This window comes from Ammodytes marinus (genome assembly GCF_949987685.1).
Source record: "Ammodytes marinus genome assembly, chromosome: 22".
Classification (NCBI taxonomy): Eukaryota; Metazoa; Chordata; class Actinopteri; order Uranoscopiformes; family Ammodytidae; genus Ammodytes; species Ammodytes marinus.
In genome coordinates, this window is record NC_137226.1 from 18,678,183 (window position 1) to 18,789,064 (window position 110,882).

Consider the following 110,882-nt stretch of genomic DNA (forward strand, 5'->3'; position numbering starts at 1 on the left):
TTGGTCTGTGTACAGACCAATCAGGAGTGAGTAAAGTTTGCGCAAGGGTTTGGGGTCTGTGCGTGCGTGTGCATGTTTCCAAAAGTTTGTGCAGCAAAACTGTCTCTACACAGGAATATAATGGGCTTTGGATATGAGGAAATGACTGTGGTATATGACATATTAATAGCACAGTTGTTGTGTTACGATTACATTCAAATGATGAGATATAACGTATAAATAGAACATTATAGAATACTCTAAGGGATAAAGAGGAATCAATACAGGATGCCGCTGCAGATTGAAAAAAACAATTGACCGTGTTTTACATATGTTGTTTTAGTGGGTTGACCTCTTTTGGAAAAGATATAGCTCAATCAATTCTTGGTTTGAACTGATAACAATGAATTGAATGATCTATTTTCAAATCATGTAATCCTAAACAGGAAATCCTGGCTGAATACATCACTAAATGTACAGTCCAACATCCACAAAGTTTGTAAACCACTAAGTGTGAGGCTGCAGTCACACACTGCCCTCTAGAGGATTCACTTAGCCAGTGCAAGCAAGTGCGTTTGAGAATCTCTGATAGTAATATTTGAACCGAAATGTCAGTTTATTCTTCAAACAATAAAAATGTCATTTGTTTGCTGATAATGCCCTTACATTGTTACCAGAGCAAAGGTGAACCCACTGAATGTAGTTCAATCAAACGTGTTCAGACCTGAACCTGGTTTGTGAGAGACAAATCTGTTCTGGTCTAACATACTAAGGCCCAGGCATTAACATCATGTTTAATTTCATTTTAAACAACACTACTAAAAACATATATCTTATTCTATTGTATTACGTGTTACTTATCTAGCAGGTTTACTAGACAATGAGCCTGGTGCAGTAGAGGGCACAGTAGTTGCATTTTAATATCAGAATACTGTTCACTGCTGTGAGGTGAGAAGTTAAACCACTGGAGGTCGCCAAAGACAAGCTTTTCCATCATAGTCCTATAACAAAAAGGCAGAGGTTCGAAAGAGGCCGGTCACTTACAGACAGTGTCCATGTTTCAGGTAACAGCTGCCATGAAGCAAATGCATGAGGCACTTGGCAATTAGGGAATAAACCAAGACATTGGCAATAAATGACGTATACAACACACAACGTCAACGTGTTTTTTTAATTTTTTATTCTGTTCACTTCATACAGTATATGTTGCTGTTTTTCTTACAATCCACATTGTAGGTCACAGTAAAGCTTTTACTTTTAAACGTCTCACCAATAGGTAAAGGAAAAGGTCGGACATGCTTCTTGGAAACACTGCATAGAGAATCTTCAGTTTATTTTCTGTTTCCTAAAATACCCACAAAGCGACATTCTCCTCGCCTCGGTCAGAAGTTATAAAACACCTTACACACATGGGGTGTTACATGAAAGCGGCGCATTTGAAACCATGTGCAGGCCCCACAATATGAAAAACAAGCTCACATAAGCTGTATTTACTGTTAACTCCCCAAACAACCCAACCGCTTTCTCTTCATTGTGTAATGAGGATTAATTCTTGGCTTCTCGTGTGGACAAACAAAAGGCACAGGCTGACTGGTAAAAAGCAAGGCAACGTTTCAAGGGATCATCACACGGCATACTGTGTAGGCTACGTATGTGTGAAAATAGAGGTGAGATTTGTTACAATTATAGTAATTAGGTGTGTGTGTGTGTGTGTGTGTATGTGTGTGTGTGTGTTTGTGTGTGTGTGTGTGTGTGTGTGTGTGTGTGTGTGTGTGTGTGTGTGTGTGTGTGTGTGTGCATGTTGCGTGTGTGCGTCTACTCTTCACTGGACCTGTGAGCTTACAAAATCCAATCACTGTTTGCTAATTCTCACTAAACCTCTTTATTCTTAAACTAGGTAAAACTTTGTCAATGGCTTCACACTAGGCGAGTTCCCAGGGTGTGTGTGTGTGTGTGTGTGTGTGTGTGTGTGTGTGTGTGTGTATGTGTCTGTGTGTGTTTGTGTCTGTGTGTCTGTGTCTGTTTCCTAGTCTGTGCGTGTGTATGCATAACGGCCAGTGCTAATTGATTTGTCAGTGTCATTCTCACAGTACTTGTAACAGATCTACGGAGGATATAAACGTTCAATAATTGCTCCTCTATTCGCTGAGTGTTGGCAGTAAGAGTATGTGTGTAGGTGCGTGTTTGCCAGGCTATCGTGTCTATACTGACAGCTACCCCGCGGAGCCTCACAGCAGGTGCAGTCAGCCAGTAGATTCCATCATGTGGCGAGGCTATGTTTCCCCTTTTGCTCCTACCTGTGGTTTCCATTGGATTAAGTGTGACTGTGGCGTGATTGCCCGGGTTCCAGTATGCACGGGTTACAGTTTCTGCCCATGAGATGGTTTGCCAGGATTTTTTTTTTAAATGTTAAGGTCATGAGTACACATGACCCCTAAAATCCAACTATACAAAGAATTTAAAAAATATATTTCTTAAGTTTTATATTTCTACATTATGTTCATGAAGCAGCATGTAGGAAAAAAAACGTCAATTGCAATGGATCAAATGCAAGTTCTAACAACTCAACTTCATTCTCAATAAATGCAATAAACCCCCGACCATATGCCCCCTATTCTGCACCTTAATGACATGACTGTCAAAGTGAGTGGCTAGCTGGTGAACGTAGCATAGCATCTCGAAGCTGAAGTGCAGTTGGGTTTGAGAACAAAAAAACAGCTAAAAAATAACATGAATAAAACTCAAATGCTAATGCTGCTCTGTCTGTCTGTGATGAACGTGCTTTTTCAATCCGCCCCTGACTTCTTTTCTTTGTTTTTCCTGTGAAATACCTTGTTTTAATCCCATCACAGCACTTTCTGCATCCTTTGGCAATCCTCTCCCCTTGTGCCCCTTCCATTCTGACATAATGCTGTTCTCTGAAGGCCTCGTGAGGTTATGAGCTGCTTTGGTCTCATCCAATTGTCCTAGAATCTTAAAATCAGCATAAATCCAGCCCTGTGTGGTCCCCCTGCACTACACATGTATACAATACACTTCAGGTTACTACCTTTTGGGATTGGCTTCAGGGAGCTGTCCATTCTGCTGTGGTGCTGAATCCTGTTCCTTACATTTTCCCCATTACAGTAAAGGTGGAGCTCCTCACAAATCCATACTGTGTGTCCGCTGAAAAGAAAATCTGGTGTTAATACACAGCCTAGGCTCTATAAACTGGTATGTAAACAAACGGGGGCCCACGTGACTCCATGTTTTCCGAGCAATTTGTGTCAAAACATATATATTCCAAGAAGGGGTTCATTTCTGACCTTAAATGGCTTGCTTGAGACGTTCTAATCCCTAACATTCATGCCCTGACTTGTTTGGTGCCTAAATTTAAAATAAGGCTCTGTAAGTTTGGCCTCTGTTTGACCGCACAGTACCACCTTGTAGCAACTGGAATTGAAGTGATGTTGAATCTGAAAACATGCTTTGCTGCAGTTCGTGATTAGAAAGGGATGTTTTGTAAAGGCTCAGGTAATACTGTTTGTGTATCGCAATACCAAACACTAACCACAAGACGGTGTTGTACACTCAGCCAGGGCTTGAGTTAGAGTTCATGAGGGCAACCAGTCTTCTCAATGGGAACCAATCAATGCATTTCTATTATGCTGCAGTTGAATAACATACATGTATTATGATGGAGAGCACTCAATTAAACCTTATATAAGAGGTTATTTTTGAAGAACCACAGGTTTTCTACGGTGATTATGTGGTGACTCCAGTTGTTCTTTTTGTTTTTTTTTGAATTAATGTTTTAATTGTTTTTGTTAGCGCCTGGTTTGTCACCTTGGTGATGTGATGGATGAGAGTGAGCCGTTTCTCTCTGGATTACAGTTCAGTGAAAGGCTTGAAATGTAAATAGAAAATCTTGGTGCCAGTGACCTGTGATCTCAGATGAGATTAGGAGTCACATCCAGAATGCACGCAAACACACACACACACACACACACACACACACACACACACACACACACACACACACACACACACACACACACACACACACACTTTAGAGTGAGAACCGTCTTCTGTTCACTCAGCTCCTCTTGACTTTTAATCTTTTGACCTTCAGTCCTCACGGAAACCAGATGATGTGGGATTTCATCATTATCTCTATTATATCCAAACATAGTATTTTCCTTTTTTAACTTTCAGTTCAGGTTAACGTTGAGTTGTTTTTTTAATCACCTACATGGATATTTGAAATGTTATTGAAATTAACATGTTTCTTTTGATGAACATAAAACGTGACCATCGAATGAAAAGAATGCTATTTGTACATACGTAGTTAATCTTCATGCATTTGCTTGGGTCTGAATCCACGCCAACTCAGACCAAACAATTCACGGCAGGCAGACCGGAATGTCCTGTAATTATGAACGGTACTAAATCAAATTGCTTCACCATCGTCATATGACCATTATTAACATTACTGACATTCACATATAAATACATTACCTCATGGTCTCTTTCTCTTTCTCTCTCCCCTATGTTCAGCATGTACAAATGGTTAATATGCAATGAGGAAGGCTTAATATGAAAGTGTAGCATGTTTCAGACGGCATCATGCTGCTGTCCTCTCGTTGAACCTCTTGGGAAAGGCTAGAGACTAATCACTTTCACACTCTGTTAATGACTCAAGTGGGAGATCAGACGAGCAGCTCCAGGGGTCCTGAAGTCTCCTAGCTTCATGGTGTGTCTATGTGTGTTTATCTGTCCCACTGCTTATTACTAATCTGTTGCTATAGCCATCACCTCTGCCACTGGTTGTTTCCCAAATTAACACCAGAGCTGCAGGGAGTCACCCAGAGCTCAGACATTCACTTAAACCCCCCATTGAGCTGCAGGTTTCTACAAGTGGTTCTACGTTGTTCTGTAGTCTGTCAACTCCATGTGTGGGAACCAGAGAGCAGCAAAAAAAAAAAATTGGAAGCAGACACCTTTTAACTACAGTTTACAGAAAGTTTAAATGTAAATGTGTAGGCTGTGTGTCCAGCAATTGTGATGGTTTTCCTCACAGAGATCAATAACTTCATCTGATCTTCACAACTCATCTTTCACACTTATCCACAGTGATGGAAGAGCAGTGTTATGAGTCTACACTCAAATTCTAGACTTTCTCCAAGTCAATCAAACAGTGTGTGGGGTACTTTGTCTTCGAATTTTGTAATTTCTTTATACAAAAAAGCACATCATTTTTGGTTTTCTTGCCACAGTAACCACACCAAGTGAAGTGATGACTAAAAATACCTCAGTAAAGTGCTAAAGGACACTTCAAGGACTAGGTTTTTCCTGTTAGGGATTTGGCCCAGGGGATTTGAACCAGTTGCCATCCAGTCCTGGCTGATCCTCTGGTATGAAGTGTTCTCTGGGGTCAGATGTGGTTTGTCTCAGCAGGAATCGGAGTAAGAAGCCAACAAAAACGAAAAAAAACACCTCAACAAAAGTAGAACGACTTTCATTAGGAGTTAACACAAATCCAATAAGTGAAGATCCTTCAGTCTACAGTACACCCCCCCCCCCCACTGTGCTGCAGTAAGACCCTGAGAGTTGTTTACTGGTCGATTTGGTGCAGAAAAGTAATGAGTCGACTTAGTCCGGGAGCAGACAGTTCCAGGGTAAAGAGAGGACAGAGCACGGCTGGAAGTGAGCAAAAAAAGATTCCCACTAAGAATAAAATATTAAAGATTATGGAGTATGGAATCGAAGAAAAGTGTTTGAGGAATTAAGTTTTGTAACCTTGTTTGGACGTGAAAACTTTTAAAGCTACAGATACACTGAACTAAGTTATCTTTAATATTAGTCAATTTACAAGAGGCACATAGAAATTCCTCTTTTTGCATATCCCTTCTCAAGTTACCCACTTCGGAGGGGGTCAGTCCTGCTGCTGCTATAGTAACAAACTGATGAGAGCCGGGAGAGTCAACCAAAACAGTAAAAAAAAAATAGCAAAACATAGACGAAACAACGTGCTTAGGGATGCTTAAACACAGAGTTTGGGGGAGAATTCTAGATGGGTTTGGATCTATGAGAGACCTTCTTTCCTATCACATGAGAGATTGTTCTTTCCTTTTTTTTTTATTAACTAAATTTTAAGCTTGCAGTTTGGGAAATGGAGGCACACCCTTGCAGATCAGAGTAAGCGGGAGGGAACGAAATGTTCAGACTTAATAGTTTAAGCCTGCAAGAACAGACCTGAACGTAGAAGCTTTCAAAACAGAATTTACAGACACAACCTCAAGTGTAAAATGTAAAGGAGTGTTTTCAGGCATTCTTTTATAGAAGATCTGATATCTGTTGCGTTTGCAGAGCAATGTTTACAACATTAAGATATGGAAAAGACGTGGATAACTTTTGACAAGTAAAGCAAAAAGAATACTTTTCAAAAGGCTTGCTCACATAGAAATGTGGGTTGGACCGACAGCTGGATTCCTTATAGTAAAATAACAATCAAAGTGCCAGTGGAGTAAACAGAATCAGTGCTTTACAGGCTGAGAGTCTGGTGCCCCAATCGGAGCTGCGTTTTTCCTCATTATCCTCCCGTTTGGTTTCCTCACAGGAATTCTCTCCACATCTCCATCCCCATTTTGGGCCTCTGCCACAGATTACTTGAGCCCCGGTGAGAAGTGCTGTCTGTCTGGTGCTTGGTTAACCTCTTGTTACAGGAAAAGCCCACTCTGCCTTTGTGACCCTGCACTGACTGACTTACTTAGCGCTGATTATTGGCTTTATGTGCTGCTGGCCTTCATGCACACAAGACACAAACACACATGTAGAGGCCAAGCCCAAGCTTTAAGCCCCGAGATGCTGTACCGCGGAGTACCTTCTTGACGCATATTTCCTTGGTTGTTGTGAATGACAGTCAGAGTCGTATTTGCAATTAAAACCATCCGTTCGGTTTATTCTTCTTTCAAGTGATTACAAACATATTCCCTTGCTGCAGCCAAGTTGTATGGCGTGCTACGTGACTGAGTGTATGGTAAAAAAACGTTTGTCTTCCGGGTAGCAAACTGCGGAACCACAGATTGGTTCCTACTTATATAGACCCCTGATTGGCTCTTACAACACATGTGAATATAAACAAACGTACCCGCATGCTGAATATGTACGACATAGGGACACAGCATAGTATGAACCTATATAGGATGTATGCATGTGTTTACACTTCTGTCTTTCCCTCTTAGCTGTATGTACACTCATACACATGCAAACACAAACAGAGTGGACTGAGCTAAGACGGTTAAAGCTTTAGTGCGTAACTAATGTCTAATGAGGAATGCTGAGTAATTACAACAACACTGTCTGTGCGTCATTCCTTTATATGTAACAGTTACGCACCATACCTTTAAAGCATATATGTTTGTGCGTGTATGTGTGCATGCGTGTGTGTGTGTGTGTATATACTTGCACGTGAGCGTGTGGCTGTGCTGTGTTTTTGTATTATATAACACTATTCAATGTGCTCTTTAAGATGTGGCATCAGGGATTAGGTTGATAGGGAGAGAGTTTGCAGATTGCTGCTGCCTCTGAGAGTTTGTGTATGCGCTCAGAGACTTCCAGTGATGAATCATTTTCCAATAACTACACTGTAGCTCACGCAGCTTCAATATTCATCAACACAGAATGAGCACGTGTCTCGCTTGATCTGTCTTTGATGCAGTGACGTCGCATTTTCCCCCAAAGACATCAGAAAAATAAAAATTTGAAATTGTTCTGGAACCCTATATACAAAACTGTTCATGGTTCCCCTGGGCAAGGAGACCTCTGTTTCTGTTTGCCACTATTTTAGAAAACAAATCTCTTATCTCTTAAACAGCAATAGACATTGACATTTTAGACGGTGAGCAGTCTCACTTTTCAATCACTGTTTCGACATCTTCTTCTGCTGCCACCAAGTTTTTTTTATTTATTTTGTTGCAACGTTACTACAGTAAGTTGTTATAGATCAGATCCAACATCTTTCCACGTGTGCTATTCTGACTATTGTCTTGTGGAGACATCCCTGTCCTTGTTGGATCAAAGCAATTAAAGAAGTAAGCCTCAGATTCACACTGCAGTTTGACTCAGAATGCGGAGTGACTTGTATGAATGTGAATTTCCTCCTTCCCATCTCTATCTGCCCGGCTGCTTCCTTAATCCTCATAATCCTTCTCACAAGTGGAGTGGCGGTGGTACATGCTAACACACAAAGCCATGCCAGAAAACACTGTTGTCTTTCAAAGTGTGATCAAGTGATGGACATATGTCAGCACCAGATTTTTCCCTCTTTCTGCATTTTCCTTGTCTGACTTTCACTCTTTTAAACCTTCACTGCTTCAGTTCTCTTCCTTTTGTATGCCGTAACTCAACTCAACTATGATTTAAGACAATTTAAAAACATAGCAGTAGAATAGTAATCTCATTTGATAGCACTACCTACTGTATGTATACATGTACTCTGTTTCATAATTGATGCGGTTATGATTTATTGATGGAAGAGAATGCTGCATGTAGCTACGTAATTAAGAATTTATATTATTGATTGTTTATACGCCGGCCTTGTCATAAAGACTGGTAATTGCCTTGTGTTCTGCATTCTACTGGGATTCTCTGAGTTTTACAGTGTAACATATTCTCGGAACAACAGTTTAATCACCTTTATGGAAATAGTCCGCTGCTGATCAGTGCTCGGCTAAGGGCTTGGTTTTAGAAACACTTTCAGTATGTGTGTAAACATTACAAAGTAAGCTTGTTGTACTGAGATGTGCGTCATTGAGACGCATCTCGGTCCTCATGAGCATTACTGCTTTTACATAATGAATACGTGTGTACTGTCGAAGCTGTTCATGTCAAATGAATATATGCATGAAACTAATAAAAAGAGAAAAAGAGAGCATGAAATATCACTTAAACAGAGTAGTAACGGATTGAAGTCAGGTCTCATCTCAACAACAGTGTTTGATTTGAAACAGTAAAACATATCAATTCGTTTTTACCATATGTTCAAGTTGCTAAGGCTAATGGGTTAGCAAATAATTGTCTGCTTACAGACGCATCAGATACTGAGCAACTTAAGCATTTACTTGGTGTCTCGTTTTTGTGGCATCTTGACAAAAGTAGGCTACTAACTCTAAGCTAGTTAGCTATTTGCTACCATAGATAGTATATAATATGGATGTATCATCCGTGCTGACCTCAGTTAGTCACACGGCATCCAATAATCCTGGTTTAATTATGCGCGTCGCAATCTTGTGAGATTTTTACTCCGCCTCACGTCGGGGGGAGGGAGATACGCCCATCTAGCTGACGTATACCTCCGAGGAAAAGTGAGGGACAACGGGCGGAGAGCTGTCACTCAAGAGATCGCGCCAATACATTTTAAAGGTGAAGTAAGCGGTTTATTTATATTAATATAAGTGTTAAATCGCTCTTTATTCATAGAGTAATCACGTACACAATGTGCGCGTTTCATAAAGTCAATCTCTTAGTCAGCTGCTCTGCATGTATAAGCATTTAAACTTTATGTAGTATCCCGAAATGTTATCCAATCACAAGAGAGAACGCTACAAACCGACACCCGTTCGCACCCATCTCACTCATGGTCTTACTGCCGGTGCACGCCAGAGCAACAGATGGGTGAATGTTTATGCGCCTACAATGGCGGAGCAGGTAAAAATCCTTCCCAATGTCTGTTTTGATGGTTTTTATCATGTTTTATCACACTTATGGATCTGAGATGATGCTAGATAACTTGCTGCTCGAAGACCGCAGTGCATTAATGTGGTGACGTGGGGACGAGCGAGGGGACTGCTAACTGCAGTAACTGACAGGAAGTTAGCTAAAAGAACCATTCCGCTTACAGCTCCTCTTAACCTCCAAAATAATAAAAACTAGCCTGCTTCACCCCCCTCAGTTTTGTCATGGATATATGAGCTAAACATACAGACTATAAATGGTTTTGTGGACCAGGCTGTAAATAGGTTTAATAAGACTGTGAAAACGGCCTGTTTAACAAGTGAGTCAAAGAAAATTTGCTCATTCTTGGTACCACCCCCAGTGGCCACCGGAAAGTACTGCAGTGTTTGTCACTTCTTTATTGGATGCTGGTAGACCTCGCTGTGGTTGGGGCTTGTTTGCTACCTGTGTCCTTCTGCTGTCTGGAGCTGCTAATGTAGCATAGGCTACAGTGACTGTATCCACTGGCAATGTCAGCATTTATTTAAACTGAAATGTTGGGGTTAAAATCCAAGTCGATTATGGAGTCTTATGGGCTCGAACATCACAAGAATGAGCTGAAAGAAATTCCATGGTTGTCTCTGTGGCTTCATCCTATTAGGGACAACTTTAAAATGGTTCTACGTATAACAACAGTTCTTCTTTGTAGTGCAAGGTGTTGCTAACTCATCACTGTGTTACATTGTGTTCCAACGTTTCTCTCAAGAGCGTTTCCCAGCATCAATTAACACCTGAAAGCACCTTGTCCATTCAAGCCCCATCCTCTGATTTATACTGATAGGATGGCCGCATCTTTACCATAAAAACCTTTGCTAGTGCAGCTTTAATTTGATGGCTTAAAAATAAAACCTTGGATCAGTCCTTTGAAGCCTTCCCTGTGTCCACTTTGGCAACGCCGCGGCTGTAAATAATGTAGTTTGCGGGCAGCAGGGCCCACTGCGTCCCCATTTCTTGGCCGTGCGTTCGATAGTGGGCAGTCTCTCGGGCTAAAGAAGCACCGGGTCTCCCTTCATCCGTCTTTCTTTTCCAATCTCTCGCTGTCTGTCCTTCCCCTGTCTGATTGTTTTCCTCCGGTGGCATCTCTCACTCTGCCCGCTCCTCTCCCACTCCTTAATCGCTCTCCACCTCCATCTCTTTCACCTATTTTTGGTCCCATATGCATCAATTATTCATGTCCATGCATGGAGCTTCTGACTTGAGAGCTATCAACAAGAGCTATCAGGGTCTTCATATGCACCTAAACATCCACCTGCCAAGTATAGTGCCACAGGAGGATGTACGCATATGCAGGCTCACACTCACACTGAGACAAACAAACACACACACACACACACACACACACACACACACACACACACACACAAACACACGTATGAAGCAAATGGAAGATGGAGCACACAGGGGAACGGAATGTACGTAAGTCACGTTGTTCACCACATGGTTGGTTGCAAGTGATAAACAAGAGATTCAAAAACAGTCACATGTAATTTCTTGAGCATTAGAAAGCATGTTTTTCCCCTCTTGTTGTGGATAGCAAAGCCTGAACTCCACTTCTGTTTTTTGCCACATGTATTTAAATCTGTACATGACCTTGATGTGATTTGAACACAAAACTTTCTGATCTGGAGTCAGACGCGCTACCATTGCGCCACAAGGCCAGATATTGTTGGTTTGGCTTGGCTTGCAGTTAGACACTTTAAGAGTGAGCACTCTAAAACATGGTAATAGTGCCATTGCTGAATCTCCTCTTATTAGCCTCTGTCTGAAATGCTAAGCTCCGACTTCCAAAAAGCCCTGTCTGCTCTGATTGGCCCTGAATCTAACTGCCAGTTTGAATCTATCTGCAAGTAAGAAACAGATATCTGGGTGTGGCTTATCATAGGCGGAGGTAGTGCTAAGCTTGATTGGTAACAGGGGGAGGGGGCGTGGCTTCCCTCCCTTATGATGTCATGAGGGGAGAGAAATCTGACTAGGGGTTTTTTGCAACACAGATTTCTGGAAAAAGTGGGAATGGAGAAAAAGAAAGAGGGTTGTTAATGGTTGACCTTTAATACCTAAACGATTTGGACATTTTTACACTGGCCCAACTCTAATTGTACCCACGTTTTGTCATCTTTCTTAAAGATGTACGCTAGCTACGACATAGCCTAGAGCTAATGGTGGCTATGCCCTTACACTGCAATGCTACGCTGTAATCACCTGACACGCTCAACTCCTAACTTCTTTGTTTTAAGTCCGCTTTCCCACCACCTGTTAAACTGTATACATTGCCTATAGGTGGGATGATGAAAGCACCAGAGGTAAGGAGGTCACCCATGTTTCAGCAGAAGGGGGTCTGATGCTAACACCCCAGTTTGTGATCTACCGGGCAATCCAAACTGCAAATATTGATTGGTCTGAATGGTTGTCCAGTTAGGGTCTAAGTGACACCTTCAACTGTTTCTATAAACAATCAATACACTGGAGCTACAGAGCGAGAGGGAAAGCCACCGACCAGGAATATCAGGACTTAAGGCTGCATGAGTTACAGCTCAGCTCAGCTCAGCCAATGAGTTACTGTTACGCAAGAGCCCAGCTGGAGATCAGAGAGTGAGAGAGAGGTAGAGAGAGAGAGAGAGAGGGATAGAGAGAGAGAGGGAGAGGGAGGGAGAGGGAGAGAGGGAGAGGGAGAGAGAAAGAGAGAGCGGACCGAGTGAGCAGTGAGAGCAGTGAGAGTGTACAAGCCGAGGGACAGAGAGGATGGCAGCGAGTGAGCAGAGCGTATAGGCAGATTACAGCTGGATCTACCATACACACACACACACACACACACACACACACACACACATCCACCAGCAGACACGTGCATACCTCCCTCACTGCATCTCTTTCTACCCTCTTGCAGCCTGGAAGCGTCATGAGTGGACACGCGGAGGGGTTTTTCCTGTCTCCGCCAAGGGAGTGAGCGGAGAAGAAGGAGAGGAGGAGGACAGAAAAGAAGACAAACACTAACCAAGAGGAAAGAGGAGAGGAGGGAAGGGCAAATAACAGGAAGAAGATAGAAAAGGAGAAAGCACCAAACTTTCTCCTCTCTTTCTGAACTTATCCTGGGACTTTGGTGGAGTCCAAAACACCGGGCCATGAGGCTGTGAAACCCCAGCCTTCTTCTCTCCTCTTTACAGAGCTCTTTCTCTTCGTATATACCGTACCTGACCCCATGTCTCTGAAAGTTGGACCCAGCATCGCTCAAAGCACCCACCTATGGATGCTGCTGTGCCCCCTGTTCTGTGCCCTGGTCCTGGCCAGAGGCTCCACGTTGAGCCCAGAGGACCTCCAGAGCACCACCCGCCCTGCTGCCACCTCGCTACCGGAGGAGGTCTGGACCGGCCCCACCATCCAGCTCCAGCCAGACCTGCAGACCCAAGCCCAGGAGGTTCCCACCGAGGCACAGACCCAAGAAGAAGCACGGACGGAGACTCCGACCGTCACGCCAACTCAGAGCACCACCAGAAACTATACAGGTAACATTTCTACCCCTTTTCTTTACCTTCTACAACTTTCATATCAGTGTGAGATCAATGATGGTGGGTGCTATAGGGTGGAAAGAACCGCAGTTGAACCCAATATGAAATAAATCTTTCATGCAATTACATTTAAAATGCACAAAAGAAGACAATTGGTCGATTAGTCAACCCACAGAAATGTAATCATCGCCAAGAACTTGATGAAAAATAAATTATAAAGTCATTTCAAAGCAAAATTCCAAACAAATGCATTGGTTGCTTTTTCTAATCTTCGTTGATAGGAAACGTAAGATCTATGGGTCTGGGGCTGGTGTCTGGACAACATAAAGTTATTAAAATACATCAACTTGATGGAAGTTATGATGGCCTTTTTTCAATGTTTAAGCTAGTTGTATGGACCAAGTGGATATTCCTTTGATCAAATATGTTGTGGACCAATTGGTTTCTCTGAACTGATCAGGAATTCCGGCTAAATAGCCTCCGAAAAAAGTTCTTGTCCCGGTCACAGACCACATTTTTACTATCAATACCAAAAAATGTTGACTCAATTAGATTTGGAAAATGTTGATGTAGAAGTTGTTGACCCGCTAACATAGCAGTCAAATGTCGGTCTAACACATGCAGCTGCTATATCATCACAAGTCTTCTTATTTGGCTCTCTGTTGTATTTTTTAAATCCCAGCAAAGATATAGGGATTGAGAGATATGATGCGAGTAACATAACAAGTCCTCAAAGGTTCTTGAAAGTGTACCTGCTGTGTCGGTTTCTGTTAGTGTTCTTACATTTTCCCTATCCTTGAATAACTTATGTGATACCAAACCTCCAAACTGAACCTTGATACAAACACCAACCACATAAAGCAGAGCTATGGGAAAAACACACACAAAGTTCCTTCCTTGACGTCTTTGACCAATATCTTATTTAACCTCCCCCCCACCCTCCTCCCTGGCCCCCCCCCAAAAAAAGTGTTTTTATGCAACACAACTGTTTATAAGCTGTTTTGCATTTTTTTTTCTAAAGCACCCATCCAGCTGCAAAAACCTTCTGCTCTTTTTCTTATTCTCGCAGCATGAAATAGTATTCACTACACTCGAAAAGACTGGTTGAGGTTCTCCCACAAATGTGCGTGCTGTAATGTGTGTGTGTGTTTGTGTGTGCGAGGGCATATGTACTGCTTTGCTTTTGATTTATAGTAAATCTGTGTATGTGTGTATTTGCTTGCCATGCGTGTGTGTTTTCTCTTGTACATCTGTGAGAGTAAGAGCATTTTTTAAAGGGAATTTTAGCATGGGCAATGTGTTATTATGTGTTATTAATATGTCAGACGTTTATACGGATGTTCTGAAAAGTACAAATTTGATTGTTTCCACATGTGAGAATTTATGTGTGACTCTGAGTCTTGTGTGGGTGCTTGTGTTAGTGCGTACAAGCAAATGAACACTTTCGTCTGTGTGTGTTTGTGTGTGTGTGTGTGTGTGTTTGTGTGTGTGTTTTGTGCGTGTGTGGCGGCAGGTAATGCAGTTAAAGACATTTTGTTATGCCCAGGATCAGCCTTAAGAGAAAGCTGCAGCGCCGCTCGCATGACTTCACTTTCACTGAAGCATGAGCAGCCTTTCTCTTCTCCTCCGCTACCTCTTTCCATTTCCCCTCTCTCTTTTTTCCCCTTTCTTCGCTCTGTCCATCTCTCCCTCCCCTGTTTATCATCCTCCAACCTCATCTGTGTCTCTTTCTCTACTAATTGCTTTTTTCTCCTTCTGTCACTTTATCCCTCTCCCCCACTCCTTACTTTTTCTTCTCTCTGAGTGTGTCACTTCTTCTTTCTTCTTTTATTTCCCTCCGCTGTCCCTCTCTCTCTTTCGTTATTTGCTATTTATTCTCATGTCCCTCGCCCGTCCCTTCTTTCTCGCAGGGCCCATGTCCTCACGTGTGTGCATAAATAGGGCTAGAGCAGATGTCAAAATGCAAACCTCACATGCCTAATTCACTTATAAGCACACACACACACACACACACACACACACACACACACACACACACACACACACACACACACACACACACACACACACACAAACAAACATTGGAAATGGACGTTGCTCGGCCTAAACGACACCAATCTTCTTAAAGGTTTAGAGAATAAACAACACAGTTGCTCGTTTCATAAGGGTCAGGAATAAGCACTTTATGCTTTAATTACACACACACACACACACACACACACACACACACACACACACACACAGGTGATCAGCTGGCTTGCCACATCACGCCACATGCATGAATTACGCCACACCAGAGCCTCTATGTGAAAGAGCTTCCAAAAAATTCTAAATCCTGGATGTGTGATTAATATCAACATGCGTGTGTGTGTGTGTGTGTGTGTGTGTGTGTGTGTGACAGTATATACTCCTCCTTTTAAGCTCAAATGAACAGATAAAAGCTCCTCGTTTTGTTTACTTCTATCCACCACAATTTAATCCTATTTGACTCTTCCCCTTCACGTCTGAATTGAGGCAGCATTACTGTGTTTATGTTTGAACCTTTTAGCCATTTCCTTTTTAGCTTCTCGGGCATAAACCCGGCCTCAGTTGTCATTTATGTGACAAAAGATGTATCCAGTTAAATATAGAAGGCTTTTGTTAGAGCGGAGCTTTAGGACACTGAACATTCACGAAGTAGCCAAATTAAATCGTGTGGATGAACACAAACCCCAAAGTGACTTTCCAGAAGAGTTCATGTTGGGTTCTTCAGATGTGCCACCACAGGCAAACTCATGTGTGCCTCCATCAACACCACCTGGGATGCTTCAAGAGGGCTCATTCAAACTGACTGAATTAGACTTTATGTAATTTAACACAGGAGTAAATATTGTTACAGTATTAAGTGACTTTGTTGTTGGTGCCATATGGGCTGGTTCAAAAATGACAAGCACTGTTGATCAGCCGGGATCTTCACATACCTCTATAGTATCTCTATATGGATTACAGTGTTCAGAGAAAGAGAAAACATACCATGACTGGCAGTTTACAGGCAGAGGTCAGACGACAATGGCCAGACTGGTTAGAGCTGATAAGACAACTGTAACTCAAATAACCACTTGCTGCAACTAACCACACACTGGAGGACTCTTAAAAGACTTTGAAAAGACTAAAGACGGACACTTAAAGACAATCAACTCACACCTGAAGACAATTAGTTATTAGTTATCTGAGTTTTTAGTCACATACTAGATGTTGCAAAGACAGGGGATCTCATATTGCAAGACTACAACTTCATTTTGATTGATGAGAGAGATCCCTTTTGAGATAATCATTCATTTCAATCCTGCTACCGGGGATAAAAAGTGATTTCAGTCAAATAAAAAAGTATTTTTTAGCAGGAAAAATGGACTGGGTGAACTCTAATCTTAACCAAGTACATACTAGTATATGCCCTATATGCCCTGAAGTAGGTTGCGATAAAGTGATTCTTTCCCATCAGCCCCAGAGCCCCATACATAGGGCTCTGGCCCGCCCTATCAGATAGAACGATTTGATTGGTAAGTCCGAATTTTCCGACATAGTTAATGAGCTTCAATGGATCATGTCCAGACCAACAGGCTAAGCAACTTTAAATTTGCCAGTGGCAGGTCTGCATTTCCAGGCTACTGTGAGTTGGCATTAAGAGTGAGAAGCTGCAGTGGTGCAGAATGGTGTCCGAGTCGACCTCCCGCTAGGATCTGGCAGGTTGTTGACGAGCAGCGGTTATTTCAGCGATAGAAGAGCCGTAAGCCTTTAACATTAACAGGGTGATACAACCTATTAACCACGAACTAATCTAGGCCTATATCTGTTACTTAGCAGGAAGCTAACCTCTTAATCTGGTCAGGCAGGTATTTACAGGGAATCCCTGCTGTGTGTGGTAGTACTTTTTCATTTATACATTTTTTTCCTTAGCTTTTTTTACCCAAAATAAGGTCACTGTACCAACATTAAGAATAGTTTTCACAGCCATAGTGTCTCAGTAAATAATCCCATCCCTGTACTGTTTTATTTCATTCCTTCTCATAGAAAGCACTGGAGAATAAATCAAGTACGATGGTGTCCAATGAAGTAGTCAGCAAGCACAACCAACCGCTAGTAGTTCCAAGAGGCTACATGTTCCATATCACAAAATCCAACTTCCTGAACAAAAACTAAATACCAACGTTCAATTTCGAACACAGAATCTAAACCTCATGATGCGAATAAGCAGCTTATTCTTCACTCTGAGTCTCTATAGATGAGATCGACAAACAAAAGCCTTTAACCTATAAAGCCAATTACCTTTGTCTATTACGGGCTATTCAATTAACCCCGTAAACGACACGCTCATACCTCACTGGGAGCAGGTAGAGTCCAATGTGTTTTTGAAGCCAATTACAGTCAGTCTATTTCAGTTTTTTTTTCTTTATTTTGGTAGTACAATGCTAGAAACCTGCATCTGCACATGTACCTATAACTAGTACTGCAGACTAAGTTTGACCCAAACAAGTGTCTGTGGGGAGAAGCACTGAACTTGCATGTAGGCCCGGGATATTTGTGTCATGGACATTCACTATGGTCACTCCCTGAGCCCTGCAGGTGTCCTCCAGCCTCAAACAAAGAGCTTAAAGAGATCCTTCAGTCTTCTGCCTGTCAATCCAATATGGTTGCTGGCAGCGACTCAACTTCATTATTACCTTCCCACGGCTTTAAGCTAGCACCACTTTACTTTGCTGAACAAATTCGCAGAGGGGAGAGTCTGAAATGAGACTTCTCTCTGGGCTGATGGTTGGAGCTGGATGGGGACAACAAAAGAGCTCCAGCGAAGACAAACACCCTTCAAAAACCTGATCGAAACACTTTTTTTTTTGGCAGAGACTATAGTATGTCATCTCAAACCACAAGCAAAAGCAATATTCCATTTCAAGATCTTTATTTTCCTGCCGTCTTTACAGTTAAAACGTTGCTCGCTTGTCCAATGCCAATGATAATAATTCTCTGTTTTCATGACACCTATTGATCTCTAGGCTCAAGCCTGTGAAGCCATGTTAAGGTTGGAGGTCAACTCAGGTGGAAGAATATTTCAGGAGACTTGGATGAATTATGAAGCAATATTTATTACAGACTTGGCCAAGGAGAACCGGACTGCAACTCTCGTGACTTGAACTTCAATTCTGCCAGACACATGCTGAGAGCTGTGCATTAACCTCGCGCTATCTCTAACACCTCCCCGGCTCGGGCACCAAGCGTACCAATGTTTTGGTTCAGAACTGAACACAGTGAACCATAACATTCTGGAGTAGAAGGAGATGAGACTTTATCTATAAAACTGACCTAAGTGTCTCCTAACAGGCTCCAAGGCTGACCTAGAGTCTGTGAGACAGACACACAAGATAGGCATATATGACCTATTAACCTTTACCATTAATATTACAACTAAAGACCCAAAATTCCCTCACAAAGCCAAAGTCTTTTCTCCACATCTTTGAAGGTTCCAAGTGTTACTCCCTTTTGGCATGTCAGCGATGTTAACCACTCAATCTGTGATGTCCGTGGCTCAGAATCAGCCCTACCGTCCCTTCTCTGTTTAACTGAAGAGAGATTATCCTCAGTCAGATCCAGCCAAAGGTGCCAGGTCAAGGAGAACTCCATTAGCCTGCCTTCAGCTTCTGCCTCTAGTATTCTGCACGTTGTCACCTTGAAGTCTCAGTCGGAGAAAAAAAAACTCAGAAATATGACTTGATCACTTGATTTCCCTCTATCATTTGAGACTCACTTGACACAAGTACTAATGCATATAGCTGAGGCAAACACGTAGTATGTCTTTTCTTGATTTGTGTGTGCACAGGAGCGTGCACACACACACAAACACACACACTTCGCAAGCAGAGCAAGAGCCAGGGGGATTAGGTAATCGGTTGTGATACAGCGCATCAGTGAGGTGCCACAGAAATAGATACAGTGATGGAGAGGACAGAGACACTCTGTGTTTGTTTGAGGGCAGATCACATAAAGCTGGAGCAAAGGGACCAAACAGAAAACTCTCAAGAAGAAGAATTAGACAGGAGCACGAGGACAAACGAGATGCTGCTAGTCAGCCGCCAGCCATGACTGCCATCTTTCATTCACTTCAACACAGACTGTAAGTGTCTGGTGAAGGCTGACTCAAGTCAAATGTATTTTTAACCATTGTTTATCCAGGGGAAAATGACCCAGCATGGGGGAGGGGCGGCCTTTCCTTTGGTCTGTTTGGCTTATTGTGTGTGTGTGTGTGTGTGTGTGTGTGTGTGTGTGTGTGTGTGTGTGTGTGTGTGTGTGTGTGTGTGTGTGTGTGTGTGTGTGTGTGTGTGTTTACTTTTCCCAGATTTTAATTTTAACTGATCACATTTTTGGGTGTAATTTAAAAGGGAGTTGTTGTAGTGGGCAGATCTTCAGTTCATCCTTATGGTTTGACGATGAGCAACGGTTGAGTCCCACCGCTCTCATCATCAGGCAGATGTTTTCAGTCGAGCAGAGTTATAGACAAACTAAACAAAGTGCAGCGTTTAGCGGCTAAAAGAGCCACATGTTCATCTTTGGAGATCATATAACAGAGCTTAAAGAGTGATTTAGGATTAATATTAGTTGGATGGAAGAAACCATATAACATTAGCACTTACTTAGCCAAACTCTAACTTAATGCTCATGTTGCTCTGTTTCTACAGGATGTGAACAAAACGGCCTATCAACTTCATTAGGTGCACTTAACTTGCAAGGACGTGGTCGTTTTAACAGGCAGGGAGTCTGACAAAAAGATGCAATTATGCTGCATTATGGGAAGTGTAGGATCCAGTGTGATCCAGTGGAGCTTGAACCACACTAGGACTAGAAGTCAGGACATCTCAGGTTCTGTTATAATGACAGATTTTGACCTTTCTTCAGAACATCTACAGTATGTGTCGTCATATGTGCACACCATGGGTGCATCAAGTGTGTGTTTGTTCTGTTCATTCATTCTGTGTGTGTGTGTGTGTGTGTGTGTGTGTGTGTGTGTGTGTGTGTGTGTGTGTGTGTGTGTGTGTGTGTGTGTGAGTGTTTGAATCTTTAATGCATAGAGCCTAATCTTTATTTAATCACAAACTATTCCGAGTGCTTCCCTGACAGGGGGCGAGCGGGTTGGGTTGTGGAGAAGAATACAGAAGAGTGGATGTTTGGTTGGCGGTGTCGGGTTGCCAGGTTTGGAAGGGTCCAGAAGTGTATTAGCACCCCGCCGGCAGCTGGACACTTTGATTGGCAATCCACAGTTTCCACGATAACAGCGAAGCTTTCTGAATGGGGCCGAACCAACATGAAAAAGTAAATAGAGTGTAGAATCAAAACACATACAGTACACAGACACACACACAGACACACACACACACACACACACACACACACACACACACACACACACACACACACACATACTCAACTGACAGTGTGCTCTCTTTGTATTCACACACTACCTGGACATCAGTAAAGATTTCAAACAATGTCAATCTCCTGCTATTGCCGTATGAATGTGCAAACACACACACACACACAAACAACTTTACTTGAAGCCAAACTGAAGTAAAGAAAATCGTACAACGTCAAAAGCAACACACCATTTCAATCTTTTAGGAATTAGTTAGTTTTTTTTTATTGATGCTTGGCTCCACTGGGGGGTGTTCTGTTTGTTCTCTCCACACTGCCATCATTGTTCCTCTTGTCTGTTTGCAAAAGTGCATCAGCTCTCAGGGAGCTGGGAGGTACTTCAGTGTCTGGGTGCTTGTAGGGATGGTGACGTGCTTTCTGCTGCGGCGTGGCAACAGCCAGCAAAAAAAAAAAAAGAGAAAAAACCCCACCTCATCCAGAATCTTTAAACACACAGACTGTCACGTAACACCTTCAATATTTCATCTGCCTTTATGGAGGTGAAGGCATTTTCCTTTTATTCTTGTCTGTGTGTGTGTGTGTGTGTGTGTGTGTGTGTGTGTGTGTGTGTGTGTGTGTGTGTGTGTGTGTGTGTGTGTGTGTGTGTGTGTGTGTGAGGAAGATCAGGAGGCGCGTTCAAGACTTGAGCCTTAATATGACTTGGGTGTAAGTTTCCAGAACACACATACATGCAGTACTTTAGCTAATGTGTTTATGTAAACAAGAGTGTGTTAGACAGCTAACAAGACAAAAGACTGTCATTTAAACATAATTGATTAGCCTTGATTAGCTTCACATTCGTTCCTCTCAGATCAGTCTGGACTTTTTCCAAACTCTGTGGGGAGGAGTACGGTAAAAAAAAAAAAAAAATGAAATAAATATGAACCAATCAGGGACTGCCTACCACTGAGGAATGAACTTTCCCGATCATCCGCTAGCTGGTGAAAGTAGCTAGCTATTATTATCAGGAGTTGTTGGACACAAAAACAGAGCAAAAATTAAAGTGAATATTAGGATAAATGATGACGTTACTCCATGTCTGGTGGATATGTTAACGCTAGCATGTTTGACACAACTTGAGCAAGTTGGCAAGTTAGCTGCATTAAATAGCTTGTAAACGTAGCTACAGTTGGGTCGGTGGCTGGTGTGGTCCTTGGTCTTAAATACCACCAACAACACACCGTCAGCTTATGAGATGTAGCTATATCACAACGTTGTTTCCTTTGGCTCTCATTCCGGCTGCTGTCAATCAAACACTGAGACAAAAAGGAGCTTTTCTGATATTTTCTGAAGGACCATTTATCTTCATTATAATAATAACAAATTATTAAAATACATTGACATTGTTTTTTTGACTTCCAAAAGTGATGACTTAATGTGAATTCAGTTGGATTTCTAACAGGCTCTTAGCGATGAAATTAAAAACACAATTGGCATCTGGAACAAGGGCACACTGGACTTACTGTAGTACACACCATATGGCAGTGGTCAGCAAATCATAGCCTGCGTTGCCCTTGGCTCACCAATTAAATCTAAAAATGTCACATATTGGGCTTCTTACCACTTCTTCTTCGGATATAACAAGCTAAGATATAAAGTCCCAATCCAAATGACATTATAAGTTCATTTACAGTACCATCTCATAACCATAATCCTCATGTGGACAGCATACTGAAGTGATGGCTTAGTAGCACCAGCACATGACAGCCACTGCTACTGAAATGAGGTCTGATAAAATCTAAGATGGTAATTCAAACCAACTATTCTTAATTAAACAATATCATATCTTCTATTCAAATGCAAATGTAACTCCTTGATATTCTTTCGCCAAGAGATTTGCCTCTCTCGGAACTGAAATGTCAGGATGACATTGTATTCAGCAATGGTTTTTGTTGCACTGAAAACATGGAGCATTGCCAAATAAGGTAAATTGACATTTCTGTTTCTAATCTTTATGAAAATTCACTTTTAATTCCTCCTCCTTTCTCTTACACAATGTTGAGGAAAAACATGATGTATTTATAGGCGTAGATGTGCTGGATTTAACTGTACATACATATTAATTTAGAAATAGATCATGTCATTCCCTGTTAGTGCTTTATGTCTTATTGTAGAATATGACTGTATGTGTATGATGGGTCAATGCACATTATAGCAGGACTTGAACAATTCAAGTACACATCAAGCTATTTTACGTCCCTTTAAATCTTCAGGATTTGTGGGATTTTTTGCCCTGCCGTAGAAAAGTAGTAGACAAACGTGTAGAAAAGTGTGTGTGAATGCAGCTACTATATCTTCCACTTATTTTAGTGTTTGGTTAAGGTGGTGGCCACCAGATACACACACACACACACACACACACACACACACACACACACACACACACACACACACACATAGACAGAAACAGAGTGAGAGTGTGATAGCATTGGTAAGAGGTCTCTTAAGGGAAACAGACGGGCTTTTAGTTTCCCCTTTATAAACAAGAGTCAGCTTGTCCTTGTTTCCCTGTACTACCCATCACGCACATTTCTTTTGCTTGTGACTCAATGTGTGTTTGTGTGTGTGTGTGTGTGTGTGTGTGTGTGTGTGTGTGTGTGTGTGTGTGTGTGTGTGTGTGTGCGTGTGTGTGCGTGCGCGTGTGTGTGAGGGAGGGGATACTGTCATTTCGGTACAGGATCACGGGATCCTCTCCCTCTCTGACTCTAGCACTGCAGAAATCCTCCCATCTGTCGCTCCTAATCAGCAGAGAGCAGCTTGCATGTTCACAAGGTCTTATAATGACATCTCTCTCTCTCTCTCTTTTGCTCTCTCGCTCAAACACACACACACACACACACACACACACACACACACACACACACACACAAACACACACACACACACACAGATTACACTAATACTGACAATTCTGACACAGCAAAGTAAACTGCACCAACATATCAGCCAACCCATCACAAAGCTTTTCATTTTCTCTCTCTAATAGTTTCTAAATTTGAAATCTTTTATAAACATGCACTAATCCTACACTTTTATATTAACAATAGGGGATAAATTGTCATGTATTTCTTATGGCTCTCAATCTCATCAACCAAAGCACACAGTAAATTTTGAAGTGTTAAAATAACACTAAAAGAGTTAAATTTAACACTATTTCCGAGTGGTCCCACTCAGAATTGGAGTTAAATTAACTCTTTTCAAAGTGTTAAAATTTTAGAGTTAAATTAACTCAAAATAGAGTTAAAAATACACTGTATAGTGTTATTTAAAGCCTTATAGAGTACTTTCTACACCCCGTTTTTAACTACCGAAATTGACACCAACACTAGGAGGCATTCTACTCCAGCTGTTGTTATATTAACTCAGATAGAGTTAATGGAGTTTGACACTGCATATTTAACACTGGGGAATTTACTGTGCAGGCTGTGGTATCTTTATGGTGAACACAGTGTAACATGTAGCACCTAAGAAGCCAAACAAGCCTGTAACATTGGTGACAATATGTCCGCCTTGCTTTTACTTTGCTGCAGCCGAGAGGTCAAAAACACATCTCTCAATCTACAAGCTCTAAAGCGGTTCAAAATACTGACACATTATTAGCAACTGAGAAATGTCTACATGGTTTTAATTTATTTTCGGTGAATGTTTGCTTCTATCAGCGCTTCATTTGAACTGCCCATTTACCAAATCATTACTTTAGTTGAATTAGAAAAAACATACATTGTATTTCCTCCTGTGATGAAGCCAGATTTGTTTGTGTTTCTATGAGGCAGCTATCCGCTAATAATGTAGTCAGCATAAACATGACTCTGTCTTGCAATTCCACCAAGCTTATAGTCTGTAGTTTCGGATAACAGTCTAATTATACAAGTATTTTGGACAGAACTTGATGTCTTACTGAGTCTGTGAAGTGAGCTTTAAAAGAAATCCAAGCGGTAAATGCTTTGTCATCAGCGACTGATCAATAAACCTGGCAACCCACCACAGACAGATATCATATGGTCATTGTTTTGCTATGGTCCAGAAATAAACCATAGTTATTTTCCATTTGAATAAGATGATTAAGATGTTTAAGTGCAACTAGCGATGCTTTGGGTTTACGTGAGATTTCCTGAGAGCCTCAACAATCCCTGCAGCACAGTCTCACAATAGCTGCCGCATCACAAGATCCCTCTGAGGTATTTGCGTATTGTAGCATGAGGAAGATAAAAATAGGACTTTTTTGTCCCTCCCTCCCTATCTCTCTCTCTCTGTCTCTCAGTGACTGTCCATTTATCCAGTACAAATGCTGATCTCAGGCCCAGAGCACAGATAGAACGCTGAGTGTGTGTTTGACCAGAGAGAGGACAGGAGAAAGTAAAAGATATTCCTGCTTCAGAATCAAATAGGTTGTTTCTAGGTGACACAATCCACCAATGGTTAAAACAGTCATGCTAAGTCCAGAAAGTGACCAGATGAACACAAAGGACAGTCAGCTTTTACACTCAGGGAAGAGGTGTTTGCTATTTCTAATGTGATAAAACTAAAGTTGTGTAAAAAAAAAAAAAAAAAAAAAATCATATCTGATTAAAAATAAACAGTGGTTTGCTCTATTGTAGTCTGGTAAATGTTGAAAATAGACCCCTGAATCTGCATAAAGTTTACATTGAAGTTTTTGAGATACATAAAATGAACAACTTGAAATGAATTAGACGGCTTAAGAGGATCTCCAGCTTTGATACCTTTGACAGCGCAACCTAACCGTTTCCTACTCTTTGGCTTTGTGCTAAGCTAAGCTAACCGTCCTTTGGCGTCCAGCTTCATATTCACCGTAGGCCTAAATCCTGTCGGACCTTACTAGGCAATAAAGCAGTATTTTCCAAATTGTGGAACTATAGTCTATCTTTGAGATTTTACTTTAATCAAACCCACTGTTCTTCCTTATCTTTTGTCCTCTAAATCCCAAGGTGTTTTTATCGGTGAAGTGACCCTGTGTGCCCTCTCCTGTCCCCCCTCAGGTCTGGCCTGTAGCCCCGTCCTGCCACCACGTCGGGGCTCCTTCTACGTGGAGAGCGGTACGGGCGTGTCAGTGGGCAGCGTGTTGGCCTTCTGGTGCAGAGAGGGATACCAGCTGGTCGGCAGCGACAAAATCTACTGCAATGTCAGGAACGGCAAAGCACAGTGGACCAACTACCTGCCCGTCTGTGAAGGTATATAGCCGGCTCTATTTCGGATTTATCAGGCAGTATTTCAAGCTTCACTTTACATTCACTCATAGGCCTATTCCGAATGAACAGTTTTCCTAAGTGCGCCTTTCAGTCCACTGCAACTGTTATCTTCTGTTGCACTCATTATGAACCACTCCATGACAATGTTTGGACTAGTTCTCAGTTCTCACCTCTGGTTTGTGCGTGCTATCCGGTTGCAGCTCACATGTTAAGCATCGTTGGTGAAGCCGCAAACACACATTTTTATGCACAGCGAACATCTCCAACTTTTCCTCTCAGAGTTCAAACATGTCGCATGAAATCAACATCTTGCTTAGGAGTAGAGCAGAAATAGGAGAGAACTCTTACCGCATTGGAGAAGCACATTAGATTTTCATTATCACTGCAGGAGAGTGCAAATAGGTGCTAAATATGCACATTTTGCATTTAATCGGTACGAATGCTAAGAAATGCAATTTCTACTCATTATTTATAATATGAGCTATGCCATTCTATCGGGGTAACAAATAATTTTTCTCGTTATCACAAAGGTCTTTTCATTTTGATGTTCATCAGAAATCACGAGTTCAAGCTTGCATATTCGTCTGACAACTGTGGCAATCTATGTAAACGTGAAATGTCAATTCAGTACATTTCATCTAGGCTATGCCAGTTATCATGCTTTGTAAAAAAATCACAGCATGGCTGGACATTTATGTAGGGATCTGTTGATAAAACTAATATTTTTAAATGTAATCCTCCCCCCCCTGAACAGCAATCCCCCGACCAGAGGACCGTGGTCTGAGAGTGGCTGTGTTGGCCTCTGTGGTGAGCGGCATTGTCATCCTGGCCATGTCCCTGTCCTTCCTCATCTGCTGCCTGCAAGAACGATCCAGCACCAAGCGGGCCAAGAAGGAGGGACGGAGCAGGTAGGTACTGGAGATATGAGCCCCTTTGTCAGACTTCTCCCTGCTATATCACACATCAAAACTCCGCAGCCTTGGCGACAGAGCTTTCTCCAGGGCAACTCCCAGGCTCTGGAACAGCCTCCCCCAAACATATCCGTGACTCTGAGTCCCTCACCATCTTCCAGTCCAAACTCAAGACCCATCTCTTCTCCTCTGCCTACCCCTAGTTCACCCACCAACCCAACTCTACATGTTCTTTTTGTTTGTTTATTGTTGTGTTTTGTAAAGCGCTGAGTGAGAGAAAAGCGCTATATAAATAAAATATATTATTATTATTATTTGTATTATTTTTATTATTATTATTATTATTATTATTATTATTATTATTATTATTATTATTATTATTATTATTATTATTATTATTATTACTATTATATAAGGGCTTCTGAGAGGACAACGTTCTCTCCTCCCCCAGGCGCAGGGATAAGCGCTCGGCCCGTCGCAGTGAGTGCTGGCTGGAGAGAGAAGAGGGAGAGTGGGAGTCTTTCCCTCCTCCAAAGATCTTCCATCTCTCCCAGAGGATGAACCCCCGTCTGGCTCCCGACAGCCCCCTCTACCTGACCGGAGGGCTGGGGGGATATGAGAACAGAGGCTACCAGAGGTAAACCCGGCAGCTCTCACATTGTTAACTCATTATCAAATGCAGTGTCAATACAGTTACAGTTGGGTCAGAAACCGCCGATCCATCACCTTATAACAGGACCAAATAGAGCTACCTTGTGCTATGTTGTGCAAGGAACCATGGGAAATGTAGTTCGACACATTTCTAGCACCTAAAGGAAACCCTAGAAGTATAGAATATTACAATACATGCAAACACAAAAACAGGCAATCAGGATAAAATAAATTATTGAAGAACAATAGATGGGACACTGACAATCTAGCAATGGCAAGAGAGGTAGGGGGTTGTTAAAAGCAATGATGAAAAGTCAGACTGACAACTGTGGAACCCCCGAGTTGAGCTGACTTAGGAAAATCAGTGAATTGATTGCCTGTGTAGCCAAAGCCTGATGGAGTATCTTATTCCTCTGTGCCAAAAACAATTAAAAAACAAACGGTTGCACTGGTTGACAGCTTCATTTATCACTGTGAAGACACACTGTAGTTTAAAATGACTATGAAGAACTTTTAAATGGTCATTTAAAGGTACAGTCTCATTTTTCCTCATACTGTGTATGATCATAAATGACCTGTAACAGCAAACGAGACCATCAGTGAAAAGAATGCTATTTGTATATAGTTATTATTAATGCCTTTGCTCTGGTCTGAATCCCTGCCAACTCAGACCAAACGATTTACTGCAGGCAGACCAGAACAGCCTGTGTTTATGAACGCTACTAAATCAAAATTGACTTTGCCTCACCATCCTCATTAATCTGACATATTCACATACGTATAATTAATTATATTACCTCATCTCAATGCATCCTCGGGTTTCTCTTTCACTCGCTTCCTGAACAAATGCACGTACCGCCGACACACGCTAGCAAAGATCTTTAGGCCGTCAAATGTGCAATAATCCACCGCTGAAATAGTCCCAAACTAATGCACTTGATATTTTTATATTTACATCTCCAGTTGAAACCATAGATAGTAGGTTGAAACCAATGGGCTCAGGGCCACAGTGCTAGGGAAGTCTGACAGTATTGAGAGATGGATTGGCCCATCGAATGACGCAGACCTTATATCCTTTAACATGGTGTATGAAGAGGATTCTTTCAGCCCCCCCCCTCAACCAATTGAAAACCATGTTTAAAAAAAAAAACAGCTATGATGATAAAAAAAAAGATGGTTAGGAGGACACATTGCTGGCAGATCCGAACAGATGTTTTTACGTGGCAAAATGAGCCTAACTTTGAGGAAGTCTAATTGCCTGGTGCTCTTCCTTACAGGAGTCAGGAGAGTCTGCTGAAGGCGTCCATGCCGGGCCTGTACCGCTCTGAGTCCCAGCTCTACCCTCACGTGGTCCTCCAGAGGGTCCCCACTCCTACTGCTCCTTCTGCCCCCTCCGCCCCCCTCTACCTCCACCTGCCCTCCTCCTCCGCCGGCCCCTCACCGGCCCACGCAATGCACAGCTCCCACGGCCATCCACACATGATGCCTCAGTACCCCACTCCAACGTACCCGCCCAACCCCAACACAGCTGTGCCCAGCGCCTACCCTCACCCGGCGCCTATCTACCCCAACCCAAACCCCACTCCACAGCGGCCGTGGCAGTAGCTAACATTTTCAACCTTTCATACGTACTGGGAACTGTGGCATTTCTGATACAGACGTCGGAGCATTAGGATAAGGGACAGCACATGAAGTCTGCTCTACTCTTCATTGACCCAGTTTGTATCCCGCATAAAGGTGACTATGTTCCAAAGCAGACGTGAAGAGAAAGAGTTAAAGCTATAGAGCGTAACTTCTGTCGCCCCCCTCATGAGGAATTCTGAGTTATTACCAAAACACTGTCAGCGCATCTACGTGAGGTAAATCTTCGGTGATCGCGCATGGATTTAATACCTTCTGCTGGTATGTAGGTTTTCTCTTAGCAGAAGAATCAGCATCTGAAACGTTTCGTGGGCTTGCTTCTTAAGTTCCTGCGCCACTGTCGGGGGGGGGGGCGACAGTACCAGTTTGTTAACGGTGTCAAATACAGAGAGAGCTTTGTGGAGCTGATAGGCTAAATCAACTTTGTCCGAACTCGTTTGGCGATGGTTTGAATTTAACCGACATCCATTGATTTGAAAAAGTTACGCACCATAGCTTTAAATTGAGGACGCGGCCGGTGTAGAAGCTCACCCTTTTACTGCATGCTTGCTGAACTTTTCCTGTGTTTTTGGACTCAACCTGGAAGTGAACACTGTAGATTTTGTGAAATGAAATGACAAAGAAAAGCGTCAAGTAGCCGGTCGACAAGGGAACACCGACAGTTTGGACTTTAAAGTGTGACGTTTGTGGAAGAATAACAGGCAATGAAGGATCATCAGAAGGACTTTGACTACAGCCACCACTGATTATGGCAGCTCAAACCTCTCAGCTGTGTTGATTTTTTAATAGACTTTGGTTAGGAAAAGGATCCCTATCGGCCTTCCCAAGGTCCACATGATGTAATCCAGACAAATATATACATTTATATATTTTTTTTGCTTTGAAGCTAAAGACTTGATTCTTCTGCTAAAGCTAAAGACTTTTTAAATCTCACGTGTTAACAGCTCTTTCCGGCGCGGCGCGTATGAAACACACTGACGCTAACGAACACAACCTACTGAATGCAGACAATTTTGTGCTGTGATAGTTGTGATCGTGTTCAATTGATCTTTCTCACCCAAATGTCATTTTCTTTCCCCCCCCCCCTGCCTGCATCTGTTGATTTTTTTCTCTCTGCCTGCTTTGTTGCGACTCAATCGGTGATTATTTCTGACAAAAGCCTTTTTTTTAATGGTCAGCAGGTAAAGACCTAAAGAATATACATGACTAAACTACTTGGAAATCAGGCCTGGATCGAAAAATAATTGCAAAAATGTTCATCACATATTGAAGTAATTCAAGTCTGGCTAGAGCCCCAGATAGGGATTTGGGAACAGAAAATGATGCACAATTGATTTTTCAATTTTCAGGAAAGTTTGCGTGTGATGTTAACCAAAGTTCTTTATGGAAGTTGTATAGCAAACATGAGAAAGTCAGACCCACTTTTCGAGGCAGCCGTTTGGTCCTCGATACACTGGAAACAGCACTGATGTGTTCAGTCTGAAATGGTTTAAAAATTCTGAGTTGAATTCTCTCAACTTCAGCTGTACAGAAAAATGTGGATATTGCTCCTAATTTCATTGTTTTGAAATGAATGGTTAACCTTCGCGTTTTTGATCCTTAACTCTCTCCAAATGCCCTGTGACTGTTGCTTTAGTCAGCCTGTACTCTAGCTGTGGGGCTCTTCCTTATTTCTAATAGAAAGACTCACTAACAAATCTGCACTTTACATTTTCTGAACAGCTCGGACTGTCCTCAATATTTCTCTTACTGTTCTACTTGTTGTATGATAATAAGACTGCCATAAAAGCTGAATAAAGAGACTTGTGTTTAGTTGAACGGTTCGGCGTGCCTTTTTCAATGTGTGCTATCCCGACGGAAGAGAGGAAGAGAGGGGAAATAGAAGAACGAGGGAGGAGAGCCCATTCATCATAGTGGCGTGGCAGTGGAAAATGAGGAGATGACCTCATTTTCCTGCAGAGCGACAGCGACACATGAGGCAGACTGAGTGATTAGTCCGTTCACACTGGACTTGATTGACAGCTAAAGGCGATCTCAGATGGTCATGGCTAAATAAAAGATGGCCTTCATGGGACGAGTGATACTACTATGTAGATAATAACAATGTGTTTAAACCTCCTATTATTACTTACTTTTTAATTTATTTATTTTTAAGATATTTTTTGGGCATTTTTCATGCTTTATTTGTTTGTTTGTTTGTTTGTAACCTTTATTTAACCTCGAAAGATCAATTGAGGGGTGACCCTCTTTTACAATGACGTCGAGTACAGATACACAATATACAATGAGAATACATAACAAGTTTACACACACACACACACACACACACACACACACACAGACAACAACAATTTAAAACATTCAGATCAATTGAATGAAATAAATAATAGCCTAATTAAAACAGTTACAAGTGTGGAGGGGTTGATTCAAAATAATACTTTTAAATTGGTTAACAGATATGAGTGTATTTATTTTAGTTGTATGTTGTAGGCTGTTCCAGGAGTCAGGGGCACTATAGCTAAAAGCGGTTTTACCAAGCTCAGACCGGGCATAGGGGACATATAACATGATCATGTCAGTTGAGCGGGTTTGATAAAGCCCATCTGAAATAAGCAGCATTTCTGTCAGATAGAGTGGTAGCTTTCCAGTCAGAGCTTTATATATAAAAATATGCCAATGTGCATCACGTCTCTCCTTAAGGGAGGACCACCCAACCTTTTCATATAAAACACAATGGTGTGTATCATAAGCATCTCCTGTAATGAATCTCAAAGCAGAGTGAAATACAGAGTCAAGGAGTTTAAGGCATGAACGAGATGCATGCCGATAAACCACATCACCGTAATCAAGGACAGACATAAAAACTGCCTCAATAATCCTTTTCCTACTAAACAACGGGAAGGTAGCTTTATTCCTATAAAAATATCCAATCTTTTGTCGCAGACGACAGACAAGATTTTTTATGTGAAATGTAAAAGAGAGTTTTTCATCTAGCCAGATACCAAGGTACTTATATTCAGAGACTTTTTTGACAGTACATCCTCTACGGCAGCGAATGCTGGTCCCTGAAGCCAACCTTGCAGAAGTCTCTAGACGGGTGCTACACCAGGATGCTGCGTGCAGTACTTAACATCAGCAAGAGTACTCATGTTACCAACAGTATCCTGTATGAAGGAACACCAAGGGTTAGCGAGAAAGTAGCTTCTAGAAGAATGAGACTGGCAGGACACTGCCAAAGACACCAAGAGCTGCCAGCCAGCAAACTGGTACTATGGGAACCAAACCATGGTCATCGGTCTCGAGGACGTCCTACACTAACATACGTGGATATACTCAAGAAGGATGCAGGAGCGCAAGGTAGCAATGAACTGGCCAGATGTATGGAGAATCAGGATGACTGGAAGCAACGATGGAGGGCTCGTCTGAGAGACGAAGAGACAGAGGTGAAATGGAGCAGAGAGGGGAGTGACATGCAGAGAACGGACGCGGGCGGGAATCGAACGCCCTACCTACTGAGCTAAGGGCGCCCCCCATTATTAGGAACTTTTAAATGTTTATGGAACAGTAAAAAAAAAAAATCCTCTGAGGATCATAAATGACCTGTAACAGCAAATGAACCATCAATGAAAAGAATTATATTTTTATATAGTTATTATCAATGTTTTACCCTGGGTCCGATTTACCGGGAACTTTACCGGAACCTCTACCATTTAAGGCAGGCAGACCGGAACATCTTATGTTTATGAACAGTACTAAATCAAAGTTTACTTTGCTTTACCATGGTCATATTACCATTATTAATCCGACATAGTCACATATAAATACATTACTCATACCTTATTGCGATTCATTCTGCGATCTTGTTTCCGGCACGCGTTAACAAATATATTTAGGACGGCAGGAGCCGGTGTCGTAAACACTACCTTTTGTCAAAACGGAAAGTTCCTTATTGCTACTTTAAATGGATAATAAGGATGCTGGCTTTATTTTAATACATAGACGTTATGTTGATGACATGACACTGAGTACAAGTTGAAAGCAGACATATGAAAAGGCCTGGGTCTCTGTACAGTAAGTTATTGCACTTATTACAGTAGCTGACCACAAGCACGGTATGTGTGTAAAGGAGGACTGGCAGTAAAATCAACAAGCAATGGAAATCTATAGTGCTGCAAAGATAATATGCACAACGTACATCTTTGCATCTAAGTAAAAATCCGCCCTAAACACCAGCTCATTTGTTTTTCCTGCCATAAGGACAGTGAGTGCGTGTGAGTTTGCGTGTTTGGTGTGAGGTTGAAGGGGTTGAAGGGGTCCTCAGTTGTTAGTAAGCGAAAACAGACTGCAAGACACACAAGAGGAGAGAGAAGACATACGGAGAGGTAGGTTCTGTGTTTGGATTTAGCTTTTCACATCTCAATAATACAAAAACAACTAACTATCATTAAAGTAAGGAAAGGGGGAAGTGATTACTTCAAGTGGCTACGAGTAACTTTGACGGTTGGCGGCCCCTTTGGACAAAAGCGGTAGTATTTTTATGACGCCAGCTGTCGTAAAGCAGTTTACTAGCGCGTGCCGGCCGTGCGAGTGTCAAATGTGTGTTGAAAGTGTGAGGGCACGGACTCTTGCTCCGTGAGAGTGGTTAGTGACACTGCATCAACTAATGCCAGTCAGTGCCACACACACGTGATTGCAATGAGTTGATGCAGTATCACTAACTACTCTCACGGAGCTTTCAGGTTCTGGGTGTGAACCTTGTTGTGATGGATCTCATCTACCTGTCTTCACTGCCTGTCAGCATGGTTTTTGAAACTGTGAGCGATCAAGAGGATGACAATGACAACCGGACTCTTTCAGGTAAACTCTGCAGAGTATCAGCTAAGTGCTTTCACCACCCGTAGCTTGGTGGGCTATCATCGTTCTCAGATACAGTAGCTTAGAGCTGAGATCGGGCCCTAAAAATCCAGCCCGACCCAACCCCAGCCCACAATTGTTCTGCCCAAGCCCGGCCCGTTCCATTAACCCTATTAAAACACAGGCCCAATTAAAACACTACATTTTTTCATTGGTTGGCTTTTATATTTAAAGTTTTAAAATACAATTTTGAGTTGTTGGAATGACAGACATCGGTTCAGATGAGAATGCGCGGCGCAACACAGAAGCGTGACAGCATGTATTACAGCCTTGAGTATACAGTAGGCCTCAAAGGCTGTGCACATCATTATTGAGGAGTCCAGTGAATATTTCATTTTGCACCTACAGTATGTGCCAGAATGTCAATGCAATGGGAAAAGCCAGGTGCTAACGCCACAATTTTCTCTTCACCAGACCATTCAGACCCTGGAAGTCCTGAACCAAGAGATATCTTCGACGTGTTCAACAATGTTGGTTGTCCCCTGCTGCTGGCCTGTATGTGTTTTGAGCGCTACCTGGCTGTGATTAAGCCTGTGCTGTACCTGAGACTGAGGAAGTGGGAGTACCGAATGGCAGTTTCTGCTGTGGTGTGGGTGCTCACCTTGTCCTGTTGTCTGGCTGCAGGTCAGTGTTGTTTGAAGAGATCATCATAGAAACTCAGCAATAACCTCCCAGCAACAGCATCCAACATGGGATCGCCCTGCAGGGCCGTTGCGGAATTTCCTGTGTGCAGATAATGAATAACAATTTACCAGACTAGCAACAACAATACAGATAACGTAACTCTAAGAGCACAGTAGATTAGCCACAAAATGGCTGAGGCCAAATGCTACATCTTAAACACAAATTTCAAACCTAAAGCACACAACAGAGTCCTACAGCATGTTTTGAACTTGTCATTTTCCTCTTGTTTTCTCAGGTTTAGTGCGAGATCCAATTCTCATGTTGTTGCCTGTTGCCACCATCATCTCCCTCGTCCTCGTCCTAATGCTCAGTTGCCTGGGTGTTGTGGTCTGGTCACTGCAGCAACAAAGCCCTGCCCACCAAACCAATGGTAACCAAGCCCGCTCTGAGTCGCCCCTCAAGAGACAAGCAGTGGTCAATGTGTTGGTTGTGGTTGTGTCCGCAGTGGTGTCTTACCTCCAAATCCTGGGGATGATTCCACTGATTGTATCCATATACTATGGGACAATCACTAGTGGTCCGTCCACGTGCAATTTTTTGGCAATAGTTAATTTATTAATTTATTGAGGAGTCAGAACATGAATGAATGAATAGAGACGTATATCTGTAACTCTGTATTGTGATTTTCCCCCAAATATCATAATTTCTTTCCTTTTTTTGTCCTCCAATGAGTGGGCAAGATGTTAGCCTTTTTTGGAAAATACTAAATTATTTATGTTAATGAAAATGTAATGATATAAAAGGTACCACATAAGGTGAAGATTGTCATATACTTGATGGTGGAAGGCTATAACGATGTGTGAGCAGGTGGAAGCACCATGCTTTGTGGTGTGAACTTTATAACTACACATGTAAACCTTTTCTAAAACCTTTTATATAGGTGAAAGATTGTGAGAAGTTATGGGTTCAATCTTTCAGGAATTAGGAAAATAGCACAATATCATCTGCATAATGTCACATTTAAGTCCCAAAAACATGTATCTTGAAATTTGAATATTTGATTATTCCCAATTGCTATAGCCAACTTTGTTATTGTCAGAACAACTATTAACCCCTGGGGAAACTTTATTTATACGCTTTATCATTTGCAATGGATCTACAATTTCTGATTTCAGAGGCAGACGGCAACATTGTGGAACAACCTGTGAAATCAGTTTCTATTATTCTATTATTATGATGTATATTAATTTAGTCTGACTGATATTTATATTGTAACACATGTGATATGATTATGGGATAGTGAGCGTGATAACTATGTCCCACATGTCATTTTTGTAAATGCCAACAACGCTGATAAATATAAAAACACTTAAACTATGTCTAATTGAATGCTCACTTTGAACACAGGTAACCTCGGTTTTGGGGCCTATGATATCACCTCACCCGTAAACAAATGAAAAGCAATGTCTATTACAAACAAATGCTTCTTACTCTGTGGTTTTGCTGTGATACGGAAGTAATCAGTGCTTTTGGTTAATGTGTATGCTGTAGTATCACTTTTTTAGATGAACTGTTGAACTTTTTTATTGCACTGAATTGGGAGAGGCAGCCATTACTGTTCACTTTGCATGTATCTAAATCTGCTCTTCCTTTACCTCCTTTATCTCAGCATTTGTCTCAGTTACTTGCAATGACAACAATTTTAATGCGTTTGTGCCGGCGATAGCAAAAGGAAGAAGGCACATTCAGTTTTCGGATTGTCCGTGTGTCAATCAGATTCTTGTGATCGCAATATCAGAACGCTTTGAGGGATTTTCGTCAAACTTTACACTAAAGTTTAGTCCACACTAATTCAAGGATTATCTGATGAGATTTTGGAGGTCAAAGATCAAGGTCACATGTGACCTCATGCCTCACAAACATAATATCTCAAGAACTCTTTGAGGGATATTTGTAAACATTTTGATTAGAGGATAAACCGCAAGGCCATATTTCTAAAATATGATGTAGAATATGGTTGCTTTGTAAATAAGGAGCTATCATTTCACAAATGGCAGCTACTCACAATGATATGTCAGGAATTAACATAGAATTACAGAATACAAAACAGAATTCAGACCATTTAAGAAAAGATTGTTTTACGTAAACCTCCATTCCTTATTACAGCAGATACATCAACGAAGACTTGCACATACAAATAACAGACACATTGTCTTTTGATAAAAGGGCATGTTCAATATACTTAAGTGCCCATTTCAAATGGCAACAGAAAATATCCCCCAGTACCCAGTTATGCTTTTAAAGCCAAAGAGAGCGCATAACAGTTGATTTACAATTGAACTTTGACGGAAACAATGCGTGTTCAAGGCAACGCAATCATATGCTTTCAAGATTAGAGGAACCAGTGATACAACCTGAGTTTCCATGTGCTGCATGAAGGCCAGTAATTGATTTTCAAAGTAAAAGCCTGCCTCACATGTACTGTCACTGTTAATATAAGTCTACAGTATATCTCAAAGGTCATTATGTGATAAAATGCATTTTACATTTTAGATGACCACACTTTCCTTTAGCCTGCCAGTCCCAGATGACTGACATTAATCAGGTGATTTTACATGTTATGTCATAAGAAAATAAATATCTTAATAATGTGGTCATTCATAATTGATTAGACATCCCTTGCTCAAATCTTAACCAGGCTTGTGGCTGTACTGCATTCCAGCCTTTTGGTCTGACAGAAACCAGATAATTACTGTCAAATGCTTAGAATCACCTAATCATGTTTTGCTGTTAAAACTGAATTGTGGTTGGTATAAACATTTTCCCATTCATTTTCAAACAATGTGGAGATACTTGAAGGTTTTTTTCTTTTACAAGAATGGCAATGGGACATTCATAAATAAATAAACTGCATCGTCACTGTCTCTCTAGCAATACAAATACGATGGCAAATGTTTGTGCAGTTGTCGCTGTTGAAATACTATTTGGGGTGCGACAGTAAGGGTAAGGAGGAGTTGAATGTAAGACATGACACATCAGTATTGAAATCTGTCCGTAACACATGGTTGCCTGTCCCTTATTGACACTGGAAACATTACCCCATTCCATATTTTCCCAGGACTTTAATGAGTGTCTGGAGTACAGTAAATATGTGATATGCAAACACTAAATATTAGGCATACCAGGGCTCAGTCTTTTAGTGCACATTCAATATGAAAACAGACAATTTGCAAACTTTATGGAGAAACGCTCCATGTAAAGACCCTCTCCACTCAGAAGTGTGTTTTAATACAGATACCTCTTGAACCTTTTCTTAACGGCTGTGGTTTTCCCCTAGTGGGCTGTCCCCACATTCCTCTACATATGATCTGTGACATCACAACTGGTAGCCAATTATGGTCCAAAGTGAAACCTTGGATATATATACAAACAAAGAGGATCTTTCAGTGAAGGTCGGCGAGTGGATCACCCTTTGAGACTGAAGGAGTTTTAGTTTTACCTGTGGGAACTTGGAACAGTTTTGCTACAAAGTTGTTTTTGACCAAAATGTAAACTGTCAATTTTCAAGTATTTATTTTACAAGGGCATTAATGTGTAAAACCTTCTCCGTGTAACCCATTCCCTCTGTCGTTTCTGACAGCATTATCAGCTGTCTCCAACTTGCTGAAAGTTGACCTCTTGCAAGAACCATTTTTGAATGGTTCAAAGCGCAGGATAAGTCCAGACACTTAATGTACCAAAGGCCTACACACCCAGCACCTATTGTTCAGACTCTGAGAACTGAGCTTACATGTTCTGACTATATGACGATCCTGCGCCAGTAGAGTGTAGTTATTTAGACAGTTTGGTTTAAAGTCCTACATGGAGGGTGCAGTGTTGGCCAAATCAGATATACTTTTTATAATTATCTCTGACCAAAGAAACAGGTTTCCAGTAAATGATACAGCACATGTGGTGTGGCTGTGGAAGCTAAAATCTTCCAAACGGAGTGTACATGAACCTGTTTTAGTGGTGATGGTGGCATGTCCCATATTGACTGAATCTGCAGTTCTAAATAAAAGGGGGGGGGGGAAAGGAACAAAGTTATTTTTAAGCCTTCCTAGGCAGACACAAGTTCGTACAAACATCACTCAACGGAATATTCTTTTTAAATGTATCTGAAAGGGGATATTTAAAGAAAAAAAAACAAGTATAAAAAAAATTGTACAATCAGATCATGTTATGGAAAAAAATGGGTACCAAATGTTTTTCAAATAGCAAAAGGTTTGAGAAGTTTCTCTAGCAGCACCGCACATGGCAGGAGTCTGATTCTCCTTGGACCCTTGTTCATTCATTCAGGGTGAAGCAGAGCATATAGATGGATGGTTCTAGAGGATGCCAAAGTGTCACCTAAGAAGACACCATATCACCCATCACTTTCCGTTGGGGGGAGGGGGGGACCAACACAGTAATCACATTCATCATAATTCCTTTCAAACTTAAAGTCTTCTTTCTGCTCCTCGAGTTCCACATCCTTTGCGACTCAAGCCTTGTTTCCACAGAGTAGAGCGGGTCGGGTTCGGTCCGGGTATTTTGGCTTTCCATTTGCCAAAAGCTGGGTAGGGTACGGATATAAGTGAGCCTAACCGCTCTAAGTTGCTCCCTTTTTTGGTACTCCTCCGTTGGGGTACCAGCCGCCTGAAAGGGTGCCGAAAAGGTGGAGCTACACACTGCCGTCCGTTGATTGGTAAAAAGAATCATTTCCGTCGTGTGTAGTCACCTTGGCAAGAGTGAAGAGAGTCTTGTGTTTTGGAGAAAATTGAGAGCGCAGCAATGTTTATTGTGTGGTGTTTTCCTCATCATTAAATTAAGTGGGCTACACTGTGTCCCACTGCTACGATGTCACTTAGCTGCCGCAGCCAGCGCTGTTCGCTCGCTGTCTCTCTCGGCTTGCAATGAGCCGTCTCTGTGCATTTACCAGCGTCACAACACGTGGGGAATAAATGAAGAAGCGGCTGGTTTGACCAAGCAAAAACGAGAGACCGCTGGCCTGACTGCAGTTGTTCCACAGCCCGATAATTTGAACCACATTCTGGCGGCGGCTATCGCAGTCCAGCCTAAACCCCGCCCTACCAGTAAGGGTAGGGTCGGCGATGGAAACACCAAGAGATCCTTAAAAGCGAGCTGTCCCGCTCTGAGCCGCTCCGACCCGACCCGCTCTACTCGGTGGAAACGAGGCATTAGTCAATTGGTTCTATTGTGCGAGGCCAGATCAGTCGTGGCTGCAGAATGGACATCTGAACTCCGCAAGTTCTTGGCAAAACTAAAGTGAAACGGCACTAGCCCATGTGTGAGGGGCCTGAAGAGTCTGTGCACCCTCTTAGAAAGGCCAGTTTAAGTCTTCAAAATCCTCAGAGGAACCCATGTTTACGTCGGTCTCCAGCAAGCTCATGATGACCGCGATAGCTGCCTCGTCGCTGCTGAAGCTGCTCAGGCCTGGCAAACTGCTCATGTGCAGCTGGGACGATTCACCTGTAAAGAGACCAAAAGAAATCAGAAAATAAAATACCATTAGAAACGTTGATGTTGTGAAATATACAGTATACTATCTGAAATGATCAAGGCCCTTCTATTATTTGGTGATTTTAGATGAACCGATTTCTCCCTCGTAGGCTTTCATAATAAAAAATATCCTGCTTAACTGTACCTGTATCTTCAGAAGCTGCACCGGCAGCGCCCGCTTCGGTCAGCGAGTCACACTGTGATGAGCTGCCTGCTGCCTCCTCTCTGCTGGACCCCTGGAACATGTCAGAACACGTTAAAACCCTGCAAAGACTTAAGGTCCCATATTATGCAAAATGCACTTTTTCGATAAACATGGGTCCAGGCAGGGTGTGCCTAGAGACTGCCAAAGTATCAAAAAAAAGAAAACTCTCTCCTTTTCTCACTCTCCCCCTTTCTGAAACCCTCCACCCCTCCCCCCAATATACTCCAGTCAGAAATCTCGCCGTCTGTGAAGTCACAGACGGCACAGCCACCTCCCCCCCACATTAGTAACCAGAAACTTCCACCGTGCAGTAGTCTATGATAACCCCACCCCCCTATTTCTTATTGGTCCACGGCCCCGAGATCCTCTGGAAAACCATTCCTTCACCACCATGTTGTTTTCCCCGCTAAGCGACAAGATGCCTGTAGTACAGCAAAGCATGCTGAATGTTGCATAAACCAACACAGAAGGCTTTTGCTCATAATCCACTAATTTATCTTAACCACAGCAGTATATTAATGCCTCGTTTTTAATAACACAACGGATAGGAAGCTACTTGTGCTTTCTTTCAAACGGTGAAACTGAAAGAAATGTTTTTATTGGTATTTTTGCCTGACTGGTGTATTAGCTTTGGGACAAGCATTCAGCTTTTGCTCATAATAACATATTTATATTCCCCACACCAGTCTAGCAATGCTTTTTTAACAGGACAAAGGATTGAAAGTTAATAGTGTGGAAGTCAAACTTTGAAGCTAATGTTTTCACTGATTTTAGTGATACTTTTAGCCGCTAGCTCCCGAGTAGCTTTGCAGTAGCCTCCATCTTTTGCTGCATTTTTAGTGTGCATTTTAACTGCGTTACTAGCACTAGACATGGTTCTTCTCACGGGTAAACCTAACCGTGGTAACAGGCACGGCAAAGACGGGGCGAGGCCAATGGCTTCGCTTCCGGACAGGGGCGGGGGGAGCTCATATATTATATATAAAACGAGGGGAGCTGCAGCTCAGTTTCAAAAATAGGCCATCGTGAGATTAGCTGAAAATCAGGGTATAGAGGCATACTACAATAAATGATCTGAACATTTTTTTCAGCAAACAACTAAAGAAAAACATATTAGGGACCTCTAACACCATATAATATTGACAGAAAAGTGTATAATATGAGACCTTTAACACGTACAGGCCTATTGAGACACCATTAAGACATGTGAGCACAGCTCAAACGGAAACAAAGTATGTCAAGTAAGGTTAGGTATGAGAATGATGGAATACTTCTATTGCAAGGGCTTAAACCTATTGATACATGAGGCCCTAACCTGTGCAAGCTAAGTCCTACTGATGTCCCTACTGTATCATCAGAACTCCACATGAGCCCATTCATTTGCTTGAAAATATAAAATGTATGAGCGACTGACTGGTTTTAAATGTGCAAATAAATACTACACAGCAAACAAATTTGCATGGAAACCTATGTGGAAATATACTGTAAATTTACAATAAAAAAGCAACCAGAATGTCATCATATATTTCCATATAAACTCCCCCAGCCATGTATTTGAATTAACCTCTAGATGCCACTCAAGAAAAAGTTTAAAAAAAAAAAACATGTAAAGACGAAGAGGTCACTCACACTCTTACTGGTTTGTGGGGAAACCATTGGACCTTTGTCCTGGGCCGGGCCAAAGGGACTGGAAGCTCCGCTTGATGGAGCAGAGTTCACCCTGCTCACACACAGGTAGAAACATAACAGGTAATGAAGTTATTCTAGGCTTCATATAGATGTCTCTATACATACCATGTTAACCTTATTTATATTATATCCTTACTTCGTAAACCCCACTCATACATTCAACTGCAAATGTAACCATGTTCTCCATCCATAATGGGGGAACAGCTAATGTCATTAAGTTTGTACACATTTTGTAAATATATACATGCAATGCACCTGCAGGAGTCCATGAGCTCATTGGCGATTTGCGTCCCTATGCTGCCTGCGTAGATCATTTGACCCAAGCCACTGGATAGGCCGGGAATTATGGGTAATTGCTTTGAGTCCTCTGTAGAAGAAGAAGAATACCTTTAAGACCACGTTTTTTTTTAAATATAAAACACACATACATACAAACACACACATACACAAGATAATTCAGTGTGAATTTCGTACCCTGAAGTGATTTGCCTGCCTCTTCCTTTTTTATGTGACCAGGCCCCCTGCTGGCAGAAAATGAGTATTTTACTACTGCTGTAGCCATGAATGAACTCTATATGCAACATGATCGGAAGCACAATGTGCATAGGAAACTGACACAAAAGCAAAGGTTAGATTGTGTCAGGATTTCTCTAAAGAATGGACATGTCTGTAGCAAAACCTGAATGAATGAAACAAAGCCATACTTACGGGATAGTCCTGTTTGAAGACACGATAAACTCCACCTCTTTGGTCCACGGGTTTGTGAAGCTAGACCACTGACTTTGAAGAGAAACATAAGAGCCATATTTGGTTTTGAACTTGTAGCACGACGTCTCAATCTTCTCTTTGCTTCGTAGAACTGCATTGAAGAGATTGGAAACGAGTGTCAGCACAAAGTTGTAGGGAAAATCTTGCGACACGGTCAATTCCTTGAACACAACATCAACAAAAAATGTTTCTTAGCCTGGGTGCTGCTTTTTCGCGAACAGGGATGTCTAGTTTTTGGGGTACAATACTGAATGTAGTCAGATATGGGACTCAAGTTGCCATAGTAGCTGCATTGCTCCATCACCTTGCCTGTGTTTCTCTGCCAGGTGCTGCAGGTCGTCCTGGTGGAAGTACTCGTAGCACGATGTGCCCAGAACTTCTTGCGGCAAATAACCGATAACCGTGGTGGCTCTGGGAAAGACAGAGAGAGAGGGACTTTAGCTATTCTTTCTTCTTCTGTTTCATCGGCTCTTTCTCTGGATCGTGCTGGTTACAATCAAATGAAAAGGGAAAATGGATTGAAATGGTGAATGCTTTAAAAAAACAAAATGTGCCTCTCTACCTACACGTGTCAAATGTTTGATAAGACGATTCACTATACTTGTGGTATGATTTTACTTCCCAACAAATGAGAAGGAGTGTTCATGTGATGCCATCATGATGCACAGCCCCTTCGAAGAAACAACGGTAAACACACAAAAGGATTATCTCCACTGACAGAAAAAAATACTCGGGCCATGGGGTCAGAGGCCTGGGCCCAACACTGTGCACCCCCGCCATTTCTATCCTGTATGTTCACATCAAAGCCATTGATTGACAACAGGGGGCTCAGGAAGTAACCAGTGCAGATGGACTCAGTTAAGACTCACCGTTGGTCTACAAAGGTGAACTTGCCGTCGATGGCACAGCGGGTGATGAACTCTGAGGGCTTGACGTTGACTTCTTTGGTAGGCTGGTGTTGGGAGGCGTGAGGCAGGAGACGGCACACTGTCACCAGGCAGGTCAGGCTGGAGCTCTCCTTGTCTGAGTCGCCCTCCGGGTCCAGCTGGCTGCTCGGCCAACTCCGCATGTATCCAGTGCAGTGCAGGGTAGAGTATCTGTGCGACTCTGTGGACACCAAAATACATTGAAGGTCCCCTTATATGCAGTTTTTGTTTTGGTTCAAAATGGTAATTTGGTTTTCTGCCAGAAACTGTTTTCATGGATTAGTGTCTAGAGAAACCCTTTATCACAGAACCATTGCTATATCTCCTCCATTCAGCCTCCGTCTGAAAGGCTCTGTTTTAAAGACTGTCCGCCTTCCCAAAAGCCCAGTCTGCCCTTAATCTATTTGCCGGTTTGAATCTAACTGCCATTTAGATTACACTTAATTAGCAATGTGGGATTTGCTGCTGAACAACTAAAAGTCATTCCTTGCCTTCCCTTCACACTGCTGTGTAGTTGCTGAGATTGACCACTGAGTGGCGCCTAACTTCCTGTTCCTGTCGCCACAATTGGTTTTTTGGACCATCATTTTATTTTGTTGTTATACAATACTGTAACACTGACCTACTTCCTGTGAAAGAACACGTGTTTTAAATTGTGGCTTCTATTTGAGAGAAAAAATTCATTCAGACACTGAATTCTTTCCACTAGAAAAGTCCCATTAAGAAAAGCCACGTTTGTGTGTGTGTGTGTGTGTGTGTGTGTGTGTGTGTGTGTGTGTGTGTGTGTGTGTGTGTGTGTGTGTGTGTGTGTGTGTGTGTTTTAACAATACACAGTAACCTGTTTTTGTATGTCATTCCATCCCATCCCAACATGTGGGTAAGTATCAATGCAACCCTTTCATCCATTTAGTTTAGAGATGCTCACAATTGAGCAAAAGAGAAAATACAAATTGAGGTCACTCATTGCCATGGAAATAAAGGTTTAGGCTCACCTACTTCCACTCAAGCTTATTAAATGTATGCCAACAGGTGGGAGTAGGGGGGTCACATCACACCCCCCACCCCCCTTCACCTCTCCACCAGATCAGATAATTTCTTGTTTTTCCTCCAAGGCAGGACATTCATTTCCCCCTGTTTTGTTTATTTTCCACTGGCTGTAAGAACACTGACCTCATTGCCTAAAAGCACAGAGTAATATTCTTTTAATCTTTTGGTACAAATCCTAGTTCCTCTTCTTCCTCCTCCTCATCACATGTGTGTGTGCCAAAAAACCCTAAAGGTCCAGCAGTGAATATGACTGTATACACAAAGCGGAATGGTTCCAATAACCCCGATAGGCTCCAGATAGCACTGATCCAGGGGATTTGAGAGGGTCAGTGTGTTTCTCTTGTGTTTCCTTGTACTAGATCCTCTACTGATCTGCTGTAAAGTGAAACCTTGTTATCCCACTGAGCCTAGAGTAGCAGGTGAGTGGGCTTTACTGCATTGAGCATTTTCTGATGCTATGTTGTTGAACTGGTGTTTTCTGCCCTGTGTTCTTTAGTGAATAGAAAAAGCATTCGCAAAAAACGACATTGAAGTATGTTTCACAATCACACTCATCAGAGAGATAAAAAAAAATAACAGAATTCAGTCTAATTCAATAATACTAGTCTGGCACTAGTCTTGTTGCATTGCCTTCAGCAGCACGCCCCGTCTAACTGAGAATGGCTTTGAAGTATGTACTTGAAAATAGGACACTGACACGGAGAAACCCAACCAGATCATTGCAGCTAGTGGCTATTTCAAGAGAAGGGAAGTCAAGGTGTTTTTCTCTGTCTTAGAATAGTTATGTCAAGCAGAGCTGTATTTTATAATAACAATTGAAGATTATTAGGAGTGCGACAACCTCCTTCAAAGAGTAGTTTAGAATACGCACTATCATTCACGCTTCACAATCACTGGGTCATTCTCTAGATGTGTAGAGTTGTCATGGCGACTAAATGATTGAAACAAGTTAGATGGTAAAAATCCAACATTTGTGACATTGTCGTGTTGACATTATAAAAGACATAGGTTCTGCTACCAAGAAGGGCGGGGCATCCCTTGGTAGCCCGGTCTCCAGTCTGAAGCCCTCACCTTTCTTTTTGTAAGTACCGGGCAGCGAGCCTTTGTCCTTCCCCGACAGCCGACTGTGCTTCATCCGGCAGAAGAAGGACCTGCGTGCTCCGGTGGACACGTTGGACGGCCTGACGGGGGCGTCCGCCTGGACCTGAGCCCCAGCTGCACAACAGAAAGACAGCGATTTACAGCCATGGCCTATAGAATTAAAGGAACAGTTCAATTTGTATTTCTTTTTTTAGCTTTTTGCTTCATTCTCGGGTTTCAAGACAAGGAAACATTTCCTTGGACTGTTTGTGCATCTTTGAAGGAGATAAAAGGTCTCTCATCGCTAATTAGCTTAGCGCAAATACTGATAGTCAATGGGAAGTATTAGCCTGCCTCCGCTGACATTCAGAAGAGAAACATTACCCCATCACTAAACGGCCCTGTGTCGTTGTTGGGACTTGTTTATTTACCACGTAATGTTGCTCACTTTATGTTATTTTAGAATCAAATACATAACGGAAGGAAACTGCAAAGGGCGTTTTGTTTTGTTGACCTATACTGACAAGCACATCCGCAGTGGTTTACACATAGAAATGGTAAATAAACAAGTAGCAACAAGCACACAGGACCGTTTGGTGATATTGTCAAGTTTATCTTCTGGATGTCGGCGGGGCAGGCTAATACTTCCCATTGACTATCAGTATCTGTGATAAGCTAACTAGCCAATGAGCGACCTAAAGGAATGGTTTCTGTTGCCTTGACTTGATTAGATATCCAGGGTTCTTCCACATCGAGTCACAATGTAGATTTGAGTTGCTTCTCAGACATGACAAAGAAACAAACATACGGGGGCGCCCTTAGCTCAGTTGGTAGGGCGTCCCCCCCCCCCCCCCCCCCCAGCAGCAGACCCGGGTTCGATTCCCGCCCGCGGTCGTTTTTTGCATGTCACTCCCTTCTCTGCCCCATTTCACCTCTGTCTCTACACTATCAATAAAGCATAAAAATGCCAAAAAATATATATATAAAAAAAAAAAAAAAAACATACTTGCAGCATCAATAAGGCGTTGGCGAGGATGTAACTCCGAAGAGGACAGCTGCTCCTTCACCTTGTTGATATCTTTGGGGTGGATGAAATCAAACAGGCTCTGCCCGGTCAGCTCCAACTGTGAACCCATATATGGCATATGTCTATTTATTCAACTGTTCACTATATGTTTGACTTAACGTTCATGGTGTACTAACTTCAATTAAAAGATATCATCAACTCACTGTGTATCAGCTCTACACACAGTAAATGTACCTTGATTGTAAAGCCAGACCTTGAAATAAAACCAGAAAAGAGAGTTGCTCCAACATGTCCAGTCATGGTTTATCTATACTAGTCTAAATGGGCCTACTGCCCTGCAGACATGGAGTCAAATGTCTGTCAAAGCTTTTTTCTTTCACTCCTCCTAAATCTTGATTCCTCTCTGTATGCCTACCAACCGTCTCAAAGCTGGAAAATGTGTTCGAGGAAGTAAAATAGGTGTGGTTATCATTCAGGCTGCCAAACACTACAAACAGACGTTCACAAAAATGTATGAAAGCAAAGGTCGCTATAAATAAAAAAGAAGATTTGACCTTGATTATAAGGTGTTACCTAAGCCTACCAGTGTTATGGCTTTCAACAGAGCTTCAATAACATGTTTGTCTGATCCCTTTACAACACATTAGCTTATGTGGCAACAACAGCACAAACTGATGCACATGCTGGGAGCAGATGACGTGCGCTGACTTTAAGGTGGCGTTCAAAACTAAACAAAATGCAAGTCAGAAATATCACAGAATACCTCAATTAGTTAGTAAAAAAATATATATATATACAATTTAAACATAAACCCGCAATAACTGCCCACTTTGGAGATGTTGCTAATTTACACATTCAGCAGAGCAACATTAGCTTCATTATTATAGTTTTGTTACAGTTCACTCTCCTTTTTATTGTGTTTTGCTTTCCAACTCATTAGGGAAATATCTGGCTCATTGAATGCTCCACTTTCAGCTCACCACCTGGTAGCCTAGCTAGAGCCTAGATACTTGGTCCATCGTATGAAGCTGGGCAGGCCTAGACTAACTAGCCTAATGCTATCTTAACTGTAAAGAGAGAAAGACTGGTAACTAAAAACATACTAAAAAAAAGGCTTTTCAGCTAGCTACAGTCAGAACTGCAGGGAATTGTATTTATCAAACCGCAGAAGCCAGTAAAGGTAATACAATCAGTCATACACCTAGCGTTACTGTAAATCTCCAATAACAGTTTTTAGCATTTCCATACAAATTTGTCATTTGTGTGACTCCATACCTTTGGCATATTTGCTTAATTTTGATAATGTTAAAGAAAGCAAAAAAATAAATTAAAATAAAATGGTCCAATTGCACTTTTTTTCAAATTTGGTGCCAAATCTAACTCAACCTAACCTGCAGCTCTGCCTTTTTCTATTTGCAGCTGATGACAAGAGCAGAATGAGTGTGTAATGTGATTGAAGAGTTGAATGTAGAAGTGCATCTCACCCGGTTCAGGTTGAGGATCTTGGAGACGGATTCGGAGATGAACAGGATTTTCGCTCGGTCACAACTAACAACTAACAGGAACCCGTCCACAGCCTGGTAGGTAGAGAGGTCAACAGACACATTAATACACAGCACGATGGATGTAGAATCAAACTGGAGTAGTGGGGGTCTTACATGAACACTTACCCTTAACAGAAGGTGCCTGAGGTCTTCATGAGGCAGGATGGAAGGCTTGAAGGTGGTGTCTGTAAAGGTGCTGCTCGAGCCAACTGAAAAAACACAGGAGGCCAAAAGCTTTTTTAGATGGAAGATAATTGACGTTGCTGACATTTCAGATTAGCCGGAGGGTTTAGAGCTACTACAGACCTTTGAGGGCTTTCAGGTGATGCACAGCCTTCCGCAGCACAGTCAGTTTGTCAAGTTTCCGTGCCATGGGCTGACAGGCAGGGATCATGGCAGACAGCTCGTCAATCAGGTTGTTCATTTTATCCCTCCGTCGCTTCTCAATCTGGCTGTGAGGCTCCCTGTAGGCGCAGTCAGAAAGCAGACAGTCAACACTTGCAGAATTATTACCTGGAGTTCACAATAAAATTATTTGTCCTGAGTAAAAGTCATTATGGTTTTGGAATACCTGGTGGCATGAAGACCACAAAAGGCTTTTCAAGACAAATACGCCACAGCAGCTTGTACAATTGGAATTACCTGAAGCATTTCATTTTGACCTGCTGATCCTCCCCTTCAGATCTGCAAAGAGAGAGAGATCAAAATATAATCCATTGCCAGCATTCTCTCACAAGATGGTGAGTGGTGTGTTTGTGAAGAAAGCCTGGAAGTCAGTGTACCTGCTCATGTCATCGTCCATATCGTAGTCAAGGCTCTGCCTGTAATTAAACGGAAATACTGTATTGTATTGTGGATCATTCACTATATATACAGTCCAGTCAACATATTTCTACAATGTAAAATGACACTTTGTTTTGACTGGAGAAACAACATAGCACTCCTCTTACTGGGTGTCTGACCTGCCGTCGTCATCTCCCTTGCGTTTCCTTGGCAGGTCCACGGCGGACAGGGAGGAGGAGCACGCCTGGCCCGGGCCCCCCTCCTCCGCAGTGGGATCTGAAACGTGAGAACAACCATCACAGAGATGTGAGAGACCAAGAATACACGAATCGGTCTTCCCTTCAGATGTCTGCAGTGTCAGATGGTCGGCTGCAATATTATTAATAATTCACCATGGATGGATGAATGAGATTTGCCCTGCCACTAGGGTTTGTTGCATTATGTATCGAGCAGTGAATTGAAATACTTCATCACCACGTATTAAGCAAAGGCTTTGAAAGTGACTATGGAAAAAAGGGGAACTTATTATTATTTCATTTTGATTGGTTGAACTTAAATATTTGAATTTTTAAAAGAAGTAAATGAGGAAAAGAAAAAATTAATAGTTAGTCATACAAATCCGCAATGCCACACCTAGATAGAATAACATAATGCTCTTGTGAAACTTTGACCAACATAAAATCAATGCACCTTTGAGCTACGATATATGATATATTGGGCTATTGTCTGGCAACACCAGGGGCTGCACGTGCAAGAACTGGAAAACATTCGTTTGAACAACTGTAAATTACAGAATCAAATACAATGGCACCAACTCAAAATAGATCTACTTATGTTCTCAGCTATTATTACAATTCATAATAGGCACGCTGCAGCCTTCTTTTGTATGTATTTATAAATATGTATAAGTCATTATGGCTTTATTGTCAAGGCTACTTTAATAAATAGGACTATGAAAAAAAATTGCGATTAGTTTAAAAAAAACCAATGGGCTCTTCAATTTTTGTGAGCCCTTAAAATAAAAATAATTATTCAAAAGGCCTTTCTTTGCTTCCATATACTTGTATTGTAGATGTAGATGTATTTCATTGTTGGCACACGCCAAAACCATCCAACAGAACTAGTTTTGCATTTTATTTTATAGCTGTATAGATATATTTACAAGTAAATTACTTTCAGTAGCATTTATACTACTACTAAATATTAATATAGCATTTCTTAGCTTCTATACAAGTCCTATAAAACAGAGGTGCATACATCTCCAATCATGAAAAGGCCAGTTTACACATGTTTGTGTACTTTTGAGGATTCTTTTTAGGTCATGCTTATGCAACTAGGTTTTTGTTTTTTTGCACCATGAAACTAAGGTCATTCCTAGACAGCATGTTTGCAGACTGAAAAGAATCAATCATTTCAAAACATGTTTGTCCTCGAAATATTTGTTTGACTTTTTTCTTTGAAAGTAAACAATGAGGATGACTCATGAATGTGTTTGCAGCAGTGGGTGGCCGTTCTGTTTAAAAAGCTGATATCTCACTCAGGAATGTTCCTATAACCAAGGAAAAAACCATATGCACCTTTAAAAGCTGTCACGTGCCTGCCAAGAACATTTCAGAGTGCAGTACTGCCAGAAGTCCTCTCTTTCAACACACACACACACACACACACACAGACTAAAATTCCCTGGCTCAGCCCTGCTCTGAAGTCATCTGTTTCTAGGCGAACTCTCACTGCATTGGCTGCGCGTTGCCATTGAATGGCGCCATACCTCCAGCTATGCTCGCAGTGTGCCGGTTTAACAGGAAAGTGAGAGTAAATGGGGTTTGTGCTATGGTCTTACCTAACGTTTGTAACTGACCTACTTCTCAGGAATCCCATACTTTCAATTCTGACATCCAATGTTTTTGAGGGAAAAGGTGCTGTTTAAATTAACAAGGCTTTTCAATGTGAACGCTGACCTCATCTGACCCATATTCTACTACTTGTCTTACTAAAGAAGAAAAAAACAATTGATAATAATAATGGCCAACTTTTTATATAATCAACCCATTTTCTTCTGCTAGTTCTGTAATAAAAGCTGTCTTTTTTTCAAGCTTAAAAAGGTCATTTTAATGTGTATCTTCAATGTTTGCACGACACTCAATGTGACAAAATAAACTTGTGAGGGAAGTGTATGTGAGAGGTCACAGTGACCTTTTCCACAGATACAGCAGTCAACCCTCATTAACAAACTGAAGCAAGCTTTTTCAACCAGGCATAACTCTCACAGTTTAATCTGCATTTGGCTGAACTTGATACTGAATTATTATTTTTTTTTAATTCTTTAATCCCTGCAGAGGAATTTAGTGGGTCATCACTGACTTAGAAGTGGAATGTGGGGGGGGGGGCGACTTCCACCCACCACAGCTCTCTACAACACAACACCTCCAGCGTCATGCGGCTTTTTTCCTGTTTCTTTCTTACTCAAGAAACTAGTCCCTGTTTGTACCTGTGTGTGTGACAGCCCTGGTAGCTGATTGGCTAAAAACAAGCCAGCTGGACATGCTTTGCGTGATGCTGTGAGCGGTCACATTCTGAGTCAAGCTCGAGCCAAGGCCAAGTCAGCAGGGCAGCATTAGACAAAGCTTATCACAGAAACAATAAGACAGACCAACACCTAGGATAAGCAAAGTGTGTAACAAACTCAATCAACAAACTCTAATTACGAGTGTAAATTTAATACGAGGGTGACTTGAAGTTCAAGGTATTTGATAGTGGAAAGTAGAGCAGATGACCATATTTGAAATACAGACAATAACAAAGCAATAACACAGGCAAGCAAAATGGCCAATCAATACCATACATGCAGAGACACAACTGCCCTACAAGCATGTGTTAGAAAAATAACTCTAATTTGTATGATATTATGTCCCCTCCCCCATTAATATGCATTTACTCTTGTATAATCAATTTAAACAAGTTGTATATTCTTCACATTTGACTTTAATAAATGTTCTCACTCAACCTTCTTGGTGCTGTGGAAACGAGGAGGTGAAACAGCTATAAAACCTATAACCTGATTCTCCCATAGATAGCAACATTCCTGAGGCCTGATAACGCAAAGGCCTTTTCGGGCCAAGCAAGACTGGGGAGCTTAACCCAGTCACTAAAGGTCAGCAGAGGACGTCGGGAGAGAGAAGGGGATGTTTCCAAACACACATGGCAACAATAAATTGCCACTTTGTTTAGAGATAATATAGCCCCTTGCTGTCGAGAAGGGGTTTCACGTTTTGACTTTTTCCTGTCCCTGAAGGCTGCATAACCTGTCCTGTGATATCACTTCATTAAACATCCTCTAAGAACTTGGAAACTTCTCTCCAGTCATCCTTTATTTTTGCCTTCCATATTTCCGAATAAACGAACACGTAATTTAACATCCTGTTACATGCCAGTAGGAAGCAAAACAACCCTGATGCATCTTCCAGTCTGTAACTGCATGGCTTTTGACCCTTTTAGGATGACAGACAATACAGTATCACCAATATAAATACAAAAAAACAGAGGATATGTCTGGGGAGCATGTTTCATTTATTTGCTCATGCTCAAAATGTGTTGCTAAACAAACTCCACAAAACAAAGCCAAAGCTGTATTGTTTCCTTCCAACGCAGAGCCAAGCAATGACAGAAGAGCCAGGCAAAAAAAAGATTGAGAGAGGAACGCAGGGAGTGTTTAAACAGCATCAATCACAGGGACAGTCTGCCCATAACAGCCAGAGCAAAGATCCAGATACAACCTGGGTTTAAAGGTTCAACTAATGTGTTTGAATAGGCCTTGTGTAGAATATAATATAATTAAATAGTAATCTTCCATCTTCCCATCCTCACTGTGAGACATTAGTATACATTGTGGCCCAGAGCTCATTGTCTCTGCTCACTTCTTGGGAACATAACGCCTATAGTGTTGAAGTGTAGGATGGTTTGTGAGAAGGCAGGCAAACCGTACATCCTACAGCACAGTGTGTTCTAGTTTATTCCTGGTTGACTGACCTACAATTCCTGCAACTCCTCTCAAAAAGCACAATGCGTAGCCTGGTACAAAGCACAGTTGATCTTGATAGACTGACTCTATGAAGCTCCTTTCCTTATAAACAGTAGGCCTACAAATACAATAAGAATATAGAGGAGTGTGTTTTTGAATATGAACTTTACAGGCAATTCATAGACTAGACCTCTCGTTTTTATTAGCATACAGTTAGCCAGGGATTTTCAAAACAAGATTACACTAATACCACAGTTGTTATGTAGCCTATGTATTTACTTTTGTATTTTTTTTGTGTGCATTTTTTACATTTATGTCTATTATAGTATATATGGGATAATACTGTATTACTTTATACTGTACTGCACTGTTTAATATTTGACTTCCTTCCTCTTTTTAAATGTATTTTATTATAAAAACTGTGTGGTCCGCACTTTTTTTTCATTTGTAAAGTATTATTATTATTATTTATTTTTTTGGCATTTTTATGCTTTATTGATAGTGTAGAGACAGAGTTGAAATGGGGAGAGAGGGGGGGAGTGACATGCAGAGAACGACCGCGGGCTGGAATCGAACCCGGGTCTGCTGCTGGCCGAGGCATTTGTAAAGTATTTTGAGCAGAGTAACGGAATAAGTTCCTCATGCTTTGGAATTAAACAACCTACAGATGTGTTAATGCTTAACTTGCAGGATTTAACAGACAAAAAACATTCCAATAACTTATAGGCTACAACAAGAAGGCCAGTGTTTACAATTTGAAGGTGGAGTCAGCGATTCTGGAGAGCGCTCGTTGTTAAAATACATTTCTATAAACATCAGTGAATATCTGTTCCCGATCTGCTATGTCTGTGTGTTTTTGAAGAAAAAAAATCATACAACGCCTATAGGCTCTGTAAACTGTTATGTAAACAAAGGGGGGGGGGGGGGGGGGGTCGCAACATGCCTATTTACAGTCTCCCTAGGCGAGACATTGTTTATAGGCCTACTAAAGGAATAATTATGTTGACCCTTATGCATGTGTACAATAGCCTACATTTGCAAACTTGTGTTCAATTAATGCCTTTTTTAGGTCCTAATTATAAGTTACTTAAAAGTTGTAGCATCTTGTAAGCTGTAGGCATTTAACACTTGGCGGATGACACCTTGGTAGCCTATACTTTGTGGCATTTTAAAGCTCCTTTTGTATACTATATTTGTGGAGCTGGCTACAAAATGTTTCAATAGCTGACATTACTGTAGTAGTGGTTTGTGTTTTCTGGAAAGAATATCTCCCTCTGCTGCACAGTGAAGGCAAGGCAGCAGTGCTCTACTGATCTACTGACCCACTTATGGAAGAAGCTTTCTCTAGAGGGCCATGGGAAGGGCCGTTTGGTGAAGGTCAGAAAAAGAAAAAATACTACTTTGTAGGTGAAAACGGTGGCCATATCCAGTTGATTTTCGTACAATAAATAAATAAATATAAAATGGTATTCCCGGTATTCCCTCTTATCTCGGAGCTGCATAAAGCCACCCCCTCACTGCGCGCGTCCCGTCGGAGACGAGCACGTAGTGCGGAATAATGAATGGAACAGACAGACACCCTCCGGTGCGACTCCGCTCACAACAAGGCCGTTTACCGGTTGCCAACCGACGTTTTCGGTGCAGTAGGCTAGTAGGCGGGCTGCACCAGTCGCCGATGCTAACATAACGCGTTACTTTTTTTCCCGTTCTGCTTGGAGGTGTCGTTACAATCCATCCATGGACATATAAATTACAATCGCTATACTGACCAAAGTAAGTGGTCGCTTAATTGCGTTGTCACCCTCTTTTTAATTGCGCAATTAAGTTGATATAACAAGACCCTCACTATATAATTTACTCTTCACAACATGGGTCACTGTTTCACTTAAAACAACAGCAGTTCGTAGCATGAAGGGGCTTTAAAAGTTCAGATGTAGGCTACTTTCTGGAAGCAGGCTATCAGGCGAACTGCTTTGATTTGTTCCCCTTTGTTTTTAGACAAAAAATGCAAGATAATCTACGAAAAATGGTGATAGGCTAGTAAGAAAGCAATAGCTGTAGGCCTATTACACACAATTAACACAATAATTGCTTACATCCCCAAAGTGCTGACTCAGCCCCGTCCCACTATTACACTAAGCCTACCTGCTGCTGGCCTGTCCCCCGTCCCGTCAGAGCCACCGGCCGACATGCCTACAGACTGGAGCCGGTGTGCCCGGTGAAGGCTACGGAGCGCCGCCGCGCATGTGCTCCCACCAGCTGTAGAAAATACAGAGCAGATGAGAGGAGGACGGCCGTTGCGAAGGAGCCGGCTGGTTGTATAATTGACTTCATTTATTTTTCCTCACCCTCCTCCTACTCCCCGTAGTTTTTTTTTTTTGTCTCACAAAGGAGGAGGCGGGGGCTGAAACGTGAGGGACGGTTGATGGGAACATCCATGTCCTTTAGGAAACACTGATGAGGTTATAGTTCGTATGCATACTCCCCCGCTTTGCTGCCTTTTCGGGTTCATTCATGCCGGGTATACTTGACAGCCGGCGTTTTACTACAGCGGAAGTTCATTCAGTTCATAGGGTCTGCAGTCATGAATCAGCATCAATTTGATCTGATTGTAATACAATAATACATTTGTTGTGTGTGCATTGAGTGCAGTATGAGAAAATGTATTTCAGTTTGTATACTGTTTACTTTATACTTTGTTTCTGTGCATTTTCATTTGATTAAAAACATAAACATAGCCCTAAGTAAACGGGAATCTTCTGCATTAAAAAAATTTGGCAGCATGCAGTGAACAAAATGTTCTAAAAACGCTTTGCATTCCCAATCACAGATCGTGACACGCATGCCGTTGTCTAAAAGTGCACGGTCTCAGAGAAAAGAAAAGGATTGTGAAATAATTTGAATAATTATAGCCCATAGATTAATTTTTTTAAAGCGCAGCCTTGTCAGGGCGTTGAAAGAATGATTAATCTGGTGTTATGCTCGTTTTGGGGACTTGAAGGAGGGGGGCCGGGGGGGGGGGTCCATATGCGCGTCACAGATATGAATGCTAGCTACGCTCTCGCTTTCCCCCTAAACAGTGATGAGATACAGAAGAGGTCTCACTCTGTCCTTATTTCATGGTTTAATAAGCGCATTGTGTGTGTTGGAGTTCTTGTCCCAAAGGGCTAAGCCTAGCCTACAATAATACATACAATACACTTTTTACATGACCATTTGATTTTCGAATATTATTTTTTATTAGTTGGTATGAATAATGTATCTACATTAATGGTTTTCCTTGATAGGCGAGGTTGTTCCCAATACCATCTCTGAGTCAGAGAGGTTGGCAACTGCCGGGTTTGATTGTTAATATTAAACATGTTAAGTTTTCATATATGTCTCATACAAGGCTGCTATAGTGGCCTAACAGTACATTCAATTGACTATGTCAGGAGTTTACATTTAAAAAAAAAATCCCAATGTGGTAATGGCGTAGTCATTCACCCCATAAAAAACTCAAAGTGATACATCTCATCTTAAGTTTGGGATCTTTGACCCTCGCATACATATACGAGACCTTTGCACGAGACTGACTTTACGTAAGTGAAAAGGCTGCACGTGCCAGCCAGAAACGTGTCGACCAATATTTTATATAACGTAACGTTCACGTGAGACGGCTGTCTCGTAACACATTTAAAGCCCGTCTGTGGAGAAAGTACCGGGCACTTCACTGGCCCGGAAATATAGTAAATGGGCAGGAAACGCAATTATCCTCGATAGCAACATTGTCATACACTTTAAGAGGGTTATTACAAGTTAGCCTATATGCTATATCTTGCCACTGAATAAACAAACTATGAATTCATAGAGTTAGGATACATTTTAAGTAGGCTAAGCCAAACAGAACATCTCACCTAATTTCTGTTATTTTCCTATCTGCTTTTCATTGTCCTTCATCCCAGTAAGAGGGGTTGTTTTTATTTTGCGTGCAATTTTATAACTATTTTAAATCCAAATATAGGTTACAAAATAAATATAGTTTTAAGTCTATTGTGTTCAATTGGCTAGCTAAACCCATTATATTTCAATGTAGGTCAGTTTGACACCACCATAGAATTGTCATCTTATAGCTTCTTCAAATTTCAGCTAATTAAAATGTGTAGGCCTATAGGCTAGCCTACTGGTGAGACCTCATCCTGTATAGTCCAGTAGTGTTTAAATTGCGTGTCTAATGCAAATAGGGATACAAACCTGGCTGTGTTTCAACTTGAAATAAAGACATCCTGTGTTTTTACCAGGCTGATGTCAGATGTTAAAAGGTGAATTATAGCCTAAGTGAAAAGCATCTCTATCAAGTCCAGTAGGCCTAAATGTATTTTTAGTCCTCAAAATTAGCTACGCCTAGAAGGGAAAATACACCGAAAATTGCAACTTAATGAATATGTATCGATATGCTAAATATTCTTGGTAGTAATAGGTTCATGACATGTTGAGGACCCCTCTGCTTCAGGTGCGTTCACGGTCACTTGTGGCCTAACCTTGTCCTGATTTCTTTATGTAGGCCTAAACCAGAAACGGTTTCCTTAAGCAGTGTCAGGGATTAAAAGAACCCCAGTTAAAAACCCTAGATTTTTATTTCTATCAATCTATTTTGCTGCAAGAAAAACTTGATTAAACCTACTTGGCCAATGGCCACTCACACATGATGTAACAACCATAGACTGTAGGCTATATAAACAAGGTAACAACAGGGATATAGGCCAACACGTGAGGAACGCTGAGTACACACCCTCAATGGCAGGTGTATCCTTGTGTAAAAAAAAGGTTCAAACAAACCGAACTCGGAGTACAATGAAGAAGTAGACCTACATAATTTTCCAATGGCATGACATGAGGTCAAACTGAGATTGAGACATTTTCACACACAGTAACTAAATGTGTCATTATCATAGGTCATTAAGCATATGTGAAAAATAGAAATGAAGCCTAGATTATCATTAACATATTAAATATTTGGTTTGGTTGAAACGATATTGCAAGCCAATGGTTTAGAGGGCCTGGGAATGTGATTATTGACCAATTTGGATTGGGTTTCCAAGACAGGTTATTAAACAACCATATTTTCCCCAAGCACACAAAGGCTATTTTATCACTTAAACACTTGTTTTTCTTACACCAATAACACATTAAACCCACCAGTTGCTCTCGCATCAGCCAGCAGAACTAGGCCTATAGTTTTTTTTCTTCTAAAGTTAACAAAAACATCTGTAAAAAGTTCATATCTGCGGCTCCAATAGTTTCAAAGAGTTACAATTATTCACATGGTGATCTAGCTAAACATTGAGAGCTTCAAGATAAGACATCAGAGTTTTAGGGATGAAAGAAAGAAAAAACACCATCGTTGTCAGTCACCTGATCACCTTCTAGCCTTTTAACATTGATACTAAAAGATGTATGCCTACGGACTCCATGGAGAAGCATTTATTTCTAAATCCTCAATCACAAGCAAAGGTTTCACACAATAACACTTGTAGCACATGTGCCCATTCATACAGTAAGACCGGGCTGACACTGCAATAGTGTTTGAGAGGAGCTCCCTCTTGTGGCCTCAGTAAAGCACAGCAGAAAGCTGTCGCCTTCAGAGAAACAGGAGAAAACTGCCTCTGCCTGTATAATGTACTGATGTATATTGACAGTGGCATGTCATTTTCCAGTTCAATTAAAAAAACCTTGAGCTTGTTCTTGTATACACAGACTTTACAGTACAGTAAATCCTGCATCCATGCAAAGTCAAGTTATTATGTGACTATTTTATTGCATGAGTTTACTATTTTTGTAATTTGTATCAAGCACACAGTGTATCATTATTCCAGATAACAAACCTTAGAGGTTTCATTTAGTTTGAAGTATAATCATGTTAAAACTAAACTCTTGCGCTTGACTACAATCTGTTGCCTATGTAATCATTTTTAATTTGGGCCTCCAAACTTGGTATCCCAGCCATGCCACAACCAAAAAAAAAGAAAAGTGCAAGACTTTATGTTTGTCATTTTATTATTTTCAGCATTTTTTCCCCAACATAAAAACGTCAATGAATATATTAATGAGCATGACCCTTCTTCACTCCACATACAGTTTTCTTCAATTGCCAACAACAATATGTACACAGCATTACACAGAAATACCTCACGTCGATAGTGCTGGCCTGTGAAAGAGGAGAGAGAGAGAGAGAGGGTGGGGGGGAGGGGGGGAAACAATTGATAAGTGAATTCTTGCTTCAACAAGTGCGGGGGGCAACTACATATAATTGGCTGACTCATTGGGCTTTGAGGTTTCCGTCAGAGGCAGAGAAAGTAGACCAGTAATGTATGAAACTAGATTCTTTATGTGAGTGTGAATGGGATTTCTTTTCTGTGTCAGTTGCTTTTTCTTTCTTGCTTTTCATAAGGGTAAAATACTCCTTTCCCTTTGTGACTTCTCTGAACCTCATTCATGAAATATAATGCAACAGCGATTTGACCAACAGCTCACGAGCGGGGTCAAGTAAGCTGCTTCGGTCTATCAGGGCTGAATTGTCTATCTTAACTAATGATAACAAAAAATGAAACATTTGCTGAGATAATCTCAACCTAAAGTGGCACAGTAATGGATTTCAAGTCATTTTGTACATGTATAGAAATGCATGGATCCCAAATACACTTTTTTACCCTCATTTTCCGCCTCCTGTTTATCTACTTTTAAAGCGAATAACGTGTAGTAATTGTTTTCCTTTATAACGCAGAACATGAGTTTGACACTGAACAAGGTCACAAATCACCTCACGACAAAAAAAGCACTGAGCATCTTCTTCGCGAAAATGTCATTCTGTCCCTAGCAGTAGCACGAGCACGCACTCAAATCATAAAACATTTGGCTCTGGACGCTCTGAACACAGCGTTTTGGCTTTTTTTCCAAGGTTGCGTAGGTGTATTTCCAGTGATTAGACACAACCATGAAACTGCAATAGGAGCCATAAACAGAATTCCCCCCCATCATGCATCTGTCTATATACTGGCGTCAGCTTGAATGACACTTGTATTTGATCAGACATTTATATTTCTTATCATGGGGGAGCATACTGGCCAATCAGGGTTGTCTTTCTGATGTGGAACAGATTTTTCAATGTAAACATCCAATCCAATGTACAGTAGACACTGAATCTCTTTTAACAAAACCAAGAAAAACAATAAAAAATGCAGAAATATACACCGCAGTCAACCTTCATTATTTCTGTGGTTTACAAATACCTTTTTTGCCAGTCTATGCGGTGTGATCTTGGCCGACATTTAAACAGGACAACCTGAATGAATTACACTTCAACAGAAAATAAAACAAGAGAAACGGGTACTGGTGCATTACAATGCACCACTGTAATGTATTAAATGGCAGGACCACTTTCTTGCTCAACAGATTCCTCGAAAATAGCACCAATAGTTTAATATGGGATATTTCCTGTGATGGCTACAGTTGAACTCAGCCCAATATGGTAAAGTCCTCGGTATATTTCATCTCCCTGTATGTTCATCTAGACTAGAGATTCTCTTCCATTTTGACACCTAACAGATAATCAGGAAACATATTTCTCCACATGCTTATTCTAGGATACGTTTAGAAATGGGAATGGAAAATGATTCCATAACCAAGTATAACTCTCTTGGAAAAGTGTTTTTTTTAAAGGTAGTTTTGAGTTAAGTGCAGTAAGCGACAGCTACATCTGAATTTCAGATCCAGTAGTGTTTAGAGTTCTTTGGTAGCTACTTTAAGCGCTTTGTTTACGGTTACATGGGTTGTGTTGTCGAGCATTGGCTTTTCATGGTGAGTATCCAATGGATACTTAACTCAAAATGAACAACGACATTTAAAAACCTCAGAGACGTTTCTACGATAGCCACCATGTTAATCTAGTCTTATTCAGTTTCTCCTATCTATTTTAGTTACATTTTTACTAGGCAAATAACACTTTGCTCATTGTGTTGGCCTTCCGCTTTTTGTTTTTACGAGCCCCTTGTTTTATTGTCCAACCTATAAAATCTGTCATTCATCACCTTTATCACTATACATATGTGATAAGTTTTTATAACTTTGCTTTAAAAGATATAATTATTCCTTTCTCACCCGCTTATACTTTTTCTGTATCTTTCTGTTTTTTCTCCAGCTTGTCCTTCAAAGCGCTTTCTTATTATTTCTAATAGGCTAATAGTAATTCAGACCTTCTGATTAACGTCACTCAAATATCTGGTCAAATATTGATCAACTATTTAAAAAGGCACTTTGCACGTTTTGTTCTTATAGGAAGGAAATGGCTCGGGCTCGTTAGAATTGAAATCAGGGGAAATATCAATTATTGTAGCACTGATCTGGACAATGGCCCTAAAGGGTAGTGACCGTGCTCGGCAGTTTGTCGGGCATATGTGAATGGGCGTCACTCCACACACTGCTTCCTGGCAACAAGTTTTTCCTCTGGAGAAAAAAGCAATCCAATGAGGCAGTGCCACAGGAAGAGTTGGCCCACATAACTGGCACAGAGTCGCACTGTGTATCACTACCATCACGCTCTAAGGGGGATTCCAGCATGATTTCAAGTTTTGCTCATTTGGTTTATGTTTCCTATCCCTTTTTATGCTAATTGGTACTGAAAACAACCAGACAATTCAGTCCCCCCTATCACTGTTAATAGGAATCAAAAATAATGATACTATCATACTAGTCTATATTCTTAGACACAGCAATGTGCTGCTAAATGCTAACATCAGCAGACTCACATCCAAAGACAATGCTAACATAATGTTAACCAGGTTTAGCATGTTACCATGCTCACATTAACACTACACAACTAATGAACACAGAAGACAAAGTACAGCTGAGGCAGACGTCATTAGTTTTTGAGGTATGCGGTCAAAAGTGTTAAACAAAATGTATTTTTGACCCGATGATGGCGCTGGATGAAATGTTAAGGGACCACCGAGCTAATACAATTCCTCCTGAGAGGGACATGAATGTGTGTACCACATTTCAGGGCTATCCACCCAACAGTTGAAATATTTCAAATTGGAACAAAGGTGATGGACCGACATTGCCATGCCTAGTGCTATACTACTAGCTAGCATGGCTAACATGTTAATACAAACCTGGTCTATGAACCTAAGACTGTCACTTTGCACATGTTTAACACTCCTAACATTGTCTCAAACAAACTGTTTTCATGCTAATCGACCTTCCATTATTGGGACCCACTAATGTTCTGCTAACTAGCATTTTGCTAACATGTACCTCCACCACCAATAACTCCAGTAATTATCTCTTGTGACACACAGAATAGCTGATAGGCTATTGAACTTCACCAGGCTCCACTTCCTCTTTGTTCAGACACACATAACCCTGTCAAACAAACCGCTAAAAGACGGAAAAAAATAAGATGCTCCTGCCAGCTAAAAAGAAGTGAAAATAAAAGATATTTCACTCTTTAAATGCTAGCTTTGTCAGTGGGAGTAACTCTTAAAAAAAAAACACAAAAGCAGAGAGTGAGCCAACAACACCCTGCAAACCATGCTGGAACTTTCTATGAACAGAGTGTAACAGTACTATGGGCAGCATGAATGTTCTCCCTCACAAATCCTTCAGAGTTTGACTACAGTGTATGTTTGTTTTGTCTTTAGTATTCAAATCCTATTTACCCTTATCTAGCCACCAGTGTAGAACCTATCAGTGTGAGGATGTCAAAGCAGTGATTTGTATTCCGTCCTCATTCCCACCGTTGCCTCTAGACTTTAGACATGATAAAAAAAAATTAAAATAAAAACCCTCCAGAAGCAATATGCCGCTCGCCGAAAACATGCAGATATGCTGATTTAGTAGTGTCCTAGTTATTGAGCTGGCCTGAGAGCTATGGCTAAAAGACGGCTAGACGTGTAGATATACGATATAAACAACCGAGGTAATGCAGCAACGCTCCTTAATATCCGAAGCTCTTGCGGCGGCCTAGCAGACCTAAATAACTTGTGATGAGGGTTAAATGTAATACTGATAGGCAGACGGCAGCAGCCTTCAGCACCAGCGGGGGCTCCGAGGCCCCGACCCTGTGTCCGTAAACGTCTGTTTTTATTTATCTATCTATGTTCTTCTTCTACCGACTTCTGGGGGGTGTCAGGCCTTCCCTGCCTTCATGTATGTGGGGATGGTGCCTCGCTGGGTCAGACCCTCAAAGCGTTTGTATGTGTAGTTGAGGAACACCCAGTCCTTGGATTTGAAGTCTGGCTCCGTTGCACTGGCTGTAAATGAACACAATGAAAAAAAAGGAGGTGTTATTGTTGTTTAGCCACTGGAGGGCGCTATGGATCATAAACTGTGACAGTAAATAAAGCCAGGAGAACATACAGTAAAGAGAGCATTCAGAGCAAAGTAAGTTCCCTAATGTTCCTATTACAGTTTTTTTTCTGGTTGCTCAAGCACTACCTTTGAAACTTTTGGCTATTTTTGCCAAACTCTACACACTAACCTTAAAACCTCACACCAAACCAGACTAATGCTTTTCCTCTCTTGCAAAAAGCAAACTATTCTTGCAATAAACTAAACTAACAACAACTACTCTGACAGTATGAATCAAGACACTTGTGAATTTTTCGTTTTCAAATGTGTCGATTGTGGAAGTTAGCAAAATATTCTACACGGCAGAGTAAAAAATGCGTCCACTTTTTCTAGATGTGTGTTATAAAAAAAAGACAGCAAACTCGGTGTAAAGCTGAGAATGTGTGTTCAGTTTGGCACACTTGGTGAATGCATTAGCTACAAGTATAAATGGTTTGAGAAAATGTGCTTCAAATATCATCATTAGTGTTTAAGCATTCAGTTAAAAAAAAAACCTGCGGCTTGCGGAAGAAGGCACGCTACTCACTTGGCTGTAGGATGTCTGACTCGGGGAAGTCGTCAAAGTTGGAGGTGTCGTCGATGCTCTTGATATCGATGGAGATGGCTGCTGGCCGCTCCCTGTGGAGGCAGTGAGAATTACGGACGGGTTAGGACTGTGAGTAAGGGAGAATACAGAAATAAAACAAGTGTGTGTTTTACCTCTGACCACGGCTAGCATTTACTGTCAAAATCTCCCTACTAATATATATCAATATATATAATATCAGCGTATGCAGTTTTTATGGTTTGCTAAATTGGGTTTATTATCTCTGAGCACAGGCGATGTTTTTCCAATAAATGTATTACAGTCATCTTACAGTGGCACGTTTGATTCCCACTGTGTCTCTGTTACCTGGTGCTGCTGTGGCCTTGACATTCAGCAGACAGCTCCAGTCATGTTGAAATTGTTATTCAAATGCTTCATGTCTGACTTACTTAAAGTAGCTACGAGGAGCTAACAGTTTGTTTTTATTCTAGCGGCACCTTGGACAAAAGCAGTAGTGTTTTTACTACACCAGTGCGTGCTGTCCTAAAGATTCTTTGCTAGGGCGTGCCAGACCGACACGTGCATTTGTTTAAGAAGCGAGTGAGAGGGAGATGGCAGGATGCATGGCCATGAGGAGGTAATGTATTTATATGTGACTTGGTCAGATTAATAATGGTTATATGAAGAGGAGGAAGCAAAGTAAATTTAGATTTAGTAGCGTTGGGGAAACACAGGATGTTCCGGTATGTCAGTGACTGCAGCATGTCAAACTGTCACTGCATTAGTGTAACATGGAGCTGTGTCATCACATACCTGATGTGCTCCCAGTCCACAGACTCAAAGAACTGATGATTCTTGATCTCGTCTACGCTCACGGCTCCCACCCTGTTCTCGGCATCGGTGCAATACCTGCAACAAACAACAAAGCAGACTGATATGATAAGACTGATACAACACGTTATTTAAAACATGATGGAATGCCCTGTATGAGAGAGAAGAGTGGCCACAAACCAAAGAGCTTTTTACATACATTAATATCAAGTCTTTGGCCCTCTCTGAGATGGGCACTTCAGGGGGGAAGACCAGCGTTTCCTTCCAGTTCATCACCTTCCTGTACGTCTCCTGAGGCGTCTCGGAGCAGAAAGGTGGGTAACCTGAGCACACACAAGTTCAGTTTTATTATTACTATTTTTTTTAAATGAGGATAAAGGTTACTCATTATTTCATAGCATTTATTTTATGATTCTGTGTGTGTGTGTGTGTGTGTGTGTGTGTGTGTGTGTCTTACCGATGAGCATTTCATACATGATGACGCCCAGTGACCACCAGTCACACAGCTTGTTGTAGCCCGTCTGCATGAAGACTTCAGGAGCGATGTAGTCTGGAGTTCCCACCGTAGAGTAAGCCTGAGAGAGAGAGAGAGTCACACACAAACACACTAAGTCAGGACGCCCAGTGGGAATATATCATTTGTTTTTTTAATTTTAAGAAGACCCAGCCAGCAAAATTTGGTGGTCAAACATTTGTGTTAATAATCGGCATGAAGTCATGTTAGCTAGGATTGAGACACTGCTGTGTCCGTTAAATGCAATAAGCAAATGTTTCTTCTTTTCTTCGGTATGTTGTTCCCAGCAGTAAGTGCACACTATTCTTTTGTCTTACTCTTCATATGCACTTCTTCAATTCAGTAAAAAAGCCATGAGCCTTACCAGCTGCCGTCGGTTCTTCTTCCATGTCTCTGCTTTCCTCTTGGAGTTCATATTTTGAAAGGCTGCAGGAGAAGGGAAAAGAGGAAAAAGCGAAGGATTCCTTAAATAGTTCCAGTGCAATATTTGAAAAAAGCTCTCTTCTGTGAATGTATTTTTGGTAAAGGTTACCAGTACCACGTATTGTAGGGCACATAATGCATCTGGGTTTGGATCTTATTTAATTCAAGCTTGTTTTTTTTTATTTATTGTGAAAATCTTCTTTAAACTCACAAAAATCGCTGGGCGGGTTGTGCGTCAGGTTCCGGTAGAATTCTGTGCGATGAGCCTTCTTCAGTCCGGTGCACAGGCCGAAATCGGACAGTTTGACGTGTCCCTGTGAGGAGCAAAAACACATTTAATAAGTCGCCTGCGCAAAACAGAACCACCATGCGCACTCAAACCAGCACCAGTGCACTGTATCGTAGAGTCTGACCCTGGAGTCCAGCAGCAGGTTGTCTGGCTTGATGTCTCTGTGGATGAAGCCCAGCTGGTGGATGGAGTCGATGGCCAGCACCGTCTCAGCGATGTAGAACTGAGTGGCCTCTTCAGACAGAGTGTCCTTCTTCATCAGCAGGGTCATCATGTCGCCTGGCAAAGAAGGGGGTCAGAGAGGTCAGAAGCTTTTTTTTTTTTAGCATTTTTATGCTTTATTGATAGTGTAGAGACAGAGGTGAAATGGGGCAGAGAGGGGAGTGACATGCAGAGAACGACCGCGGGTGGGAATCGAACCCGGGTCTGCTGCTGGGGGGGGGAGGGACGCCCTTTCAACTGAGCTAAGGGCGCCCCGAGGTCAGAAGCTTTTGATAATGACAATACATGACACATCTGTCATATCATAATTAGAGATTTCTCCTAGTGTTTGGTGGTGATATGGTTTTTAAGGTATCCGGTTTTTTAAAATTAGCCTACGGTATTCCTTTGATCATGCAAAAAAAAAAATCTGCTGTGTGCATGTTTTAGAAATATATGCCTAATAAAGCTTGATGTTTGAAAAAGGACGAAGCTATTTAGACGTGCTCATACTTTCTAAGTGACAGACTCTTTTCAGAAGGGATCATTAGCAAGAAAAGATGGCCGACGCAACGAGTTGGTGTACCCCCAAAAAAATATTGGAATTACATTGTGATGTGTTCAAGTGCTGTTCAGTAAAAATGTGTATTTGGCGAAAGGTAACATAGTGATAAGTTTAATGTGATTTTATAAAATGTAGTGTAAGCCAGAAACTAAATCAAATAGGGCTATAGTTAAATTAGCAGTAGGTTTCCCCGCAGGGTAATACCGTGTACCAGGGGGAAAAACAGGGAAGATTTAAAGGTTTAAAAAATTGGATACCGCTCAACCCTATTTCCTCCTGTATACAGTTCAATGAACCTTTACTCATAATCTGCAAAAAAAAAACACACTGAAAGTTTGAAAAAAATAAGTCAACATTGAAGAGTTAACATACTGACAACTCTACATGTGCATGTTCTCTGCATGTCTTCCCCTCTTTGCCCCATTTCAACTCTGTCTCTACAAGTCTGTCTAATAAAAAAGCAAAAATGCCAAAAAAAAATATATCTTTATTTAAAATAAGATAAAAAATAAAAAGTGTTAGGGGGAAACACATAAGAGACGTTATGTGTGCAGACCTCCAGGCAGGAACTCCATGATGAGGTAGAGGTTCCTCTTGTCCTGGAAGCTGTAGAACATCTTGACCACCCAGGCTCCATCGGCCTCCACCAGGATATCTCTCTCTGCCCGGATGTGAGCCACCTGCTCTTTCTCCAGCATGTCGGCTTTTCTCAAAATCTTCATGGCGTAGATGTGCCCCGTGTCCTTTTTCTGCACCAACCGGACCTGAAGGGAGACATTGCAAGGGGAAAAAATCATAAAGAATTTGAAAGCAAATTACATAGAACACAGGGGGAACCAAATAGAGATGGTGGTAACACTGTGGTGAAAAGGAGACACAGAGATAGAGGGTCGTGGTTGGTGCTTAAAGGGAAAATGTGCCAATTTTCAACCTTACCTCATCTACCATAATATCCTTTGGGTCGCATTATATCCCCGTGTATTTTTTCAACATTGTCCATCTCGCGGGGACCGAGCCGGACCGAGCTTCAAAATTCCACTCACCAGTGACGTTTCTGTGACGTCTTTGGCGAGAGGAAGAGCTCGTGCGGACTACGGCCCGAGCACCTATACCCCTCCCTGTGAATCCGTGCGAACCAAAACCCAACTGTCACGGACAGACGGTTTGTTTTGGTGCTCGGGCTGTAGTCCGCACAAGCTCTTCCTCTCGCCAAAGACGTCACAGAAACGTCACTGGTGAGTGGAATTTTGAAGCTCGGTCCCCGCGAAATGGACAATGTTGAAAAAATACACAGGGATATAATGCGACCCAAAGGATATTATGGTAGATGAGGTAAGGTTGAAAATCGGCGAATTTTCCCTTTAAACCACACACATTCCTCAAGCCTTTGACTGTCTTGACACAACATTTCTAACAATTAAATAAACCATGGGATTTCAATGGGCTCGTCCAGGCTTGTGTCTTTAACGTACCTCTCCGAAGGCGCCCCGTCCGATAACTTTAAGGGACTCGAAGTCGTCCAAGCCCAGCCGCGTCCTCTTCAGTCGCAGGAACTCCGTCTCCTTACGGGCGTGCTGCGAGCGACGCATCACTTTCTGTAGGAACACACAGGCAGATAGACGGTGAGACAGTGGGAGAAGAGAAAGAGAAAAGAACACCATTGTTGCAACACGAGAAGCCTTGAGAAGTGCCATGTACCTCGTCATCTGGCAGACCCTCTTCGTCCATGACCTTCTCCAGCTTCTTCTGCCTAAGAATTGAAAAAAAAAAGTGCCATAAGTTTCCAAAGTGCTTTACATCAAGGGAACAATAAAAGGTTACGTACAGTCAAATCAGTAAAGGTTACATAGAAGCAGGAGGAAGATGGAAAGGAAAATGTCACAGCACTACAAACTTGGAAAATAAAAAAAAATAAAGCAAAGAAACGTTGTATTCCTAAAGTTCTTCACAATATGAGGGGGTGAGTTTGGTGAGGAAACATGCACAAAGGGATTGGATATCAGATCTTGAGGATGTATCTCTGTTTAAGTTCATGCAGGGGCACATACCCATGAAGCCTAGACTATTAGCTCAGCTCTAAATGTGGTAATGTGAGAAGAGAAAAGGCCAGTGTGTTTTTCTTTACCTCATCTCCCTCTCCTCGTGCTGGGTGAGCAGAGTGCTGTAGAAGTTCTCCAGCGTCAGCTTGGCCACGGTCACCCTCTCTCGAGTGTGATTGCTCATGGGAAGGGCCGCTGCAGTCTCTCCCGTCATGGCCGTACTATCCTGGAAGACGACAGTTACTTATTAGTTATTCATTCCGTAGTTTCCCCCAGGACGCCCACTATATATATTAAAAAAGTGTAAGGCCGTCAAGTTTGTCCGTTCTGTGCTACCGTAGAAACATGGCGGTGCATCATTCCTATCTAAAACGTTTATTCTAAGGTAATAAAAAAAAAAACTTTATACACTAATTAAAATCTGTGAATATTAAATGACATTTCTAGCGAGTCTGTTCTGGAAAAGCGCCAATTCCCATAAACACTGCTCCTTTAAGTACCTTCATGAAAGAAGCTGCTGTGTTATGTGCACATACATACATACGAGAATTTATCATTGGGGGTCGTTAAGACTGGTATTTAAAAGAACTACATTTCACAGCACAGATTTGTTAAGTGACAATCTGTTTGTTCAGTGTTAACAGTGGCTGCTGTTTAGTTTAGTAACAACAGATACAGAAGACTTGCTTTAATTGTGTTCAAGCTCCCAAACAGAAAACAGTAGGAAGCGGGAGTGCAACAATGTCAAGAACCTTCACTGGCGTCCCACCCAACAACACAGAAAACTATGAGCCTGATGTGGTGGTGACTGACTGACTGACTGATGCTTTATTTTCCTGGGTAAAGAATCATTCAAAAGTTAACATTATACCGCTTTCATTTTTCCCCTTCGGTGTCCACTGTCCAAGGTAACAAAGTGCTGTCCATTCATTACATTCAACAGATCTTTTCACTTCAGAGATCCCCAGTATATGAAATCATTCTAGTGACCCTCAAACAGGGACAGGGAATCATGTGTTGGATGACTCGTGGTCTGCAGAGTTACATTCCAGGAACTTATGGGTGAAATCTCCACATATCCTTCTCAGCATGCATTCCTTTGCATTTTTTACACCGTCTCTCTGACGACAAAGACTGTGGGCTGATTAAAAACACCTGTCAACTGAGGAGGCCTATTACTATTCACTTGCAAGAACAACGCATCAAAGAAGGAGAGCCCCTTCTTTGGACATTATCCATGCTCTCTTTCATGGAAGGATTCTTTTTTCTCTCCAAGGCAATTCAGGAACTATTTTCTCTGCGAGTGGCGTGCGCATATTGAAATCTTGAGTTGTAGCCCTCATGTGGGTGGAGTGAAAACCACACAGAGTAGAATAAAAACCCACACACACTTACAAGTGAGGTGGAACCACAAGCGGTCATTGGTTTTTGAATGGAAACCAAACACGATGATGTTAATGACAGCAAGGGGGGGAAACAAGCTCTTTTTAACATATTGTGTAATAGAGGGAAAATGGGAAGAGGGTGGATGTGTATTGTGTACATCATCAAATCATTCCATCAGTAACCCCTCATCAGTAATAATGAATGAGCTTGATTAGCTCCCACAGAGATAACACAGCCCTGCAGGCCACAGATAGGAGCCATGTTTGGTCGAGTCACCGGACCCTTTCCCCGTCCCGACCCAGACAATCCACTAACAACAACCACACTTCCTGACTTCTGAGAACAATCCATGAATCACCGCTGCCTGCTGCCTGTCCTGTGTAGGAGGTGGGACACTGGCAAATAACGGTGTTGAGTTACTGAGGTCTGTGCAGATTTTACCTGAGCACAAGACTCCAGGGAAATTCAATTTAAAAAGGGAAATGCCACTGATGATGATCACCAATACAATGACAAGTTTGAAGACAAAGCAGCACAGGCAGATTTATTACAGGGGACCAGCCATCTATCTACAAAGCCACATTACAGTTTATTCACGGTAGATTTTTTTACATTTTGGGCATTGACATTTAGAAAGAAACATATTATTATACCATTTCTACTTTAAATTACATTTTATCTTCATTAAATATTGAGAATGCCAGTTTCTGAGGGAAATGTCTGGATCTTTAACTGCTATTTTTCACTATTGTTTACCGACTAGTTACTGACTTTGTGTATCTGTCTGTATTGTTGGTAGTGTACAGCATTTTGTCTTTTCACTGAATACAGCGGCCCATTGCTGCCTCCGACGACAACAACGACATGATGAGAGAGAGCAGATGGTAAAGTCCAGGCCGCAAAACCAAAACCATGAGTGTTGAGGGGAACTGCAGAGACAGGTGGAAACTGTCTGTGCCAGTGGGAGGGCTCCTTTCATAATTATCCATAGTTAATAAACCTGATTGATTATAGCCTCTGTTATCATGTTTAACTGAAGATAATTCTAGTTTTCTTTGCAAATTTAACGGCATTTAAAAGCTACTGATGATACAATTTAGATATTAATTAAACAGATTTAAGAAATCAAAACATACATTATCACTATATGGTATTACTTTTCCCCACCTGTTTTGATATTGCCATTGTCTATAGCAGAGACTGGTCTACAGAGCTGAACATGAGCTATAGACTCACAGTGCACTGTGCACACTTGAGCCATCTGGATAAGGTTTACGCTTGTTTTCCCACCAAGGTAGAAAATGAAGCATAATTAGAGGTGTTAGCTCACAGCTGAGCCACCGTAAGCTCAGTCTGAAGGCATTCAGTCTGACTTCAAGTTAACCAGGTCCACCCCCTCAGCTAAAACAAACATGGAGCACTTATAAGGACAGCATTTATAAAAAGCCAGCTCACTCACTATTTGGAGACTAAAGCATGCAGGCTAAAACTGGGGACAGGCGCCAAATCTGTCCAGCCAACACCATAATGTACAAATAAAGAAAAGGATGTCATCTGGTCAAAGAGAATAAACTTCTTCTTTCAAAAAAAAAAATCAAATGGACTAAAGACTAGTTCTTTCTGATCCTTCCTGTGCATGGATATAGTCTACATAGCTAACAACCAAAGACAATAACAAGAAAAGCCTTTTCCACGCTTGAAATTCATTTATCCATCCTAGCAGACAATGGGTATGTTAACTGAACATTTAAATCCATAAGTTTTATACTAACTTATATATTAAAATGGAGACACAATTTTCGGAGTGTGACTTTTTTCCCAGATGTTGAAGCTCTCATTTAAGTGTAAAGTGAGTTATCGAGTTAATGTGTGGGAGAGTGAGTGTGTAAGCCATTCCTTTCCCGGGCGTCGTGACTGAGCCCTTTCATTCAGGGTTTCCTGTCCAGTCACTTGCAGGGTGGAGGAGTGTGTCTGTGTGTACTAAGACAGACAGACAGGCACACACATCCACAAAGATGTAAAGATACAATGCAGTATCATATTATGAGGTTATAGTTATACATCCTTATACATAGTTATATAGTAGTTGATTTTCCAGCTGGTATATTCTTAAAAAAGTGCTTTGAAACTGGTGATGGATGCCAATAGACATTCATTTCAGCTGTATTCAAAATGTATGCGCACTGCAGATGAGTATTGTCAGTTTTTTTTCAAATTAAAAGTGGACCAAAACAATGGCAAATGAATTAATTTCCTAGTATTATTAATGTAGCCTATGGCATAGCTTATTTGTCATGCTTTTAATCAGTGATGCAGAATTACTCTTCTTTCTTTATTCACCCACTGAGATGGCGTGTAGCCTACACACACACTGATGTCTTGTAGCCTGTTTCTCAACTCACCTATCTGAACTTTTTCATTGCCACCTTGTCAAACTTGCACCTGCCACTGCTTGCTGGCACGTGACGTCTGATAGCATATAACAGTCATTGTTGGGAATACTAATAAGTGTAATAATATGAGGTAACTTAAAAGAAATACTGTATTTCTTTGCTGCTGTGTTGTGCTAGCTAGCTGTTTTCCCCTTGTATTCCCTTTGCTTCTGTGTGGGTGGTAGGTTCCATGACACGAATAAAAATCCGCCAGCATCAAAATAGAGAGCATTCAGTGAGGAAAAATGTTTCTCTTACCTCCGTGTCCTGCTCCAGAGTTAATTATTGGCTTGCCGCCACCCCACGACCCAGTTGAAAAAAAATTAGTGAAGAGGTTGTATTTGTATTTTCTGCCTAATATTTAGGCAGTTGAAAGCTAGAGACTCCAGTTATTGGCCACCCTTTTAGAGGAACTTATGCACAGTAAACATCGCCGATATCAATGCCAAACCATGCCAAAAGTCCCCTCACGTTGACAACAAGCTAAACTGAAACCATTTGAAAATATTTTCCCGTCTTCATTTGTACGCGCCGACCTCGAAATTCCCCGCTCCCCTCCGTCTTTTTCTCTATAAAAAATATCAAGTAATCCAGCCGATGCTTCCTAGGTCCATGGTCGGGGGGCTCATCCATCGCACGCTCAGGGTACGCAACAGCGTAAGCGTTTGATTGACGTGAGCACGAGCCAATCATCGACGCAGAAGAGGACCGTTAGTTTCCGCTGGCCAATGATATGTGAAATACACACAGGAAGGACATAGGTAACAGCCAATGAGAATATCAAAATCTTTCCAGGACGCAGGTTCATTTGGCTAGTAGCAGGCATATGCAGCTATGAAAGAATATAGGGAAGCTACAGCAGTTATAAGCCCCCCGTTACACAATTGTATTGCTGATGCGCCAAACCCTGACCAAATGTAACTTATATTTGTGGGATACCCTTAAGTAGGCTATCATATCACACAGAAAAAATGGTAAAATAACGGTTTTCTTTACACATTTATAGCAAAAGCCATATGAAGATGGTATCTAAGGTCAGTAAAGGTCAAAATATGATCAAAATTACAAGTTGCAGTGATTTAATTGTTGATTCGATTTAGAGACAATAACAGAAAACATATATAAATTATGTGGGCCCATACAAATAGCATTATGATACAAATATGACTGTATAACTATGTAGGCAGTAGGCTTATACCGGTTTGACTTTTAATAGGACTACTTTTGCTAGGATATCAAAGTAATATTTTTAGAGATTTTTAAATGAAGGCAAGATTAGAGCCCTTGGTGTAACAGTCCAAGATGACTGCAGTTTGTTTTTCCCACAAAATGCATAAAACACAATCAATGTTGAAACTCAACAGTGGGGATTATTTTGTCACATTTCAACATTACAATGCAGAAAGTCCAAAGGAAACGCTACTTGTTTCCTGCAATCTTCCCAGAAACGCCCTTAGAAATGCATTCACCCAACTGGCATCCTTTATTTCCTTGTTCACTTGTGTCTATGTATATCTAATAACGGGTGAATGCAGTAAAGTACACTTAAATGAATACAGTAGGCTGCATATATATGAAAACAAACACCAACAACAAACTTCAGTTGACCAAAACACCACGAAAAGCACTTCATGTTTTTCCATGAATCTCCGTATTTGGACGAGTTGTGTGCTTTTACTGTTATGAGCCATGATGACAAGATGCACAGAGGTGGTTGGGTGTCCCCTGCTAACGCGTCTGGGTGTGGTGTGTCCAGCAGCAGACAAGGCTGTTTTTATATTTCTCACATCAATGGGGCCCACTGAGCTGTGACACACCACCTATATTTAGATCCAGGGCTATGAACGCTCTTGGCCTGCAGCCTAGGCTTCGTAAAGTTCAGTCAGAAACACACACATACTTTTTAATGAATTCAAGCTGTATAACTGCTGTTGTATAGGAAAATATTGGAACTGGTGAGGAAATATGTTTTTTTTCCCACACGTTTTATAAGTCATCTTCTGACTGCCCGGGTCCTCTTGGGCTGCTGGAGCTTATAATAGAATATTATAATAGAGTATTTTAGAATACTGCCATATAAAAAGGTATTTTCGTTATGAGAGCTTAAAGGTTGTAAAAAAATATATGATTTGGTTAGCTTATGCAATTTAGGTGCCAGTGTTTCCAAAAGAAAAAAAAACACAAATTCAACCCAAGAAATCTCCTTAAATTTATTTTTGGTCTTTTATGCCACCTGGAATTTTCTGATTTCTCAAACCGAATCATCAGCAGCTCTCTTCCCTATATTTCAGACCTGAGCAACTTGTCAGTCCCCAAACCTCCCTTGGCTATTTTCATCTTACTTATGAAATCCTCTCAAAAGGTCACGCAATATGCATAAACCATGAGCTCAATTCCCCCAAAAATCATTCTTGGCATTTTGAAGAGGTTCTAACCCAGCAGCACGCAGACATTTACCTGGACCTCATGTCCTGAATGACTGAATACAGCCGGATGAGCATCCCGTCCTGGATAACCGGTAATTAACAATGAATGAGAATTAAACACCAGGGCAGGTTCAATCCATTTTGAATGAATTTAGTCATTAAATAAATATGATGAGAGGAAGCTTTAAGTGTGACAATAAACAGCCTGTGTTGTGGAGATAAAAAAGCTTCTTGGAATTGTTTTCCAATAAATTGTTAATGGAAAAACAATTAAAAGCTGAAAGTGAAAGATCAGTGGACCTAATGACACAACTAGATTGAAGAAATAAAATCTGCAGAGTGTTTGTTCAAGATTTATTAAAAAAAAAGAGAGAAAGACTGATGAGACATGGAGTAGTATCAATGATCTGGGGCCGGTTTCCCGATAACGTCATCTCTTAGCGAGCTACGAAGACTCCTACGTTATGACTTACCAAAGTTGTTTACCTCTGTAGTCGTGGTTCCCGAACGGTCTCTTAGGAGAAACACTCCATACGTCGTACGTACACTGCTGAAATCGATTGCTCAGAGTTCGATTTTCCATTTCCTGCTTATTTCATGCGAAGCTGCATGACAAGTCTTTGCGAATAAAAGATTACTAGAAATCCTTCTAAGCCGAAACATTTATTTAACACCTCTTGCTTTATAATCTAAGTATCTTTAAGAACAATAATCACGTTTCGTGGTGGGTCAGTAAGGAAACTGAAAGTAGAATATCGCCAATGGCCTTTATCAATAAAAACAGACGGCCCAAACAGCGTCCAAATGAGCTAAAATCCTAAATACAATAAACAGTAACATGGCACACTTATTTTAAGGTAAGCTTTAATTGATTATTCATTAATTTTTTCACACGTTTACATGTTTTGAGGCGGAGAATCCGACGCACACTGCGGAGCTGTCAGCTGAGCCGGCTCAGCTGACAGCTCCGCAGTGTGTGGAACACAGTGCGATGGTTCTAGTGTTAACCTTGGTCGAACGTATTACCATAGCCTATAGGCCTACTGATTTAAAAAAGGTAGCCAAGGCTATAGAAAAACATAGAAACAGCGGAGGAGATTAAGATTGTTTCCAGCAATTATTTTCTTCATGAATGTCTTGTGGCAGTTCCATGCGCAACAGGGATGTCACTCGTGTCCGTTTTACGCATGGTGCTTACGGAAGGAAATGTGGGGGTCTGTAGTAGCCAAGCCTATCTCTGGCGATGCCACAGCGATCGCAGGGACTTCACTTGTCATTAAACTTATAAATCTGACTGTATTTCATATCAAAGGGACACAGCGATGACTGTATTAAATATCAAACTGATAAAAACGATCCGACTGTAGGCTGTAGTAGTGTATCACGTATAAAGTAGCCTATTTTCATATTGACGGACATCGCATCCAATCAGTTAATGCTGATTGTCAAGTCAGTTAGATGACTATGTAGGCTACTTATAGTTTGAACACTTTGTGAATCAGAGTGAATGGTATTCTGCTAACATATATAGCTTACTTTAAATGTGAAATGTACGCTATATACAGTTATCGTTTTTAACAGTTTGTTATTTAATACAGTCATCGCTGTGTCCGTTTGATATGAAATACAGTCAGATTTATTAGTTAAATGACACAAATGAGAGCTGAAACATCTCTACGGTAGAGCTAAGAAGGCTCTGCGGGCGCTCCAGACCAACCTTACCAACGTAGGACGTACGAAAGAGATTCGTAGCAAAGAACGTTTCGGGAAACAGGCGAAATGTTAAGTAGGAACTCTACGTAGGGGTTACGAATGACGTAGCGTTAAGAAGGCTCTACGAAGGCTTTGGGAAACCGGCCCCAGAGCAGGTTGAAGAGTGTTGTGACAATTTGAAAATCATTCCAGTCATAAATATCTACAAAAACAGACTTCATCAATTTACAACATTTACAAAACAAAAACAGGACAGGTCGTCCATTCACACATTGAGTATTTTGGAACATAGAGACACATGTCTCCAAACCTTTTTTTCCCCATCGGCAGAAAGGCCAAAGGAAGTGACGTCTTCTTCTGTGGTTGCCTTGGCACCAATGACTGCTGTGTAAGCGACCAACTGATACTTCGCTGACTGTATATGCCATCTCACATTTCCTCTGCACACATTCAGCATATTGTTTGAGTGTTCGAGGGTAGAAAAATTGAGAGTGAAAATGAGAGAAAAATATTGTCCAGAGTTCTGCAGTGTGTGTGTGTATGTTTGTGGGTCAGGATTCTTGTGGTGAAGGCAGGCTGGGTGCTCCGTTGCGCGTGCGGAGCTGAGACTGTGCGATGTCGGCCAGCGCGCTCTGGATCTTGTCCAGCAGCATGTCCCCGCGGTTCACCACCTCCTCCAGCCGGGCCGCGGCTTCATGGTTCTCCTCCTCCAGCTGACGCAGACTGGCCGCCTGGCGAGAGGTCACAGACTGTGTCACATTCAGTCACAATAAAGAGGAGGGGGGAGGGGTTTTCGGTTTTGAAATGACTGATGCGAGAGAGTATTTTTTTGTTTGTTTTTATGCAAATCACAACCCTCACCCTCTCTCCCTAACCTGCACCAATGCACTGATGACAACAGACATTACGAACAAACAAACTCTTTCTAAAAGTCATTAAGCCACAAAAAATAGGAAAGAAAAACAAGAAAATAAATCTGGTTTAAGGGCTACTGCCAATGCTAAATTCAGCAGTTTCAGAGGCAATATCTCACATTACGTGAAAACCAAGCTTCATGTTTCGATAGCACTATGAATATGAAAAAAGGTAACGCTTTCACTCGTCACACTCTGTTTTACTGAGACCTTTTTGTAGGTTTGTTTCGTCAAGACCAAGCTGCCAGTTTGTTGTAACTGTTCCATGACAAACTGCTGACTCTGGAAAAAACGCAGCACCAGAAAGAGAAAAACTCAAACAGACTCTCGAGGATAAATAAAAGTTAAATGAAATGAAAATGAAGTGATTCCCTGTCTACTTGGATGTTCCACTTATGCTGATCATTTTTTATTTAATAAACAAAACATAGTGGGCATTCTACATGTGGAAAGGCTACGACATGAGCTGTCAGGTCACCCCCATAAATTCCCCGCTATATGGGGCCCAGTGCTGCGGCACTTAGGGAACCAAAAGGTGTGAGGTTTGCCCCAGTTTTGTTTTTGTTTTAGCTTTGTTTTGTTTCTTGTGTACTTAGAGCTTATTTTCTTAATCATTTTGTCTTAGTTATTTATTTCACTTTTTTTTCTGTATTCCTTGTCTGTTTATGTGAGGGAGGGGGAGGGGAGAGGGGGTTGGGTGTTGTTTATGTATTGTATGTGTTTACTTATTCTGTTCTTTTTGTCCATATGTAAAAAAAAACATAAAACCACTAAAATAAAAGTAAAAAAAAAAAAAAAACATTGCATTGACTCAGATCATTTATGCATTTAAAATATGGCCTGGAAATCCAGACCCACATCTAGAACGATGTAGGGCAAAATTAAAATGTTCCTAGCAGCTAGTCTGGATTTCCACGGGATCTAAAATGAGTTCTTGCGCAGGACAGCTGCTGTTATAAGAAAGTACCTGACCTCATAGACATGACTTGTCTTAATGTAGATTTTAATTTTTTTGTAAGTCAGCTTATTGTACATATGAGCAACCATAATGTGGAGATTTTGGCACAAATTATTTATATTACCCTGAAACTATGCGCACCAATCATGTAACACTGCAAAATCATTAAATCCACTGGGCTTTTATGGAACAAGTTATTCATTCGAACACAGTGTAGATAGAACCGCAAGAAAACATATTCAGCATAACACAATGCATGGCAAGTCATACTACACCTAAATAGTCATGCCAAATTTACACCGGTTACTCATCTCACTATAACTGATTTTGATCTTTTACAATATTCCTTTCCTTTCTTTTTCGACTGTGGACAAAATGAGAAATAATCTTGAATAAAAGGCAGCTACTATTCACTGCATGACTTTCAGAGCATCATTCTTTTCAAAGTTGTGAGCGTCAATGTAGTGTTCACCTGGCTCCCTCTGCTGACTGAACGGTAGATCTAATGACTGGGCTCTTGTTTGTGTTCTTCATCACAGTTTTAGGGCAAAGAGTCTGGAACTGAAACCCCATGTCTGTGAAAGGTTCAAGTGAATAATGTACTGACCTGCAGGGCTGCTGTGGACTCCTCGCTGGGCAGAGAGTCGATCAGTACGTCCACATCTTTGGCTGTTCTAGCGATCAGGGCTGCAAACAGCTGAGCATATTCTAGATGGAGAAAAAGAATTTTGAATCTTAGATCAGTCACATGTAGTAATAACCCACCAACTTCATAAGGTCATATTGATGTGTTTTGTAAATTCATCAACCTCCCATAGGGAATCAAGATGGAAATAAGATACTGGCTACAATCTCTCATATTTACATGTAAATGTTCATCAATATGCACGGTCTGATATATAAAATAGGCTATATATATAAAAGAAAACTTAGTACATAATAAATAAAACCCAGAAAATGTTGGAATGTAAGAATGTATTAAATAGCCTGCATAGGTGATTATAATGAGGAACTGTAGGTTTTAAAAGAAAAAGAAGAAAAAAAAAATCACCTTCGGTAGGGTTTGCGGGCTGATCTTGGTTGATAGCCGTCTGGATGTTACTGAAGGAGGCAGGAGGGGCACATTGTTGCAGGACACCGATGGCATTACAGAACTGATCTGCGAGCTGGACACAACAATACTATTACACTTGTATTCAAGCAACTAGCTGCTGGCGTGGAATATAAACTGCTGGTTTGACATTTAGTGACTTAGGATAAGTGACAGTGCAATTATTAAACAGTTTTAATACAGCAACACTAACGTTATGGCTAGTGTTTCTGTATGATACATCCTCAAGCCAAATTGTTCCTGATACAGGCCCCCCTACATGTAGTTTTGCTAACAAGTGACAGGAAAACACATGGTGCAGCTACTACCACCTAAAAATGATATACAAAGTCGAAATATAGTTATTTGTCGTTTAAAAACATCTAAATTAGCCTTACCGAATTGACAGCGTCTTGGAGTTGTGTTAGCCGATCCGCCATGTTTTCAGCGAGTGCATAGAAATCCCGCGGGAATATCTCGCTATCATGATATCTCGCGGGATTGAACGGTATTTTCTGTAATCTTTGCTTTGCATAGTATCATTGTGGGGGTTAGCCGTAGGCATTCATATCAACTAAAGGGAGACTTTACAACAAACAAGTGAAAGTCTCTAAATCGACGTGTTCATATCCGCTGACGCCTATCTGGGTTGTAAAAAAGGAATAGAGCTGTATCGGGACCTGTAATTGTCGCTCATTCATGGGGACTGATTAGCATGTAGCTAATCTTAGCTACCAAACATCAACAGGAAGTAACGGACCGGCTGAACTCCAATGTCTTGCACTTTGAATTCTCCAGGTAGGACAATTGCTTATTACTATTCTGTGGCATGTCCTAACGTTTTGAATGATTATTTCGACAACGTCTTTGTAATATGAGCCTTTAAGTGGATTTGCTTGACAGCTTCAGTGTGGTAAGTGATTTAGCTAATATAAGTTAGCAATGACCTTACTGTGTTTGTTCTGTTGGTAATGTAATGTTACCACTTTTTCAGTTAACTGAACCAGAGATATTGAGTGCGTAGTTGTCTTTAAGTTTACTACATGTAAGGTAAATAAGTCGCACGAGTAACTAAAGATATCCCTTCTTCACAACAAAGTGTGTTAGCTCAAGAGCATTAGCTGACATGGCAGCTGTCATCCAAGGTGTCTAGAGGAGCTGGTGGGTGACTGTGTTTTTAGATAGTTCTCTGACAAGTCATCTCTTCTTACTATATCTGTGTACTGCAATTAATGTACGTTTTAATTAATTTAAGTGAATAAAATTGCACATATTATAGAAATCGGATCTAATCAGATTGAATTCACGGATGTGTGCAATAATTAAATTTTACAAGGCACTAACAATAACTGCAGTGTTACATTGCTGCTACAGTATTGTTGATATTGTACCTGTTTCTGCACTTTTTTATACTTATAATATTTCTGATGTGAATATATACATATTTCCTATATCTTAATCATTTCCGGTGTTAATATTGCAGTATAATGTACATCTATAGCAACTGTAACAAACCAAATTTCAATAGTAGTTCTGATTCTGATTGACACATTTGGAACACAAGGTGCTTTAATGAGCCCAGTTTATTACATGAAATGAAAGCCTGATCAAAATCCAAAGTGCACACTTGTAAATGTAGATTGTGCAGGCAGGGCAATTAGGATGATATAAAATGAAATGTCAACGTGTTTTATCATAATCAGGGCACCATGACCTTCACAAGATATACTGTACTTGGTAATTACCAATCATCCAGTCAAAAAGTAGAGGCATCCATCTTTAATGCCAGCATTATTCAAGAGTCCACTCTTTTATCAACACTGATAGCTGCTGTAATTAAACTTTCATATTTCTGTGAAGGGACGACTTGTACTTCCTCAGGCATGAACTGCACCTTGGAGAATGTCCTGGCAGATGCCAAGTCCTTAGTGGAAAGGCTTCGTAACCATGACAACGCCGCTGAGATGTTGATCGAACAGACAACATCGCTCAACAAGCGAGTGGACGCCATGAAACAGGTATGGTGTCACATGATGTCGTCTGCAATCTACATGTGAACAGTCTGTTTAAAAGGCTTTATTACAAAATGGCCAACGCTAACATTGTGTGGTGAAAAAAATGAAGTAGTAACATATAAAACTTTCTAAAGGCTTTTATTTTCATTAAAATATATTTTTTTTAAATTGGAAAATATAGCAACAATAACTCAGATATTTCCATTATGAGCCATCTAACATTGGCTGGTTTGACTGTGTCTTGATGGCAGTACCAGGAGGAGATTGACTCGCTGAACCAGGTTGCACGACATCGTCCCCGTTCCAGTCTGGTCCTGGGAATCCAACAGGAAAACCGTCAGATCAGGGATCTCCAGCAGGAAAACAAAGGTAGGCAGGTTATCTGTAATCATGTTTATATTGTCGTTAGATCTTGTAGATAGCTGTATTCTTGACGAAAATATGACAAAGTAAATAGGTATTTCTTTAGTCCATCGTCTTTGGCTCAAACTACCGTTGGTCCAAACCGTAGCTAATAGTGTATTTAGGTCAGATAAGAAAGGTGTGGTTGCTAATCATAGTAAGGCAAAGTGAAACCACGCAGATGTTGGAGTTTTATTTTGTTGCAGTGTTGTTGTCTTGTACACAACCCAAGCCTGTGTTGGTCCCTCTCCCTGCAGAGCTGCGGTCGTCATTAGAGGAACACCAGTCTGCTTTAGAGCTCATCATGACCAAATACAGGGAGCAGGTGTTCAGGCTGCTCATGGCCAGCAAGAAGGACAACCCCACCATAGTCACCCAGCTAAAGGAGCAGCACACCACGGTTAGTGTTTTTAACTGCTTGGCATTCTGGGAATATCAGATAATACACTTTACTGTTTTGTTTTTTCTCCAAAGTGTTTCCTTTGTCAAGCGTTAAGTTCATTTATTAAAAAATTATTAAAGTTGATTAGTTTTTTTGTTTTTATCATTGTAGGAAATGCAAGCACACATAGACAAAATCAACGAGATGGCCTCCGTGATGAGGAAGGCCATCGAGGTGGACGAGGGGCGGACGTGTGAAGACGAGGAGAGGATTAAACAGCTAGAGGTAAAAAGAAATTGTCCCACTCTTTTGCCCCCGTGGACTTCTAACAGCTCTTTAGACACAAGACCGGTATGGACTCTTGGTAGCGCACAGGAGTGACAAATCAAAGTGCATGAGGAAAGTCCTTAGCTACTTTTTTTTTTCATTACCAATACTTTGGTTCTGACAACCCGAGATGACACATGTATTTCCAGTGAGAATTGTCAGTTACTTCATTAGCAGTAACTAACTAGAGTACACAGAATTAAACTAATAACAACTAAATAACACTACAACCATCAAACTCATTGTAAAATATTGTGCTGTATTACTTACTGTATAAATCTAACATCTGCTTTTTACCTATTAAAATAAAGCAGACAGGAGTTTTCGTAGCTTTAAATAGGCCTTTCTTCCTCACCAGGGTCTGCGGAGAACTCTCACATCAGTTTACTAGAGACTAATAGCTAATTCCGCTTGGTATATTGAACATTTTCCACACATGTGATTTGTGCATGCACAAAAATAACTTCACTGGTTGATCCCTTGATCCTTAGCTCTAAATGTTCTGGTATGTTTTCTACCCTGCATGCCTGTGCATCTTATGTTGTTTCTTGGAATCCTATCTATAGGAGCTTTTAGAATGCTGAGTAATGCAATCTTAATGCTTTCAGAAACTAATACCCGCACACATTGTAGAAATGCCATCAACATTTTTCATTTTTGTATTTTTTAGCCGTGGGTTACTAGGCAAAGGACAGTAGATATTCAGAATGAATAAATGATTATGGAGCAAACATTCCGGAAGCAGCATTAAAGGGGCAGTCTGCGATTCTGGAAAATCACTTTTTTGTCAAAATCAGTGAATATTGATGATTATCCACTATTTGTCCACACTGTGTATGTGCTGAAAAAAATCTGGTGTTAATACACAGCCTAGGCTCTGTAAAAGGGTACGTAAACAAACGGTATGTTAACAAAGTGAGTCCACAGTGGCCAGCTACACGCCCGTTTACTGAGCCTAGGCTGTGTATCAACACTGGATGTTTTTCCTCCAGTGTACACACATGTAGCAGATCCTGAGGAGATATTCACTGAATTTGGCGAAAAAAAATATTTTGACAACAAGCATTCTCCAGAAATGCAAAGAAGCCTGGTGATAAGACATCAGTAGTAGAAGTGTTTTTTGTAGTAGTGGGGTGGTAGGATGGCCTAGAGAGGAAAGGGGTCCAACCAGCCAAGCATCCGGACAAGAGGATGTTATTTGTAACATTTGTGGTGACTGGTATTACATCTACGGTGACCACCATCTCTACCATTGTGTCCTTGAGCAAGGCACTTAACCCCAAACTGCCCCAGGGGCTCTTAAAGTATGGCTGACTATGCGCTCTGACCCCCTCCGAAGTGGAAAACTTGAGAGGGGATATGGGAAAAGACACATTTCAATGTGCCCTGTGTACAATTGACTAAAATTGAATTAACTTAACTTAACAGAACTTGTTGTAGTGTTCTTTCTTTTATCTTTAAGATTGTCTATACAATTCTGCTTGTTGTATTTCAGCTGGAGAACAGCGGGCTGCGAGAGCTGCTTGGAATCAGTCGCGAGGCCTTCCTGGTTCTGAAGAGAGACGACCTATCAGATAACACGTCACTGTCGCCTTTACTGACCAGCGCTGATGTCAGCTTAAGAAAGAGTTAGACAGCCCCTTAGTGACCCCCCCTCCCCTTATAATGTGTACAGTCTATTGCCACATACCTCTTCATGATTAAACCTACAGATTTTTCCAACCATCTTGTCCTTTCTTTCGGAGCATTTAGAGCATGACGCTCCAGAGGTGCATACCCATCTTCAGATACAATGACTGTGTTTTTTTTTTGTTTTTTTTTGGTACTTATGTTATGTTTGCCATAATTTGCCAGCATGCTTGAGTCTGTGATTGCCTGCAAGATTTTAAAGTGTGAATGATAAGAAGAGCTTGTGTTTCAAATAAATCTGTCAACATGAAATGATCACTGCTGGGTTGATGAGTATCTCATTTTACCCATGTCTCTTGTTCTGTTTTGGTTTGCTTTCGTTTACACTCAACTTCTTACTTTCATTGTTTTTGTTATTGCAATATATTATCATCAGAAGCCTCAAAGTAGGAATAGAAACATTATGCAACAACACACAGGATCTGCAACAAACCAGAAGAGAAGTGTTTTGATTTTGAAAGCATTCCTCCCACTTTCTGGTGTTGCTTTCAAGTGCATAAGAACATCTCAGTGTCAAATGAAGAGAAGCAGCCTTTTGAACTTCTACACAATTATTCTGTGCACCTAAAATAGCGCCTGTTTGAATCTCTATTAAATATAGGCTCTGTTGTGATTTCCTATGATCTGAGAGTAAATGTTAGGAGAGAGTTCCCACTCTGACACTAATTCCAACCACGACAAACGTCTTTATAAAACGTATAACGAGTTATCATTTGAGTTTTTTCCGTACATTGCGTGCCATTAAAAAACGTACCTACATTATAAAACACTTCTAGAAAAAGTCTTATTGGTTCAGTCACATCCAGTTGTTTACGTTAGGTTAGGTGACTCATCTCGATAACTTTACTCATCATCTTATCATCGATATCCTAGGAAGTGTTTGTGGCGGGCCGAAAGCTATCGCGAGAACCAGGGCGTGAATCACGTGGAAGCTTCGCTCACCCCGTCAGCTAGAGCCATGGCCAGAGCAGGTCCATGGGCCAGAGCATAGCCGCAGAGGGAGATGAGGCTCCCTCCATCAAACAGCTCAGTCCAGTCAAGCGTGTCGCCTTTGCCATGTCGACTCCTGCTTCCCAAACTCAGACGAATGCGAGGTTACCATTGAATATCCCGAGCAGCTGATAGAAGCCTTTTGTTTTTGCCACATAAACGCAGTGGAGGAAAATGTCCCGTTGGATTTGGTGCCCGTTGCTGCTTCTGCTGTGTGAAGTTCATTCGCAAGTGGAAAGTGAGTTATCAATTTGATCTCTCTTTCACTTTCCAGTGTTAGCAACGTTATTAAGCTTTCCCAATCTTTGAAATGTATTTTTTTTTGGACTATATAATCATCTACTTTATAGAATAGGTAGGTTAAAGGTTGCGTAGTGGTTCCTTGGTACTATACTGTATGTCAATCACTGGAGTGTCACTCGGCTCGTGCTGAACATGTCATTGTTTTGTAGCTTTAGCTAACGTTAGCTAGCAGGTAAATGCTTATTTTCCCCCCAAACATACCCATTTTTATCCAATTTAAATATAGCAAATGTGAGGTTTGAGGAGACGGTTTAACATAGGCTATATATTAGTGATATTAAGGAGTTGTTGTTATTGTTGGGCTTCTAACTATAGCTTACTTTTTATGAAACCCCTGTGATATTTATGTAAGGATGTCAGGGTTTTTCATGCATATATTTGAATAGTCCTGCTAGCATGTAGGCTATAACAGTGTAAAAAACAATGTCTTTAGGGAAAGTTCAGTGATGGCTGTCCTCATTCTGACCTTCGAATAAAATCCAATGAAGAAAAGTGGGAGAGTGACAGTCCTACTATTTACTCTGATAGGTAAAACAAACAGTTTGCCAGATAGCCGAATACCAGCAAGATAAGATAATATGTCAAGCAGGCCTGATGCCCTACCACCTGCTTAACAACATGTTGAAGAGATGCATTATTAATGTAAGTTTTACATACATTTTTTTTTAATTGAATTTCAATTTATGTGATGGAAAATTCAGTCTTTCTTTCCACTCCTAATTGTTCCATTGTGTGCGGGTGGAAATGCCTCCAAAAGAGCATTTAAGCCACATCATGGGACCCTGAACTCTCCTCTGGAGCTGAAGCAATTCTATTAGTTTAAGAAGAAGCCCTTAAAGGCACCAACACAATCACTCACGGGGCAGGGGGATCTCTAACATGCATTACTAGTTTTAAACTGTGAGAGTTAATGAAAAACAAATATATATATACAGATCAGTTAAAGGAATGAGTACAATGTGCAAAGTCATGCGATGTGAATATTTTTTTTAAGTCTGTATTTCAATAATCCACATCATATAGGTGGACACAGATTAGTGTATGAGTAAAGGCTTATGTTTAACCATAAAATAAACTCCAGTATATAGATCCTGGATTATGGTTTGTTCCTTACACAGTTCCTCTTGTTCAAGTTCAAATCTGTGGACCTTCAGCTTTAGTTTCCATACTTGACATTCTTCCTCTTAGTATGAGCGAACAAATGTCTAGCATGTCATTAAAAGAATGCACATTCATAATCGATTTGAAGTCCACAAGAGTACAGTGCGAGTGATTCGTAAAGGTCATGGGTTAGTGCCTTGAATGAGATTTTAGTTTTATTACTCTTCCTCCTCTCTGTGATTGCTGACATGATGGTTGACATATTCTGTTAATGTTGTGGTCATTGTGAAACATTGCTACACTATGCTTATCAGATGTAATGGCTGGAAGCGTTGCAGCATAATCAGTTGAAGCCATCGCGTGGTGTGACACGCACAGCAAATCAAGACTATGAGCTTCTCTGCACATTCCACTCAGATAGACGCTTAACGGTAACTTCAGAGTTAATACATCCGTGGCTGATTAATTATTACTGTGTCACATAGAACAGAAAGAAAAAACATTGGTGGTGACGCAAGCGGATAATCGGTGAGATGACCTTTACTGGCCAGTCCAAAGGTTTTTCAGATAAAAGTTGAAGATAAAATCCTTCTCTTTAACTAAATGACACAGTTGTATTATGAATATTGTGTTCATATTATTATATCACTGTACAAGCAGCCAACACTACAAGCTGGCTGTTGAAGTGGTTCATGCTGTGTTGTTAGATGTCTTTTAGGGTGGTCGTCAAACATGTGCAAGTATATCACCTCAATGCTAAACACAGAGTGTGTGTGTTGGTTGAGTCTTTACCGTATGGTTGCTGGTTGATGTGCTGCCCTTCTATCAGGTTGCCTTGTTGGCTTCACAATAACTGTCAGAGCTGTGGTCTGTGATGTCAGGGAGCTTCCTGTTTGTGGCCTCGTGTCTTGTAACTTACGTAGTTTGAGTGTTGAGTGAAACAGGGAATACAACTGCAATGTTATGTACATCATTAAAGAATAAAGAATAACATACTAGTTTGGCCTGTCCAGCTCATGGTGAATGTATGGTGTCTCTGTGGTAGAGGCCGTTTATAAGCAGCATACTACTACCATCAATCTAATCCAATCCAAACATGTGATGGATGGATACTAAACACAGACTCTCTCTCTCTCTCTCTCTCTCTCTCTCTCTCTCTCTCTCTCTCTCTGTCTCTCTCTCTCTCTCTCTCCTTCACAGACCGGGTGGTGTTCCTGCCGGGGGCGTTTCAGAACGTGAGCGTGTCCCAGAATGAGACGGTGCAGGCGCTGGTGTCCAGGATCCCCCCGGAGGTCTGCTTCATCACGCTGCAGTTCCACACGCAGCACCGCAACGCAACACTCTCCTACACCAGGGTGAGCAAGCAACGCCACCAACTCAAATTTAAATTAAGATTTTTTTTGGGGGGCATTTTTGCTTTTCCTAGACAGTTTTGCAGAGACATAGATGAAATGGGGTATAGAGGGGAATGACACGCAGAGAACGATCCATGCCAGATTCGAACCCGGGTCCGCTGCGACGAGGACTGAGCCATAGGCGACGCTGTAACCACTGGCGCTAACAGACGAAACCAGATGAAAGCTTAGTTGATGGTCAGATTCACGCATCTCTGTTTCATCAGCAAAAAATCCAAAGCCTAATCGGCGAAAATGCAAACTAATCCGTGAAATTCTATGAATGCCATTGCTGTAAGTGATAATGTAAGTTGTGCCTGTGTGTAATGAATGGGGGCTTTGTGAGTGCGCTGGGCTGACCCACTGGTAGAAGCTGGTCAGTCAGCTGATGTACCGTCCAGCAGGTCATGAGTGGCAGACCGGGTGGTTCTTAGAGGGGAAAAAGCTCCTGGCTTGGCTCCCAGACATTGGGATCCAGACAGACTAATATAGTTTCTCTTTATTTAACCCTGGGGGGGGATTGTAAAAACAAGAGAAAGGCAAACAGAAATCCCAATGCCAATTTCTCAGAAGCGGGAAAATTGTGCAAGGTAAAAGGAAAGAGACATGTTATGCTGAGTGAAAGTTCAGAATCACATCAATCTCACCCAGAACCACCAAATCTAAAAAAGGGGAAATGCTCTTAAATAACAGGGAATGTTTCTTCAAAAGGAAACAGTCACACAATAAAAAGTGAGAATGCATGCACACACTACAAATTCACAACATCCTTTTTTTATGTTGTTTATTTATTTGATCAGCCAGTGTGGTTTTGAACTGCCCATGTATGTTGACTGTCTATTAGCTACTCACAAACCACATACTATAAATCTGACAGGTCAGAGTTTGTATGCTAAGGGGTTGTTGGCATGTGTGTCATTTCTGTTGCTGTAAGCTGGAAAATCCTTTTACACACTAACTTGCTGGACCTCAAGGGGCGAATTAGACCAAATTTCAGCTGGAAACCAAATCGAATGAAGTATCTGTCTTCGCTACGGCACTCCTCCAGCACTGTCTGAAAGCAGCCCAGCCCAGCGATGTACAATGGAGTTACTGTATGAGCAGTGGTTGGGACTGAGAGGCTCATTCTATGCAGACAGGCTGGTAATACAACACAACAGTGATTCAGCAATTCGCTCAGTGGCAACATATCTGGTACGCTCCCTTGAAAACGATGCTGTCGGCGGTCATCTCACAATATCACAATTCTAACCTTAAGACAAACCGTAGGTGTCATTTCTTAGCATTTCAACATCACCCTGGTTCCATGGCACTGTTCATTGGTTCACAGATTACCCCACGATCGGCCAAAGACTGTGCGGTCAACTTATGCTGGGTTTACACTACACGACTTTTCACGCGATTTGACAGTCGCAGACAATCTTCCACTTCCATGTCGGACTGAAATCACAGAAGTCGTGCTGGAGTTGTGGCGTGCGCACGTAATCTCAGTCGTTTGGTGTATGGTGGTCTTCCGACCCGATTTCAGACAGTCTTCTTCCCGTCTTGACATTCCGACATCATCAAACACGTTTGATATTATCGCTAGTCTTAGGGGGTTGGCTCAAGCGAAATGACGTAAACACTGTCACACTCTCGCATGCACCAAGCACGACACAGGAGGAGCGGCATTAGTCGCGACCTGTGTCCGCCTGGTGAGGCACTTATTTCGGACACTTTTTCCTTGAAGCCTCGGCGGGAGAACCAGGCTGACAGCCGTGCAACCTTAACACTTTACCGTCAAATACAGGGTTAGGAGTTAAAGTTATTGGGGGACGAGATCAGCAAATAAAGATGGTCAAATAACTAAAGGAAGTCCCCCGCTCGGAATATTGAATTAACCTTTTTTTAATTAAATAATCACTATCGCGTCTGCGGAAATAATATTAATCTCAAAAGGAATCTAGTTGTAGTCTTGCAATATGAGACCCCCTGTCTTTTCAAAATCTCACTCTGTGACTGAAAACTAATGACTAGTTGTCTACAGGTGTGAGTTGATTGTCTTTAGATGTAAGAGGGTTTCAGTCTTCAGTCTTTTCAAAGTCTTTTCAAAGTCCTCTAGTGTAAGCCCAGCATTAGTCAACTATCTCACGGAAAAATTAAATTCAGAATAAAGTGTTGGTACCATGGACATATAAAGAAGTTGGTACCCACACAACAAGTGCATTATTTCAGCACACACTGAAGACTATTAACAAGAACATTAGCTAAATCTTCCTCTATATTGTAGACAACAGTATGATGTGATGTGAAGCACCAAAGGTAAACCCCAATGCTCCAGGGTCTGTTGACTTAGTGGTGGTGATACACGTTGACCAGATGATTAACTGTTTCCCCCTGTCCCGTGATCACTGTTTCCCTCTGTGATCACACATCCTAGGGTTGTTTACCAACTAGTTCTTGTGACCTGAGAGTTTACCAGTCCAGGATGTGGTCAACTGTCACACACATAGACTGGACTTACTGTCGGAAAACACACACACAACACATTTGGTAGATTTGCGAAACAACATTGATTCATTTAGACTTGAAGCTTGGTTGCCTTCAGCTCTTGGACTCACTGCAGTGAAGCACAATCCTCAGCACGTGGCCTGCTTTGTGGGTTTATAACACACAAGAAGAATAATCCATGGAACAAAGAACCAAGTGTGTCTGGATGTTTTCACCTTAGAAAATATTCTAGAAGATGGTCTCATCCTCGACGTGTGCACACAGAAACTCTATATGTTCAAGAATTCCATGTCCAGACTCTATGAAGCTCCACATGGATGGACAACTTTAATACACCGGCTTGTTATTTTTTTTTAAAGATTATTTTTTGGCATTTTCAAGCTTTATTAGACAGTACAAAGTTGAAATGAGACAGAGAGAGAGGGGGGATGACCTGCAGTAAAGGTCCACGGGTCGGATTCGAACCCGCGACCACTGCAACGAAGGCCGGAGCCAATATGGTACGCACTCTATCCACTACGCCACTGGAGCGCCCCAGTTTGTTATTTAAATAATGGGCTTACACTGTACTTGAATACAGCCTCACTGAGCTGCTAGCATGCCTAAAGACTCTTCATCACGTTTTCATGCCGTTTCAAACTGTATTTGTCTGCATGTTGTTGTGTGTGCGTCCTCTGACCAGTTGTTTTGTGTGTGTGTGTGTGTGTGTGTGTGTGTGTGTGTGTGTGTGTGTGTGTGTGTGTGTGTGTGTGTGTGTGTGTGTGTGTGTGTGTGTGTGTGTGTGTGTGTGTGTGTGTGTGTGTGTGTGTGTGTGTGTGTGTGTGTGTGTGTGTGTGTGTGTGTGTGTGTGTGTGTGTGTGTGTGTGTGTGTTCAGATGCCGGGCCTGGGTCTCTCCCTGACAGCAGTGGACTCTGGGCTGCTGTCCTCTCTCCTGCCGGGCCAAGCCTCTCTGTCTCTGTTCCTGTCTTCTCCTGATGGAGACACTGTGACGGGCACAGGGGTCATCCTGCCATACTCCAGCACCGGTACTTCTGCTTTAACACTACTACAAACACACTACTGTCAGGCTGAGGCTGTGTTCGACACGGACTACTTAGGTCCTACTCATACTCATTTTGATGTCCATTTGAGTAAGTTTGTGGTTGTGTATGCGAGTTTGTGTAGGCGAGAAATGCCCGGATGAGAATTTACGGGAAGATTTTGTGAATGGATCGATAGGTAACTTATTTTTGTACTAACTTATTTTTTTTTTGTATTAACATTGAGAATGTAAACCAAACGTAAAAATAAATTTATTATAAACAATGTAGGGCTGCTCGATTATGGCAAAAATTATAATCACGATTATTTTGATTGATATTGTAATCACGGTTATTAAAGACGATTATTCATTGTAGGGATGCACCAACATGAAAATTCAGCCAATTCTTTCAACATTACATAAACAAAACTCCCAATTGTGCTCCTCAAACATAGCCTACAACTAAAAAGCCACACAAAATAAATAATCAGTAAAACCTTCCAATCTAAGAGTAAAATTAATATTTTACTAGGGATGTGATTGTGAACCATTCATTGATTTGTACTTCGACTTATAAGAGGAGGTAGGCTATGAATCTACAAAAAGATCGACTTATTGCCTTCTTTTTTTTTGCAGTGCACGTTGAGTTGCTGTAAAAAAAACTACACCACAGCGACACCGTAATGTTCAGAATTTGCATCAGAGCGCTGATCATAAAAATTAGACGCTTTATTTAAACGAAGTCCATGCTTAGGTGCTGGTTGTAACTTTTCGTCTGTAGACTGAAACTAACGGAGGGGGTGCGTCTCACTGTATATTTGCTCTTGTCGCGCAGATAGTTTGCCGACATGGCACAATATATTCAGGCTCGAGAAATGCAATCAGAAAGCGGAAGCCTTTCCCCTCAACAACGTTAACGTGCAGAAATTCCCGACTATCATTTTACCCGTAAAGCCACAGAGCTTTTCTGCGCGGCGGCTCACATCGGCAAGTTCTCACAGTGAATGACACCGTTACCCACCGCCATCACAGTGTCTCACTCACACCATGTTTCACCGAGTGAAACGCTGCTTCAATCGCGCAAGGCTTTTGTGTTTCGGTGTAACATCCTGGACGAGCGTTTTAACTTTATGCTGAATAAACAATTGCACTGGAATCGCTGAAAGCGACAGTGTTCGGGCGGGAGCGGTGCGGAGAGCAGGTGGAGACAGAAGGGTGCGCTGCATTTACTACACATGACCCGGCGTGCCGCACAATAACCGTTTTATTACGATTATCTAACCGAAATCGAAATTCAATTAATCGCCCAGCCCTAAAACAATGTTTTATTTACGAGAGCGGCTCGGTAGCTTGTCGACTGTGACGTGATTTACGTCAGCTGAGATGCTTCTGTATACTTCAGTGTAAACGGTCCGACGAACCTCGCATACACAATCGATCGTTAAATAGAGATTATGTAGTATATACTTGCTGAGTATGTAGGAGGGAGGACGTTAGTAGGCTGTTTTGAACGCAGCCAAAGTGTTTTGATGTGTTTGGCTTAACCTGAGTCCTAAATGCAAGGAGATGCAGCAACTGTTAAATTGAACCGTTTCCAAAAAAATAAATAACACGGTAACTTTCGCCACAGACTAAAAGCAAACTCTCAGTTCATTGTGATTTTGGCTAGAGGAAGCTCATGAGAGTGACTTGTGGCACTGATTGTGTGTGGTTGCTCGTATGCCTCGCTTAGTGTGTTGAAACAGCCTTTAGAACAAGTCATCGTGACATGGCAGGGCTCCACTGCACACTTTCATTTTCTTTCTTTTATAACACACAGATCTACACCAAGCACAAAAGATAACAGAAAAATACAAACGGCAAAAAAAATAACCTGTGTAGACCCCTTCCCCACCCAATAGCTCTCCATTAACTAATATGGGCAGGTTGCAAAGATCCACAAGGACTATAAATTGAATGCACCTAATGAATGAACTTTTTCTCTTTCAGACCCGGTCCCTGGAGCGTGTAACATGGAGTCCAACCTCGACCTGGACCCAAACGTCTACATCCTATACAACCTCTATGAGACCACCATCCGCTTTGCCCCGGCTAACCTAGGATACGAGAGGTAACACACACACACACACACAACGCACTCACACACACACACACACACACACACTGGTCTTTTTAACATCAACACCCGCTCAACTCCCTTGCTCAGCCTGTTCAGCTGCAGAAAAACAAAAATGCCTCACTGTTTATTTGCTTTGAAACGATCTCGTGCTCTCTCCGTCACACACACACACACACACACACACACACACACACACACACACACACACACACACACACCCTGTTCCTCGTTATTTCTCAACAATGTAATGCGTCTCAGCCGTCTCGGGGCAGATACACAACGCACTGGCTCTCCTGTTAAATCATTTCCTGTTGAGTCATCGCATGCCTCTATTCAGGGTTGGTTTATCTGAATGCTTTATATGTTTGAGGAAGAGCTGGTTTGCCTGCAGTTCTCAGGTCTTAATCACAGTCATTGCTTGAGGGATCGTGTCATCAAGGCAACTAGGAGGCCCATAAATACCATTGGGTCAATTTTGACACACTTTGAGACTTTTTTGGGGGAAATTCCAAACATAAATATGGCAAATTGAATTTTCAGCTTACAACCAAAGTTAGTTTGGACAGATACAAGCAGCTTTGTAGACTTGGTCTTCGGTTGCCAAGTTCCCTTCAGTAGAAACTGTAACTGACAGGTGTAATTTATTATCATGTCAGGGGAGGAGTCAACTCCATGACCACCACACCTGTCACTTACTCAATGCTTTGTAATATCCAAACCTGAGCTGTGCAACACTGGCATAGTCCATATATACTCTTAACGTGCATTTGAGGATTAGTCTTATGTTCACACTGAAAAAGTGACACTTAGTTTTCGTAGATACTCGTTTTGGCCAAGTCAGCACAACCATGAAGAATTTGGTTTTAAAACTCTGCAAAAAAATGTCGGACTGAAGCATGATTGAATTACACAGAGCTATAAATAAAAAAGCGATTTTCCCTAGCAGAGATACAAATGTAGAGTCACACAAAGACATAAAGGATGTTTTCATTCATCTAATACATCTGGTTTTATCTCATTTGACTGTTTGTGCAAGAAGATTTTTTTTTTTTTGATAATAATAATTTCCAAAAAAACAACTCTTCTGCGTAGGAGTGAACCAGGGTCCTGCAGTGAACACGTCTTAGTCATATTAGCCTGCTGACATGGATAAATCTCTGGTTGTCTGCGTTCACACACTTCACTACAGCGGTCAGCGGTTCACTCAGAGCGCTGATAAACCACAGCATTACACAGGATGACTTTACACACACAGGTACTAGATGATGTCAAGTTTCACTTTGAGTCCTAACACTGTTCTCTCACACCCACTATCTCTTTATCTCTGTCTCTCTCTCTCTCCCTCCCTCTCTCTCTCCCCCTCCCTGTCTCTCTGTCTCTCTCTCTCTCTCTCTCTCTCTCGCTCTTTCTGCCTCTATTAAGTTGGTTGTATTAAAGGTGCGGTGTGTAAAGGGAATTGGCGCTTTTCAGAACAGACTTGTTAGAAATGGATTATATTTTGTGTTGTTTTCTCACCTTGGAAATAGCCTTTTATATCTACATAGGCTCGGGGAGCGCCGCCATGTTGCACCGCCATGTTTCTACAAAACGGACAAAATAAAAGGCCATACATGTTTATATAAAGTGGGTGTGCTGGAGAAATGCCAGGCCATCTTCAGTTACTAGCTTCTTGTCCTTGAAGGCCACCGTTGCTTCTGTAAATTCTCAGAACGAGAGGGAGCGTTGTAATCTAGGACTTTCACCACTAGATGACGCCAATATACTCCTATATTACACACCGTAAAGGTACATCTTCGATGCATTATCGAGACCCTTGTTTACCAAAGCCCAGGACTATTGTTTTCTCACTGAGTTTTAAAGATACTTAACATTTTAAATCAAACCTAGAAGACACAAAAATAACTGAATCTACGTCATTTGTCTTGTCTGGTCGTCCATCAGGGGAGCAGATCCTCCGGCCTGCGACCAATCCACAGCCAGCACCACGCGCTGGCGTCTGCTCTACGACGTCTACCAGTACTTCCTGCCTGAGAACGACCTATCAGAGCGCAGCCTGTTCACTGGCATGCAGAGTGTGGCCGACATCCAGGGAGTGATGGACAACAGCAAACTGGTGGGACACCGTAGTTTGTGACATGTAACAGAATAAAGTAAAGTACAGACACACTGTATGCTGATGACTCACTGGTTTCTTGCTCTCAGGTGATGACTCTGCTATCAACAGACATGAGCACAGCAGCGTTTAACTCCATCCCAGGCCAGGGCGTCATCTACTCAGTGATCGTCAGAGACCCTCTGCTCAACACCTCGGCCTCCTACGTGCCCGTACACACCTACGCATGCAGCTTTGCCTCCACGCTGGACGGCTGTCACACCCTGGGTGAGACCCTGTTGGGCTTAATGCACTCTGGGACCGTAGAAACCTGCCTGAAACCAAACATATGTGCTGCAATTTGATAGTATGTAACAGGAAGAGTACTGATTTACTATTTTCTTTACTGTTTTCTTATCTTCAGGAAAGGTATCTACAAAGATCTTCTTCACCATCACTGGCTTGGCAGGCCTGTTCGTCTGCTTCTTTGGCCATCGGTTCTTCAAATGTGGTGAGCAGTTTGACATTTTGTCATTCGAATTATAGTGAGATATAGTTTCTAATATTTTGGCCCAATACTGTGACATATGCTGATTATCTAAACTGGGATTTACTAAATATTGACATATTAATGATAGAGGTCCACACAGTCTATGGTTTTCTTTCTAAGAAAATATGTCCCATCGTTCTGAGAAAAGGAGCTTCTCTAAAACAGGACTCCTTTCTTCTAAGTTGAGCTTGTCCCCAGCCACAGTTGGCTTTAGGGTCAACAGAATAGACGAGCAGGGCTCAGAGGTCATGTTTGCATTACATGTCTTCATTGGACCTTGAGCAAGGCTATGGCGTTGTGCTTACAACCGAGAGCTTCGGGTGTAGCTTCCATCTGCAAGTAGAAGAAACAGCAGTTAACTCCTAGCACTGGCCTGCCTCTCATGTGATAGACAAAAGGACTGTTCCAAACTCAACCCGTGACTGTGTTCGGCTGCATGCCACCATGAGCTCTGATAAATCTCAAAGTTGTCATGGTAACAGGATGTGACACAGGGAGGTTCTGGATCATGTGTTTTCAGCTTTAATTTCCTGTTCTTGTGGAGCCATCAGGAATCATTCATTGCATTGAGTTTTGATTCTCTCTCTGTTTCTATGGTGCAGAGCTGTTCTGCATGGGCTTCAGCTTTGCAGCGTTCTTCTTCTTCGTGCTCATTACAAGGACAACCACACTGGACTATGACAGTGAGTTTGTCTCTCCATTTTGATCTTTTGTGTGTAATGTTATAGACAAGACTAAACCAAACACACACACACACACACACACAGTGACCTGTTGTCTGTCTGTCTGCAGTCTGCCTGACCCTGTCAGCAATGATCGGCGTGGTAGGGGGAGTCCTGCTGGTGATGAGCTGGTGGCGTTTTGGTTCTGTCATGGCCTGTGTGGTGGTGGTGGGACTGATGCTAGGATTCCTCATCGCCTCAACCGTCCTATTCACTCCTCTGGGTAGGAGAATAAAAAAACAACCTGCTGGTGTCTTATTTAGTATGACTGCAGAGGCATTTGAATACCGTGGGAAACAGCCAGTCATGGTCAAGGAAGAAATCCTGCTTATCTACAGTGTGTGTGTTATATAAATGTTTTCCAGTATGTTCAGTGTGTGTGTGTGTCTCTGTTCAGGTGACCTGGATGTGTTCAGGCGATCAGATGTGGTTTTCTGGGTGACATTCTGCTGCATCATGGTCATAGTTCCGCTGGTCTTCGTGCGTTGGCCCAGAGAGGTGACACATTTTACACTCTTCAACCCACTCACTGCACTGGAGTCAATGGAGCGTTTTAAGCACTTTACTTTGGGGCCATCTAGTGCTAGTATTAGGAATGGATCACTGAATCATTTTAAAAATAGGGTGTTATCAGACCAAAAAAAGAAATTAGTTGGAAAAAAAAAGAACACGCCTTTTGAAAAAGCTTTGAAGCGCCACCTGAAGTAATAACAGGATATGATTGTTTAAAGTTTGGGGGAGAATAAAACATTTATTATACTTGAAATTTGTGGAGTTGTTCTCGACAGACGATTAGCTTAGCTTAGCATAAAGACTCGAAGCAAGAGGGAAACGGCATGAATACAGTATTATCTGATTTTGAAAATATTTGCCTCCATATTGCCAATTTTCACATTTTCCTAGCACGGAACCCTTGACAGCCAACTGAATATCTAACTCTGACTTCAGAAGGTAATAATACAAATCCAATAAATAAATTAAAGGAAAATTATAATAAGATTGTAATAAAAAGGGGGCGCCCTTAGCTCAGTTGGTAGGGCGTCCCCCCCCGGGCCGGGCCCAGCAGCAGACCCGGGTTCGATTCCCGCCCGCGGTCGTTCTCTGCATGTCACTCCCCTCTCTGCCACATTTCACCTCTGTCTCTACACTATCAATAAAGCATAAAAATGCCCAAGAAATATATATATAAAAAAAAAAGATTGTAATACAAACAGATATTGTTAAAAAAAAAAAGAGAAAAAGAAAAGATGGTAATAATAAAGGTGTGTGACTGTGTTTCTCTGGTGTCAGGGTAACATCCTAGCGTGTGGCGTGGTCGGTGCCTACGCTGTCATCCTGGCCGTCAATGCCTACATCTACACCAGCCTCTCCTTCATCACGCTCAACATCCTCAAGCGCTTCCTCAACAACAACTACAGCGCCGTGTTCACAGACGTGCCTTTCCAACTCATCGGTGAGTTCACCACTGACTGAGTAACCCTGTCAAACTTAAAGGTCACATTTTATGCTAATTTTCAGTTTCAAAATCTTCATTTGGGTTTTCTACTAGAAACTGTTTTTAATGGTCTAAAGTCCAACAAAAACCTTTATATTTCTCACAGTGCCATGGCTGAATCTCCTCTTTTCAGCCTCTGTCTGAAACGCTCTGTCTCTTTGAGCCCCGCCTTCCAAAAAGCCCATGCTGCTCTGATCGGCCCTGAAACTAACTACTGGTGTGAATCTAACCGCCAGTTAGATTCAGGGGTATGTGGGGGTTTGTTTATCACAGGTGGAGGTAGTGCTAGCCTAGGTTGGTAATGAGTGGGCTAGGCTTCTCCCCTTATTACATCATATGGGGAGAGAAATCTGAAATCGTTTTTTGAACACCGCAGAAAAGATAGGGTTGTTTTTTTCTCGTACTTTGGGAGTCTAGTCACACAGGGGAACCCATATCAATGTTGCAAAATCATGAAATAGTACACTTAGTTTGCATAAGGGGTGACCTGTAAATGTTTACGCTCATCAACTCAATCTCTCCCTCTCTCCTCCCCCCTCCCTCAGACTACATCATGATCACAGTGTGGGTGGTGTTTGGTGTAGGGGGCGTGGTCCTCCAGCTCTACCGGGAGCGCTCCCGTCCGTTCTTCCCCCCCAGCCCGTACCTCATGTGGCTGCAGGAGCGCGAGCGCCGCACCACCAACGTGCTGGACCCCAGCCACCACTTCCCCCCACTGCCCAACCGCCTCCTGGCCCGGGCACGCCAGCTCACCAAGCGCATGGAGCCGGCCGGAGAACACACACCTCTGCTCCTGTGAAAGTAGCCCACCACCTCTCTCCCAAAGGCGGATAAGTACAATGAACAGCTGGGGTGGGAACCAGACAATACAACCCTGATTGCACCTGGACTGCCGTATTACAAGGAAGCCAGGGAGCTTTTGGGTTTATCAGGAAGGGGATACTGTGCCTTGTGCCTTGTGACTAGTGCTGGGACCTGACCCCAGATCAGCTGATTGGTACACAGCCTCACTAGCAGAAACCAGGCGGGATGATCTCACTGACACTCTCCAGGAGGACTTTGAAGTTTTAGAATCTCCTTTTTTTCCTGAACGCCACCTTTTATTTCACACTTCAAGGTGGAGACAGGAAATCTGGAGAATGCTTCTTGTAATATCACTTTTTTTTTCAAAATCAGTGAGTATCAGGTTATTATACACAACCTGTCTGTACTGTCTGTGAGCTGAAAGAAAATGTGGTGTTTGTACACACACAGCCTTGGCTCTGTAAACGGGCATGCAAACAAACAAATGGGACACACCTAGCAACAATGCTATCGATATAGGCTAAGATTTATCTCTATGCAAAATACAGGTAGCAGGTGTTTGAAGTAGTACTCTAGCAAGTGTGACATTAAGCCGGTCAATATTTGAATAGGTGTTAAAGTCAAATACTTCACTATAATATAAAGCCAGAGTATAAGCCAATCATTAGCTTTGCCTACAGTATATCGATAGCATTGTTGCTAGTAGCTACAGTGGGTTGGTCTGAGTCACTTTGTGTACATACACGTTTAAAGAGCCTATGCTGTGTATCTTCACCAGCTTTCTATAAGTGCACACACAGTGCCGATGGCTAGCAAATAGTGAGGAGATATTCACTGATTTTGACAACAATGTATTTTAACTAAGAGCTTTCTCCAGAATCGCTGACTCTACCTTTTTGAATTATATTTTAACAATCAGTGAAACTGAAAATTGAAACTAAAATGGTCTTTTTTAATGACTAACACGTAGCTGTTGATGCTTCATTGTGTCTGTTGCTTCTGCACTAAAGTCACAAACCACTTCTACAGAGAAATACCACAAGAAAAAGCTCGATGACTATATATTTTTTTAACCCAACTGGCGTAAAAAAAAAAAAGCTGCGATCAATCGTAACGTTGTGTTTTGGAGTTTGCTTTTAAAACTACACTCTCAGGCCAGACTCCTAATAAAGATACTGTGTAACTTTAATGCTCACATATTATGCTTGTTTTCTGGTTCAAAATTGTAATTTGGGTTTCCACCAGAAACTGTTTTCATGAGGTGTCCAAAAAACCTTTTATATTTCTCACGGTGCCATGGCTGAGTCTCCTCTGTTCAGCCTATGTCTGAAACGCTCCGTATTAGAGCCTGTCTCTTTAAGCCCCGCCTTCCAAAAAGCCCAGTCTGCTCTGATTGGTCCTGAATCTAACTGCCTGTTTTAATCTCACTGTCAGTTGATTCAGGGGTATGCGGGTATCACAGGTGGAGGTAGTGCTAAGATAGGTTGGTATAAGGGGGCGTGGCATCATAAGGTGAGAGAAATCTGACTGGGGATTTTGAACACAGAAAGGTGAAGAGAGAGAGAGGGTTGTCTTTTCTCATACTTTGGGAGTCTCTAGTGTAATCAGTGACCCATATTAATGTTGTGAAAACATGAAAAAGAGCATTTATTTCTTTATAAAAAGTGACCTTTAAAGGTGATGTACAGTCATTTAAAAATGTATGTGGGGATTTTATATATGTTCTTTTGTCTAAACTCTAATGTGCCATTTGACCCTGAAGGTTTAAGGTTCAGCCTGCAGTCATGATGGGGTCACACAGGTCATCACAACAAGCAACACAACTGACTCTGAAATATTGTCTTTATTCTCTTTCCTACTTTTAACAATTGAACAAGAACAAACATACAGTATGCTTCTATATGTCTGCGTTGACTGTGGCAGAAGTCTATGTTGCTTATACTGGTTTGTAATGGCAGTTCGGTCAGTTCCTTTTTTTGTAATTTGCACACTAGATTTTAAATGTATTTAATTTCTATGGCTCTTATCGGTGCTGATGTGTGCGTGTGTGTGTGTGGGTGCGTGTGTGTGTGTGTGTGTGTGTGTGTGTGCGTGTGTGTGCGTGTGTGTGTGCGTGTGTGTGTGCCGGGACTGTACTCAGGGTTTCACAATGCACTGAGACGCTCGACAATTAAGAAACCTTCCACTTTAGGCCTGGAAATGTCTGTCAGTATTTGTATTTAGCTACCGAGATGAACTTTATGGTCCCACCACGGCTTTTTTTTTAAATATACATCCAAAACAATATGCAGACATGTCTCTGAAATGAATTACACCCACTGTCATTTGTAATTTAACATGTTTTGATATTTAATAAATGCCTACAGGTGAAAACGATAGTTACGTATGTAACTACGGTTCTATGAGTTCCGGATGACCGCCAGAGGCGGTGCTTATAGCACTGGATATTCCATTGCGCGCATGCGCAGGTCGAGATCTTTATACCAACAAAGTCACCTGTGACACCCGGGTGACTCCGGGAATGTATATATTCCGGAAGTCACCAGAGGTTCTGTTCCACTGGATCTTCTCGCGGTGTCTGAGAAGTCTGAGTGACAGAGAACTCTGGCGGTCATCCGGAACTCATAGAACCGTAGTTACATACGTAACTATCGTTCTATTTCGTTCCTACTGACCGCCAGAGGCGGTGCTTATAGCACTGGATGACTTATACCAAAACGGTCACGAAGAGTACTCATCAATTAAGGGCTTGCAGCCATCAACAAGACAGCTGTCATTCCACCGGATGAGGTGCAGCAACATTTACTCTGTAGAGCCGCGCAACGTACATGATGAAGACCATGTAGTCGTGGCGCAAATGTCCTGCCGTGAAATCCGCTTCAAGGCAGCCCATGATGTAGCCATACTCCTGGTAGAGTGGCACTCAACGGCCAAGGCATGGGGAGCCCCTGTGCTCTATATGCATACAAGACCACATCCACAAGTCAGTGGGAGTGTCTCTGTTTGGACAGGGCAGCCCCCTCCCTGCGGCTCCCATAGCAGACAAAAAGGTATTTGTCTTACGCAAGCTGGTTGTTGCCACAACCTATGCCCTAAGCGCCCGCACCGGGCACAGTGGGTCTGACATTCTTTCTGCACCCCCTGGTGAGCCCAGGGGATTGAAAGCAGCCAACTCGATCGATTGGTTTACATGGTGGGGAGACAATCGTTTGGATAGGAAGGATGGAGTTGGCGAGAGCACCACTCCTGACCCTTCTACATGCCAGCGCAAGCACGCCTGGCTTACTGACAAGGCATGGAGTTCACCGACCGATTGCAGTCGCAATGGCAAGGAGGAATGCCGTCTTCATCGACAGCCGCGTCAGGTCTGCCTGACTCAGCGGCCCAAATGGGGGTAGTCCTAAGGCCCTCAGGACTACTTGCAAGTCCCCTGATGGTGCCCTCAGGGGTCACGGTGGCTGAATGAAGCCTCTGGCCTCCCTTCAGAAACTGCCTGACTAGGTAGTGGGACCCTACCGTCTGGTTATCCACCCCTGCATGTGCGGCCGATATCACAGCCACATAGACGCACAGGGTGGAAGCAGCTCTCCTGTTGCCCACACAGACTGCAGAAGTGTGGTATCACTATCACTGAGCAAGTCCATGGGACTTCGCCATGTGCCATGCACCGCTGTGAAAACGGCTTCCACCTGTTTGCATAGCGCCATGTAGTGGAGAGTGCCCCTGAAGTCAGAAAGGTATGGACCTCTGACTGGTCGCAATACGTCAACAGTGGGTCCTGGCTATCAGGAGCCCCACGCAAAGCTGCAGGCGCCCCGAGTTCGGGTGCCACATGTGTCCGCCTACCTGAGACAGAAGGTCCTGTCTCCCTGGAAGGCACCAAGGCTCTCCTTGAGGAGTTTAGTAACGCTGGGATCCATGGCCTTCCTGGCCAATGTGGAGCCCCCAAACGTAGGCTGTAACTGCAATGCTGGACCCCATCCAGTGTTGTCAGTAACAAAAGAATTGTAGGAAATGCATAAAGCAGGCTGACTGGCCAAGCATTAGCCAGAGCATCCTGCCTTAGGGGACTGGTCCTCTCCATCTAGGAGGACCCAGGGGGACAGTGGGTCATCTCTTCGGAAGCAAAGAGATACGCCACTGCCCGGCCATACTTGTCCCAATCATGCCCACCACCTCCGGATGGAGTCTCCACTCCCCGGGGGTGGCCCTTTTCTATCGCTGTGTTCCGGACACCTGGAACTTGGACAGCTTAGATAATGATAATTAGATAATGCTGAGGTCAGCATACTTATCAATCGAAGGAAGAGGCTGTACTCCAGCAGCCTCCATTGCATGAAGTGCTGTAGTAGCTGCTGAACGGTAGCTACGCGCTACGGAGAAAGGCAGGCTCGCATGGCCGCCGACTCGAGCACCAGCTGAGCTGCAATGGTGGCAGGGATGCTGCCACACACTGTTTAATATACGCAGAGCCAGGGACGGCCCAACGGAAGAACCCTGACTGGTACACCTTGCCCAGAAATGCAAAGGGGAGGACCACCTGTGACATTGGGCAGTAGGGACTTGAAAGTAGCATCTTTCAGGCTATAACACAACCCAGTCCGCCTGAGCGATAGACTGGAGGACCCCTGCAACACGCAACATGGGGAAAGGAAGAATCGTGAGGCACTGATTCCGCCGTCTTAGCCCAGAACGGGGCGACCCCGCCCCACCTCCTGGTACCTGAGCTTCGGTTGAGTAGAACCTACCGAGCATCGAGTAGCACCCCCAAGGACTCTGGGGGAGGGCGGAGACTGGACGCCGACCTCCTGGCGCCTGAAATGCAGCTGTAGCGCAGTGTTACGGCGCTGTACAGAATGTGCTGAGAAGCACTGGCCCCTTGATTGTCCACCTGAACGTGGTTGAAGCTATTGGCACGGGGTACCACAGAGGTTCCCGGCCTGGAATCAGGCAGAGGTGCACGTCGCAGCGTGCAACTACTGTCTAGCCTGGTCAACCTGAACACTTTGCCCTGGGACCTGAAGAGCAGCTGGCCGAACGTCTGGCCTGGGATCACTGGAGGGAACGGAGGGTCTGTCGACACACCTCCGACTGGGACGACTGCGCCAGCCAACCTTGGCGGCGCGCCACGTCACAGCTGATCAACCTGCCTAGCCCTTTTCTTGTGAAGCGACCTTGGGTACCTTGAAAGGCGCTATATAAATTCAAATTATTATTATTATTAGCTCCCTAAGTCATAATGCAAAGTCTGCAGTGAAGCATCACTGAGGGTCCGTGCTGAGTGACCAGCACCTGACCCCTGTATGGTTTGCGACCGAGCCAGGACTGTGTGAGAAAGCAAATTCCCAGATGGCCCCCACAGGCAGCAATGTCGTAACTCCTAGTAAGGAGGTCGCCTGAAATCCGGCACTGGGGCCGAGGGCAGCGCACATCGGCTCTCAGAGCCTCGTCTGGGGAGACAACCAGGGATGCTATAGCAGGCTCAATCGGAGCTAACCAGTCCGAGCCCTAACTATCAGCATTGTGCATGGCTGCCAGAGCTCTACTGTCACTAGTGTGATGGGAGAGAGCCCTTAAATCTGGCCAGCATCTATGGAGCCCAGCGGAATAAGGCTCAGAGGGAGGCACACAGAAACGGAGGATTGAGGGCCTGCCGAAAGAAGGCATTCGTGGGTGCAGATGAAACCAGAGCTTCATCTAACCCCATACTTGGCGAGTCACGGACAGACACTGACTTCCTAGCCGAGCTGCCCACCTGTAAGAGACTACAGGACGCAGCTGTGGACAGCATGTCATCCCCCGAGTAGGAAGGATGCACAGCCGCAAGGTTATTCACTGCACTGGTACCATGAACTGGTTGGAGGCTAGTAGAAGAGCCTCTACCTAGCAACCTAAGTGCCTGAGACATGAAACTACAGTTCATGCATGGGTTATCTGACAGCGCTTCCCTCAGGTGCTCAACCCTGAGACCTGCAGGGCACTTGTCATGGCCCTGTATGGAGGTCATGAAGGCGTAAGCTGGCCACTGTTGAGCCAACGAAATATGCGTCTGACTACACAATTATGGGCGCTTGACATAATGGCAACCTTAATTACCCTATCTCAGTAACTAATTAGAAAATAGCAAATTAGTTAGTAGGCTATGCAGCCGGGCTCTAGGCGAGAGCACCGAGCACCGGTGTGCAGCCCAAAATTAACCCCTTGAAGGCGACTCTGCTACCCGCAAGCCGCCTACTGGAGGCAAATTAACGCAGGCTTAGGCAATCGCGCCCTAGGCGAGAGCACCCGAGCACGACGCCCCTGCAAAACGATAAATGAAGTACGCAACTGGCCTAGGCGACACAGCACCCAAGCAGCAGTGCAGCAAAGCTAGCAAATACCGCGGCGGCGGCTACTGCCCACGCCGCTCACTGATAATCAAAGTAAGCACCCGGCCCCGGCGAACTCACCACCCGAGCACAGCGCAACAGCTAGCAGAATAAATTAGAACTTACCGTGGCGGCGCTATCCCAGCCGCTCACTGGCAACTAATCAAGTAGCAACTGGCCTAGGCGACACAGCACCCAAGCAGCAGTGCAGCAAAGCTAGCAAAAAGAAATTAGAATTTACCGTGGCGGCGTAAAGCCCAGCCGCTCACTGGCAACTAATCAAGTAGCAACTGGCCTAGGCGACACAGCACCCAAGCAGCAGTGCAGCAAAGCTAGCAAAAAGAAATTAGAACTTACCGTGGCGGCGCTAACCCCAGCCGCTCACTGGCAACTAATCAAGTAGCAACTGGCCTAGGCGACACAGCACCCCAGCAGCAGTGCAGCAAAGCTAGCAAAAAGAAATTAGAACTTACCGTGGCGGCGTTAAGCCCAGCCGCTCACTGGCAACTAATCAAGTAGCAACTGGCCTAGGCGACACAGCACCCAAGCAACAATGCGACCTGTTGTGTAAAACTATGCTGCCCACTGGCGAGCATAATTACAGTAGGCTTTAGGCAATCGAGCTTTAGGCGAGAGCACCCAAGCAACAATGCGACCTGTTGTGTAAAACTATGCTGCCACTGGCGAGCATAATTACAGTAGGCTTTAGGCAATCGAGCTTTAGGCGAGAGCACCCAAGCAGCAATGCGACCTGTCTAATAGTACATTGGCAGTGTAACCCTGCCGCCCACTGGCGAGCAAGTTACAGTAGGTTAGGCAATCGAGCTCTGGGCGAGAGCACCCAAGCAACAACGCGACCTGTCGAGCCAATTAAAATGTGTAATCCGACACAGTTCAATTGAATTTAGTTTACTTAAGACGGGGACAGTGCAAATCAATAAACCACACGGTCATACATGGGTTAAAAAAATGCTAGAATTAGCCAATGCTATTCTCCATCTGCAGTCCCCTGGCAGTGTCAGCGGCTCTTGGTAACCCCAGCCGCCCACTGGAGAGCCAATCAACGAAGGCTATAGGCAATTGAGCCTTAGGCGAGAGCACCCAAGCAATAATGCGCCTTAATAACACAGTGACGGCAACGACGTTCACTGTCGAGCAGATTAAGTAGCCTATGCAGTCAGGCTAAGGCGTGAGCTACCGTGCAACACGGCTCTTATAACACAGCAGCACAGACACGACACCCGTGCTGTGAACTAAGCTGCCAACTGGCGCCACACTACAGCAGCCTACACACGAGCAACAGTGTGACACGGCTAAAATAACGCGGTGAAGGCGATTTAGGAAACTAATTCGTCCACCGGCGAGCAATACAGCAGCATACAGTGTATACAACAGCATACTAGTGTGTGGCACGGCTCACCCACTGGTACAGCAAAGAAGTAAACTATGCAACGCAAGGCTTAGGTGAGAGCACACGATTGGTGCGACACAGCTCACTACAACAGTGAAAGAGACTTCTGACCGAAGCCGCCCACCTGACGAGCAAATTGAGTAGCCTATCAAGCCGCTCGCTGTCGATTAAATCAAGTAAGCACCGGTCGGGGCGAACGTAGCACCCGATCAACAGTGCAACAATGCTAGAAAGACAATACATTCGAGCATACAATTAGCAACCGGCTTAGCGAAACACACAAGCAACGGTGCGAACGAAGAATAACACGGCGACTGTGAACCCAGCCGCCGCCTGATCTAATCAAAGCAAGGTGGAAAGGTGATATTAGCTTCCGCGGTAGCCCCGGGCTACGCGTAGCCTTCACACTACTCACCCTGACCGGCCGTAGCCAAGTCTAACGAATTGCTGTCGCAGCCCTTGGTGGTCGAAGTCAAATCGAAGCACCAACCCTCAGGGTACGAGCTACTTGCGACAAGCTAGTGGTATATTAGCACACAACAATGTGTGCGACCTGCTCCGCGAGAAAATAGAAGGAACAGAACCTCTGGTGACTTCCGGAATATATAGACATTCCCGGAGTCACCCGGGTGTCACAGGTGACTTTGTTGGTATAAAGATCTCGACCTGCGCATGCGCGCAATGGAATATCCAGTGCTATAAGCACCGCCTCTGGCGGTCAGTAGGAACGAAATAGAACGTGTCTCTCATTCTTCACTCTGGTTGATGCAATAATGTGAATAGTGAAAATGTATGTCTTGTATCGAATTGATTCTAAAGTCTTGAGTTGGAAACATGAAATTGCAGCATTCTCGTGAAGAGGTACACCTATCGAGTAAAAGTGCAATCAAATGTTTTTTTTTTTAAGATTATTTTTTGTCATTTTCAAGCTTTATTTGACAGTACAGAGTTGAAATGGGGAGACAGAGAGAGAGAGAGGGGGGATGACCTGCAGTAAAGGTCCATAGGTCGGATTCGAACCCGCGACCACTGCAATGAAGGCCGGAGCCAATATGGTACGTGCTCTATCCACTACACCACCAGAGCACCCCAGTGCAATCAAATGTTTGTATTGTATTTCTAAATTGTTTAAAAAAAAAAAAAAAAAAAAAGTATATGTTACTTGAAGTCAGTTTTTCAGACTTTGGAACACGTTTATTTCTAAACAGTAGGATTTAGCTAATTGGTCAGTTAGCCAATAGGAACATGAATGCAGTGTCACATCCTGGTGGAAAGAGCAGGTTTGTGGCTTTAAAGTTATTTCTGTTTTTCTTTGGTAAATCTACTTTGGTTTTTAATTATCTAGACACATGAATGGCTGCTCTCTTTGCCTGCAGACTGGAGCATCTGTGTGAGTGATTAAGTGGGCTCTGGGCCTTCAACAGCTGACTCCACTTAAGTTATAACGATGCTCTCTCTCTCTCCCTGAACCAAGTTATCAGAAGCACTGCGCCTCTAATGAAACACGTGAACAGAGGCGGTCTCATGAGGGCAAAGGTAGCTAATCATATATGGTTAAGAGTTTGTTTTTTGTTTTGTTTCTTAACTATTTTGCTTATTAATTATGTCTAAAATGGGATCAGAATACCCTATTCATGAGTGTTTTATACTCAGGGTTGAATGATTATGAAGAAAAATGAGATACATAACTTTCTCTGATAAATAAGGATTGAAAAAAGAGGGAAACAAAGGATGTGGAGGGGCCCCATGTCTGTGAATAAATACATTTGTATCGGTTCTTATTTCATCCTCCATGTTTCTATTTGGGGTTGAGCAGGAAAAATAGATTGATTTATTCTGTTATCTATCATTTAAAGTTTTTTTTTTACTGCTATTTCTTCACTACTATCCAACATACATCCAATGAAACTAACTCAACCCCAGTGCAGCAGTGTTTGTCAGAACCACTAGAGGGCAGCAGACTGCATCGATTGCATTTTATAGTGCTCTCTTCGCTGTGTTGTTGACAGATAAGTCATCAGTGGCTTCTGCTAACACCTGTCTGTCACTCAGTCTCCCTCTCTCCCTGCGGGCAGCCCTCGGGCTATACGGCGGCCTCAGGTTCCTGCTTGGTTCTCCTTTGTTTATTCTATGTAGGCTAGACTTCTGCTTAGGTTCAATCTAGATATTGGGTTTCAATGCTCTTTCAGTGGACCTGATGGTGAAACAAACTTACACTTTGAGCTCATTGGCCTTATCTTATTTCTACAAGGTTATATTCTTCGTAATGTTTTACTTCACCAAGACATATCTAGCTTTAAAGGCGCAGTGTGTAACTTTGGTTGTGTCAGAGAAGTGAACATTTTCTAATATATATTCTCATTATTGAACAAACAAACTTTCCTCATGGAAAATGTGATCCCTGGAACACTGTTTGAAGTTAGAAAAGCTGAGAAGTTACTGTTTCACTGTTGTGTACAGCAGCAGGGCCAACAGTTTGGTTTAAAAACATATTCTAGTCTCACGTTCGGTTCTATGTGCCTCAAAATAATTTACTTTTGATTTATGTAGATAAAATATGTTTTGTAAACTAACAGCAGGCTCTGGCAAAGTAAACAAATATCCTCCTTTGAAACTGCATAGTGCACCTTTAAACGAAAAAAATAAATATATATTTCATATTCATCAACGCAATGAGTAATAATAATTATCCCTGCTCTAACAGATGCAGCAAAGCTAACATGAGCTAAGCTAAGTGTAATTAGCCAAAACTGAAGCTGGGCCTTTGATCTTGTCTCCTCCAGTTTTTGTCTGTGTATAGGCCTATAAGAAAACAGTAGTTAGTCATTAGTATTTCAGGCTCATTAATAATGTCAGGCCCACTCACTCAGCACATTCTTCTACACTTCTTTTTCACACTCTAAATACTCTGAGGTATTTGTTGGTATCCAGGCCAAGAGTGGTTTAAGGCCTTAGAGAAACAAATCCCCCCAAAAAAATTTGGTTCGGCATTGTGTAACAGCAAAACATAACGAAGACAAATGCAACATAGCCAAGGTGATCTTTAAAACACAATTTATTAATCAAATTGACGAAAACAAAAATAAGGTAGCTGGAACACAATCGACACATTCAACATTCTGACAAACACGGCGGTTTCTGTAAAGTGCCAAAAGAGGAAAAAGAGCCTCACCGATATAATATATACTGTATACAACCACACACACACACACACACGTATACACAAACATCACATAGAAAACTAGATTTTAATACGCACAAGAAT

At 42.2% G+C, this 110,882-nt stretch overlaps 6 protein-coding genes across 10 annotated transcripts; 3 read left to right on the forward strand and 3 right to left on the reverse strand.

Annotated features, from left to right (window-relative positions):
- Positions 1–12,928: 12,928 nt before the first annotated feature.
- LOC307268798 (uncharacterized protein) lies at positions 12,929–29,046 on the forward strand (the record flags this gene model as incomplete). Its single annotated transcript, XM_080051544.1, has 5 exons — positions 12,929–13,232; positions 25,670–25,861; positions 26,634–26,787; positions 27,242–27,427; positions 28,719–29,046. The coding sequence occupies 5 exons, from the start codon at positions 12,929–12,931 to the stop codon at positions 29,044–29,046; spliced, it is 1,164 nt and encodes a 387-aa protein (XP_079907670.1).
- A 7,728-nt stretch (positions 29,047–36,774) lies between these two features.
- Positions 36,775–55,526, reverse strand: LOC307268641 (basic helix-loop-helix ARNT-like protein 1). 2 transcript variants are annotated; one of them, XM_080051358.1, is made up of 17 exons: positions 55,394–55,526; positions 49,398–49,506; positions 49,230–49,268; positions 49,090–49,131; positions 48,754–48,911; positions 48,574–48,656; positions 48,388–48,480; positions 46,883–47,000; positions 45,868–46,011; positions 43,693–43,930; positions 43,128–43,234; positions 42,764–42,914; positions 42,530–42,576; positions 42,311–42,422; positions 41,996–42,086; positions 40,307–40,397; positions 36,775–40,131 (listed from the first exon to the last, which is right to left on the reverse strand). In XM_080051358.1, exons 1-17 carry the CDS (start codon positions 55,437–55,439, stop codon positions 39,980–39,982), a joined length of 1,821 nt encoding a protein of 606 aa, XP_079907484.1. In that variant the 5' UTR covers positions 55,440–55,526; the 3' UTR covers positions 36,775–39,979. The 2 variants fall into 2 exon arrangements, with proteins under 2 accessions (XP_079907484.1, XP_079907483.1); XM_080051357.1 differs by having other exon boundaries at positions 42,530–42,579.
- Positions 55,527–62,848: 7,322 nt separating this feature from the next.
- Positions 62,849–69,236, reverse strand: LOC307268689 (serine/threonine-protein kinase 38-like; the record flags this gene model as incomplete). 2 transcript variants are annotated; one of them, XM_080051423.1, is made up of 12 exons in its annotated part: positions 62,849–63,537; positions 64,161–64,252; positions 64,974–65,069; positions 65,191–65,314; positions 65,449–65,566; positions 65,870–65,931; positions 66,140–66,242; positions 66,342–66,496; positions 67,540–67,747; positions 68,456–68,578; positions 68,682–68,733; positions 69,109–69,236. In XM_080051423.1, the coding sequence occupies 12 exons, from the start codon at positions 69,234–69,236 to the stop codon at positions 63,413–63,415; spliced, it is 1,386 nt and encodes a 461-aa protein (XP_079907549.1). In that variant the 3' UTR covers positions 62,849–63,412. The 2 variants fall into 2 exon arrangements, with proteins under 2 accessions (XP_079907549.1, XP_079907550.1); XM_080051424.1 differs by having other exon boundaries at positions 62,849–63,533; positions 64,157–64,252.
- Positions 69,237–77,523: 8,287 nt separating this feature from the next.
- Positions 77,524–80,381, reverse strand: med21 (mediator complex subunit 21; the record flags this gene model as incomplete). Its single annotated transcript, XM_080051285.1, has 4 exons — positions 77,524–77,710; positions 79,459–79,559; positions 79,903–80,017; positions 80,340–80,381. The coding sequence occupies 4 exons, from the start codon at positions 80,379–80,381 to the stop codon at positions 77,531–77,533; spliced, it is 438 nt and encodes a 145-aa protein (XP_079907411.1). The 3' UTR covers positions 77,524–77,530.
- An 89-nt stretch (positions 80,382–80,470) lies between these two features.
- Positions 80,471–84,781, forward strand: fgfr1op2 (FGFR1 oncogene partner 2). The gene is made up of 6 exons (XM_080051329.1): positions 80,471–80,739; positions 81,802–81,959; positions 82,208–82,325; positions 82,616–82,758; positions 82,912–83,025; positions 84,563–84,781. Exons 1-6 carry the CDS (start codon positions 80,715–80,717, stop codon positions 84,698–84,700), a joined length of 696 nt encoding a protein of 231 aa, XP_079907455.1. The 5' UTR covers positions 80,471–80,714; the 3' UTR covers positions 84,701–84,781.
- Positions 84,782–85,718: 937 nt separating this feature from the next.
- tm7sf3 (transmembrane 7 superfamily member 3) lies at positions 85,719–102,203 on the forward strand. 3 transcript variants are annotated; one of them, XM_080051316.1, is made up of 12 exons: positions 85,719–85,984; positions 88,351–88,505; positions 91,910–92,060; positions 94,046–94,166; positions 96,117–96,288; positions 96,378–96,555; positions 96,692–96,778; positions 97,420–97,500; positions 97,610–97,762; positions 97,937–98,037; positions 98,830–98,992; positions 99,580–102,203. In XM_080051316.1, the coding sequence occupies exons 1-12, from the start codon at positions 85,921–85,923 to the stop codon at positions 99,831–99,833; spliced, it is 1,680 nt and encodes a 559-aa protein (XP_079907442.1). In that variant the 5' UTR covers positions 85,719–85,920; the 3' UTR covers positions 99,834–102,203. The 3 variants fall into 3 exon arrangements, with proteins under 3 accessions (XP_079907442.1, XP_079907443.1, XP_079907444.1); XM_080051317.1 differs by lacking the exon at positions 97,610–97,762; XM_080051318.1 differs by lacking the exons at positions 97,420–97,500; positions 97,610–97,762.
- The last annotated feature ends 8,679 nt before the right edge of the window (positions 102,204–110,882 follow it).

Excerpts from the sequence above, each read along its gene's own strand:
- LOC307268641 (XM_080051357.1), bottom strand. The coding sequence starts at position 55,439 with ATGTCGGCCGGTGGCTCTGACGGGACGGGGGACAGGCCAGCAGCAG. Across the intron at positions 48,657-48,753 it reads TCACCTGAAAGCCCTCAAAG|TTGGCTCGAGCAGCACCTTT; the intron begins GTCTGTAGTAGC and ends GTGTTTTTTCAG. Across the intron at positions 43,235-43,692 it reads TTCACCTTTGTAGACCAACG|AGCCACCACGGTTATCGGTT; the intron begins GTGAGTCTTAAC and ends TGTCTTTCCCAG.
- fgfr1op2 (XM_080051329.1), top strand. The coding sequence starts at position 80,715 with ATGTCTTGCACTTTGAATTCTCCAG. Across the intron at positions 81,960-82,207 it reads GAGTGGACGCCATGAAACAG|TACCAGGAGGAGATTGACTC; the intron begins GTATGGTGTCAC and ends TCTTGATGGCAG. Across the intron at positions 82,759-82,911 it reads TAAAGGAGCAGCACACCACG|GAAATGCAAGCACACATAGA; the intron begins GTTAGTGTTTTT and ends TTATCATTGTAG.
- tm7sf3 (XM_080051316.1), top strand. The coding sequence starts at position 85,921 with ATGTCCCGTTGGATTTGGTGCCCGTTGCTGCTTCTGCTGTGTGAAGTT. Across the intron at positions 85,985-88,350 it reads AGTTCATTCGCAAGTGGAAA|ACCGGGTGGTGTTCCTGCCG; the intron begins GTGAGTTATCAA and ends TCTCCTTCACAG. Across the intron at positions 92,061-94,045 it reads CCTGCCATACTCCAGCACCG|ACCCGGTCCCTGGAGCGTGT; the intron begins GTACTTCTGCTT and ends TTTCTCTTTCAG.